Source organism: Phyllobates terribilis, unplaced genomic scaffold (assembly GCF_046119375.1).
Source record: "Phyllobates terribilis strain yellow unplaced genomic scaffold, ASM4611937v1 Scaffold_7__3_contigs__length_470593459, whole genome shotgun sequence".
Classification (NCBI taxonomy): domain Eukaryota; kingdom Metazoa; phylum Chordata; class Amphibia; order Anura; family Dendrobatidae; genus Phyllobates; species Phyllobates terribilis.
Window position 1 is genome coordinate 162,626,686 of NW_027362767.1, and position 144,179 is coordinate 162,770,864.

Sequence of the window (144,179 nt, forward strand, 5' to 3'; positions counted from 1 at the left end):
GTCAAGTATCACTACAGCCCTCCACCAGTTTGGCCATTATGGCAGAGTGGCCCAACGGAAGCCTCTTCTCAGTGCAAGACATATAAAAGCCCACATAGAGTTTTCTAAAAACACATGAAGGACTCACAGATTATGATTCTCTGGTCTGGTGAGAAGAAGATACAACTTTTTGGGGATAATTCTAAGCGGTATGTGTGGAGAAAACCAGGCAGTGCTCATCACCTGCCCAATACAATCCCAACAGTGAACCATGGTGGTGGCTGCATCATGCTATGGGGGTGTTTTTCAGCTGCAGGGACAGGACGACTGGTTGCAATTGAAGGAAACATGAATGCGGCCAAGTGCAGAGATATCCTGGATGAAAACCTCTTCCAGAGTGATTTGGACCTCAGAATTGGCCAAAGGTTCACCTTCCAACAAGACAATGACCCTAAGCACACAGCTAAAATAACCAAGGAGTGGCTTCAGAACAATGCTGTGACCATTCTTGACTGGCCCAATCAGAGCCCTTACCTAAACCCAATTGAGCATCTCTGGAGAGACCTGAAAATGGCTGTCCACCAGCGTTCACCATCCAACCTGACGGAACTGGAGAGGATCTGCAATGAAGAATGGCAGAGGATCCCCACATCCAGGTGTGAAAAACTTTTTGCATCATACCGAAGAAGACTAATGGCTGTACTAGCTCAAAAGGGTGCTACTACTCCATTCTGAGCAAAGGGTCTGAATACTTATGACCATGTGATATTTCAGTTTTTCTTTTTTAATAAATTTGCTAAAATTTCTACATTTCTGTTTTTTTTCAGTCAATATGGGGTGCAGAGTGTACTTTAATGAGAAAAAAAAATGAACTTTTTAGAATTTACCAAATGGCTGCAATGAAACAAAGAGTGAAAAATTTTAAGGGGTCTGAATACTTTCTGTACCCACTGTATGCAGCTGGATTAGTCCTCAGAAGGACTGTTAATTCAGATGAATATGTATGCTGGTGTGGAATACCTATGCCTAACTATTACACGGCCAATTCTATTCCTCACAAATCAGCACCTCTCCCTACTCTGCCTGTCTGAAGGTTAGATTGTGATGAGTCTTATATAGACTCGATGACTCTATGCGGCCAACCAATCAGTGTAATGTCAATTTTCCACCAACTCATTTATCTCCCCCAACTGACCTATCTATCAAAGTCAATGGCTTTCCACTCTCCCCAGTCCCGCAAGCTCGCTGCGTCGGGGTAACCTTGGACTGTAATCTTTCCTTCAAACCACATATCCAAGCCCTTTCCACTTTCTGCCGACTCCCACTCAAAAATATCTCCCGGATCTGCACATTCCTCAGCCATGAATCAGAAAAAACATTAGTGCATGCCCTCATCATCTCCCTTCTCGAATACTGCAACCTCCTGCTCTGTGGCCTCCCTTCTAACATTCTCACACCCCTCCAATCTATTCTAAACTCTGCTGCCAACTAATACACCTGTATTCCTTGTACTCTCCGGCAGGTCCTCTCTGTCAATCCCTTCACTGGCTCCCCATTGCCAGAGACTTCAGTTCAAAACCTTAGCCATGACATACAAAGCCATCCACAACCTGTCTCATCCATACATCTGTGACTTAGTCTCCCAGTACTTACCTGTACGCAATCTCTGATCCTCACAAGATCTCCTTCTCCCTTCTCTACTCCCCTCTTATCTCCTCTAATCTCCTCTTCCCACAATCACATACAAGATTTCTCCCATGCATCACCTCTACTCTGGAACTCTTTAACCCAAAATATCAGACTCTCGCCTACCAAAGAAACCTTCAAAAGGATGCTGAAAACATACCTCTTCCGACAAGCGTACAACCTGCAGTAATCCTCGCTTCACCATACCACTGCATGACCAGCTCTACCCTCACCTACTGTTTCCTCACCCATCCTTTGTATATTGTGAGCAGGGTCCTCTCTCCTCCTGTACCAGTCGCCATCGCGTTTTTGTTCAAGAAACCCCCTTTTTCACATGTAAAACGCCATGTAATAAATGGCGCTATAATAATAATAAATATTGAAGATACTTTGCCATTATATCCGTTACTTTTCTATTCAGTCTCTCACCCTCTGGAACACTCACCCAAGGCACTTTCTTCACCTTACGTACTCTCTCCTGTTTTGGTCCCGTACCTCTTTGAGTTCTAAACTTTAGGCCATACTGATAGGCTTCCTGACCAAGGACCCTTCTCCGATCATTCTGTTCTGTCAGTCACTTTTCTTCTGCTCCTCTGCTCAGGATCTCACTCTCCTTTGTCTTTTCTCTCTTGGCAGGGACACCCACGTCATGCGGCACTGCGCACACTAGACTTTAGGTCTTTCTTCTATGCACACTAAGCCCTTTCTGACATTCTAACAGGAACTTGTCTCTTTCAATTCAGCTTAGCCCCTCCCACTATGGGCTAGTCCCAAACATTAACTCTCACTGTCCCTATTCTCAAACTACAAATGTTAACACACTGCACAATTTACATTACACAATAATGTAAATTACTTGATTTTCAAGGGGGAACATGGGCAGTATGTTCCTCTTCTTACAATCATACACGAGTTTAGACCATATGAGAAACACCCTACTGATTATAAGAGGTTGCACTCTAAAGGTGAAAGACAAAGCACCCTGTTGACCAAAAGAGCTTAAAATCCACAGGAGAGATAGAGAGAGTGCTCCACTTATCTTAAAAGCTTACACTCTACAAGAGAAAGAGAAAAGAGTCCTCTGACCATAAGAGCTTACACTCTACTGGAGGAAGAGACTTACCCAGTGACTTAGGAGATGGAAAACAAATTTGCAGTACAAATTGTGGTCCACTGGGAACTGCTGGTCTGTGATGGCCGAAGTAGAGAGGATCCTGCTGACTATAAGAGCTTACACTCTATATGGGAAACAGGACCCTTCTGACCATAAAAGGTTACCCTTTACAAGAGAGAGAGGACCCTGCAAAATATAGTGCTTATAGTATATAGATGAGATATATCATTAAATGCAGCACTCAAATGTCTATAGCCAGTGAAATCAGCCATTTATACTCTTAAAGTTTAATACATACAAAAAGTATATAGATGATACTTATCATGCGTTTATGTTCAGATATACATTCCCAACTCCCAACACGTTTCCCCCATCTTATTATAGGGCTACCCTGAAAATATCATTAATGCAGGTTATCATCACGCAGTGACAGTAGATAGGAGAACCCTACTATCACCCTGACCAAGACAAGAAAGTGAGGAGGTTACACGCCTCATCGGTACGGGGTTTTGAGATCAGATCCTGATATTGGACAATGTGTTACTTCCCTGCCATCTGTTACCTTCAGAAGAGGTAAATCCCTGGAGGACCAGCTGGTACATAGCCACTTCACGCCACCTAGTTCGGCTGGTACCTGGATGGACGGAAAACCACTGGGTACTTTTAGATGTGGCACCTGCAGCTTCTGCCAATATATCACCCCATAGGAATCATTCAAAAGTTCAGTGACTGGGAGGGTATCCGGACCCAACGACTAGACAACAAAGAGTGCAAATACAATTCTAAGAAAGATTCAGGGAGATAGAGTTTTTGGCTCAATTCATTATTGAGTTTAATCCTTCTTTGTCTATTTTTTGTCGGTATTCAAAAGTTTATCATTTGCGAGAGAGAATCTCACTGACCATAAGAGCTTACACTCTACAGGAGGAAGAGACTTACCCAGTGACTCAGGAGATGAAAAACGACTTTGCAGTACAAATTATGGTCCACTGGGAACCGCTGATCTGTGAAGGCCGAAGGAGAGAGGATCCCACTGACCATAAAAGCTTACATTCTTCAGAATAAATTGGACCCTTTTGATCATAAAAGATTACACTTTACAGGAGAGAGAGGACCCTGCTGACCATAAGAGCTAACACTCTACAGGAAAGAGAGAGGACCTCGCTGACAATAAGAGCTAACACTCTACAGGAAAGAGAGAGGACCTCGCTGACAATAAGAGCTAACACTCTACAGGAAAGAGAGAGGACCTCATTGACCATAAGAGCTAACACTCTACAGGAGAGAGAGAGGACCTCACTCACCATAAAAGCTAACACTCTACACGAGAGAGAGAGATGCTCGCTGACCACAAAAAATTGCACTTTACAAAAGAGAGAGGACTCCACTGACCATAAGAGATTACTCTCTACACGAGTTAAAGAGAGAAGACCCCACTGACCATAAGAGCTAACACTCTACAGAATAAAGAGGACCCTTCTGATCATAAAAGATTACACTTTACAGGAGAGAGAGAGGACTCCGCTGACCATAAGAGCTAACACTCTACAGAAGAAAGTGAGACTTACCCGGTGACTCAGGAGATGGAAAATGACTACCATACAAACTGAGCTCCACTAGGAATCGCTGACCTGTGATGGTCCCGGTACTGACCCCGATACTGTACAACGTATGATCATCTGCTAGATGACATCACTGCAGGGCATTATGGGAAACCCCATTTAGTAAAATGACGTTAGCCCACTGTCTAATACTTCAGCAGTGTGGGAAATGTCATAGGGAAATTTTTTTTGTGGGGAATCACAAATCGAGTCTCAAAATGTTCAAATTCACATAAAAGCGCTAATTTCAATACATTTGACCCAAAATCGATCCTCCACGGATCAACTCGCTCATCTCTAGATATTACCCCATGTGTTATGTTTTTGAGTAATCTCTTTGAGTACATTGATTTGCACAAAATAATTTTGGGTAACCTTTGATATCCGCCCCTTTTTATGTATTAGTTGTGTCCCCTTTTCTTTAAATATTTTGTAAATCTGTGCGCTATTGAAAAAAAATCAATATGTTTTTGCTAAATAATAATAGACTCTTATTTATTTTCAGGGTGTGAGAAATATAGATGTATTTGTATATAGACTGTGGATGAGATGAGATGAGGATGTGTTTGGTAGTGCCTCCTGTGGTCAGGTGGGAGGAGCCAATGCCATGTCCATATATGGTCATGTAGGGGGAGTATAGACCTGTACAATGTGCAGTAATATCCAGTGTGTACCGGACCCCTGTGCTGAGCAGATATGGCTGCAGTCTATATACTCCTGTTCTTACAAGGTAACAAATGTCACTTTATCCTTATTATATTATATGCAATTTTTATGATATTTTTTAGTAACATTTCCATATGATATTTTTTATGTATTTTGTACATTCTGTGTGACAGTTTTGTGAATGACAAGATATTTGGGTCATAATAATATGATTTAAAAAATAAACATTTAGACAAATAGTTAGATATTAAATTAGACCCTTAAAGAGTCACTTATTTTGCACCTTGAAGATTCCGCAACTTTTTAAATATATTTTTTATCGTCGTATTCCAAAAACCAGAACATTTTTCCATTTTTATTGATACAGTTTTATAAGGGCTTGTTTAATTTGTGAGACATGTCGTATCTTTTAATGACACCTCCTGGGGATTTTGGATACATATTATTTATTGATTAGGATTTATTCATCCGAGTGCGGTTTGATTTTCATGGATTATCAGAACGGAGAAGGTAGAGAATTTTTTTTTTCTCCATGAGAAAATCAGATGACACTCTGATCAATCTCTGATCAATCTCTGATCAATCTCTGATCAAAATAATCAGTCCGTTTTTCTTGCATGTGAATGAGGCATTAGTAGGATTGCTTCTTACAAGCCAAGCAGAGTTTTCATTTGTTCCACTTTGCCTGTATAAGACTTATTCATCGTTTTTTTATGGGAAGAACAAAAAAACTGAAATGATGAATTTTCCTTTTTATGGCATTTAATAAAATGATCATTATCTAGCTCTGGTCATTATAGACATGGTGATATATTATGTGCCCCATTTATTTTTCTTACTTTTTTTTAAATAAAGTCATTTTAATGGGGTTTTGTTCGCATATATATTTTTGCAATTATTTTTGGATTTTGATACATTTTTAAAAACTTTTTTGCCCTTTAACGTCCATTAGTCCCGCTTTAGGACTTGAGCATGTATGAGCCTGATTATATTCTGAAATATTTCTGTATTGTTGTGTAATTTGCCTCAGGTGCAGCCGCTGCACAAAGATGGAGGCAAAACGGGATCCGAAAAATAATTTTTATTACAAATATCAAAAAATATCTCTAGAAAATAATTTCAATGTAAAATATTCAATATGACCGAGCCTGAAAGGATCTTTAAAGACTGGTCACTTTTTTCTTCCTTGCCTCTCCGTAGTTCTGCAGCCGTAAATTTTTTTTAAATGAAACCTTTTAAAGGCAGAAAAAAATATATTTTATTATGATTTTAGTACTGAGCTAGGACTTAAGCATTGACTCTTGTGTCTTTCAGTGATCTCCGGTCACTTGGTCGTGTATCAGCCACTGAATGCTATATCAGTAGAAGTTAACACCACCGCAGTCATTCCCTGTGTGTCCAGTGAACATACTGATAATGGTCTTCAGATCTATTGGTTCCAAAGGAAATGGATCTACAATGAACGTCCTTTATTAGTGAAATCATGTGTTATTGATAATAATACACACAAATATATCTGTAAATATGATAAAGGCTTCTCTGAATTAGCCATATCTAATAGTCAACACAATGACTCTGGGGTTTATTTCTGTGCACTTAACTATGTTGATCATTACATTTTTGGAAACGGATCATATTTGAATTCTGGAGGTAAGAAATGGAGAAAATATTAGAATATTAAACAAAAGTCTGAAAATTCGATGAAAAGAATCAAATCAAACAAACGAGTAAAAAATATTAGACTTTGTCATTTTTTAATGAGGAAAATGACTCAAAATCACATGTCTGAGAGTGGCAAAAGTATGTGAACCTTTAAAATTTGCAGATAATTTGAAGGTGAAATTAAAGTCTGGTGTTTTCAATTAATGGAATAATAATTCGGTGTGAGTGGGTGACCTGTTTAATTTAAAGGACAGAGATGTATCAAAGTATGATCATCACAACACATTTATGGAAGTGTATCATGGCACAAACAGCAGAGGGTTTGTTGATGCTCATCAGGCTGGAAAAGTTTACAAAATCTTTTCTAAAGAGTATACTCCACCCATGACCAGTCAGACAGATTCTGTTCAGATGGAGGAAACTAAGAACCATTACTGCCCTGCCCAAGAATGGCCAACCAACAGTGATCACTACCAAAGCAAGGCGTATAATGGTCCGCAAACTCACAAAGGAACCAAAGGTAACTCTAAGCAACCAAAGGCCTCTCTCACAAAAAGTAATGAAAATATTCATGAGTCCACCATCATAAGGACACTAAATAACAATTGTTTCAAAGTAGGATTGCTTGGCGAAAGCCACTGCTCTCCAAAAAGAGAAGCCAGAAGTCTATTACAACAATTTTTTTTTGTGGACTGATGAGACCAAAATAGAGCAATTTTTGTTTAAATGAGAAATGTTATGTCTGGGGAATGAAAAACACTGCATTACAGCATAAAAACTTTATACCATCTATGAAATACAATGGAAGTTATATCTTGGCTTTGGTCTGTTTTGCTACATCTGTGCCAGGACGGCTGCCATCACTGATGGATCAATAAATTCTGAACTCTACCAGCTAATTCTAAAAGAAAATGTCAGGACAACTGTCCATGAGCTGAATTTCAAGAGATTGTATTTCATGCAGCAAGACAACTTAAAGCACACAAGACATTCTACAAAAGAATGGTTACAGAAGAATAAAAGTACATTTTGGAATGGACAAGTCACAGTCCTGGACCTAATCTTATTTATACAGTATATTATGTGAGAACCTGAATTGAGCCGTTCATGGGAGAAAAACCCCAGCATAAGAGTTAAAGCTGCTTTATAGGAAGGAATCTGCTAAAATTCCTCCAAGCCGATATGCATGACAAATCAATAATTGCCGGAAACGTTTACACGCAGTTATTGCTGCCCTAGACGATCATAACAGATGCTAAAAATAAAGGTTCACATACTTTTGTCACACACAGACTTGGATCGCTATTCCTAATAAAAAAAAATTGCAAAGTCTAATATTTTATTTTTTATTTTGTTATCGTTATCTATCTACTAGGACTCTGTCTAAAACACAGGGAACTTAGTAAACACCATTTTAACCCCCTTTCAACATCTGCTGTAGATGTAAGTCCGGTAAGTTTGACATCAGGAGTGTGCAAAGTTTTTGAGGGCATCATAAGAGATGACCTGCAGAGTTACATCGCAGAGAATAATATAATAAATGCTAATCAGCACGGATTCATGACTACAGTGTCCATTTTAGGACATGATCAGATATCAATGTCAAACATCAGAATGATGTCAGATTGAGGCTAAATACCCTGTCTGAGAACTGATTTTGATAAGTGACTTTGATAAGTGATTTTGATAAAGTGACTTTGACAAGGGACTTTGGTATGTGATTTTGACAAGGGACTTTTACAACTGATAATATTAATAAAAAAAAAATCACTGATTGCCTAATTACTACTGTAAAAAAAACTAAACCCTATATTCATGAAACGCGTAGGGCTGACTATTACTTCATGTATGTAGGGTTTAGTTGTGATTGCATTAGTAATTAGGCTAGATACCCTATGCTGCAGTAGTTGGGATAAAATAATCTCGACGCTCTGATAAAGCTGGGGTGTATCTAACTCTAAGCCTCTGTGTATCTCATTCAACTTTTCACTCTGTAGTTTTGAGGGGCACGCATTTTATTGTATGAGTGTTCCAAATAAATGAGATTTCAGTGACACTAGTGTGGACTTATTAAATCTATGCTAGATTGATAATAAGTACTAGTAATATCTGTTTATACTAGTGCTTGAATTTAACACCCTACTGTGACTATACTTCAGGGATAAAGTGGTACAGAAAGTATTCAGACCCCTTTACATTTTTCACTTTTTGTTTCATTGCAGCCATTTGGTAAATTCTAAAAAGTTCATTTTTTTCTCATTAAAGTGCACTTAGCACCCCATCTTCACTGAAAAGAACAGATGTAGAAACTTTTGCATATTAATTAAAAAAGAAAAACTGAAATATCACATGGTCATAAGTATTCAGACCCTTTGCTCAGACACTCATATTTAAGTCACATGCTGTCCATTTCCTTGTGATCCTCCTTGAGATGGTTTTTCTCCTTCATTGGAATCCAGCTGTGCTTAATTAAACTGATAGGACTTGATTTGGAAAGGCACACACCTGTCTATATAAGACCTCACAGCTCACAGTGCATGTCAGACCAAATGAGAATCATGAGCTCAAAGGAACTGCCCAAAGAGCTCAGAGACAGAATTGTGGCAAGGATCAGATCTGGCCAAGGTTACAAAAGAATTTCTGCATTACTCAAGGTTCCTAAGAGCGCAGTGGCCTCCATAATCCTTAAATGGAAGAAGTTTGGGACCACCAGAAGTTTTCCTAGACCAGGCCGTCCAGCCAAACTGAGCAATCGTGGGAGAAGAGCATTAGTGAGAGAGGTAAAGAAGAACCCCAAGATCACTGTGGCTGAACTCCAGAGATGCAGTAGGGAGATTGGAGAAAGTTCCACAAAGTCAACTATCACTGCAGCCCTCCACCAGTCGGGCCTTTATGGCAGAGTGGCCCGACGGAGCCTCTCCTCAGTGCAAGACATATGAAAGCCCGCATAGAGTTTGCTCAGAAACACATGAAGGACTCCCAGACTATGTGAAATGAGATTCTGTGGTTTGATGAGACAAAGATAGAACATTTTGGTGATAATTCTAAGCGGTATGTGTGGAGAAAACCAAGCACTGCTCATCACCTGCCCAATACAATCTCAACAGTGAAACATGGTGGTGACAGTGTCATGCTATGGGGGTGTTTTTCAGCTACAGGGTCAGGATGACTGGTTGCAATTGTAGGAAACATAAATGCAGCCAATTACAGTGATATCCTGGATGAAAACCTCTTCCAGAGTGCTCTGGAGCTCAGACTTGGCCCTAGGTTCACCTTCCAACAAGACAATGACCCTAAGCACACAGCTAAAATAACAAAGGAGTGACTTCAGAACAACTCTGTGACCATTCTTGACTGGTCCAGCCAGAGCCCTGACCTAAACCCAATTGAGCATCTCTGGAGAGACCTGAAAATGGCTGTCCACCAACGTTCACCATCCAACCTGACGGAACTGGAGAGGATCTGCAAGGAAGAATGGCAGAGGAACCCCAAATCCATGTGTGAAAAACTTGTTGCATCATTCCCAAGAAGACTCATGGCTGTACTAGCTCAAAAGGGGGCTTCTACTCAATACTGAGCAAAGGGTCTGAATACTTCTGACCATGTGATATTTCAGTTTTTCTTTTTTAATAGATTTGCTATCTGTACTGGGAGCAGTGGGGATCGCAGGGTTCTGTACTGGGAGCAGTGGAGACCACAGGGATCTGTACTAGGATCAGTGAGGACCACAGGGATCTGTACTGGGAGCAGTGGTGACAACAGGGATCTGTAATGGGATCAGTGGGAACTGTAGGGATCTGTACTGGGATCAGTGGGGACCGCAGGGATCTGTACTGGGAGCAGTGGGGACCACAGGGAACTGTACAGGCAGCAGTGCGGGCCGCAGAGATCTGTACTGGGAACAGTGGGGACAACAGGGATCTGTACTGGGAGCAGTGGGGGCTGCAGGGATCTGTACTGGGAGCAGTGGGGACCACAGGGATCTCTACTGGAATCAGTGAGAAGCGCAGGCATCTGTACTAGAAGCAGTGGGGACCGCAGGGATCTGTACTGGGAGCAGTGGGGGCCGCAGGGATCTGTACAGGCAGCAATGGGGGCCGCAGGGATCTGTACTGGGAGCAGTGGGGGCCGCAGGGATCTGTACTGAGAGCACTGGGGACCACATTAATCTGTACTGGGAGCAGTGGGGACCGCAGGGATCTGTACTGGGATCAGTGGGAACTGCAGGGATCTGTACTGGGATCAGTGGGGACCGCAGGGATCTGTACTGGGAGCAGTGGGGACCGCAGGGATCTGTTCTGGGATCAGTGGGAACTGCAGGGATCTGTACTGGGATCAGTGGGGATCACCAGGATCTGTACAGGGAGCAGTGGGGGCCGCAGGGATCTGTACTGGGAACAGTGGGGACAACAGGAATCTGTTCTGGGAGCAGTGGGGGCTGCAGGGATCTGTACTGGGAGCAGTGGGGACCGCAGGAATCTGTACTGGGAGCAGTGGGGGCCACAGGGATCTGTACAGGCAGCAGTGGGGGCCGCAGGGATCTGTGCTGGGAGCAGTGGGGGCCGCAGGGATCTGTACTGAGAGCACTGGAGACCACATTAATCTGTACTGGGAGCAGTGAGGACCGCAGGGATCTGTTCTGGGATCAGTGGGGACCACAAGGATCTGTACTGGGAGCAGTGGGAACCACAGGGATCTGTACTGGGATCAGTGGGAACTGCAGGGATCTGTACTGGGATCAGTGGGGACCGCAGGGATCTGTACCGGGAGCAGTGGGGGCCGCAGGGATCTGTACTAGTATCAGTGAGGACCACAGGGATCTGTACTGGGAACAGTGGTGACCGCAGGGATCTGTACTGGGAGCAGTAGGGACCGCAGGGACCTGTACTGCGATCAGTGGGAACTGCAGGGATCTGTACTGGGATCAGTGGGGACTGCAGGGATCTGTACTGGAGAGCAGTGGGGACCACAGGGATCTGTACTGGGATCAGTGGGAACTGCAGGGATCTGTACAGGCAGCAGTGGGGGCCGCAGGGATCTGTACTGGGAACAGTGGGGACAACAGGGATCTGTACTGGGATCAGTGAGAAATGCATGGATCTGTACTGGGAGCAGTAGGGGCCGCAGGGATCTGTACAGGCAGTAGTGGGGGCCGCAGGGATCTGTACTGGGAGCAGTGGGGGCCGCAGGGATCTGTACTGGGAACAGTGGGGACAACAGGGATCTGTACTGGGATCAGTGGGAACTGCAGGGATCTGTACTGGGAGCAGTAGGGGCCGCAGGGATCTGTACAGGCAGTAGTGGGGGCCGCAGGGATCTGTACTGGGAGCAGTGGGGGCCGCAGGGATCTGTACTGGGAGCACTGGAGACCACATTAATCTGTACTGGGAGCAGTGAGGACCGCAGAGATCTGTTCTGGGATCAGTGGGGACCACAAGGATCTGTACTGGGAGCAGTGGGGACCGCAGGGATCTGTACTGGGAGCAGTGGGGACCTCAGCGATCTGTACTGGGAGCAGTGGTGACCGCAGGGATCTGTACTGGGAGCAGTGGGGTGACGCATGGATCTATACTGGGGCTGATTCTTTTTATCCTCTTTATTAATGACCTTGGGGATGGGATTGAGAATAAAGTGTCAGTCTTTGCTGACGACACCAAACTACTGTATGTAGGATATTGAAATCTGATCTTGACATTACAATATTGCAGAACGATCTGGATAAGATGAAGAAACCAAAAAGGTAAACAGCTCTAGGATCCGAGGAAACAAGGAATTTTTAAAGTAGCAACTTTATTAGAAAAAAATCATAAAAATTACTCCATCCAAAAATGAAGGAATGAATAAATAAAACTGAGATACAGGTGCAATTGAATAGCTGTTACTAGGACATTTTCAGCAACGCGATTCGATCGCTCAGAAGCGATCTTTTTCAAAGCTGCTGGACAAATGCTAACACACCATTTAAATAACATGCTGACAAACCAAAAAAATCACCCAGGTGAGATCATTACCTTCAATGACCCAACAGGTGATTACCAGCATGTTAAATTACATACAGAAAATAACAGCAAGATGCAAACAGTTAAAAACCAAGTATGAACCCTGAAACTAGCACAAATATCCTAAAAACATGACAAGAAAAACCTAGTCAATTATAGTGATTCATGAAATTATTGTTATTATTGTAGGTGTCTGGTCAGGAAGAATTTCCATGCTCCATTCTTTGGACTGCTCAGGTGAACTGGCTGAAACTTTTTATATATTAAGACCTGGATAAGATGACTGAATGGGCAAACAGTTGGCAGATGAGGTTTAAAGTAGATAAATGTAGAGTAATGCACCGAGGATGGAGTAATCCTACTGCTACATACACATTAAATAGGAGTATACTCGGGACTACAGAACAGGAGAAGGACTTGGGTATTTTGGTTACAAGTAAGTTGAGCAGCAGTACTCAATGTCAGGCAGCAGCCGTAAAAGCAAACAAGATTTTAGGATGTATAAAAAGAGAAATAAAGTCTTGCGATCCCAAAGTATTGTTACCCCTTTATAAATCACTGGTGAGGTCATATCCGGAATATGGGATCCAGTTTTGGGCTCCACATTTTAAATAGGATATTCAGAATTTAGAGTCAGTTCTAGAGCGGGCAACTAGATTATTACACGGGATGGAGGCCACTCATATGAAGAGAGGTTGGAAAAGTTGAGCTTGTTTGGTTTAGAAAAACGACACCTCAGAGGGGATCTCATTTGCATGTATAACTATATGTGTGGTCAGTACAAAGGACGTCACATGACTTATTCCCTCCAAAGACCACACTAAGGAACAGTGGGCTCATTACGGGTGGAAGAAAGGCGATTCCGGCACCTAAACAGGAAAGGGTTCTTAACAGTCAGAGCAGTCAGACTGTGGAACGCCGACCACAAGAGGTAGTGATGGTTGACACTATAACAGCTTTATACAAGGGCTGGATGATTTCCTCGATACACATAGCACTGTGGGTTATAGATAATTTAACGACAAAATGTACAATTGGGGGAGGAAGGTTAAACTTGATGGACCGAGGTCTTTTTTCAACCCATGGAACTATGTACGGCTCAAGTCGGAAGTGGGTGTGTGGATCGGGCTCACTCAGCAAGCACGCCCTATACCTGGCAGGTGATAGCTGTGTATTAGAGTAAAAAAATGTTTAAAAAAATATGAAAAAAATAAAAAACCTAAAATTTCAAATCACCACTCTTTTCCCCCATTTAAAATAAGTAAATAAAAAAAATACACATATGTGGTATCGCCGCATTCAAGAAAGTCAGATCTATCAAAATATAAAAAACAACCCAATTGATAAACACCATAAACTAAAAAATTCAAGAACGCCTAAATCACATTTTTTTGGTAGCCATAATTCCACAAAAAAGGCTGTAAAAAGCGATCAAAAAGTTACATCTATCCCAAATTGCCGTTAATAAAAACTTTGTCTTGCCCTGCAAAAAATAAGCCATCACACAGCTGCATCAGCTGAAAAATAAAAATGTTACAGGTCTCGGAAAATGGCGACGCAACCCCCCCAATTTTTTTTGCAAACTTTTGATTTTTTTCAGCACTAAAATAATAAAAAACTGGACATGTTGGGTATCTACGTAATCATACTGATGAGTGGAACCATGTTGCAAGATCATTATTACCACAAAATGTACATTGCAAAAACAATTTCCCCAAAAAAATGTCTGAATTGTGCTTTTTTCACTATTTCACCGGACTTGGAATTTTTCCCATTTTCCAGTACACTGTGTGGTAAAATAAATAGTTTCATTCAAAAGTTAAACTTGTCATACAAAAAAAAAGCCCTCGTATGTCTATGTGAACAGAAAAATAAAAGAGTTATGGCTCTGGGAAGAAGGGGAGGAAACAACAGAAACGCAAAAACTGAAATTGGCCCCACCGGGAAGGGGTTAAAAGCGTAAAAGCCATCCCACCAATGGCAAAGTGTACCCAAATCAGGTTGGTCCTCATGTCCTATATTAAAACCTTACATTAGGACTTGTGTAAAAACCTGATTTAGTTTTAGGTTAAATTTATGCAAAAATATGCAAAATTCTTAAAGGTTCACAACTTTTAAGCAAGTGACCGTCCTTTGCAGGCACAAAAAGTCACATCGCAGGACAATGACCGGTAATAACATGACATTTTCAAATCTATAGATATGAGCTTATTATTTTGTCTTCTTTAATCTCACTTTCACTATATGTCATTTTTCCTTGTGCAGACAAGTCCACTCCCAAAAGCTCGGTCCATATTCTTGCTCTTCTTCAGCCTCCAAGCACTTATAGCTTATTACAACTGACTTGTGTGGTACATGAGGCTCGTGATACAGTTCATATAACCTGGAACGTTTCTGGAAGACAACACAGGGGCCGGACAATCTCTAAAATGGAGTCAAATGGAACATGGACAATTATGAACTTCATTTCACTACCTGGAGACAACTGGAACAATATAGAGAAGGTCACCTGTGAAGTTTGGCTTGGTTCATCTCCTATCAGTGTCCATTGGGTAATAACAGAAAAAGGTAATGTAATAATATGTCCTGGATGTGGAATTCATTGTACTTTTATCTAATTTTATAAATAGAAATATCTATTGATAAGTGAATGTTTTGAAATTCAATTTCACCAGCTTCCCCAAATTTTCAATGGAGATTTACTTAGCAGCCAAACGATTCATCTCTAATTTAAAGTTCTCCAGAGCATAAATAGAAAAAATGTGACTGAATTCAAGCAGAACTACTGTAGATCCACACAGATCAGCAAGGGTCTGTGTCTATCTACATTGTATCTCCATGTTACTTGCAATACTCTGCAGATAATCACTGGTATATATATCTCACTCCTCTGCTCCGTGTTATCACTTCTGAAATCTACATTGTATCTCCATGTTACTTGCAATGCTCTGCAGCTAATCACTGGTATATATATCTCATTTATCTACGTTGTTTAATCCATGATACTTTAAGGTCATCACATTTACTTTAACAGTTTATGATTAGTGTTGAGTCACCCCCGTAGTGTTCGAATTCGGTTCGGTTCGTCGAACACACGTATGTTTGCCGAACTGTTCGTCGAACACCTTCGAACACCATTAAAACCAATGGCAGGCAAACAAAAACACATAGAAATACATAGAAAACACCTTCAAAGGTGTCCAAAAGCTGACAAACTGATCAGAAGACACAACTAACACATGGAAAAGTGACAAGTAGTGTTGAGCATTCCGATACTGAAATATCGGGTATCGGCCGATATTCGCAGTATCGGAATTCCGATACTTAATTCCGATACTTTTACAATATCGTATACCGGAATCGTAAGTTCCCATAATGCAATGAGCCAGTTTCATTTTATTCAGCCAATGAGGATCCTAAGAAGTGTGGGCACATCCTGTTAGGCATGTAGGCATCTTAACTAATGGCATGGCTGTGATTGGCTGCTGAAATGATGTCATGATGCATTATAAAAGCCGCCGCCGCCATTTTCAGCTCACTCTGCTGTGAATTCAGTTAGGGATAGGACGCTGTTGTTCTGAGGGACCGTTTTAGCTACCTATTTGGTCTATTCTACTTTACCCAAGCTACTTTATAAATCGCTGTGCCTTGCAGCGCTAGTGCACAGTTCTTTGTGCTGTTCACCGCTGTCTGCAAGGTCTGTGTGTGTGAGTGCAGCTCACGCTGTAGTGTGTGCTTCAGCCACGTCTGGTTGTAGTGCACTCAGTGTGTGTCACTGCCTCATACATTGTCCTTTTTTGCTAATTCATAATTTTTCCTGATATCTCCTATTAGTGTGGTGGGTCCATCCGTATTCAGCTAAATTGGATCCAAACACACTATATAGGAGTAGATAGAGAATTTTTTTTTGTCTTGCAGTGCTAGTGCACAGTGCTCTGCATCTGTACTGTTCACCGCTTTCTGCAAGGTCTCTCTGTGTGAGTGCAGCTCACCCTGTAGTGTGTGCTTCAACCACGTCTGGTTGTAATGCACTCAGTGTGTGTCACTGCCTCATACATTGTCCTTTTTTGCCAATTCATAATTTTTCCTGATATCTCCTATTAGTGTGGTGGTTCCATCCGTATTCAGCTAAATTGGTTACAAACACACTATATAGGAGTAGATAGAGAATTTTTTTTGTCTTGCAGCGCTAGTGCACAGTGCTCTGCATCTGTACTGTTCACCGCTGTCTGCAAGGTCTGGTGTGTGAGTGCAGCTCACCCTGTAGTGTGTGCTTCAGCCACGTCTGGTTGTAGTGCACTCAGTGTGTGTCACTGCCTCATACATTGTCCTTTATTGCCAATTCATAATTTTTCCTGATATCTCCTATTAGTGTGGTGGTTTCATCCGTATTCAGCTAAATTGGTTCCAAACACACTATATAGGAGTAGATAGAGACATTTTTTTGGTCTTGCAGCGCTAGTGCACAGTGCTCTGCATCTGCACTGTTCACCGCTGTCTGCAAGGTCTGTGTGTGTGAGTGCAGCTCACCCTGTAGTGTGTGTTTCAGCCAAGTCTGGTTGTAGTGCACTCAGTGTGTTTCACTGCCTCATACATTGTCCTTTTTTGCTAATTCATAATTTTTCCGGATTTCTCCTTTTAGTGTGGTGGTTCCATCCTTATTCAGCTACATTGGTTCCAAACACACTATAGGAGTAGATAGAGGAGCCTTTCTGCAGCATTGTGCCCTGCAGCCCCAGCCAGATTAGTATTAGCCTATTTTTTGTAGCCTCATCTATTGCATTGTAGGTTACCTTCCTACATTGTAATAGCTACAAAAAGTTTGTGATACTATCGGTATTACATCTTTGGGCACATCCAGTGTTTTTTTGTGACAAAGAAAACCTAAATAAAGTTCACCAAACATTCCACTTTACAGTTGTGTAGGCCACATTAGCTCATATTAAAGTCTAGTCCACACTTTATAAAATTTCTTATACCTGTTAGCAGCTGTTCAGGAATAAGCACACTAAGCCCTTAGTACTTTTCTGCCTATTTTTATCAGTCTATCAAGATGAAGAAGGCAGGGAGTAAGGCATGTGGTTGTGGGCGTGGGCGTGGAGTTTCTGCAGGGAGAGGATGTGAGGATTCTGTGCCGGCAGGGAGAAGACGTGGGGATTCTGTGCCTGCTGCGGGCACCAGTGACTCAGCATCCCACAGTTTTACCAGGGAACAGTCCTTTATGCGCAGCTTTGTAGGAGCTAGCTGTACCCCACTGCTGCAGGAGATCCAAACTGAAGTCGTTGTCGGATGGATGGCAGTTAACGCATCGACTTCAATTAGTTCTAGATCCTCTCAGCTCCTGAGCACTGAAGAGCACCCATCTGTCTCTTCACCACCTGCCAAATTGGCCAGGCAGTAAGAGAGCCCTGGACAGGAGCCATCTCTACTTCTGTTCTCTGAATCTCTTGGCTTGGAAAGAGGGGGCCAGCCAAGCTGAATTCGAGAATTTGAAGAAGAGGTAGTATGCAGTGATGCGCAACCGTTTTGTCTCTCTGAATCTGAAGAGGAGGGTGGGCCAGTGCCTATGGTCAGCAGCACACCTCAGTACGCATCTGATGATGAGACTCAGGTGCCACTTTCTGGTGCGTACTGTGCTGTCAAGACTACCCAGGAGAAGCAGTTGTTTGAAGAGGGTGGTGTAGATGATGAGGTCCTTGACCCATCATGGCGTGAGGGACAGGAAGGTGGTGGGAGCAGCTCTGAGGAAGAGATTCCCCGAACGGCCCAAAAAGAAGGGAGAGGGAGAGGGAGGGGGCAGACTTGGTTGCCTGTAGCCTCCACTTCGGCACCCATTAGGAGCATGGCTGTTCCAAAATCCAAAGCGGGCGCTCCCAAGACTTGCAGTGCCTGGTCCTTTTTTGACACAGTTGCAGATGACATTTGCTTTGTCAAATGCAAGCTGTATAATCAGAAGGTGAAAAGAGGGAAAAGTGTCAGCAACCTCAATACCACAAATATGTGGAAACATGTGCGGACCAAGCACGTGGTGGAGTTACAAAAACATACTGAAGACCTAGGCCAACCTACAGCGCCACCTACCACCTCTTCAGCTCGTGTTGTAGCCTCTTCCTCCAGCTCACACGCAGCTGGTTTGGCTTCCTCACAGGATCGCCATGGAAGAATCTCTGGCACTGTTGTACAAAGACACAGTGTAATTCCACCCACAGCACCACTTTCCCAGTCATCCTCACACTCCCAGGCCAGTCTACAGCCATCGTTAGCACAGGCATGGGAGAAAAGGCGCCCATACTCGCCAAACCACCCCCGAGCACAGGCTCTGAATGCTGGCATTGCTAAACTACTGGCCCTTGAAATCCTATCATTCAGGCTGGTGGAGACTGACACCTTCCGTAACTTTATGGCATTGGCAGTCCCACAATACAACGTGCCCAGCCGCTTTTATTTCAGCAGGCAAGCCGTCCTTGCCCTGCAACAGCATGTGGCGGGAAAAATTAAACATGCACTACAAAACGCCGTCAGTAGCAAGGTCCACCTGACCACCGATGCGTGGACCAGTAAGCATGGACAGGGACGATACCTTTCCCTCACTGCCCATTGGGTAAATGTTGTGGAACCGGGTACAGATCTTGAGAGTGGCGCTGTACGTGATCTGCCAACTCCAAGGATTGCAGGAATCCAGTCTGTACACATTGACTCCTCCTCATACTCCAGTTCCTGTGAATCAGCGCTGCAGGAGCTGTCACTGTCTACCTCCACATTGACCCGTGAACGGGTTACCTGTTATGATGACCAATATGAGCACAGCCGTGGCCAAACGTCAACAGGCCGTATTAAAATTAATTTCTTTCGTGAATCGAAGCCACACAGCGCAGGAGCTCTGGAATGCCATCAAGCAGCAGAGTGACGTGTGGTTTGTGCCAGCGAATCTCCAGCCAGGCATGGTAGTGTGTGACAATGGCCAAAATCTGGTGGCAGCTATGGGCCTAGGCAACCTCACTCACAGCCCATGTCTGGCACATGTGCTCAACTTGGTCGTGCAGAGTTTTTTTAGGGACTATCCGGATCTTAATGCACTGCTTCACAAGGTCCGCATAGATTGCGCTCACTTGTGGCGTTCCAGCAACGCAAGATCGCGCATTGCAGCTCTGCAGCGCCGATTACGCCTTCCGGAACATTGCATCATATGTGACCTACCCACCAGGTGGAATTCAACGTTACATATGTTGGAGAGGTTGTGTGAGCAGCAGGCAGCAGTAATGGAGTACCAGTTGCAGCAGGCGCAAACAAGTCGCAGTGCGCGCCGTTCACACTTCACCACCACTGAGTGGGCCTCTATGAAGGACATTTGCCACGTTTTGCGTGCCTTCGATTATTCCACACGGATGGCGAGTGCAGATGATGCACTAGTCAGCATGACTATCCCCCTTATCTGCCTGCTTGAAAAAACACTGCACTAAGGGACGAGGTTTTGGAAGAGGTGGAGGATGAGGAGTCACAAATGCCATCTGCTTCTCTACAGTCTGCGCAACGTGGTTCCTCACAAAGGCCTAGGCAGGGGACACTTTGTGAGGAGGATGAGGAGGTGTCAAGGGAGGAGGAAGACATCTGTCCAGAGGAGGGAGGTACACAATGCTCTAGTAGTCAGTATCTAGAGCGAGGGTGGGGTGAGGCAGAGCAGGCAGAGATCACGCCTCAAGCAGGGGACAGCGTTTCTTGGCCAGTTGGCAATCAGCAGCACATGGTTGATTTCATGCTGCAGTGCCTGAGAAACGACCGCCGCATCGCCCACATTCTCAACACGGCTGATTATTGGGTGTCCACCCTCCTAGATCCTCGCTACCGGGACAACTTACAAAGCCTCATAACACCGTTGAACCGGGAGCGTAAAATGCGGGAGTACCAAGACGCACTGGTGCATTCCATCATGTTCTCCATTCCAACCGAGAGCAGTGCTGCCAGTGCTTTACAAAGCAGCTCAGTGCGTCGAGGCAGTGGAGGAAGCTCTGCAAAAGAGGGAGCAGAAGCAGCGCCTCAGCACAAGGCAAGACCAGTATGGCCCAAATGTGGCAAAGTTTTGTGTCCCCACCGCCACAAATGTCTACACCATCACAGACGGCTCCAGTCAGCAGGAGGCAACGTTTCCGTCAGATGGTGACAGACTACATGTCTTGCCCTCTCAGTGTACTCCCAGACGGCTTTTCTTCCTTCAAGTTTTGGGTCTCTAAGCTGGATATATGGCCAGAGCTTAGCCAGTATGCATTGGAGGTGATAGCTTGCCCTGCTGCTAATGAATTATTGGAACGCATCTTTAGTGCCGCAGGTGTTGTACTAACAGACCGTCGCATGCAACTATCCTCCGATAACGTTGACCGGCTTACTTTTCTCTAAATGAACAAGGCCTGGATCTCGCATGAAATTGCCAGTCCTCTTCCAGAATAAATAACTGGTTGGCAACAGTATTCAGGTCCCCTGTTGTGTTCATGTTTCTACCACCTGAACTGTAATCCCTGAGCTCCAACACTGCCAGTTGCTGCTCAGATGTGCTGTCTGCACAGTCAACACTTGCTGTCGTGTTATTGGGGTTCAGTAACGTCAGCTGCTCCCCTGCTGTGCGGACGGCAATTTCTTCTGCTCTGTCCACATTCACACTACTACAGATTTTAAAGTTGCTCCAATTACACCTCTGGCTGCTCTGTTTTCAGTATTATCCCGGAGCTCCAACACCGCCAGTTGGCGCTCGGAAGTGCTGTCTGCACAGTCAACACTTGCTGCCGTGTTATTGGGGATCAGTAACGTCAGCTGTTCCCCTGCTGTGCGGATGGCAATTTCTCCTACTCTGTCCTCATTCTCACTACTACAGATTTTAAAGTTGCTCCAATTACACCTCTGGCTCCTCTGTTTTCAGTATTATCCCTGAGCTCCAACACCGCCAGTTGGCGCTCAGAAGTGCTGTCTGCACAGTCAACACTTGCTGCCCTGTTATTGGGGTTCAGTAACGTCAGCTGATCCCCAGCTGTGTGTCCGGCAAATTCTCTTGCTTTGTCCACATCCACTGTACTACAGATTTTAAAGTTGCTCCAATTACACCTATGGCTCCTCTGTTTTTAGTATTTACCCTGGGCTCCAATACTGCTAGTTGCTGCTCAGAAGTGCCGTCTGCACAGTCAACGCTTGCTCCAGTGTTATTGGGGTTCAGTAATGTCAGCTGATCCCCATCTGTGTGTCCGGCAAATTCTCCTGCTTTGTCCACATCCACTGTACTACTGATTTAAAACTTTCTCCAATTACACCTCTGGCTCCTCTGTATTTAGTATTTACCCTGTGCTCCAATACCGCTAGTTGCTGCTCAGAAGTGCCGTCTGCACAGTCAATGCTTGCTCCAGTGTTATTGGTTTTCAGTAACGTCAGCTGATCCCCAGCTGTGTGTCCGGCAAATTCTCCTGCTTTGTCCACATCCACTGTACTACTGATTTAAAACTTGCTCCAATTACACCTCTGGCTCCTCTGTTTTTAGTATTTACCCTGGGCTCCAATACCGCTAGTTGCTGCTCAGAAGTGCCGTCTGCACAGTCAACGCTTGCTCCAGTGTTATTGGGGTTCAGTAACGTCAACTGATCCCCAGCTGTGTGTCCGGCAAATTCTCCTGCTTTGTCCACATCCACTGTACTACTGATTTAAAACTTGCTCCAATTACACCTCTGGCTCCTCTGTTTTTAGTATTTACCCTGGGCTCCAATACGGCTAGTTGCTGCTCAGAAGTGCCGTCTGCAGAGTCAACGCTTGCTCCAGTGTGATTGGGTTTCAGTAACGTCAGCTGATCCCCTGCTGTGTGTCCGGCAAATTCTCCTGCTCTCTCCACATTCACACTACTACAGATTTTAAAGTTGCTCCAATTACGCCTCTGGCTCCACTCTGTTTTTAGTATTTACGCTGGGCTCCAGCACCGCCAGCTGTTTCCCAGCAGTGTCTTTGGCACGGGTACTCCCTCCTGCTCAGCCTGGTTCCAGCACACCAGCTGTTTCCGGGTAGTGTCAACGTCACTATGCCTCCAATGCGTTGTCCTGTCGTGTTGTGGTCGGGTTAGCCGACTCTTTGGTGCCTGCAGTTTAGGTGACTCCTATGTGGGCTGCAGGATCTGGCAATGAAGGCTGGTTCCATAGTGACAATAGGACAAGCACCCCCTGTAGGACTGTGGGATTCGGTAACTGTGGCCAGCTCGCAGCCTTGCAACTTTTCTTTTCATGGGTACCTTCTGCTATCCATCCGAGTTCCAGTACCGTCAGCTGGTTCTCGGCAGTGACTTTGGCTTAGGTGCATCCTTCTCGGCATCCAAGTTCCACCAATGTCTGCTGGTCCTTGGTAGTGCTTTCTGGCACAGGTACCTCCTGCTTAGTAGAGATGAGCGTTGTTCTACTCGAACTGTTCGCCAATCTCAAATTCGAGCTGTTTTGGGCGGTGTTCGAGCCGTTCGGCGAACACGAACGATTTGAGAAAAATTTGGCTGTTCGAGGTTATGTTCGATAACTAATCGTGCACCAAAATCATAACTGGATTTTTTCTCAGTAATGATGAAAATTAATGTTAATACGCAGTTTGAGTGTACAGCGGGGTGGGGGGAGGGGCAGGGGATGGATCTCTGCAGGAATAATGAAGATCTCCATTTTTTTTTTCTCTTTCCCGCATTTACAGTGGGGAGGTGCAATCTGTCAGCCTATCAGCAGCGCACACATGGAGCGAAGTGCTTTTTTCACACAAGCAAGGACATGTGTCATTGGCAGTGTATGTCACATGTCCTTGCCCTATAAGACCAAGCCATTTCCCCGTCGCCACCATTTTCTCACTGCTGCAGCTGCGTGTTAGACGGCACCGCTGTTGCTGTGTGCGCTATACCTTGTTAATTTCAAGCTAATTTTCGCACAAATCTACAGATAGCTTGGGAGTAGGGAATAGTTGTGATTGCAGTCCTTTTAAGGACTAGGTTACAGCATTTCCTACGACTTTTATCAGGCAGGTCTGTGCTCTTAAATAGATAGATTGTGGGAGTAAAGACTAATTGTAATTGCAGTCCTTTTCAGGACTAGGTTACATCAGTTCCTATCAGTTTTTGCCAGGCAGGTCTGTGCCAGTGCTGTGCAAGTTTTTTTCACAGCATTTGGCTGAATCTAGCAAAGCTAATCCTTTTTGGCCTATTGCAGAGTGTGATAGTCAGTGGAGTAGCCTATCTGTGTTGCAAGATATACCACCTGTGTATAGAATACCAATTTTTTTACTGCACCTAGTGAAGTAAAATCTTATGGGCATAGCATCATTCTATTAGTCCATCTATACTGACCTCCATCAGGTTGCAAATTGAATATAATTTTTTTCTGCATCTAGCTCTGAAAAAATATTTGGGCTTCTAGCTGTGTGTGGGAGTTGTTCTATTAGTCCATCTATACAGACCTCCATCAGGTTGCAAACTGAATATAATTTTTTTCTGCATCAACCTCTGAAAAAATATTTGGGCTTCTAGCTGTGTGTGGGACTTGTTCTATTAGTCCATCTATACTGACCTCCATCGGGTTGCAAACTGAAAATAATTTTTTGTCTGCATCTAGCTCTGAAAAAATATTTGGCCTTCTAGCAGTGTGTGGGACTTTCTCTATTAGTCCATCTATACTGACCTCCATCAGGTTGCAAATTAAAAATAATTTTTATCTGCATCTACCTCTGAAAAAATATTTGGGCTTCTAGCTGTGTGTGGGACTTGTTCTATTAGTCCATCTATACTGACCTCCATCAGGTTGCAAACTGAATATAATTTTTTTCTGCATCTACCTCTGAAAAAATATTTGGGCTTCTAGCTGTGTGCGGGACTTTCTCTATTAGTCCATCTATACTGACCTCCATCAGGTTGCAAATTAAAAATAATTTTTGGTCTGTATCTAGCTCTGAAAAAATCTTTGGCCTTCTAGCAGTGTGTGGGACTTTCTCTATTAGTCCATCTATACTGACCTCCATCAGGTTGCAAACTGAATATATTTTTTTTCTGCATCTACCTCTGAAAAAATATTGGGTTTCTAGCTGTGTGTGGGACTTGTTCTATTAATCCATCTATACAGACCTCCATCAGGTTGCAAACTGAATATAATTGTTTTCTGCATCTACCTCTGAAAAAATATATGGGCTTCTAGCTGTGTGTGGGACTTGTTCTATTAGTCCATCTATACTGACCTCCATCAGGTTGCAAACTGAAAATAATATTTTGTCTGCATCTAGCTCTGAAAAAATATTTGGCCTTCTAGCAGTGTGTGGGACTTTCTCTATTAGTCCATCTATACTGACCTCCATCAGGTGGCAAATTAAAAATAATTTTTTGTCTGCATCTAGCTCTGAAAAAATATTTGGCCTTCTAGAAGTGTGTGGGACTTTCTCTATTAGTCCATCTATACTGACCTCCATCAGGTTGCAAACTGAATATATTTTTTTTCTGCATCTACCTCTGAAAAAATATTGGGCTTCTAGCTGTTTGTGGGACTTGTTCTTTTAATCCATCTATACAGACCTCCATCAGGTTGCAAACTGAATATAATTTTTTTCTGCATCTAACTCTAAAAAAATATTTGGGCTTCTAGCTGTGTGTGGGACTTGTTCTATTAGTCCATCTATACTGACCTCCATCAGGTTGCAAACTGAAAATAATTTTTTGTCTGCATCTAGCTCTGAAAAAATATTTGGCCTTCTAGCAGTGTGTGGGACTTTCTCTATTAGTCCATCTATACTGACCTCCATCAGGTTGCAAATTAAAAATAATTTTTATCTGCATCTACCTCTGAAAAAATATTTGGGCTTCTAGCTGTGTGTGGGACTTGTTCTATTAGTCCATCTATACTGACCTCCATCAGGTTGCAAACTGAATATAATTTTTTTCTGCATCTAGCTCTGAAAAAATATTTGGCCTTCTAGCAGTGTGTGGGACATTCTCTATTAGTCCATCTATACTGACCTCCATCAGGTTGCAAATTAAAAATAATTTTTATCTGCATCCAGCTCTGAAAAAATATTTGGCCTTCTAGCAGTGTGTGGGACTTTCTCTATTAGTCCATCTATACTGACCTCCATCAGGTTGCAAATTAAAAATAATTTTTTGTCTGCATCTAGCTCTGAAAAAATATTTGGCCTTCTATCAGTGTGTGGGACTTTCTCTATTAGTCCATCTATACTGACCTCCATCAGGTTGCAAATTAAAAATAATTTTTATCTGCATCTACCTCTGAAAAAATATTTGGGCTTCTAGCTGTTTGTGGGACTTGTTCTATTAGTCCATCTATACTGACCTCCATCAGGTTACAAACTGAATATAATTTTTTTCTGCATCTACCTCTGAAAAAATATTTGGGCTTCTAGTTGTGTGTGGGACTTGTTCTATTAGTCCATCTATACTGACCTCCATCAGGTTGCAAACTGAAAATAATTTTTTGTCTGCATCTAGCTCTGAAAAAATATTTGGCCTTCTAGCAGTGTGTGGGACTTTCTCTATTAGTCCATCTATACTGACCTCCATCAGGTTGCAAACTGAATATAATTTTTTTCTGCATCTACCTTTGAAAAAATATTTGGCCTTCTAGCTGTGTGTGGGACTTTCTCTATTAGTCCATCTATACTGACCTCCATCAGGTTGCAAATTAAAAATAATTTTATGTCTGCGTCTATCTCTAAAAAAATATTTGGCCTTCTAGCAGTGTGTGGGACTTTCTCTATTAGTCCATCTATACTGACCTCCATCAGGTTGCAAATTAAAAATAATTTTTTGTCTGCATCTAGCTCTGAAAAAATATTTGGCCTTCTAGCAGTGTGTGGGACTTTCTCTGTTAGTCCATCTATACTGACCTCCATCAGGTTGAAAACTGAATATATTTTTTTGTCTGCATCTAGCTCTGAAAAAATATTTGGCCTTCTAGCAGTGTGTGGGACTTTCTCTATTAGTCCATCTATACTGACCTCCATCAGGTTGCAAATTAAAAATAATTTTTATCTGCATCTACCTCTGAAAAAATATTTGGGCTTCTAGCTGTGTGTGGGACTTGTTCTATTAGTCCATCTATACTGACCTCCATCAGGTTGCAAACTGAATATAATTTTTTTCTGCATCTACCTCTGAAAAAATATTTGGGCTTCTAGCTGTGTGTGGGACTTCCTCTATTAGTCCATCTATACTGACCTCCATCAGGTTGCAAATTAAAAATAATTTTTATCTGCATCTACCTCTGAAAAAATAATTGGGCTTCTAGCTGTGTGTGGGACTTGTTCTATTAGTCCATCTATACTGACCTCCATCAGGTTGCAAACTGAATATAATTTTTTTCTGCATCTAGCTCTGAAAAAATATTTGGCCTTCTAGCAGTGTGTGGGACTTTCTCTATTAGTCCATCTATACTGACCTCCATCAGGTGGCAAATTAAAAATAATTTTTATCTGCATCCAGCTCTGAAAAAATATTTGGCCTTCTAGCAGTGTGTGGGACTTTCTCTGTTAGTCCATCTATACTGACCTCTATCAGGTTGCAAATTAAAAATAATTTTTTGTCTGCATCTAGCTCTGAAAAAATATTTGGCCTTCTAGCAGTGTGTGGGACTTTCTCTATTAGTCCATCTATACTGACCTCCATCAAGTTGCAAATTAAAAATAATTTTTATCTGCATCTACCTCTGAAAAAATATTTGGGCTTCTAGCTGTGTGTGGGACTTGTTCTATTAGTCCATCTATACTGACCTCCATCAGGTTGCAAACTGAATATAATTTTTTTCTGCATCTACCTCTGAAAAAATATTTGGGCTTCTAGCTGTGTGTGGGACTTGTTCTATTAGTCCATCTATACTGACCTCCATCAGGTTGCAAACTGAAAATAATTTTTTGTCTGCATCTAGCTCTGAAAAAATATTTGGCCTTCTAGCAGTGTGTGGGACTTTCTCTATTAGTCCATCTATACTGACCTCCATCAGGTTGCAAACTGAATATAATTTTTTTCTTCATCTACCTTTGAAAAAATATTTGGCCTTCTAGCTGTGTGTGGGACTTTCTCTATTAGTCCATCTATACTGACCTCCATCAGGTTGCAAATTAAAAATAATTTTTTGTCTGCATCTATCTCTAAAAAAATATTTGGCCTTCTAGCAGTGTGTGGGACTTTCTCTATTAGTCCATCTATACTGACCTCCATCAGGTTGCAAATTAAAAATAATTTTTTGTCTGCATCTAGCTCTGAAAAAATATTTGGCCTTCTAGCAGTGTGTGGGACTTTCTCTATTAGTCCATCTATACTGACCTCCATCAGGTTGAAAACTGAATATATTTTTTTGTCTGCATCTAGCTCTGAAAAAATATTTGGCCTTCTAGCAGTGTGTGGGACTTTCTCTATTAGTCCATCTATACTGACCTCCATCAGGTTGCAAATTAAAAATGATTTTTATCTGCATCTACCTCTGAAAAAATATTTGGGCTTCTGGCTGTGTGTGGGACTTTCTCTATTAGTCCATCTATACTGACCTCCATCAGGTTGCAAATTAAAAATAATTTTTTGTCTGCATCTAGCTCTGAAAAAATATTTGGCCTTCTAGCAGTGTGTGGGACTTTCTCTATTAGTCCATCTATACTGACCTCCATCAGGTTGCAAACTGAATATATTTTTTTTCTGCATCTACCTCTGAAAAAATATTCGGCTTCTAGCTGTGTGTGGGACTTGTTCTATTAATCCATCTATACAGACCTCCATCAGGTTGCAAACTGAATATAATTTTTTTCTGCATCTACCTCTGAAAAAATATTTGGGCTTCTAGCTGTGTGTGGGACTTGTTCTATTAGTCCATCTATACTGACCTCCATCAGGTTGCAAACTGAAAATAATTTTTTGTCTGCATCTAGCTCTGAAAAAATATTTGGCCTTCTAGCAGTGTGTGGGACTTTCTCTATTAGTCATCTATACTGACCTCCATCAGGTTGCAAACTGAATATAATTTTTTTCTGCATCTACCTCTGAAAAAATATTTGGCCTTCTAGCTGTGTGTGGGACTTTCTCTATTAGTCCATCTATACTGACCTCCATCAGGTTGCAAATTAAAAATAATTTTTTGTCTACATCTAGCTCTGAAATAATATTTGGCCTTCTAGCAGTGTGTGGGACTTTCTCTATTAGTCCATCTATACTGACCTCCATCAGGTTGCAAACTGAAAATATTTTTTTGTCTGCATCTAGCTGTGAAAAAATATTTGGCCTTCTAGCAGTGTGTGGGACTTTTTCTATTAATCCATCTATACAGACCTCCATCAGGTTGCAAACTGAATATAATTTTTTTCTGCATCTACCTCTGAAAAAATATTTGGGCTTCTAGCTGTGTGTGGGACTTTCTCTATTAGTCCATCTATACTGACCTCCATCAGGTTGCAAATTGAATATAATTTTTTTCTGCATCTAACCCAGCCAATAGTTTTGGCCTAATACCACAGTTTGGCCTCTCAGCTCTGCTCGGTTCCCATCCATTGTTTTTTTGTGCAAACAACTCCAGAGTTGTGAATTAGTTAACCACCAAAATGAGTGGAAAAAGGCCTGCTGCTGGTGGAAAGGGGAATAGGCGTGTTGGGAAGGGGAAAAAAGGTTGTGTCCGTGGGGTAGGTGTTAAAGCAACAGTAACATCTGCAGAAGAAAGACCATCTTCCAGCCAAACTAAAATGTCTACTTCTTTTAGCGGACAATGTGATAAGATCCCTTTCTTACAGCCACGCCAATCGCTACAAATTCCAGATGAGGCACAAAAACAGCAGGTGCTTCAACGGATATCAAGTGCTCCTTTAAGTGGGCTCTCCTCCACATCAACTTCAACATCACAAATACTCCAGTCCTCAAAGGTGTCACCCCAATCGCACTTGCTTCCTCACAGCTCCCAAATCTCCAGCTGCCCGTCTGAGTATGAGGTAGAACAGATGGTTGAGTCTGCAGAGCTGTTTACTCATACTATAGCCTGGGAATCAGAGGTCGACTCCAGCGCTTCTGTGAATCCAGACGAGGAAATGATCTGCACTGATGCCCAGAATCTTTATGAATCGGATCCAGGACCAGACGCAGAAGGTTCTGACCATAATGTAGACCCTCATTCCCAAACTGTAACTCCTGTTGGTGGAGACAATGAGGAAGATGATGATGAGACTCAAATACCTGATTGGAGCGACAACTTTAGTTTATTGTCAGGGCAGGAACAGGTTGGCTCTGAGGATAACGGGTGTGATAACGCACAGGGTGATGATGATGAGGTTGGAGATCCCACTTACTGTCAACCCACAGTCAGCCAAGAGATGAGATCAGCAGAGGAGGTGGAGGAAGATGCTAGTGACGACGAGGTCAGGTTGCGCCTTCCTGGACAGAGACGTAGTACTGGAAGCACGTCAACAACTGCATCCTCAAACACAACTCTGCCTCTCACCACAAGTCGTGGTGGCTCTTCAGGTCGCATGGGTGCTAAGCCTTGCATAGCCTGGGCATTTTTTCAGATCGATAAAGATGACCCAACTCGTGTTATCTGTAACATTTATCAGCAAAAGCTAAGTAGAGGCCAAAAAATACATAGTTTGAGTACTTCATGCATGAACCGGCACATGGACATGAAGCATAAGTTGCAGTGGGAAGCTCAGTGTGCTACAATGCAGCCTAGCCGGCCGGGCCAACCACCGTCTGCCATATCTTGTGCATCCGCGGCCTCTTCATCCTCTGTGATTGGGGGGACAGCAGTCACACCTGTTTTGGGGCGCAGACCTGCCACCTCTTTACCCGCAACAGCCAGTGTGATTGGCAGGTCATTATTTTCTTTGGAGGTGGTAACACCAGCTGGTGTTGAGCGCTGTCCGACATTGATAGCACCACCTTTGGATCAAGGCAACCTAACATGTCCGCCTGCATCTTCCTCACAGACCGGCAGTTTTTCGGGGACACCCTTCTCAACCCTGTCTAAGCACAACAGCCAGCCCTCGGTCCCTCAGATGTGGACAAGTAAAAGACCATTTCCTCCTAGCCATGAGAAAGCTAAGAGGTAGAATTTCACCATCTGCAAGCTCTTGGCTACAGAAATGCTGCCTTTCCGCCTGGTGGACACAGAGGATTTTCGAGACCTTATGTCCGTCGCAGTGCCCCAGTACCAGATGCCCAGTCGGCACTACTTCTCAAATAAAGGTGTGCCTGCGCTCCACCAGCATGTCGCACACAACATCACCGCTTCTTTGAGAAACTCTGTGTGTGACAGGGTGCATTTCACCACAGACACTTGGACGAGTAGGCATGGACAGGGCCGTTACATGTCGCTGACTGGGCAGTGGGTAACTATGGTGACAGCAGGACAAGGGGCTGCTGTCCAAGTCTTGCCGTCCCCACGAGTTGTGCGTCAATCCTTTTTATGTCAAAGTTCCTCCACTGCTTCTGCCTCCTCAACCTCCTCTCGGTCTTCCACCTGCACCCAAAGCCTGTCTGGTCATGCCACAAGCTTTCTAACTGCGCAGAAGGGATCCTGCACACCTCCTTACTATGCTGGCAGTAGGGCTCAACGTCATCAGGCGGTTGTTACTTTGAAATGTCTGGGAAATGTGAGTCACACAGCTGAGGAGTTGTGGTCAGCTCTGGGGAACCAATTTCATGAATGGTTGTCTCCACTGGACCTGAAACCAGGGAAGGCCGTGTGCGACAATGCTGCAAACCTGGGTGCGGCCCTTCGCCGGGGAAATGTCACACACGTGCCTTGTATGGCTCACGTGTTGAACCTGGTTGTCCAGCAATTTTTAGCCCATTATCCCAGACTAGATGGCCTTCTGCAGAGGGCACGGTCGCTGTGTGCTCACTTCTGCCGTTCGCATCCCGCAGCTCAGTGACTTACATCTCTACAGAAGTCGTTGGGCCTGCCACTTCACCGGCTAAAATGCGATGTGCCTACCCGGTGGAATTCAACTCTGCACATGTTGCAGCGACTGTGGCAGCACCGACAAGCCCTGGTGCAATACGTTCTGACGTATAGCCTGGGCCAACGAGATCCGGAAGTGGGGCAAATCACGCTGGAGGAGTGGTCTCAGATCAGGGACCTATGCACCCTTCTGCACAGTTTTGAAATGGCGACGAAGATGTTTAGTGCTGACGATGCCATTATCAGCATGACTATTCCGGTGATTTACATGCTGGAGCACATGTTAATCAGAATTCGGAGTCAGGTGGTGGCACAACAGGAGTTGGAGGAAGTAGAGGAGGAGGAGTTGTATGCGGAAGGGCTAACATCTGCAAGGTCCAGACGGTCGGCAGCACCAAGGCGGCAGGCATGTGAGGGTGGGGGAGATGGTTTTACCAGGGCGCATGGTAGCAGCCAAACTAGTGAGGAAGGTGCAGGAGCCCAGGAAGAAGTGGAGGACGAACTGATGGAAGACTCATCAGATGAGGGAGACCTTGATCACATTTCTGTTGTGCGAGGTTGGGGGGAGAGGACAGAGGAAGGAAGCATGATTGTTACCTCGCCACCAACACAACAGGGACTTGGTGCTCCTGGATGCGCAACACACATGAGTGCCTTCTTGCTGCACTACCTGCAACATGACCCTCGAATTGTGAGAATTAGAAATAATCCTGACTACTGGGTTGCCACACTGTTAGATCCCCGGTACAAAAGTAAATTTGCAGAAATTATTCCTGCCATAGAAAGGGATGCACGCATGCAGGAGTATCAGCAGAGACTGTTGCAGAATCTTACATGTGCTTTTCCACAAAACACCAGTGGTGCACGTAGTGAATCTCACAGTTCCAACTTGCCAACCGTGGGACCGTCAAGTGTTCAGCACTCAAACCGTAACAGAACCACAGTATCTGCTGGTAACATCAATTTTGCACAATCATTTCACCACTTTTTTAGCCCATCCTTTGCAAGGCCACAGGAGACAAGAAGTCTGACACATAGTCAACGCCTAGAGACGATGGTACAGGAGTATCTCCAAGTAAACATTGAAGCCATGACTGTGTCACTGGACCCTTGCTCTTTTTGGGCTTCCAATCTGGATAAATGGCCGGAGCTAGCCACTTACCCCTTGGAGATCTTGTCATGCCCCGCAGCCAGCGTTCTGTCTGAACGTGTGTTCAGCGCTGCTGGTGGTGTGCTGACAGATAAGCGCACGCGGCTCTCCACTGATAATGTAGACAGACTCACGTTCATAAAGATGAACAAATCATGGATCCGAAACGACTTTTCTACCCCTGTGTCATCCTGGGGAGAGTAAAAGCTTGATGATTGGTTAAAATCACCCTACCAACCGTTTTAAGCTTTAAAATTACTAATCATGTTTATCTGTATCTTGACTGGAAAATAATTTGGGCTTTGTAGCAGTGTGCAGCACTGATCCTATTAGCCCATCTATACTAAGCTCCACCAGATTTAAAATTAATAATAATTTTTAGCTGCATCTAGCCCCGAAAATAATTTTGGGGCTCCGAGATGCGCAAGACACATAAGTGCCTTCTTGCTGCACTACCTGCAACATGACCCTCATATTGTCAGAATTCGAAGTAATCATGACTACTGGGTTGCCACACTCTTAGATCCCCCAAACTTTTCGATCAACCTTTTCATTTTAATAAAGACCAAAAAAATGGTCATTTTTGAAATTATAAGCATTAGCAGGTTATTAGAAACTGAAATCAAACAGTTTTCAGCTCAAAACTTTATTCTAGGTGATGTTACATTTTCACATAGGACCCCTTCTTCGAAAGGAGCTTCTGAACTCTCTCGTCCATTGAATTTGTCAGGTTTTGGATGGTTTCTGCTTCAATTGTTTTGCATGAGGACAGAATACCCTCCCAGAGCTGTTGCTTAGATGTGAACTGCCTCCCGCCATCATAGACACTCCTTTTGATGATGCTCCAGAGGTTCTGAATGGGGTAGAGGTCAGGGGAGCATGGGGGTCACACCATAAGTTTGTCCCCTTTTATGCCCATATCAGCCAGAGATGCAGATGTTTTATGTGCAGCATGAGATGGTGCATTATCATGCAAAAAAATGATCTTGCTGTGAAATACATGGTTCTTCTTCTTGAACCATGGCAGGAAGTGCTGTTTGAGAAAATCCACATACATTATGGAGTTCATCTTTAGTGCCTTCCGGGATCCTAAAGGGGCCGACAATCTCTCTCCCCATGATTCCAGCCCAAAACATTACTCCACCTCCTCCTTGTTGGCGCTGTAGCCGTGTTTGCGTGGGGTGTCCATCAACCAGCCATCCTCCACTCCATCCTTCTGGACCATCGAGTGCTGCACGGCACTCATCCGTGAACAAAACAGTTTTGAAATCAGTCTTCATATAATGTTTGGCCCACTGGAGCCGTTTCTGCTTGTGTGAAGTGGATAGAGGAGGTCAACAGGATGGCATATGCACAGCTGCAAACCTCTGAAGGACCCTGCATCTTGTTGTTCGGGGGACGTTGGAGGCACCAGCAGCTTCAAAAACTTGTCTGCTGCTATGACAAGGCTTTTTTCCCGCTGCTCTTTTAACCTGACGTAATTGCCTGTAGGAAAGAGTCCTCAATTTGCCCTTATCAGCACGCACACGTGTGTACTGTGAATCAGCTACATACTTCTTGATTGCCAAGACACTTCATCCTGATCATCGCACAATGTTGATTGTAGTCATGCCTTGACCTAAACACTCCACAATTTGTTGCTTCTCAGCAGCCGACACATCCTTTTTCTTTCCCATTTTGGCAGAAAATGTAGGCTGCTTAATAATGTGAGACAGCCTTCTTAAGTAGTCTTGCCTTTCATTGGACACACCTGCCAAACTAATTAGCACAGGTGTCTGCAATTGCTTACAGTGATATAAAGAGTCTTGACACACATCACCATCAATGAGTTTAACTGACAAACAAACAAATTCTTCCCTTATCACTCCTAAACACTTTTTGCATAATAATTTGGAACACAGTGTACATGTGCTTTTCCACAAAACACCAGTGGTTCACGTAGTGAATCTTACAGTTCTAACTTGCCAACCGTGGTCTGTATGGAGTTGTTCAATAAAGGGCCCAAAATTAAGATAACATAGATGGGAGAGGTCTCTATGAATAGGAATACCTAAGTATTTGATACCCTGTGAGGGCCAGGCAAAGGGAAAGTTGGACTGGATGGAATCCTGTATGGATTTGGGGAGGGAGACATCGAGGGCCTCAGACTTCGCTGCATTGATTTTAAAATTTGACCATGTAACAAAGTGATCTATTTCAGCCATAACAGCATGGATGGATATATGTGATTGAGTGATATATACTAGTACATCATCAGCAAATAGAGAGCACTTGTACTCGGTGCCTCCCACCTCAATCCACCTAATATTGGGGTTATGGCGAATTGATGAGAGCAGGTGCTCCGTCACTAGGATGTATAAGAGAGGGGACAGAGGACATCCCTGCCTTGTCCCATTGGTGATTGTGAAAGGTGATGAAAATGTTCTGATGCACCCCCTGGGCCTTGGGACACCCGGAGCCGGACCCTTTTTGGTGGATGCTGGTGGTTGTAGTCTTCGTGGCGGCGACCTGGTTCCGTGGCTCAGGGTGGTCAAACCAGTGGCGGAACTATTTATGTGGTTTTAATGTTTAAATGTCCGACTACGCCACCCGTGGATTGCGGTCAGAGTGAACCGCCGCTGCAGGGCAGACCGCTGAGGCTGGTGTTGTGGGTGCAGCAGAGCGTAGCATAACTCCCCACGGGAGGAGTATAGCCTCAGGGCAGTGTATGCGGAGGATGGGGGTGATGGTGCAGGGCAGCAGCAGTAATGACACGGAGTCAGTGATGCAGTCCAGGGCCTTTACTCACAGTTCTTATTATCCAGACCACGTCTGCAGGTAACGGCTGCCCACGTCGTACCGTGCTCACCAGGTGAGGGGCTCAGACAACTCCCAGATAACTTTGGAGCGCTTCACAGGACCCCCTTTGTGTGTCCTTTGTCTGGCCTTTCTTACCAACCCTTCTGTCCGGCTGCCTCGGGCCTCCTCTTGGTAAATTTGGCGCCAGTTTCCCTGACCTGATGTGCTGCCCTCATAGCGGGTGTAGCGAGGGGCTGCGCCACATAAAATGTCACAGCCTCCGGTTTCTAGCTGAGGGTCGTTTCCTGCCTCCACTAGTTACGGGGACCGGTCTCCCCCTTTGGCCTGACCCCTCCATGCAGGTGGATTCGGGCGTGCGGTGGCGACTCGCCCGTCCGCACCCTTGGGATCCCTTCGTTCCTCGTTCCTGGAGCCTTCTCCGCTCCTCTTCCTTCCTTCTCCCTCTTCCAGGCCTAGGCCTCTGTTACTAGGCCCGCCTCCGGAGCAGAGCTCATGCAGAGCCCCTGCTCCCTGCCACTTCTGCTCAGACATCTCTGCACTGAACTAAGATGGTGCCCACCTTTTATACTCCCTTCTCAATGCACCCAGGAACTGCTTCCTCCCTGCTCCTGCACTACAGGGTTCCCCTTCCTCAGTGTTCCCTCCCCCCACTCCATCCCGGGACAGGGACTGTCGTGCCCATCTCAGGGGCATATTGGACGCCCTGCCCCACGGCAATGTGGTGTAATGCATGCAGGAGTCGGGTCCTGATCCACACTCCATCCTTACCTGAGAGTGAGATATCACACCTCTGGGTGAGGTGCAATACCTCTGTAGCAACCGAGCCCTCAGGGTGCTACAGTTCCATTTATCTTCAGCCTAGGTGACGTACTGCGATACAGGGCCGTGATTTTGGCTATAAAAGGGTCCCCTAGACCCCTACCCCAAACTTTTTAAGAGAATCATATATGGCATGCCAGGAGACTCTATGGAATGCTTTCTCAGCATCCAACGAGAGTATCTAATTACAAATTGTTAACTGCATCTAGCCCAGGAAATACTTTGTGCCTATTAGCAGTGTGTGCTAGTCAGCGGATTATCCCGGCTGTTAATCAAGCTACACCACCTGTAGTTTGGACACTTAATTTTTTCAAAGGAAATGCTTCGGGACCACGGGATACTCAGTGAAGAGCATCAGGAGGCACCCCAAGGCATAGGGGCTGGGACTGGCAGTAGGATGCCTTGCGGTGGACAGCCGAGCTCGATCCTTATAAAAGCTTTTTAACTGCAGCAGCTTTAGTGGATGCTACTGGAGCTGGAATTACGCGGCTGCTGGCATGAGACTTGCCCTCCAATAGATCCTTGTAAATGGATTTAAAGTGTATTCATTCAAATTAGAGAGACAATTTAAATTAAAAAGCTTAGAGCTGCCTCCACCACAGGGGGGCTCGCTCGACCCACCAGCGGACAGGCACCAGTATTGGGAGAGGGGGGCTGGCAGTCAGGGTTCATCGTGGCTCTGGCACAAACCCGGCGACACGGAGGTGGCACGGGCAGGAGCGGACTGAACGTGTCGGCTTCTCATTTTTTGGATTTTAGAAGGGCATGACATGCCTATATCTGTGTCTCCCCCTCCTTTTACTCCTCCACCTCTTTTCTTTTCTCATGACTATATGTACTTGTCACTTTCCCATGTGTTAGCTGTGTCTTCTGAGCAGTTTGTCAGCTTTGGGACACCTTTGAAGGAGTTTTCTATGTGTTTCTATGTGTTTTTGTTTGCCTGCCATTGGTTTTATTGGTGTTCGAAGGTGTTCGACGAACAGTTCGACGAACAGTTCGGCGAACACACGGGTGTTCGACGAACCGAACCGAACTCGAACACTACGGGGGTGGCTCAACACTACTGCTTAGTAACCAAGTTCCAGTACCGTCAGCTGGTCTTCGGTAGTTCCATTGGCTCTTGTACCTTCTGCTACCCATCCGGGTTCCAGTACCGTCAGCTGGTTTTCTGCAGTGCCTTTGGCTTAGGTGCCTCCTTCTCGGTATCCAAGTTCCACCAAAGTCTGCTGATCCTTGGTAGTGCTTTCTGGCACAGTTACCTCCTGCTTAGTAACCAAGTTCCAGTACCGTCAGCTGGTCCTCGGTAATTCCATTGTCTCTTGTACCTTCTGCTACCTATCCGGGTTCCAGTACCGTCAGCTGGTTCTCGGCAGTGCCTTTGGCTTAGGTGCCTCCTTCTCGGTATCCAAGTTCCACCAACGTTTGCTGGTCCTTGGTAGTGCTTTCTGGCACAGGTACCTCCTGCTTAGTAACCGAGTTCCAGTACCGTCAGCTGGTCCTCGGTAGTTCCATTGGCTCTTGTACCTTTTGCTACCCATCCGTATTCCAGTACCGTCAGATGGTTCTTGGCAGTGTCTTTGGCATTGGTACTCCTGCCTGCCCAGCCTGGTTCCAGCACGCCAGCTGTTTCCGGGTAGTGTCAACGTCACTTTGCCTCCAATGCGTTGTCCTGTCGTGATGCGGTCGGTTTAGCCGACTCTATGGTGCCTGCAGTTTAGGTGACACCTATGTGGGCTGCGGGATCTGGCAATGAAGGCTGGTTCCATAGTGCCAATAGGACAAGCACCCCCTGTAGGACTGTGGGATTCGGTAACTGCGGCCAGCTCGCGGCCTTGCAACTTTTCTTTTCATGGGTACCTTCTGCTACCCATCCGAGTTCCAGTACCGTCAGCTGGTTCTCGGCAGTGACTTTGGCTTAGGTGCCTCCTTCTTGGCATCCAAGTTCCACCAACGTCTGCTTGTCCTTGGTAGTGCTTTCTGGCACAGGTACCTCCTGCTTAGTAACCAAGTTCCAGTACCGTCAGCTGGTCTTCGGTAGTTCCATTGGCTCTTGTACCTTCTGCTACCCATCCAGGTTCCAGTACCGTCAGCTGGTCCTCGGTAATTCCATTTGCTCTTGTACCTTCTGCCACCCATCCGGGGTCCAGTACCGTCAGCTGGTTCTCGGCAGTGCCTTTGGCTTAGGTGCCTCCATCTCGGTATCCAAGTTCCAGCAACGTCTGCTGGTCCTTGGTAGTGCCTTCTGGCTCAGGTACCCCCTGCTTAGTAACCGAGTTCCAGTACCGTCAGCTGGTCCTTGGTAGTTCCATTGGCTCTTGTACATTCTGCTACCCATCCGGTTCCAGTACCATCAGGTGGTTCTCGGCAGTTCCTGGTAATCACTCTGGATCTCCCTGACGAGGACCCTGAAGACGAGGACCCTGAAGATGAGGATCCTGAAGACCAACTTGAAGAAGACGAGGACCCCGAAGACGAGGACCCTGAAGTAGATGATCCTGAAGACCAACTTGAAGAAGACGAGGACCCCGAAGACGAGGACCCTGAAGACGAGGACCCTGAAGACCAACCCGATGAAGACGAGGACCCCGAAGACGAGGACCCTGAAGACGAGGACCCTGAAGACGACACCGAAGAAGACGAGGACCCCGAAGATGCCGACCCTGATGACGACGACCCTGAAGACCACCCCGAAGAAGACCAAGAAGATGACCCTGAAGAAGTTGACCAAGAGGACAAAGAAGAAGAAGACAAACACCAAGATACAGGAGAACAAGCGACAGAAATCCAAGAAGCAGAAGTACAAGAAGCTGCAGAACAAAAAGCGGAAGAACTTTAAGCATAAGACTAAAAATCAGAGCAAAAGATAATATCTAAATTATAAGCAGAAGATGACTAAGCAGTGTATGAGGGTGAGTCCGTTCCTCCTCGTGGTGCCCCTGGAAAATACCTGCTGCTGCAGGCTAAACTGAACGCGGACAAATCCTGTTGTAAATCTTTTGTGACGGGCAGAACGAAAGGTGTAATGTTCAAACTTTTATAGAGAACAACTACAGGAATGCCTGTCACAAATAAGAATATGATGAAGAAGAAGAATATGAAGAAGATGAAGAAGTAGAATATGAAGAAGAAGAATTGTTGAATAAGAAGAATATGAAGAATGTAAAAAAAAAAAGAAAGATACGAAGAAGGTGAAGAAGAAGAAGATGAAGAAGGTGAAGAAGAAGTTGATGAAAAAGATGCTGATGCTGAGGATGATGAAGGAGAAAGTGTGGGAGAAGTAGAAAAGAAGATGAAGAGCATGGAAGTAGTAAAACATAAATATCTGACAAAATATAAAAAAACTTAACATAGTCAATATTTCCGTAACTCAGAGCATCTTAAAAAAAATATTAATTCCTGCTATTCCATTTGATTGGGCTAAACCTCTATGCCTTTATTGTCTCCCCCACCTCCCCCAATACATTCTACATTATTCTTAGTTGTTTTCCTTCATGTAGAATTAACCTACAAGGAAAGAAAGGGTTTGTTTTTATTCCGATATTTCTGTCCCATTGACTTGCATTGGATTCCGGTATCGGAATCGGCGATATCCGATACTTTTTGGGTATCGGTCCGATCCAATCCGATCCGATATTTCCCGATATCGGAAGGTATCGCTCAACACTAGTGACAAGTACATATAGTAATGCGAAAAGAAAAGAGGTGGAGGAGTAAAAGGAGGGGGAGACACAAATATAGGCATTTCATGCCCTTCTAAAATCAAAAAAGTGCGAAGCCGACATGGCCAGTCCGTTCCTGCCCGTGCGACCTCCGTGTCGTCGGGTTTGTGCCAGAGCTGCGTTGGACCCTGACGGCCAGCCCCCCTCTCCCAATACTGGTGCCTGTCCGCTGGTGGGTCGAGCGTGCCCCCCTGTGGTGGAGGCAGCTCTAAGCTTTTTAATTTAAATTGTCTCTCTAATTTGAATGAATACACTTTAAATCCTTTTACAAGGATCTATTGGAGGGCAAGTCTCATGCCAGCAGCTGCGTAATTCCAGCTCCAGTAGCGTCCACTAAAGCTGCTGCAGTTAAAAAGCTTTTATAAGTATCGAGCTCGGCGGTCCACCGCAAGGCGTCCTACCGCCAGTCCCAGCCCCTATGCCTTGGGGTGTCTCCCCGATGCTCTTCATTGAGTGTCCCGGGGGCCCGAACCATTTCCTTTGAAAAAATTAAGTGTCCAAACAACAGGTGGTGTAGCTTGCTTATCAGCTGGGATAATCCGCTGGCTAGCAGACACTGCTACTAGGCACAAAGTATTTCCTGGGCTAGATGCAGTTAAAAATTTGTAAGTAGATACTCTCGTTGGATGCTGAGAAAGCACTCCATGGAGTCTCATGGCATGCCATATATTATTCCCTTAAAAAGCTTTGGGGTAGGGGTCTAGGGGACCCTTTTATTGGCAAAATCACGGCCCTGTATCGCAATACGTCACCTAGGCTGAAGATAAATGGAACATTTTCATCACCTTTCATAATCCCCAATGGGACAAGGCAGGGATGTCCTCTGTCCCCTCTCTTATACATCCTAGTGACGGAGCACCTGCTCTCATCAATTCGCCATAACCCCAATATTAGGTGGATTGAGGTGGGAGACACCGAGTACAAGTGCTCTGCATTTGCTGATGATGTCCTAGTATATATCACTCAATCTCATATATCCATCCCTGCTCTTATGGCTGAAATAGATCACTTTGTTACATGGTCAAATTTTAAAATCAATGCAGCGAAGTCTGAGGCCCTCGATGTTTCCCTCCCCAAATCCATACAGGATTCCATCCAGTCCAACTTTCCCTTTGCCTGGCCCTCACAGAGTATCAAATACTTAGGAATTCGTATTCATAGAGACCTCTCCCGTCTATGTTATTTTAATTTTGGGCCCTTTATTGAACAACTCCATACAGACCACGGTTGACAAGTTAGAATTGTAAGATTCACTATGTGAACCACTGGTGTTTTGTGGAAAAGCACATGTACACTGTGTTCCAAATTATTATGCAAAAAGTGTTTAGGAGTGATAAGGGAAGAATTTGTTTGTTTGTCAGTTAAACTCATTGATGGTGATGTGTGTCAGGGATCTTTATATCACTGTAAGCAATTGCAGACACCTGTGCTAATTAGTTTGGCAGGTGTGTCCAATGAAAGGCAAGACTACTTAAGAAGGCTGTCCCACATTATTAAGCAGCCTACATTTTCTGCCAACATGGGAAAGAAAAAGGATGTGTCGGCTGCTGAGAAGCAACAAATTGTGAAGTGTTAGGTCAAGGCATGACTACAATTAACATTGCCAAGACACTTCATCCTGATCATCGCACAATCAAGAAGTATGTAGCTGATTCACAGTACACACGTGTGCGTGCTGTTAAGGGAAAATTGAGGACTCTTTCCTCCAGGCAATTACGTCAGGTTAAAAATACACCGGCAAAAAAGCCTTCTCATAGCAGCAGACAAGTTTTTGAAGCTGCTGGTGCCTCCAACGTCCCACGAACAACAAGATGCAGAGTCCTTCAGAGGTTTGCAGCTGTGCGTAAGCCATCCTGTCGACCTCCTCTATCCACTGCACACAAGCAGAAATGGCTCCAGTGGGCCAAACAATACATGAAGACTGACTTCAAAACTGTTTTGTTCACCGATGAGTGCCGTGCAATGCTTGATGGTCCAGATGGATGGAGTGGAGGATGGCTGGTTGATGGACACCCCACACAAACACGGCTACAGCGCCAACAAGGAGGAGGTGGAGTAATGTTTTGGGCTGGAATCATGGGGAGAGAGATTGTTGGCCCCTTTAGGATCCCTGAAGGGGTAAAGATGAACTCCATAATGTATGTGGAGTTTCTCAAACAGCACTTCCTGCCATGGTTCAAGAAGAAGAACCGTGTATTCCGCAGCAAGATCATTTTCATGCATGATAATGCACCGTCTCATGCTGCACATAACACATCTGCATCTCTGGCTGATATGGGCATAAAAGGGGACAAACTTATGATGTGACCCCCATGCTCCCCTGACCTCAACCCCATTGAGAACCTCTGGAGCATCATCAAAAGGAGTGTCTATGATGGCGGGAGGCAGTTCACATCTAAGAAACAGCTCTGGGAGGGTATTCTGTCCTCATGCAAAACAATTGAAGCAGAAACCATCCAAAACCTGACAAATTCAATGGACGAGAGAGTTCAGAAGCTCCTTTCGAACAAGGGGTCCTATGTGCAAATGTAACATCACCTAGAATAAAGTTTTGAGTTGAAAACTGTTTGATTTCAGTTTCTAATAACCTGCTAATGCTTATAATTTCAAAAATGACCATTTTTTTGTTCTTTATTAAAATGAAAAGGTTGATCGAAGAGTGTGGGGGATCTAAGAGTGTGGCAACCCAGTAGTCAGGATTACTTGAAATTCTGACAATCTGAGGGTCATGTTGCAGGTGGCGCAGCAAGAAGGCACTCATGTGTCTTGCGCATCTAGGAGACCCAAAATTATTTTCCGGGCTAGATGGAGCTAAAAATTATTATTAATTTGAAAGCTGGTGGAGCTTAGTATAGATGTCCTAATAGAATCAGTACTGCACACTGCTACAAAGCCCAAATTATTTTCCAGCCAAGATACAGATAAACATGATTAGTAATTTTAAAGCTTAAAACGGTTGGTGAGGTGATTTTAACAAATCATCAAGCTTTTACTCTCCCCAGGATGACACAGGGGTAGAAAAGTCGTTTCGGATCCATGATTTGTTCATCTTTATGAACGTGAGTCTGTCTACATTATCAGTGGAGAGCCGCGTGCGCTTATATGTCAGCACACCACCAGCAGCGCTGAACACACGTTCAGACAGAACGCTGGCTGCAGGGCATGACAAGATCTCCAAGGAGTAAGTGGCGAGCTCCGGCCATTTATCCAGATTGGAAGCCCAAAAAGAGCAAGGGTCCAGTGACACAGTCATGGCTTCAATGTTTACTTGGAGATACTCCTGTACCATCGTCTCTAGACGTTGACTATGTGTCAGACTTCTTGTCTCCTGTGGCCTTGCAAAGGATGGGCTAAAAAAGTGGTGAAATGATTCCGCAAAATTGATGTTACCAGCAGATACTGTGTTTCTGTAACGGTTTGAGTGCATAACACTCGACGGTCCAACGGTTGGCAATTTGGAACTGTGAGATTCACTACGTGCACCACTGGTGTTTTGTGGAAAAGCACATGTAAGATTCTGCAACAGTCTCTGCTGATACTCCTGCATGCGTGCATCCATTTCTATGGCAGGAATAATTTCTGCAAATTTACTTTTGTACCGGGGATCTAACAGTGTGGCAACCCAGTAGTCAGGATTATTTCTAATTCTCACAATTCGAGGGTCATGTTGCAGGTCGTGCAGCAAGAAGGCACTCATGTGTCTTGCGCATCCAGGAGCACCAAGTCCCTGTTGTGTTGGTGGCGAGGTAACAATCCTGCTTCCTTCCTCTGTCCTCTCCCCCCAACCTCGCACAACAGAAATGTGATCAAGGTCTCCCTCATCTGATGAGTCTTCCATCAGTTCGTCCTCCACTTCTTCCTGGGCTCCTGCACCTTCCTCACTAGTTTGTCTGCTACCATGCGCCCTGGTTAAACCATCTCCCCCACCCTCACATGCCTGCCGCCTTGGTGCTGCCGACTGTCTGGACCTTGCAGATGTTAGCCCTTCCGCATACAACTCCTCCTCCTCTACTTCCTCCACCTCCTGTTGTGCCACCACCTGACTCCGAATTCTGTCTAACATGTGCTTCAGCATGTAAGTCACCGGAATAGTCATGCTGATAATGGCATCGTCAGCACTAAACATCTTCGTCGCCATTTCAAAACTGTGCAGAAGGGTGCATAGGTCCCTGATCTGAGACCACTCCTCCAGCGTGATTTGCTCCATCTCTTGATCTCGTTGGCCCAGGCTATATGTCAGAACATATTGCACCAGGGCTTGTCGGTGCAGCCACATTCGCTGCAACATGTGCAGAGTTGAATTCCACCGGGTAGGCACATCGCATTTTAGCCGGTGAAGTGGCAGGCCCAACGACTTCTGTAGAGATGTAAGTCGCTGAGCTGTGGGATGCGAACAGCTGAAGTGAGCACACAGCGACCTTGCCCTCTGCAGAAGGCCATCTAGTCTGGGATAGTGGGCTAAAAATTGCTGGACAACCAGGTTCAACACGTGAGCCATACAAGGCACGTGTGTGACATTGCCCCGGCGAAGGGCCGCACCCAGGTTTGCAGCATTGTCGCACACGGCCTTCCCTGGTTTCAGGTCCAGTGGAGCCAACCATTCATGAAACTGGTTCTCCAGAGCTGACCACAACTCCTCAGCTGTGTGACTCACATTTCCCAGACATTTCAAAGTAAAATCCGCCTGATGACGTTGAGCCCTGATGCCAGCATAGTAAGGAGGTGTGCAGGATCCCTTCTGCGCAGTTAGAAAGCTTGTGGCATGACCAGACAGGCTTTGGGGGCAGGTGGAGGACCGAGAGGAGGTTGAGGAGGCAGAAGCAGTGGAGGAACTTTGAGATAAAGAGGATTGACACACAACTCGTGGGGACGGCAAGACTTGAACTGCAGCCCCTTGACCTGCTGTCACCATAGTTACCCAGTGCCCAGTCAGCGACATGTAACGCCCCTGTCCATGCCTACTCATCCAAGTGTCTGTGGTGAAATGCACCCTGTCACACACAGAGTTTCTCAAAGAAGCGGTGATGTTGTGTGCGACATGCTGGTGGAGCACAGGCACACCTTTCTTTGAGAAGTATTGCCGACTGGGCATCTGGTACTGGGGCACTGTGACGGACATAAGGTCTCGAAAATCCTCTGTGTCCACAAAGCGGAAAGGAAGCATTTCTGTAGCCAAGAGCTTGCAGATGGTGAAATTCAACCTTTTAGCTTTCTCATGGCTAGGAGGAAATGGTCTTTTACTTGTCCACATCTGAGGGACCGAGGGCTGGCTGTTGTGCTTAGACAGGGTTGAGAAGGGTGTCCCCGACAAACTGCCGGTCTGTGAGGACGATGCCGGTGGACATGTTAGGTTGCCTTGATCCAAAGGTGGTGCTATCGATGTCGGACAGCGCTGAACACCAGCTGGTGTTTCCAACTCCAAAGAAAATGATGACCTGCCAATCACGCTGGCTGTTGTGGATAAAGAGGTGGCAGGTGTGCGTCCCAAAACAGGTGTGACTGCTGTCCCCCCAGTCACAGAGGATGAAGAGGCTGTGGATGCACAAGATATGGCAGACGGTGGTTGGCCCGGCCGGCTAGGCCGCATTGTAGCACAGTGAGCTTCCCACTGCAACTTATGCTTTATGTCCATGTGCCGGTTCATGCATGAAATACTCAAACTATGTATTTTTTGGCCTCTACTTAGCTTTTGCTGACAAATGTTACAGAAAACACGAGTTGGGTCATCTATATCGATCTGAAAAAATGCCCAGGCTATTCAAGGCTTAGCACCCATGCGACCTGAAGAGCCACCACAATTTGTGGTGAGAGGCAGAGCTGTGTTTGAGAATGCAGTTGTTGATATGCTTCCAGTACTACGTCTCTGTCCAGGAAGGCGCAAACTGACCTCATCGTCACTAGCATCCTCCTCCACCTCCTCTTCTGACCTCATCTCTTGGCTGACTGTGGGTTGACAGTAAGTGGGATCTCCAACCTCATCATCATCACCCTGTGTGTTATCACACCCGTCGTCCTCAGAGCCAACCTGTTCCTGCCCTGACAAAAAACTAAAGTTGTCGCTCCAATCAGGTATTTGAGTCTCATCATCGTATTCCACATTGTCTCCACCAACACTAGTTACAGTTTGGGAACGCGGGTCTACATTATGGTCAGAACCTTCTGCGTCTGGTCCTTGATCCGACTCATAAAGATTCTGGGCATCAGTGCAGATCATTTCCTCGTCTGGATTCACAGAAGCTCTGGAGCCGACCTCTGATTCCCAGGCTATAGTATGAGTTAACAGCTCTGCAGACTCAACCATCTGTTCTACCCCATACTCAGATGGGCAGCTGGAGACTTGGGAGCTGTGAGGAAGCAAGTGCGATTGGGGTGACACCTCTGAGGACTGGAGTATTTGTGATGTTGAAGTTGAGGTGGAGGAGAGCCCACTTAAAGGAGCACTTGATATCCGTTGAAGCACCTGCTGTTTTTGTGCCTCATCTGGAATTTGTAGCGGTTGGCGTGGCAGTAAGAAAGCGATCTTATCACATTGTCAGCTAAAAGAGGTAAACATCTTAGTTTGCTAGAATATGGTCTTTCTTCTGCCGATTTTACTGTTGCTTTAACAATTAACCACCCAGACACAACCTTTTTTTCCCTTCCCAACACGCCTATTACCCTTTCCACCAGCAGCAGGCCTTTTTCCACTCATTTTGGTGGTTAACTAATTCACAACTCTGGAGTTGTTTGCACAAAAACAATGGATGGGTTAGATGCAGATAAAAATGATATTGAATTTGCAAACTGATGGAGGTCAGTATAGATGGACTGATAGAACAAGTCCCACACACTGCTACAAGCTGAAATATTTTTTCAGGGCTCGATGCAGAAAAAAATTATATTGAATTTGCAACCTGGTGGAGGTTAGTATAGTTGTACTAATAGAACAAGTTCCACACACTGCTAGAAGCTGAAATATTTTTTCAGAGCTAGAGGCAGAAAAAAATTATATTGAATTTGCAACCTGATGGAGGTCAGTATAGATGGACTAATAGAACAAGTCCCACACAATGTTAGAAGCCTAAATATTTTTTCAGAGCTAGATGCAGAAAAAAATTATATTGAATTTGCAACGTGATGGAGGTCACTATAGATGGTCTAATAGAAAAAGTTCCACACACTGCTACAAGCAGAAATATTTTCTCAGAGCTAGATGCAGATAAAATTATATTGAATTTGCAACCTGATGGAGGTCTGTATAGATGGACTAATAGAACAAGTCCCACACACTGCTAGATGCCGAAATTTTTGTTCAGAGCTAGATGCAGAAAAAAATTATATTGAATTTACAACCTGATGGAGGTCAGTATAGCTGGACTAATAGAGCAAGTCACACACACTGCTACAAGCTGAAATATTTTTTCAGAGCTAGGTGCAGAAAAAAATTATATTGAATTTGAAACCTGATGGAGGTCAGTATAGATGTACTTATAGGACAAGTCCCACACACTGCTCGAAGCCTAAATATTTTTCAGAGCTAGATGCAGAAAAAATTATATTGAATTTGCAACCTGATGGAGGTAGTATAGATGGACTAATAAAGAAAGTCCCACACACTGCTAGAAGCCAAAATATTTTTTCAGGTCTCGATGCAGAAAAAAATTATATTGAATTTGCAACCTGGTGGAGGTTAGTAAAGATGGACTAATAGAACAAGTCCCACACACTGCTAGAAGCCGAAATGTTTTTTCAGAGCTAGATGCAAAAAAAAATTATATATTAAATTTGCAACCTGATGGAGGTCAGTATAGATGGACCAATAGAACAAGTCCCACAGACTGCTTGAAGCCGAAATATTTTTTCAGAGCTAGATGCAGAAAAAAATTGTATTGAATTTGCAACCTGATGGAGGTCACTATAGATGGTCTAATAGAACAAGTCCCACACATTGCTACCAGCTGAAATATTTTTTCAGAGCTAGATGCAGAAAAAAATTATATATTAAATTTGCAACCTGATAGAGGTCAGTATAGATGGACTAATAGAACAAGTCCCACACACTGCTAGAAGCCGAAATATTTTTTCAGAGCTAGATGCAGAAAAAAATTATATTGAATTTTCAACCTGATGGAGGTCAGTATAGCTGGACTAATAGAACAAGTCCCACACACTGCTACAAGCTGAAATATTTTTTCAGAGCTAGGTGCAGAAAAAAATTATATTGAATTTGCAACATGATGGAGGTCAGTATATATGTACTAATAAGACAAGTCACACACACTGCTCGAAGCCTAAATATTTTTTCAGAGCTAGATGCAGAAAAAATTATATTGAATTTGCAACCTGATGGAGGTAGTATAGATGGACTAATAAAGCAAGTCCCACACACTGCTAGAAGCCAAAATATTTTTTTCAGAGCTCGATGCAGAAAAAAATTATATTGAATTTGCAACCTGGTGGAGGTTAGTATAGATGGACTAATAGAACAAGTCCCACACACTGCTAGAAGCCGAAATATTTTTTCAGAGCTAGATGCAGAAAAAAATTATATTGAATTTGCAACCTGGTGGAGGTTAGTATAGATGGACTAATAGAACAAGTACCACACACTGCTAGAAGCCGAAATATTTTTTCAGAGCTAGATGCAGAAAAAAATTATATTGAATTTGCAACCTGATGGAGGTCAGTATAGCTGGACTAATAGGACAAGTCCCACACACTGCTCGAAGCCTAAATATTTTTTCAGAGCTAGATGCAGAAAAAATTATATTGAATTTGCAACCTGATGGAGGTAGTATAGATGGACTAATAAAGCAAGTCCCACACACTGCTAGAAGCCAAAATATTTTTTCAGAGCTCGATGCAGAAAAGAATTATATTGAATTTGCAACCTGGTGGAGGTTAGTATAGATGGACTAATAGAACATGTCCCACACACTGCTTGAAGCCGAAATATTTTTTCAGAGCTAGATGCAAAAAAAAAATTATATTGAATTTGCAACCTGATGGAGGTCAGTATAGATGGACTAATAGAACAAGTCCCACACACTGCTATAAGCTGAAATATTTTTTCAGAGCTACATGCAGAAAAAAATTATATAATAAATTTGCAACCTGATGGAGGTCAGTATAGATGGACTAATAGAACAAATCCCACAGACTGCTTGAAGCCGAAATATTTTTTCAGAGCTAGATGCAGAAAAAAATTATATGTTACACTTGCAACCTGATGTAGGTCAATATAGATGGACTAATAGAACAAGTCCCACAGACTGCTTGAAGCCGACATATTTTTTCAGAGCTAGATGCAGAAAAAAATTATATTGAATTTGCAATCTGATGGAAGTCAGTATAGATGGACTAATAGAACAAGTCCCACACACTGCTAGATGCCAAAATACTTTTTCAGAGCTAGATGCAGAAAAAAATTATATATTAAATTTGCAACCTGATGGAGGTCAGTATAGATGGACTAATAGAACTAGTCCCATAGACTGCTTGATGCCGAAATATTTTTTCAGAGCTAGATGCAGAAGAAAATTATATTGAATTTGCAACCTGATGAAGGTCAGTATAGATGTACTAATAGAACAAGTCCCACACACTGCTACAAGCTGAAATATTTTTTCAGAGCTATATGTAGAAAAAAATTATATTGAATTTGCAACCTGATGGAGGTCAGTATAGATGGACTAATAGAACAAGTCCCACACACTGCTAGAGGCCGAAATATTTTTTCAGAGCTCGATGCAGAAAAAAATTATATTGAATTTGCAACTTGATGGAGGTCAGTATACATGAACTAATAGAACAAGTCCCACACACTGCTACAAGCTGAAATATTTTTCCAGAGCTAGATGCAGAAAAAAATGATATTGAATTTGCAACCTGATGGAGGTCAGTATAGATGTGCTAATAGAACAAGTCCCACACACTGCTCGAAGCCTAAATATTTTTTCAGAGCTAGATGTAGAAAAAATTATATTGAATTTGCAACCTGATGGAGGTAGTATAGATGAACTAATAGAACAAGTCCCACACACTGCTAGAAGCCGAAATATTTTTTCAGAGGTCAATGCAGAAAAAAATTATATTGAATTTGCAACCTGGTGGAGGTTAGTATAGATGGAATAATAGAACAAGTCCCACACACTGCTACAAGCAGAAATATTTTTTCAGAGCTATATGCAGAAAAAAAATTATATTGAATTTGCTACCTGATAGAGGTCAGTATAGATGGACTAATAGAACAAGTCCCACACACTGCTAGAAGCCGAAATATTTTTTCAGAGCTAGATGCAGAAAAAAATTATATTGAATTTGCAACCTGATGGAGGTCAGTATAGATGGACTAATAGAACAAGTCCCACATACTGCTAGAAGCGTAAATATATTTTCAGAGCTAGATGCAGAAAAAAATTATCTTGAATTTGCAACCTGATGGAGGTCAGTATAGATGGACTAATAGAACAAGTCCCGCACACTGCTAGAAGCCAAAATATTTTTTCAGAGCTAGATGCAGAGAAAAATTATATATTAAATTTGCAACCTGATAGAGGTCAGTATAGATGGACTAATAGAACAAGTCCCACAGACTGCTTGAAGCCGAAATATTTTTTCAGAGCTAGATGCAGAAAAAAATTATATTGAATTTGCAACCTGATGGAGGTCAGTATAGATGGACTAATAGAACAAATCCCACACACTGCTACAAGATGAAAAAAATTTTCCGAGCTATATGCAGAAAAAAATTATATTGAATTTGCAACCTGATAGAGGTCAGTATAGATGGACTAATAGAACAAGTCCCACACACTGCTAGAAGCCGAAATATTTTTTCAGAGCTAGATGCAGAAAAAAATTATATTGAATTTGCATCCTGATGGAGGTCAGTATAGATGGACTAATAGAACAAGTCCCACACACTGCTAGAAGCCAAAATATTTTTTCAGAGCTAGATGCAGAAAAAAATTATATTGAATTTGCAACCTGATGGAGGTCAGTATAGATGGACTAATAGAACAAATCCCACACACTGCTATAAAATGAAAATTTTTTTCAGAGCTAGATGCAGAAAAAAATTATATTGAATTTGCAACCTGATAGAGGTCTGTATAGATGGACTAATAGAAAAAGTCCCACACACTGCTAGAAGCCAAAATATTTTTTCAGAGCTAGATGCAGAAAAAAATTATATTGAATTTGCAACCTGATGGAGGTCAGTATAGATGGACTAATAGAACAAGTCCCACACACTGCTAGAAGCGTAAATAAATTTTCAGAGCTAGATGCAGAAAAAAATTGTATTGAATTTGCAACCTGATGGAGGTCAGTATAGATGGTCTAATAGAACAAGTCCCACACAATGCTAGAAGCCGAAATATTTTTTCAGAGCTAGATGCAGAAAAAAATTATTTTGAATTTGCAACCTGATGGAGGTCAGTATAGATGGACTAATAGAACATGTCCCACCCACTGCTAGAAGCCGAAATATTTTTTTCAGAGCAAGATGCAGAAAAAAATTATATTGAATTTGCAACCTGATGGAGGTCAGTATAGATGGACTAATAGAACAAATCCCACACACTGCTACAAGATGAAAAATTTTTTCAGCGTTATATGCAGAAAAAAATTATATTGAATTTGCAACCTGATAGAGGTCAGTATAGATGGACTAATAGAACAAGTCCCACACACTGCTAGAATCCGAAATATTTTTTCAGAGCTAGATGCAGAAAAAATTATATTGAATTTGCAACCTGATGGAGGTCAGTATAGATGGACTAATAGTACAAGTCCCACACACTGCTAGAAGCGTAAATACATTTTCAGAGCTGGATGCAGAAAAAAATTATATTGAATTTGCAACCTGATGGAGGTCAGTATAGATGGACTAATAGAACAAGTCCCACACACTGCTAGAAGCAAAAATATTTTTTCAGAGCTAGATGCAGAAAAAAATTATATATTAAATTTGCAACCTGATGGAGGTCAGTATCGAAGGACTAATAGAACAAGTCCCACAGACTGCTTGAAGCCGAAATATTTTTTCAGAGCTAGATGCAGAAAAAAATTATATTGAATTTGCAACCTGATGGAGGTCAGTATAGATGGACTAATAGAACAAATCCCACACACTGCTACAAGATGAAAAAAATTTTCAGAGCTATATGCAGAAAAAAATTATATTGAATTTGCAACCTGATACAGGTCAGTATAGATGGACTAATAGAACAAGTCCCACACACTGCTAGAAGCCAAAATATTTTTTCAGAGCTAGATGCAGAAAAAAATTATATTGAATTTGCAACCTGATGGAGGTCAGTATAGATGGACTAATAGAACAAGTCCCACACACTGCTAGAAGCGTAAATAAATTTTCAGAGCTAGATGCAGAAAAAAATTGTATTGAATTTGCAACCTGATGGAGGTCAGTATAGATGGACTAATAGAACAAGTCCCACACAATGCTAGAAGCCGAAATATTTTTTCAGAGCTAGATGCAGAAAAATATTATATTGAATTTGCAACCTGATGGATGTCAGTATAGATGGACTAATAGAACAAGTCCCACCCACTGCTAGAAGCCGAAATATTTTTTTCAGAGCAAGATGCAGAAAAAAATTATATTGAATTTGCAACCTGATGGAGGTCAGTATAGATGGACTAATAGAACAAATCCCACACACTGCTACAAGATGAAAAAAATTTTCAGAGTTATATGCAGAAAAAAATTATATTGAATTTGCATCCTGATAGAGGTCAATATAGATGGACTAATAGAACAAGTCCCACACACTGCTAGAATCCGAATTATTTTTTCAGAGCTAGATGCAGAAAAAATTATATTGAATTTGCAACCTGATGGAGGTCAGTATAGATGGACTAATAGAACAAGTCCCACACACTGCTTCAAGCTGAAATATTTTTTCAGAGCTGGATGCAGAAAAAAATTATATTGAATTTGCAACCTGATGGAGGTCAGTATAGATGGACTAATAGAACAAGTCCCACACACTGCTAGAAGCCAAAATATTTTTTCAGAGCTAGATGCAGAAAAAAATTATATATTAAATTTGCAACCTGATGGAGGTCAGAATCTAAGGACTAATAGAATAAGTCCCACAGACTGCTTGAAGCCGAAATATTTTTTCAGAGCTAGATGCAGAAAAAAATTATATTGAATTTGCAACCTGATGGAGGTCAGTATAGATGGACTAATAGAACAAATCCCACACACTGCTACAAGATGAAAAAAATTTTCAGAGTTATATGCAGAAAAAAATTATATTGAATTTGCATCCTGATAGAGGTCAATATAGATGGACTAATAGAACAAGTCCCACACACTGCTAGAATCCGAAATATTTTTTCAGAGCTAGATCCAGAAAAAATTATATTGAATTTGCAACCTGATGGAGGTCAGTATAGATGGACTAATAGAACAAGTCCCACACACTGCTACAAGCTGAAATATTTTTTCAGAGCTGGATGCAGAAAAAAATTATATTGAATTTGCAACCTGATGGAGGTCAGTATAGATGGACCAATAGAACAAGTCCCACACACTGCTAGAAGCCAAAATATTTTTTCAGAGCTAGATGCAAAAAAAAATTATATATTAAATTTGCAACCTGATGGAGGTCAGTATCGAAGGACTAATAGAACAAGTCCCACAGACTGCTTGAAGCTGAAATATTTTTTCAGAGCTAGATGCAGAAAAAAATTATATTGAATTTGCAACCTGATGGAGGTCAGTATAGATGGACTAATAGAACAAATCCCACACACTGCTACAAGATGAAAAATTTTTTCAGAGCTATATGCAGAAAAATATTATATTGAATTTGCAACCTGATAGAGGTCAGTATAGATGGACTAATAGAACAAGTCCCACACACTGCTAGAAGCCGAAATATTTTTTCCGAGCTAGATGCAGAAAAAAATTATATTGAATTTGCAACCTGATGGAGGTCAGTATAGATGGACTAATAGAACAAGTCCCACACAATGCTAGAAGCCGAAATATTTTTTCAGAGCTAGATGCAGAAAAATATTATATTGAATTTGCAACCTGATGGATGTCAGTATAGATGGACTAATAGAACAAGTCCCACCCACTGCTAGAAGCTGAAATATTTTTTTCAGAGCAAGATGCAGAAAAAAATTATATTGAATTTGCAACTTGATGGAGGTCAGTATAGATGGACTAATAGAACAAATCCCACACACTGCTACAAGATGAAAAAAATTTTCAGAGTTATATGCAGAAAAAAATTATATTGAATTTGCATCCTGATAGAGGTCAATATAGATGGATTAATAGAACAAGTCCCACACACTGCTAGAAGCCGAAATATTTTTTCAGAGCTAGATGCAATAAAAAATTATATATTAAATTTGCAACCTGATGGAGGTCAGTATCGAAGGACTAATAGAACAAGTCCCACAGACTGCTTGAAGCCGAAATATTTTTTCAGAGCTAGATGCAGAAAAAAATTATATTGAATTTGCAACCTGATGGAGGTCAGTATAGATGGACTAATAGAACAAATCCCACACACTGCTACAAGATGAAAAATTTTTTCAGAGCTATATGCAGAAAAATATTATATTGAATTTGCAACCTGATAGAGGTCAGTATAGATGGACTAATAGAACAAGTCCCACACACTGCTAGAAGCCGAAATATTTTTTCAGAGCTAGATGCAGAAAAAAATTACATTGAATTTGCAACCTGATGGAGGTCAGTATAGATGGACTAATAGAACAAGTCCCACACAATGCTAGAAGCCGAAATATTTTTTCAGAGCTAGATGCAGAAAAAAATTATATTGAATTTGCAACCTGATGGAGGTCAGTATAGATGGACTAATAGAACAAGTCCCACCCACTGCTAGAAGCCGAAATATTTTTTTCAGAGCAAGATGCAGAAAAAAATTATATTGAATTTGCAACATGATGGAGGTCAGTATAGATGGACTAATAGAACAAATCCCACACACTGCTACAAGATGAAAATTTTTTTCAGAGCTATATGCAGAAAAAAATTATATTGAATTTGCAACCTGATAGAGGTCAGTATAGATGGACTAATAGAAGAAGTCCCACACACTGCTAGAAGCGTAAATATATTTTCAGAGCTGGATGCAGAAAAAAATTATATTGAATTTGCAACCTGATGGAGGTCAGTATAGATGGACTAATAGAACAAGTCCCACACACTGCTAGAAGCCAAAATATTTTTTCAGAGCTAGATGCAGAAAAATATTATATATTAAATTTGCAACCTGATGGAGGTCAGTATCGAAGGACTAATAGAACAAGTCCCACAGACTGCTTGAAGCCGAAATATTTTTTCAGAGCTAGATGCAGAAAAAAATTATATTGAATTTGCAACCTGATGGAGGTCAGTATAGATGGACTAATAGAACAAATCCCACACACTGCTACAAAATGAAAAAATTTTTCAGAGCTATATGCAGAAAAAAATTATATTGAATTTGCAAACTGATAGAGGTCAGTATAGATGGACTAATAGAACAAGTCCCACACACTGCTAGAAGCTGAAATATTTTTTCAGAGCTAGATGCAGAAAAAAATTATATTGAATTTGCAACCTGATGGAGGTCAGTATAGATGGACTAATAGAACAAGTCCCACACAATGCTAGAAGCCGAAATATTTTTTCAGAGCTAGATGCAGATAAAAATTATATTGAATTTGCAACCTGATGGAGGTCAGTATAGATGGACTAATAGAACAAGTCCCACCCACTGCTAGAAGCTGAAATATTTTTTTCAGAGCAAGATGCAGAAAAAAATGATATTGAATATGCAACCTGATGGAGGTCAGTATAGATGGACTAATAGAACAAATCCCACACACTGCTACAAGATGAAAATTTTTTTCAGAGCTACATGCAGAAAAAAATTATATTGAATTTGCAACCTGATAGAGGTCAGTATAGATGGACTAATAGAACAAGTCCCACACACTGCTAGAAGCGTAAATATATTTTCAGAGCTGGATGCAGAAAAAAATAATATTGAATTTGCAACCTGATGGAGGTCAGTATAGATGGACTAATAGAACAAGTCCCACACACTGCTAGAAGCCAAAATATTTTTTCAGAGCTAGATGCAGAAAAATATTATATATTAAATTTGCAACCTGATGGAGGTCAGTATCGAAGGACTAATAGAACAAGTCCCACAGACTGCTTGAAGCCGAAATATTTTTTCAGAGCTAGATGCAGAAAAAAATTATATTGAATTTGCAACCTGATGGAGGTCAGTATAGATGGACTAATAGAACAAATCCCACACACTGCTACAAGATGAAAAAATTTTTCATAGCTATATGCAGAAAATAAATTATATTGAATTTACAAACTGAGAGAGGTCAGTATAGATGGACTAATAGAACAAGTCCCACACACTGCTAGTAGCCGAAATATTTTTTCAGAGCTAGATGCTGAAAAAAATTATATTGAATTTGCAACCTGATGGAGGTCAGTATAGATGGACTAATAGAACAAGACCCACACACTGCTAGAAGCGTAAATATATTTTCAGAGCTGGATGCAGAAAAAAATTATATTGAATTTGCAACCTGATGGAGGTCAGTATAGATGGACTAATAGAACAAGTCCCACACACTGCTAGAAGCCAAAATATTTTTTCAGAGCTAGATGCAGAAAAATATTACATATTAAATTTGCAACCTGATGGAGGTCAGTATCAAAGGTCTAATAGAACAAGTCCCACAGACTGCTTGAAGCCGAAATATTTTTTCAGAGCTAGATGCAGAAAAAAATTATATTGAATTTGCAACCTGATGGAGGTCAGTATAGATGGACTAATAGAACAAATCCCACACACTGCTACAAGATGAAAATTTTTTTCAGAGCTATATGCAGAAAAAAATTATATTGAATTTGCAAACTGATAGAGGTCAGTATAGATGGACTAATAGAACAAGTCCGACACACTGCTAGAAGCCGAAATATTTTTTCAGAGCTAGATGCAGAAAAATGTTCTATTAGTCCATCTATACTGACCTCCATCAGGTTGCAAATTCAATATAATTTTTTTCTGAATCTAGCTCTGAAAAAATATTTCGGCTTCTAGCATTGTGTGGGACTTGTTCTATTAGTCCATCTATACTGACCTCCATCAGGTTGCAAATTCAATATAATATTTTTCTGCATCTAGCTCTGAAAAAATATTTCGGCTTCTAGCAGTGTGTGGGACTTGTTCTATTAGTCCATCTATACTGACCTCTATCAGGTTGCAAATTCAATATAATTTTTTTCTGCAAATAGCTCTGAAAAAATTTTTCATCTTGTAGCAGTGTGTGGGATTTGTTCTATTAGTCCATCTATACTGACCTCCATCAGGTTGCAAATTCAATATAATTTTTTTCTGCATCTTGCTCTGAAAAAAATATTTCAGCTTCTAGCAGTGGGTGGGACTTGTTCTATTAGTCCATCTATACTGACCTCCATCAGGTTGCAAATTCAATATAATTTTTTTCTGCATCTAGCTCTGAAAAAATATTTCGGCTTCTAGCATTGTGTGGGACTTGTTCTATTAGTCCATCTATACTGACCTCCATCAGGTTGCAAATTCAATATAATAAGTCCCACCCACTGCTAGAAGCTGAAATATTTTTTTCAGAGCAAGATGGAGAAAAAAATTATATTGAATTTGCAACCTGATGGAGGTCAGTATAGATGGACTAATAGAACAAATCCCACACACTGCTACAAGATGAAAAAATTTTTCAGAGCAATATGCAGAAAAAAATTATATTGAATTTGCAACCTGATAGAGGTCAGTATAGATGGACTAATAGAACAAGTCCCAAACACTGCTAGAAGCCAAAATATTTTTTCAGAGCTAGATGCAGAAAAAAATTATATTGAATTAGCAACCTGATGGAGGTCAGTATAGATGGACTAATAGAACAAGTCCCACACACTCCTAGAAGCGTAAATAAATTTTCAGAGCTAGATGCAGAAAAAAATTGTATTGAATTTGCAACCTGATGGAGTTCAGTATAGATGGACTAATAGAGCAAGTCCCACACAATGCTAGAAGCCGAAATATTTTTTCAGAGCTAGATGCAGAAAAAAATTATATTGAATTTGCAACCTGATGGATGTCAGTATAGATGGACTAAAAGAACAAGTCCCACCCACTGCTAGAAGCCGAAATATTTTTTTCAGAGCAAGATGCAGAAAAAAATTATATTGAATTTGCAACCTGATGGAGGTCAGTATAGATGGACTAATAGAACAAATCCCACACACTGCTACAAGATGAAAAAAATTTTCAGAGTTATATGCAGAAAAAAATTATATTGAATTTGCATCCTGATAGAGGTCAATATAGATGGATAATAGAACAAGTCCGACACACTGCTAGAATCCGAAATATTTTTTAATAGCTAGATGCAGAAAAAATTATATTGAATTTGCAACCTGATGGAGGTCAGTATAGATGGACTAATAGAACAAGTCCCACACACTGCTAGAAGCCAAAATATTTTTTCAGAGCTAGATGCAGAAAAAAATTATATATTAAATTTGCAACCTGATGGAGGTCAGTATCGAAGGACTAATAGAACAAGTCCCACAGACTGCTTGAAGCCGAAATATTTTTTCAGAGCTAGATGCAGAAAAAAATTATATTGAATTTGCAACCTGATGGAGGTCAGTATAGATGGACTAATAGAACAAATCCCACACACTGCTACAAGATGAAAAAAATTTTCAGAGTTATATGCAGAAAAAAATTATATTGAATTTGCATCCTGATAGAGGTCAATATAGATGGACTAATAGAATAAATCCCACACACTGCTAGAATCCGAAATATTTTTTCAGAGCTAGATGTAGAAAAAATTATATTGAATTTGCAACCTGATGGAGGTCAGTATAGATGGACTAATAGAACAAGTCCCACACACTGCTACAAGCTGAAATATTTTTTCAGAGCTGGATGCAGAAAAAAATTATATTGAATTTGCAACCTGATGGAGGTCAGTATAGATGGACTAATAGAACAAATCCCACACACTGCTACAAGATGAAAAATTTTTTCAGAGCTATATGCAGAAAAAAATTATATTGAATTTGCAACCTGATAGAGGTCAGTATAGATGGACTAATAGAACAAGTCCCACACACTGCTAGAAGCGTAAATATATTTTCAGAGCTGGATGCAGAAAAAAATTATATTGAATTTGCAACCTGATGGAGGTCAGTATAGATGGACTAATAGAACAAGTCCCACACACTGCTAGAAGCCAAAATATTTTTTCAGAGCTAGATGCAGAAAAATATTATATATTAAATTTGCAACCTGATGGAGGTCAGTATCGAAGGACTAATAGAACAAGTCCCACAGACTGCTTGAAGCCGAAATATTTTTTCAGAACTAGATGCAGAAAAAAATTATATTGAATTTGCAACCTGATGGAGGTCAGTATAGATGGACTAATAGAACAAATCCCACACACTGCTACAAGATGAAAATTTTTTTCAGAGCTATATGCAGAAAAAAATTATATTGAATTTGCAAACTGATAGAGGTCAGTATAGATGGACTAATAGAACAAGTCCCACACACTGCTAGAAGCTGAAATATTTTTTCAGAGCTAGATGCAGAAAAAAATTATATTGAATTTGCAACCTGATGGAGGTCAGTATAGATGGCCTAATAGAACAAGTCCCACACAATGCTAGAAGCCGAAATATTTTTTCAGAGCTAGATGCAGAAAAAAATTATATTGAATTTGCAACCTGATGGAGGTCAGTATAGATGGACTAATAGAACAAGTCCCACCCACTGCTAGAAGCTGAAATATTTTTTTCAGAGCAAGATGCAGAAAAAAATTATATTGAATATGCAACCTGATGGAGGTCAGTATAGATGGACTAATAGAACAAATCCCACACACTGCTACAAGATGAAAATATTTTTCAGAGCTATATGCAGAAAAAAATTATATTGAATTTGCAAACTGATAGAGGTCAGTATAGATGGACTAATAGAACAAGTCCCACACACTGCTAGTAGCCGAAATATTTTTTCAGAGCTAGATGCTGAAAAAAATTATATTGAGTTTGCAACCTGATGGAGGTCAGTATAGATGGACTAATAGAACAAGTCCCACACACTGCTAAAAGCGTAAATATATTTTCAGAGCTGGATGCAGAAAAAAATTATATTGAATTTGCAACCTGATGGAGGTCAGTATAGATGGACTAATAGAACAAGTCCCACACAATGCTAGAAGCCAAAATATTTTTTCAGAGCTAGATGCAGAAAAATATTATATATTAAATTTGCAACCTGATGGAGGTCAGTATCAAAGGACTAATAGAACAAGTCCCACAGACTGTTTGAAGCCGAAATATTTTTTCAGAGCTAGATGCAGAAAAAAAATTATATTGAATTTGCAACCTGATGGAGGTCAGTATAGATGGACTAATAGAACAAATCCCACACACTGCTACAAGATGAAAAATTTTTTCAGAGCTATATGCAGAAAAAAATTATATTGAATTTGCAACCTGATAGAGGTCAGTATAGATGGACTAATAGAACAAGTCCGACACGCTGCTACAAGCCGAAATATTTTTTCAGAGCTAGATGCAGAAAAATGTTCTATTAGTCCATCTATACTGACCTCCATCAGGTTGCAAATTCAATATAATTTTTTTCTGCATCTAGCTCTGAAAAAATATTTCGGCTTCTAGCATTGTGTGGGACTTGTTCTATTAGTCCATCTATACTGACCTCCATCAGGTTGCAAATTCAATATAATATTTTTCTGCATCTAGCTCTGAAAAAATATTTCGGCTTCTAGCAGTGTGTGGGACTTGTTCTATTAGTCCATCTATACTGACCTCTATCAGGTTGCAAATTCAATATAATTTTTTTCTGCATATAGCTCTGAAAAAAATTTTCATCTTGTAGCAGTGTGTGGGATTTGTTCTATTAGTCCATCTATACTGACCTCCATCAGGTTGCAAATTCAATATAATTTTTTTCTGCATCTTGCTCTGAAAAAAATATTTCAGCTTCTAGCAGTGGGTGGGACTTGTTCTATTAGTCCATCTATACTGACCTCCATCAGGTTGCAAATTCAATATAATTTTTTTCTGCATCTAGCTCTGAAAAAATATTTCGGCTTCTAGCATTGTGTGGGACTTGTTCTATTAGTCCATCTATACTGACCTCCATCAGGTTGCAAATTCAATATAATAAGTCCCACCCACTGCTAGAAGCTGAAATATTTTTTTCAGAGCAAGATGGAGAAAAAAATTATATTGAATTTGCAACCTGATGGAGGTCAGTATAGATGGACTAATAGAACAAATCCCACACACTGCTACAAGATGAAAAATTTTTTCAGAGCAATATGCAGAAAAAAATTATATTGAATTTGCAACCTGATAGAGGTCAGTATAGATGGACTAATAGAACAAGTCCCAAACACTGCTAGAAGCCAAAATATTTTTTCAGAGCTAGATGCAGAAAAAAATTATATTGAATTTGCAACCTGATGGAGGTCAGTATAGATGGACTAATAGAACAAGTCCCACACACTCCTAGAAGCGTAAATAAATTTTCAGAGCTAGATGCAGAAAAAAATTGTATTGAATTTGCAACCTGATGGAGGTCAGTATAGATGGACTAATAGAACAAGTCCCACACAATTGTAGAAGCCGAAATATTTTTTCAGAGCTAGATGCAGAAAAAAATTATATTGAATTTGCAACCTGATGGATGTCAGTATAGATGGACTAATAGAACAAGTCCCACCCACTGCTAGAAGCCGAAATATTTTTTTCAGAGCAAGATGCAGAAAAAAATTATATTGAATTTGCAACCTGATGGAGGTCAGTATAGATGGACTAATAGAACAAATCCCACACACTGCTACAAGATGAAAAAAATTTTCAGAGTTATATGCAGAAAAAAATTATATTGAATTTGCATCCTGATAGAGGTCAATATAGATGGATAATAGAACAAGTCCCACACACTGCTAGAATCCGAAATATTTTTTAATAGCTAGATGCAGAAAAAATTATATTGAATTTGCAACCTGATGGAGGTCAGTATAGATGGACTAATAGAACAAGTCCCACACACTGCTACAAGCTGAAATATTTTTTTAGAGCTGGATGCAGAAAAAAATTATATTGAATTTGCAACCTGATGGAGGTCCGTATAGATGGACTAATAGAACAAGTCCCACACACTGCTAGAAGCCAAAATATTTTTTCAGAGCTAGATGCAGAAAAAAATTATATATTAAATTTGCAACCTGATGGAGGTCAGTATCGAAGGACTAATAGAACAAGTCCCACAGACTGCTTGAAGCCGAAATATTTTTTCAGAGCTAGATGCAGAAAAAAATTATATTGAATTTGCAACCTGATGGAGGTCAGTATAGATGGACTAATAGAACAAATCCCACACACTGCTACAAGATGAAAAAAATTTTCAGAGTTATATGCAGAAAAAAATTATATTGAATTTGCATCCTGATAGAGGTCAATATAGATGGACTAATAGAATAAATCCCACACACTGCTAGAATCCGAAATATTTTTTCAGAGCTAGATGTAGAAAAAATTATATTGAATTTGCAACCTGATGGAGGTCAGTATAGATGGACTAATAGAACAAGTCCCACACACTGCTACAAGCTGAAATATTTTTTCAGAGCTGGATGCAGAAAAAAATTATATTGAATTTGCAACCTGATGGAGGTCAGTATAGATGGACTAATAGAACAAATCCCACACACTGCTACAAGATGAAAAATTTTTTCAGAGCTATATGCAGAAAAAAATTATATTGAATTTGCAACCTGATAGAGGTCAGTATAGATGGACTAATAGAACAAGTCCCACACACTGCTAGAAGCGTAAATATATTTTCAGAGCTGGATGCAGAAAAAAATTATATTGAATTTGCAACCTGATGGAGGTCAGTATAGATGGACTAATAGAACAAGTCCCACACACTGCTAGAAGCCAAAATATTTTTTCAGAGCTAGATGCAGAAAAATATTATATATTAAATTTGCAACCTGATGGAGGTCAGTATCGAAGGACTAATAGAACAAGTCCCACAGACTGCTTGAAGCCGAAATATTTTTTCAGAACTAGATGCAGAAAAAAATTATATTGAATTTGCAACCTGATGGAGGTCAGTATAGATGGACTAATAGAACAAATCCCACACACTGCTACAAGATGAAAATTTTTTTCAGAGCTATATGCAGAAAAAAATTATATTGAATTTGCAAACTGATAGAGGTCAGTATAGATGGACTAATAGAACAAGTCCCACACACTGCTAGAAGCTGAAATATTTTTTCAGAGCTAGATGCAGAAAAAAATTATATTGAATTTGCAACCTGATGGAGGTCAGTATAGATGGCCTAATAGAACAAGTCCCACACAATGCTAGAAGCCGAAATATTTTTTCAGAGCTAGATGCAGAAAAAAATTATATTGAATTTGCAACCTGATGGAGGTCAGTATAGATGGACTAATAGAACAAGTCCCACCCACTGCTAGAAGCTGAAATATTTTTTTCAGAGCAAGATGCAGAAAAAAATTATATTGAATATGCAACCTGATGGAGGTCAGTATAGATGGACTAATAGAACAAATCCCACACACTGCTACAAGATGAAAATTTTTTTCAGAGCTATATGCAGAAAAAAATTATATTGAATTTGCAAACTGATAGAGGTCAGTATAGATGGACTAATAGAACAAGTCCCACACACTGCTAGAATCGTAAATATATTTTCAGAGCTGGATGCAGAAAAAAATAATATTGAATTTGCAACCTGATGGAGGTCAGTATAGATGGACTAATAGAACAAGTCCCACACACTGCTAGAAGCCAAAATATTTTTTCAGAGCTAGATGCAGAAAAATATTATATATTAAATTTGCAACCTGATGGAGGTCAGTATCGAAGGACTAATAGAACAAGTCCCACAGACTGCTTGAAGCCGAAATATTTTTTCAGAGCTAGATGCAGAAAAATATTATATTGAATTTGCAACCTGATGGAGGTCAGTATAGATGGACTAATAGAACAAATCCCACACACTGCTACAAGATGAAAAATTTTTTAGAGCTATATGCAGAAAAAAAATTATATTGAATTTACAAACTGATAGAGGTCAGTATAGATGGACTAATAGAACAAGTCCCACACACTGCTAGTAGCCGAAATATTTTTTCAGAGCTAGATGCTGAAAAAAATTATATTGAGTTTGCAACCTGATGGAGGTCAGTATAGATGGACTAATAGAACAAGTCCCACACACTGCTAGAAGCGTAAATATATTTTCAGAGCTGGATGCAGAAAAAAATTATATTGAATTTGCAACCTGATGGAGGTCAGTATAGATGGACTAATAGAACAAGTCCCACACAATGCTAGAAGCCAAAATATTTTTTCAGAGCTAGATGCAGAAAAATATTATATATTAAATTTGCAACCTGATGGAGGTCAGTATCAAAGGACTAATAGAACAAGTCCCACAGACTGTTTGAAGCCGAAATATTTTTTCAGAGCTAGATGCAGAAAAAAAATTATATTGAATTTTCAACCTGATGGAGGTCAGTATAGATGGACTAATAGAACAAATCCCACACACTGCTACAAGATGAAAAATTTTTTCAGAGCTATATGCAGAAAAAAATTATATTGAATTTGCAACCTGATAGAGGTCAGTATAGATGGACTAATAGAACAAGTCCGACACGCTGCTACAAGCCGAAATATTTTTTCAGAGCTAGATGCAGAAAAATGTTCTATTAGTCCATCTATACTGACCTCCATCAGGTTGCAAATTCAATATAATTTTTTTCTGCATCTAGCTCTGAAAAAATATTTCGGCTTCTAGCATTGTGTGGGACTTGTTCTATTAGTCCATCTATACTGACCTCCATCAGGTTGCAAATTCAATATAATATTTTTCTGCATCTAGCTCTGAAAAAATATTTCGGCTTCTAGCAGTGTGTGGGACTTGTTCTATTAGTCCATCTATACTGACCTCTATCAGGTTGCAAATTCAATATAATTTTTTTCTGCATATAGCTCTGAAAAAAATTTTCATCTTGTAGCAGTGTGTGGGATTTGTTCTATTAGTCCATCTATACTGACCTCCATCAGGTTGCAAATTCAATATAATTTTTTTCTGCATCTTGCTCTGAAAAAAATATTTCAGCTTCTAGCAGTGGGTGGGACTTGTTCTATTAGTCCATCTATACTGACCTCCATCAGGTTGCAAATTCAATATAATTTTTTTCTGCATCTAGCTCTGAAAAAATATTTCGGCTTCTAGCATTGTGTGGGACTTGTTCTATTAGTCCATCTATACTGACCTCCATCAGGTTGCAAATTCAATATAATAAGTCCCACCCACTGCTAGAAGCTGAAATATTTTTTTCAGAGCAAGATGGAGAAAAAAATTATATTGAATTTGCAACCTGATGGAGGTCAGTATAGATGGACTAATAGAACAAATCCCACACACTGCTACAAGATGAAAAATTTTTTCAGAGCTATCTGCAGAAAAAAATTATATTGAATTTGCAACCTGATAGAGGTCAGTATAGATGGACTAATAGAACAAGTCCCACACACTGCTAGAATCCGAAATATTTTTTCAGAGCTAGATGCAGAAAAAATTATATTGAATTTGCAACCTGATGGAGGTCAGTATAGATGGACTAATAGAACAAGTCCCACACACTGCTACAAGCTGAAATATTTTTTCAGAGCTGGATGCAGAAAAAAATTATATTGAATTTGCAACCTGATGGAGGTCAGTATAGATGGACTAATAGAACAAATCCCACACACTGCTACAAGATGAAAATTTTTTTCAGAGCTATATGCAGAAAAAAATTATATTGAATTTGCAACCTGATAGAGGTCAGTATAGATGGACTAATAGAACAAGTCCCACACACTGCTAGAAGCGTAAATATATTTTCAGAGCTGGATGCAGAAAAAAAATATATTGAATTTGCAACCTGATGGAGGTCAGTATAGATGGACTAATAGAACAAGTCCCACACACTGCTAGAAGCCAAAATATTTTTTCAGAGCTAGATGCAGAAAAATATTATATATTAAATTTGCAACCTGATGGAGGTCAGTATCGAAGGACTAATAGAACAAGTCCCACAGACTGCTTGAAGCCGAAATATTTTTTCAGAGCTAGATGCAGAAAAAAATTATATTGAATTTGCAACCTGATGGAGGTCAGTATAGATGGACTAATAGAACAAATCCCACACACTGCTACAAGATGAAAATTTTTTTCAGAGCTATATGCAGAAAAAAATTATATTGAATTTGCAAACTGATAGAGGTCAGTATAGATGGACTAATAGAACAAGTCCCACACACTGCTAGAAGCTGAAATATTTTTTCAGAGCTAGATGCAGAAAAAAATTATATTGAATTTGCAACCTGATGGAGGTCAGTATAGATGGCCTAATAGAACAAGTCCCACACAATGCTAGAAGCCGAAATATTTTTTCAGAGCTAGATGCAGAAAAAAATTATATTGAATTTGCAACCTGATGGAGGTCAGTATAGATGGACTAATAGAACAAGTCCCACCCACTGCTAGAAGCTGAAATATTTTTTTCAGAGCAAGATGCAGAAAAAAATTATATTGAATATGCAACCTGATGGAGGTCAGTATAGATGGACTAATAGAACAAATCCCACACACTGCTACAAGATGAAAATTTTTTTCAGAGCTATATGCAGAAAAAAATTATATTGAATTTGCAACCTGATAGAGGTCAGTATAGATGGACTAATAGAACAAGTCCCACACACTGCTAGAATCGTAAATATATTTTCAGAGCTGGATGCAGAAAAAAATAATATTGAATTTGCAACCTGATGGAGGTCAGTATAGATGGACTAATAGAACAAGTCCCACACACTGCTAGAAGCCAAAATATTTTTTCAGAGCTAGATGCAGAAAAATATTATATATTAAATTTGCAACCTGATGGAGGTCAGTATCGAAGGACTAATAGAACAAGTCCCACACACTGCTTGAAGCCGAAATATTTTTTCAGAGCTAGATGCAGAAAAATATTATATTGAATTTGCAACCTGATGGAGGTCAGTATAGATGGACTACTAGAACAAATCCCACACACTGCTACAAGATGAAAAATTTTTTCAGAGCTATATGCAGAAAAAAAATTATATTGAATTTACAAACTGATAGAGGTCAGTATAGATGGACTAATAGAACAAGTCCCACACACTGCTAGTAGCCGAAATATTTTTTCAGAGCTAGATGCTGAAAAAAATTATATTGAGTTTGCAACCTGATGGAGGTCAGTATAGATGGACTAATAGAACAAGTCCCACACACTGCTAGAAGCGTAAATATATTTTCAGAGCTGGATGCAGAAAAAAATTATATTGAATTTGCAACCTGATGGAGGTCAGTATAGATGGACTAATAGAACAAGTCCCACACAATGCTAGAAGCCAAAATATTTTTTCAGAGCTAGATGCAGAAAAATATTATATATTAAATTTGCAACCTGATGGAGGTCAGTATCAAAGGACTAATAGAACAAGTCCCACAGACTGTTTGAAGCCGAAATATTTTTTCAGAGCTAGATGCAGAAAAAAAATTATATTGAATTTTCAACCTGATGGAGGTCAGTATAGATGGACTAATAGAACAAATCCCACACACTGCTAAAAGATGAAAAATTTTTTCAGAGCTATATGCAGAAAAAAATTATATTGAATTTGCAACCTGATAGAGGTCAGTATAGATGGACTAATAGAACAAGTCCGACACGCTGCTACAAGCCGAAATATTTTTTCAGAGCTAGATGCAGAAAAATGTTCTATTAGTCCATCTATACTGACCTCCATCAGGTTGCAAATTCAATATAATTTTTTTCTGCATCTAGCTCTGAAAAAATATTTCGGCTTCTAGCATTGTGTGGGACTTGTTCTATTAGTCCATCTATACTGACCTCCATCAGGTTGCAAATTCAATATAATATTTTTCTGCATCTAGCTCTGAAAAAATATTTTGGCTTCTAGCAGTGTGTGGGACTTGTTCTATTAGTCCATCTATACTGACCTCTATCAGGTTGCAAATTCAATATAATTTTTTTCTGCATATAGCTCTGAAAAAAATTTTCATCTTGTAGCAGTGTGTGGGATTTGTTCTATTAGTCCATCTATACTGACCTCCATCAGGTTGCAAATTCAATATAATTTTTTTCTGCATCTTGCTCTGAAAAAAATATTTCAGCTTCTAGCAGTGGGTGGGACTTGTTCTATTAGTCCATCTATACTGACCTCCATCAGGTTGCAAATTCAATATAATTTTTTTCTGCATCTAGCTCTGAAAAAATATTTCGGCTTCTAGCATTGTGTTGGACTTGTTCTATTAGTCCATCTATACTGACCTCCATCAGGTTGCAAATTCAATATAATAAGTCCCACCCACTGCTAGAAGCTGAAATATTTTTTTCAGAGCAAGATGGAGAAAAAAATTATATTGAATTTGCAACCTGATGGAGGTCAGTATAGATGGACTAATAGAACAAATCCCACACACTGCTACAAGATGAAAAATTTTTTCAGAGCTATCTGCAGAAAAAAATTATATTGAATTTGCAACCTGATAGAGGTCAGTATAGATGGACTAATAGAACAAGTCCCACACACTGCTAGAATCCGAAATATTTTTTCAGAGCTAGATGCAGAAAAAATTATATTGAATTTGCAACCTGATGGAGGTCAGTATAGATGGACTAATAGAACAAGTCCCACACACTGCTAGAAGCGTAAATACATTTTCAGAGCTGGATGCAGAAAAAAATTATATTGAATTTGCAACCTGATGGAGGTCAGTATAGATGGACTAATAGAACAAGTCCCCCACACTGCTAGAAGCCAAAATATTTTTTCTGAGCTAGATGCAGAAAAAAATTATATATTAAATTTGCAACCTGATGGAGGTCAGTATCGAAGGACTAATAGAACAAGTCCCACAGACTGCTTGAAGCCGAAATATTTTTTCAGAGCTAGATGCAGAAAAAAATTATATGGAATTTGCAACCTGATGGAGGTCAGTATAGATGGACTAATAGAACAAATCCCACACACTGCTACAAGATGAAAAAATTTTTCAGAGCAATATGCAGAAAAAAATTATATTGAATTTGCAACCTGATAGAGGTCAGTATAGATGGACTAATAGAACAAGTCCCAAACACTACTAGAAGCCGAAATATTTTTTCAGAGCTAGATGCAGAAAAAAATTATATTGAATTTGCAACCTGATGGAGGTCAGTATAGATGGACTAATAGAACAAGTCCCACACACTCCTAGAAGCGTAAATAAATTTTCAGAGCTAGATGCAGAAAAAAATTGTATTGAATTTGCAACCTGATGGAGGTCAGTATAGATGGACTAATAGAACAAGTCCCACACAATGCTAGAAGCCGAAATATTTTTTCAGAGCTAGATGCAGAAAAAAATTATATTGAATTTGCAACCTAATGGATGTCAGTATAGATGGACTAATAGAACAAGTCCCACCCACTGCTAGAAGCCGAAATATTTTTTTCAGAGCAAGATGCAGAAAAAATTTATATTGAATTTGCAACCTGATGGATGTCAGTATAGATGGACTAATAGAACAAATCCCACACACTGCTACAAGATGAAAAAAAATTTCAGAGTTATATGCAGAAAAAAATTATATTGAATTTGCATCCTGATAGAGGTCAATATAGATGGACTAATAGAACAAGTCCCACACACTGCTAGAATCCGAAATATTTTTTAATAGCTAGATGCAGAAAAAATTATATTGAATTTGCAACCTGATGGAGGTCAGTATAGATGGACTAATAGAACAAGTCCCACACACTGCTACAAGCTGAAATATTTTTTTAGAGCTGGATGCAGAAAAAAATTATATTGAATTTGCAACCTGATGGAGGTCAGTATAGATGGACTAATAGAACAAGTCCCACACACTGCTAGAAGCCAAAATATTTTTTCAGAGCTAGATGCAGAAAAAAATTATATATTAAATTTGCAACCTGATGGAGGTCAGTATCGAAGGACTAATAGAACAAGTCCCACAGACTGCTTGAAGCCAAAATATTTTTTCAGAGCTAGATGCAGAAAAAAATTATATTGAATTTGCAACCTGATGGAGGTCAGTATAGATGGACTAGTAGAACAAATCCCACACACTGCTACAAGATGAAAATTTTTTTCAGAGCTATATGCAGAAAAAAATTATATTGAATTTGCAACCTGATAGAGGTCAGTATAGATGGACTAATAGAACAAGTCCCACACACTGCTAGAAGCCGAAATATTTTTTCAGAGCTAGATGCAGAAAAAAATTATATTGAATTTGCAACCTGATGGAGGTCAGTATAGATGGACTAATAGAACAAGTCCCACACAATGCTAGAAGCCGAAATATTTTTTCAGAGCTAGATGCAGAAAAAAATTATATTGAATTTGCAACCTGATGGAGGTCAGTATAGATGGACTAATAGAACAAGTCCCACCCACTGCTAGAAGCTGAAATATTTTTTTCAGAGCAAGATGCAGAAAAAAAATATATTGAATTTGCAACCTGATGGAGGTCAGTATAGATCGACTAATAGAACAAATCCCACACACTGCTACAAGATGAAAATTTTTTTCAGAGCTATATGCAGAAAAAAATTATATTGAATTTGCAACCTGATAGAGGTCAGTATAGATGGACTAATAGAACCAGTCCCACACACTGCTAGAAGCGTAAATATATTTTCAGAGCTGGATGCAGAAAAAAATTATATTGAATTTGCAACCTGATGGAGGTCAGTATAGATGGACTAATAGAACAAGTCCCACACACTGCTAGAAGCCAAAATATTTTTTCAGAGCTAGATGCAGAAAAATATTATATATTAAATTTGCAACCTGATGGAGGTCAGTATCGAAGGACTAATAGAACAAGTCCCACAGACTGCTTGAAGCCAAAATATTTTTTCAGAGCTAGATGCAGAAAAAAATTATATTGAATTTGCAACCTGATGGAGGTCAGTATAGATGGACTAATAGAACAAATCCCACACACTGCTACAAGATGAAAATTTTTTTCAGAGCCATATGCAGAAAAAAAATTATATTGAATTTGCAAACTGATAGAGGTCAGTATAGATGGACTAATAGAACAAGTCCCACACACTGCTAGTAGCCGAAATATTTTTTCAGAGCTAGGTGCTGAAAAAAATTATATTGAATTTGCAACCTGATGGAGGTCAGTATAGATGGACTAATAGAACAAGTCCCACACACTGCTAGAAGCGTAAATATATTTTCAGAGCTGGATGCAGAAAAAAATTATATTGAATTTGCAACCTGATGGAGGTCAGTATAGATGGACTAATAGAACAAGTCCCACACACTGCTAGAAGCCAAAATATTTTTTCAGAGCTAGATGCAGAAAAATATTATATATTAAATTTGCAACCTGATGGAGGTCAGTATCGAAGGACTAATAGAACAAGTCCCACAGACTGCTTGAAGCCGAAATATTTTTTCAGATCTAGATGCAGAAAAAAATTATATTGAATTTGCAACCTGATGGAGGTCAGTATAGATGGACTAATAGAACAAATCCCACACACTGCTACAAGATGAAAAATTTTTTCAGAGCTATATGCAAAAAAAAATTATATTGAATTTGCAACCTGATAGAGGTCAGTATAGATGGACTAATAGAACAAGTCCCACACACTGCTAGAAGCCAAAAAAATTTTTCAGAGCTAGATGCAGAAAAATATTATATTGAATTTGCAACCTGATGGAGGTCAGTATAGATGGACTAATAGAACAAGTCCCACACAATGCTAGAAGCCGAATTATTTTTTCAGAGCTAGATGCAGAAAAAAATTATATTGAATTTGCAACCTGATGGAGGTCAGTATAGATGGACTAATAGAACAAGTCCCATCCACTGCTAGAAGCTGAAATATTTTTTTCAGAGCAAGATGCAGAAAAAAATTATATTGAATTTGCAACCTGATGGAGGTCAGTATAGGTGGACTAATAGAACAAATCCCACACACTGCTACAAGATGAAAATTTTTTTCAGAGCTATATGCAGAAAAAAATTATATTGAATTTGCAACCTGATAGAGGTCAGTATAGATGGACTAATAGAACAAGTCCCACACACTGCTAGAAGCGTAAATATATTTTCAGAGCTGGATGCAGAAAAAAATTATATTGAATTTGCAACCTGATGGAGGTCAGTATAGATGGACTAATAGAACAAGTCCCACAGACTGCTTGAAGCCGAAATATTTTTTCAGAGCTAGATGCAGAAAAAAATTATATTGAATTTGCAACCTGATGGAGGTCAGTATAGATGGACTAATAGAACAAATCCCACACACTGCTACAAGATGAAAAAAATTTTCAGAGTTATATGCAGAAAAAAATTATATTGAATTTGCATCCTGATAGAGGTCAATATAGATGGACTAATAGAACAAATCCCACACACTGCTAGAATCCGAAATATTTTTTCAGAGCTAGATGCAGAAAAAATTATATTGAATTTGCAAGCTGATGGAGGTCAGTACAGATGGACTAATAGAACAAGTCCCACACACTGCTACAAGCTGAAATATTTTTTCAGAGCTGGATGCAGAAAAAAATTATATTGAATTTGCAACCTGATGGAGGTCAGTATAGATGGACTAATAGAACAAGTCCCACAGACTGCTTGAAGCCGAAATATTTTTTCAGAGCTAGATGCAGAAAAAAATTATATTGAATTTGCAACCTGATGGAGGTCAGTATAGATGGACTAATAGAACAAATCCCACACACTGCTACAAGATGAAAAAATTTTTCAGAGCAATATGCAGAAAAAAATTATATTGAATTTGCAACCTGATAGAGGTCAGTATAGATGGACTAATAAAACAAGTCCCAAACACTGCTAGAAGCCGAAATATTTTTTCAGAGCTAGATGCAGAAAAAAATTATATTGAATTTGCAACCTGATGGAGGTCAGTATAGATGGACTAATAGAACAAGTCCCACACACTCCTAGAAGCGTAAATAAATTTTCAGAGCTAGATGCAGAAAAAAATTGTATTGAATTTGCAACCTGATGGAGGTCAGTATAGATGGACTAATAGAACAAGTCCCACACAATGCTAGAAGCCGAAATATTTTTTCAGAGCTAGATGCAGAAAAAAATTATATTGAATTTGCAACCTGATGGATGTCAGTATAGATGGACTAATAGAACGAGTCCCACCCACTGCTAGAAGCCGAAATATTTTTTTCAGAGCAAGATGCAGAAAAAAATTATATTGAATTTGCAACCTGATGGAGGTCAGTATAGATGGACTAATAGAACAAATCCCACACACTGCTACAAGATGAAAAAAATTTTCAGAGTTATATGCAGAAAAAAATTATATTGAATTTGCATCCTGATAGATGTCAATATAGATGGACTAATAGAACAAGTCCCACACACTGCTAGAATCCGAAATATTTTTTAATAGCTAGATGCAGAAAAAATTATATTGAATTTGCAACCTGATGGAGGTCAGTATAGATGGACTAATAGAACAAGTCCCACACACTGCTACAAGCTGAAATATTTTTTTAGAGCTGGATGCAGAAAAAAATTATATTGAATTTGCAACCTGATGGAGGTCAGTATAGATGGACTAATAGAACAAGTCCCACACACTGCTAGAAGCCAAAATATTTTTTCAGAGCTAGATGCAGAAAAAAATTATATATTAAATTTGCAACCTGATGGAGGTCAGTATCGAAGGACTAATAGAACAAGTCCCACAGACTGCTTGAAGCCGAAATATTTTTTCAGAGCTAGATGCAGAAAAAAATTATATTGAATTTGCAACCTGATGGAGGTCAGTATAGATGGACTAATAGAACAAATCCCACACACTGCTACAAGATGAAAAAAATTTTCAGAGTTATATGCAGAAAAAAATTATATTGAATTTGCATCCTGATAGAGGTCAATATAGATGGACTAATAGAACAAATCCCACACACTGCTAGAATCCGAAATATTTTTTCAGAGCTAGATGCAGAAAAAATTATATTGAATTTGCAAGCTGATGGAGGTCAGTACAGATGGACTAATAGAACAAGTCCCACACACTGCTACAAGCTGAAATATTTTTTCAGAGCTGGATGCAGAAAAAAATTATATTGAATTTGCAACCTGATGGAGGTCAGTATAGATGGACTAATAGAACAAGTCCCACACACTGCTAGAAGCCAAAATATTTTTTCAGAGCTAGATGCAGAAAAAAATTATATATTAAATTTGCAACCTGATGGAGGTCAGTATCGAAGGACTAATAGAACAAGTCCCACAGACTGCTTGAAGCTGAAATATTTTTTCGGAGCTAGATGCAGAAAAAAATTATATTGAATTTGCAACCTGATGGAGGTCAGTATAGATGGACTAATAGAACAAATCCCACACACTGCTACAAGATGAAAATTTTTTTCAGAGCTATATGCAGAAAAAAATTATATTGAATTTGCAACCTGATAGAGGTCAGTATAGATGGACTAATAGAACAAGTCCCACACACTGCTAGAAGCCGAAATATTTTTTCAGAGCTAGATGCAGAAAAAAATTATATTGAATTTGCAACCTGATGGAGGTCAGTATAGATGGACTAATAGAACAAGTTCCACACAATGCTAGAAGCCGAAATATTTTTTCAGAGCTAGATGCAGAAAAAAATTATATTGAATTTGCAACCTGATGGAGGTCAGTATAGATGGACTAATAGAACAAATCCCACACACTGCTACATGATGAAAATTTTTTTCAGAGCTATATGCAGAAAAAAATTATATTGAATTTGCAACCTAATAGAGGTCAGTATAGATGGACTAATAGAACAAGTCCCACACACTGCTAGAAGCGTAAATATATTTTCAGAGCTGGATGCAGAAAAAAATTATATTGAATTTGCAACCTGATGGAGGTCAGTATAGATGGACTAATAGAACAAGTCCCACACACTGCTAGAAGCCAAAATATTTTTTCAGAGCTAGATGCAGAAAAATATTATATATTAAATTTGCAACCTGATGGAGGTCAGTATCGAAGGACTAATAGAACAAGTCCCACAGACTGCTTGAAGCCAAAATATTTTTTCAGAGCTAGATGCAGAAAAAAATTATATTGAATTTGCAACCTGATGGAGGTCAGTATAGATGGACTAATAGAACAAATCCCACACACTGCTACAAGATGAAACATTTTTTCAGAGCTATATGCAGAAAAAAAATTATATTGAATTTGCAAACTGATAGAGGTCAGTATAGATGGACTAATAGAACAAGTCCCACACACTGCTAGTAGCCGAAATATTTTTTCAGAGCTAGATGCTGAAAAAAATTATATTGAATTTGCAACCTGATGGAGGTCAGTATAGATGGACTAATAGAACAAGTCCCACACACTGCTAGAAGCGTAAATATATTTTCAGAGCTGGATGCAGAAAAAAATTATATTGAATTTGCAACCTGATGGAGGTCAGTAAAGATGGACTAAAAGAACAAGTCCCACACACTGCTAGAAGCCAAAATATTTTTTCAGAGCTAGATGCAGAAAAAAATTATATATTAAATTTGCAACCTGATGGAGGTCAGTATCGAAGGACTAATAGAACAAGTCCCACAGACTGCTTGAAGCCGAAATATTTTTTCAGAGCTAGATGCAGAAAAAAATTATATTGAATTTGCAACCTGATGGAGGACAGTATAGATGTACTAATAGAACAAATCCCACACACTGCTACAAGATGAAAAATTATTTCAGAGCTATATGCAGAAAAAAATTATAATGAATTTGCAACCTGATAGAGGTCAGTATAGATGGACTAATAGAACAAGTCCCACACACTGCTAGAAGCCGAAATATTTTTTCAGAGCAAGATGCAGAAAAAAATTATATTGAATTTGCAACCTGATGGAGGTCAGTATAGATGGACTAATAGAACAAGTCCCACACACTGCTAGAGGCGTAAATATATTTTCAGAGCTAGATGCAGAAAAAAATTATATTGAATTTGCAACCTGACGGAGGTCAGTCTAGATGGACTAATAGAACAATTCCCACACACTGCTAGAAGTCGAAATATATTTTCAGAGCTAGATGCAGAAAAAAATTATATTGAATTTGCAACCTGACGGAGGTCAGTCTAGATGGACTAATAGAACAAGTCCCACACAATGCAGCAAGCTGAAATATTTTTTCAGAGCTAGATGCAGAAAAAAATTATATTGAATTTGCAACCTGATAGAGGTCAGTATAGATGGACTAATAGAACAAGTCCCACACACTGCTAGAAGCCGAAATATTTTTTTCAGAGCTAGATGCAGAAATTTTTTTTATTGAATTTGCAACCTGATGGAGGTCAGTATAGATGGACTAACAGAACAAGTCCCACACACCGCTAGAAGCGTAAATATATTTTCAGAGCTAGATGCAGAAAAAAATTATATTGAATTTGCAACCTGATGGAGGTCAGTATAGATGGACTAATAGAACAAGTCCCACACACTGCTAGAAGCGTAAATATATTTTCAGAGCTAGATGCAGAAAAAAATTATATTGAATTTGCAACCTGATGGAGGTCAGTATAGATGGACTAATAGAACAAGTCCCACACACTGTTAGAAGCGTAAATATATTTTCAGAGCTAGATGCAGAAAAAAATTATATTGAATTTGCAACCTGATGGACGTCAGTATAGATGGACTAATAGAACAAGTCCCACACAATGGTAGAAGCCGAAATATTTTTTCAGAGCTAGATGCAGAAAAACATTATATTGAATTTGCAACCTGATGGAGGTCAGTATAGATGGACTAATAGAACAAGTCCCACCCACTGCTACAAGATGAAAATTTTTTTCAGAGCTATATGCAGAAAAAAATTATACTGAATTTGCAACCTGATAGAGGTCAGTATAGATGGACGAATAGAACAAGTCCCACACACTGCTAGAAGCGTAAATATAATTTCAGAGCTAGATGCAGAAAAAAAATATATTGAATTTGCAACCTGATGGAGGTCAGTATAGACGGACTAATAGAACAAGTCCCACACAATGCTAGAAGCCGAAATATTTTTTCAGAACTAGATGCAGAAAAAAATTATATTGAATTTGCAACCTGATGGAGGTCAGTATAGATGGACTAATAGAACAAGTCCCACCCACTGCTAGAAGCCGAAATATTTTTTTCAGGGCTGGATGCAGTAAAAAATTATATTGAATTTGCAAGCTGATGGAGCTCAGTATAGATGGACTAATAGAACAAGTCCCACACACTGCTAGAAGCCGAAATATTTTTTCAGAGCTAGATGCAGAAAAAAATTATATTGAATTTGCAACCTGATGGAGGTCAGTCTAGATGGACTAATAGAACAAATCCCATACACTCCTGCAAGCTGAAATATTTTTTCAGAGCTAGATGCAAAATAAAATTATATTGAATTTGCAACCTGATGGAGGTCAGTATAGATGGACTAATAGAAAAAGTCCCCCACACTGCTAAAGCTGAAATATTTTTTCAGAGCTAGATGCAGAAAAAAATTATTTTGAATTTGCAACCTGATGGAGGTCAGTATAGATGGACTAATAGAACAAGTCCCACACACTGCTAGAAGCCGAAAAAAAATTTTCGGAGCTAGATGCAGAAAAAAATTATATTGAATTTGCAACCTGATGGAGGTCAGTATAGATGGACTAATAGAACAAGTCCCACACACTGCTAGAAGCTTTAATATATTTTCAGAGCTAGATGCAGAAAAAAATTATATTGAATTTGCAACCTGATGGAGGTCAGTATAGATGGACTAATAGAACAAGTCCCACACACTGCTAGAAGCCTAAATCCTTTTTCAGAGTTGGATGCAGAAAAAAATTATATTGAATTTGCAACCTGATGGAGGTCAGTATAGATGGACTAATAGAACAAGTCCCACACACTGCTAGAAGCCGAAAGATTTTTTCAGAGCTAGATGCAGAAAAAAATTATATTGAATTTGCAACCTGATGGAGGTCAGTATAGATGGACTAATAGAACAAGTCCCACACACTGCTGCAAGCTGAAATATTTTTTTTCAGAGCTAGATGCAGAAAAAAATTATATTAAATTTGCAACCTGATGGAGGTCAGTATAGATGGACTAATAGAACAAGTCCCACACACTGCTAGAAGCCGAAATATTTTTTCAGAGCAAGATGCAGAAAAAAATTATATTGAATTTGCAACCTGATGGAGGTCAGTATAGATGGACTAATAGAACAAGTCCCACCGACTGCTAGAAGCTGAAATATTTTTTTCAGAGCAAGATGCAGAAAAAAATTATATTGAATTTGCAACCTGATGGAGGTCAGTATAGATGGACTAATAGAACAAATCCCACACACTGCTACAAGATGAAAATTTTTTTCAGAGCTATATGCAGAAAAAAATTATATTGAATTTGCAACCTGATAGAGGTCAGTATAGATGGACTAATAGAACAAGTCCCACACACTGCTAGAAGCGTAAATATATTTTCAGAGCTGGTTGCAGAAAAAAATTATATTGAATTTGCAACCTGATGGAGGTCAGTATAGATGGACTAATAGAACAAGTCCCACACACTGCTAGAAGCCAAAATATTTTTTCAGAGCTAGATGCAGAAAAATATTATATATTAAATTTGCAACCTGATGGAGGTCAGTATCGAAGGACTAATAGAACAAGTCCCACAGACTGCTTGAAGCCGAAATATTTTTTCAGAGCTAGATGCAGAAAAAAAATTATATTGAATTTGCAAACTGATAGAGGTCAGTATAGATGGACTAATAGAACAAGTCCCACACAATGCTAGTAGCCGAAATATTTTTTCAGAGCTAGATGCTGAAAAAAATTATATTGAATTTGCAACCTGATGGAGGTCAGTATAGATGGACTAATAGAACAAATCCCACACACTGCTACAAGATGAAAAATTTTTTCAGAGCTATATGCAGAAAAAAATTATAATGAATTTGCAACCTGATAGAGGTCAGTATAGATGGACTAATAGAACAAGTCCCACACACTGCTAGAAGCCGAAATATTTTTTCAGAGCAAGATGCAGAAAAAAATTATATTGAATTTGCAACCTGATGGAGGTCAGTATAGATGGACTAATAGAACAAGTCCCACACACTGCTAGAAGCGTAAACATATTTTCAGAGCTAGATGCAGAAAAAAATTATATTGAATTTGCAACCTCACGGAGGTCAGTCTAGATGGACTAATAGAACAATTCCCACACACTGCTAGAAGTCGAAATATATTTTCAGAGCTAGATGCAGAAAAAAATTATATTGAATTTGCAACCTGACGGAGGTCAGTCTAGATGGACTAATAGAACAAGTCCCACACAATGCAGCAAGCTGAAATATTTTTTCAGAGCTAGATGCAGAAAAAAATTATATTGAATTTGCAACCTGATAGAGGTCAGTATAGATGGACTAATAGAACAAGTCCCACACACTGCTAGAAGCCGAAATATTTTTTTCAGAGCTAGATGCAGAAATTTTTTTTATTGAATTTTGCAACCTGATGGAGGTCAGTATAGATGGACTAATAGAACAAGTCCCACACACTGCTAGAAGCGTAAATATATTTTCAGAGCTAGATGCAGAAAAAAATTATATTGTATTTGCAACCTGATGGAGGTCAGTATAGATGGACTAATAGAACAAGTCCCACACACTGCTAGAAGCGTAAATATATTTTCAGAGCTAGATGCAGAAATTTTTTTTATTGAATTTGCAACCTGATGGAGGTCAGTATAGATGGACTAATAGAACAAGTCCCACACACTGCTAGAAGCCAAAATATTTTTTCAGAGCTAGATGCAGAAAAAAATTATATATTAAATTTGCAACCGGATGGAGGTCAGTATAGATGGACTAATAGAACAAGTCCCACAGACTGCTTGAAGTCAAAATATTTTTTCAGAGCTAGATGCAGAAAAAAATTATATTGAATTTGCAACCTGATGGAGGTCAGTATAGATGGACTAGTAGAACAAATCCCACACACTGCTACAAGATGAAAAATTTTTTCAGAGCTATATGCAGAAAAAAATTATATTGAATTTGCAACCTGATAGAGGTCAGTATAGATGGACTAATAGAACAAGTCCCACACACTGCTAGAAGCTGAAATATTTTTTCAGAGCTAGATGCAGAAAAAAATTATATTGAATTTGCAACCTGATGGACGTCAGTATAGATGGACTAATAGAACAAGTCCCACCCACTGCTAGAAGTCGAAATATTTTTTTCAGAGCTAGATGCAGAAAAAAATTATATTGAATTTGCAACCTAATGGAGGTCAGCATAGATGGACTAATAGAACTAATCCCACACACTGCTACAAGATGAAAATTTTTTTCAGAGCTATATGCAGAAAAAAATTATATTGAATTTGCAACCTGATAGAGGTCAGTATAGATGGACTAATAGAACAAGTCCCACACACTGCTAGAAGCCGAAATATTTTTTCAGAGCTAGATGCAGAATTTTTTTTTATTGAATTTGCAACCTGATGGAGGTCAGTATAGATGGACTAATAGAACAAGTCCCACACACTCCTAGAAGCGTAAATATAATTTCAGAGCTAGATGCAGAAAAAAAATATATTGAATTTGCAACCTGATGGAGGTCAATATAGACGGACTAATAGAACAAGTCCCACACAATGCTAGAAGCCGAAATATTTTTTCAGAGCTAGATGCAGAAAAAAATTATATTGAATTTGCAACCTGATGGAGGTCAGTATAGATGGACTAATAGAACAAGTCCCACCCACTGCTAGAAGCCGAAATATTTTTTTCAGAGCTGCATGCAGTAAAAAATTATATTGAATTTGCAACCTGATGGAGGTCAGTATAGATGGACTAATAGAACAAGTCCCACACACTGCTAGAAGCCGAAATATTTTTTCAGAGCTGGATGCAGAAAAAAATTATATTGAATTTGCAACCTGATGGAGGTCAGTCTAGATGGACTAATAGAACAAGTCCCACACACTCCTGCAAGCTGAAATATTTTTTCAGAGCTAGATGCAGAATAAAATTATATTGAATTTGCAACCTGATGGAGGTCAGTATAGATGGACTAATAGAACAAGTCCCACACACTGCTACAAGCTGAAATATTTTTTCAGAGCTAGATGCAGAAAAAAATTATTTTGAATTTGCCACCTGATGGAGGTCAGTATAGATGGACTAATAGAACAAGTCCCACACACTGCTAGAAGCCAAAAAAAATTTTCGGAGCTAGATGAAGAAAAAAATTATATTGAATTTGCAACCTGATGGAGGTCAGTATAGATGGACTAATAGAACAAGTCCCACACACTGCTAGAAGCTTTAATATATTTTCAGAGCTAGATGCAGAAAAAAATTATATTGAATTTGCAACCTGATGGAGGTCAGTATAGATGGACTAATAGAACAAGTCCCACACACTGCTAGAAGCCTAAATACTTTTTCAGAGCTGGATGCAGAAAAAAATTATATTGAATTTGCAACCTGATGGAGGTCAGTATAGATGGACTAATAGAACAAGTCCCACACACTGCTAGAAGCCGAAATATTTTTTCAGAGCTAGATGCAGAAAAAAATTATATTGAATTTGCAACCTGATGGAGGTCAGTATAGATGGACTAATAGAACAAGTCCCACACACTGCTGCAAGCTGAAATATTTTTTTCAGAGCTAGATGCAGAAAAAAATTATATTAAATTTGCAACCTGATGGAGGTCAGTATAGATGGACTAATAGAACAAGTCCCACACACTGCTAGAAGCCGAAATATTTTTTCAGATCTAGATGCAGAATAAAATTATATTGAATTTGCAACCTTGTGGAGGTCAGCATAGATGGGCTAATAGAACAAGTCCCACACACTGCTACAAGCTTAAATATTTTTTCAGAGTTAGATGCAGAAAAAAATTATATTGAATTTGCAACCTGATGGAGGTCAGCATAGATGGACTAATAGAACAAATCCCACACACTGTTACAAGTTGAAATATTTTTTCAGAGCTAGATGCAGAAAAAATTATATTGAATTTGCAACCTAATGGAGGTCAGTATAGATGGACTAATAGAACAAGTCCCACACATTGCTAGCAGCCGAAATATTTTTTCAGAGCTGGATGCAGAAAAAAATTATATTGAATTTGCAACCTGATGGAGGTCAGTATAGATGGACTAATAGAACAAGTCCCACACACTGCTAGAAGCCGAAATATTTTTTCTGAGCTAGATGCAGAAAAAAAGTATATTGAATTTGCAACCTGATGGAGGTCAGTATAGATGGACTAATAGAACAAGTCCCACACACTGCTGCAAGCTGAAATATTTTTTCAGAGCTTGTTGCCGAAAAAAATTATATTAAATTTGCAACCTGATGGAGGTCAGTATAGATGGACTAATAGAACAAGTCCCACACACTGCTAGAAGCCTAAATATTTTTTCAGAGCTATATGCAGATAAAAATTATATTGAATTTGCAACCAGATGGAGGTCAGTATAGATGGACTAATAGAACAAGTCCCACACACTGCTAGAAGCCTAAATATTTTTTCAGAGCTCGATGCAGAAAAAAATTATATTGAATTTGCAACCTTGTGGAGGTTATTATAGATGGGCTAATAGAACAAGTCCCACACACTGCTACAAGTTGAAATATTTTTTCAGAGCTAGATGCAGTAAAAAAAATTATATTGAATTTGCAACCTGATGGAGGTCAGTATAGATGGGCTAATAGAACAAATCCCACACACTGCCACAATTTGAAATATTTTTTCAGAGCTAGATGCAGAAAAAAATGATATTGAATTTGCAACCTGATGGAGGTCAGTATAGATGGGCTAATAGAACAAGTCCCACACACTGCTACAAGCTGAAATATTTTTTCAGAGCTAGATGCAGAAAAAAATTATATTGAATTTGCAACCTTTTGGAGGTTAGTATAGATGGACTTATAGAACAAGTCCCACACACTGCTAGAAGCTTAAATATTTTTCAGAGCTCGATGCAGAAAAAAATTATATTGAATTTGCAACCTGGTGGAGGTTAGTATAGATGGACTAATAGAATGATGCTATGCCCAAAAGGTTTTACTTCACTAGGTGCAGTAAAAAAAATGTATTCTATACATAGGTGGTGTATCTTGCAACACAGATAGGCTACTCCACTGACTAACACACTCTGCAATAGGCCAAAAAGGATTTGCTTTGCTAGATTTAGCCAAATGCTGTGAAAAAAACTTGCACAGCACTAAAACAGACCTGCCTGGCAAAAACTGATAGGAGCTGATGTAACCTAGCCCTGAAAAGGGCTGCAATTACAATTAGTCTTTACTCCCATCCTATCTATTTAACAGCACAGACCTGCCTGATAAAAGTCATAGGAAATGATGTAACCTAGTCCTTAAAAGGACTGCAATCACAACTATTCCCTACTCCCAAGCTATCTGTATATTTGTGCGAAAATTGGCTTGAAATTAACAAAGTATAGTAACAGTGGTGCCGTCTAACACGCAGCTGCAGCAGTGAGAAAATGGTGGCGATGGGGAAAATCGCTGGGTCTTATAGGGCAAGGACATGTGACATACACTGCCAATGACACATGCTCTTGCTTGTGTGAAAAAAAGCAGTTCTCTCCGTGTGTGCGCTGCTGATAGGCTGACAGACTGCACCGCCCCACTGTAAATGCGGGGAAGAGGAAAAAAAATGGAGATCTTCATTATTTCTGCAGAGATCCTTCCCCTGCCCCTCCCCCCGCCCCGCTGTACACTCAAACTGCGTATTAACATTAATTTTCAGTATTACTGAGAAAAAATCCAGTTATGATTTCGGTGCATGAACAGTTATCGAACATAACCTCGAACAGCCGAATTTTTTTCAAATCGTTCGTGTTCGCCAAACGGCTCGAACACCGCCCAAAACAGCTCGAATTTGAGATTGGCGAACAGTTTGAGTCGAACACCGCTCATCTCTCTTTATGATCCATGTTGAGTTGCCAGTCTGTTTTTTTTTCTGCAGTTTTATTGTTTCCTCTTGTCTTAAGCTAGTTGATTGATTGCTAATGAGTTACATCTGTGTAGATCTAAGCAGATACGTCCATATATATTGAGACATAGTCAAGGGGAAGCATTTATGCGGGGGCATTTATGCATATAGCAGTTATGCATACTTTATCAAAGTGCCATAGTTTATCAAAGTGCCTCGGCAGTTAGCTATGGCAGTTTGGCAGGAGACAGGTAAGACATGCAAGACAATTAAACAAACTTACTTCCAGGTTTCTGTTTTGCTAACAGTATTCACCATTTGTATTTGTGCCATTTACGTTCTGGCTGCTACAATCGTCCACATTAACCCCTCTCTCCTCTCTTCTCCTATGTACAGCTGTCATGCTCTCTTCACAATGTTATACCACACAGATCCATTCATTCCCCCCATACAACACAGGAAACTCTCTCACAAATAACTCAACCATCTTCTCACTCTCTGTATCTTCCTTCTCTTAGTCACAAGTGATATTTCTCCTAATCCAGGACCCTCCAATAATAATAACACTAACTCTTTCCCTGTTACATTCAGAATCCCTGCTAATCTCATTAATATTCCCTGCATATCTTCTGTCTCATTCAACTGTGCCCTTTGGAATGCGCGCTTAGCATGTAATAAACTATCTTACATCCATGACTTTTTCCTCTCTAATTCCCTCGACCTTCTGGCTCTCACTGAAACCTGGATCCAGCAGTCGGACACCACTGCCGCTGCAGCTCTCTCATATTGTGGCCTACACTTCTCTCATACCCTGCGACCTGACAACAGATCAGGGGGAGGTGTTGGTCTGCTTCTTTCAACAAAATGTACTTTTCAGGTTATCCCCCCAGTACCCTCCCTTATCTTCCCTTCTTTTGAGGCCCACACAGTCAGACTCTACCGGCCCTTCTCCCTGCAAGTGGCGGTTCTCTATCGCCCTCCAGGTCCCTCCCGTCAGTTCCTGGATCACTTTGCTGCCTGGCTTCCAAATTTTCTATCCCGCGACATCCCCATGATAATCATGGGATATTTTAACATCCCAATTAGCGATCCTCTTTCCCCATCTGCCACTCTTCTTTTATCACTAACCACCTCCTTCAACATTATACAGCTTGCTAATTCTCCTACACATGAAGATGGGAACACATTGGACCTAATCTTCTCCTGGCTTTGCTCAGTACATGACTTTACTATCTCTCCCCTTCCACTCTCTGACCATAATCTTCTTTCATTCTCTGTCAAGAACTGTGACTCTACTCAAGACACCCCCACTTTCCACACTTATAGAAATATACGCGCCATTAACACCCAGAAATTTATGAAAAAGTTGCAATCATCATTGGCCCCAATCTCCTCCCTCTCATGTCCCGACTCTGCACTGAAGCATTATAACGAAATAATGCTATGCGCCCTGGATGAAGCCGAACCTCCTACACAAAGAACAATTCGGTATAGACGGCGACAACCCTGGCACACGCCTCAAACACGTCTTCTCCAGCGGTGCTCCCGGTGCGCTGAAAGGCTGTGGAGAAAATCTAATCTGCCTGAAGATTTCCTCCATTATAAATTTTTGCTGAAAACATATAACTCTGCGCTTCACCTCTCCAAACAAACCTACTTTAACAACCTCATCATGTCACTTTCCAATAATCCTAAACGACTCTTTGACACGTTTCATTCTCTTCTCAATCAAACAGCACAGGCCCCGACCACCAACCTCCGAAAGGAAATTTTCTCCCAATCCCCAAACGTTATGCATGCTCTCCCCCACCACATTGTATCTTGCTCACTTTCTGACTTCGAACCAGTCACGGAAGATGAAGTGATCAGTCTCCTTGCTTCTTCTCGCCCTACCACCTGCACCAGTGACCCTATTCCCTCTCATCTCCTTCAGTCCCTTTCTCCAGCTGTCACCACTCACCTAACTAAAATTTTCAACCTCTCCCTCTCATCTGGTATCTTTCCCTCTTCTTTTAAACATGCCAGCATACATCCATTACTTAAAAAACCATCCCTTGACCAGAACTGCACGGCCAACCACAGACCTGTTTCCAATCTTCCCTTTATCTCTAAACTCCTGGAACGCCTGGTCCATTCCCGTCTAATCCTCTATCTCTCAGACAACTCTCTTCTGACCCTTTACAATCTGGTTTCCTCTCTTTACATTCTACTGAAACTGCCCTCACTAAAGTCTCTAATGATCTACTAACAGTTAAATCTAATGGTCAGTACTGCCTACTGATTCTCCTGGATCTCTCTGCAGCATTCGACACTGTGGATCACCAGCTCCTCCTCACTATGATCTGCACTATTGGCCTCAAGGACACTATTCTCTCCTTGTTCTCCTCCTATCTCTCTGACAGCTCCTTCTCTTTGTCTTTTGCCAGCTCCTCCTCCTCTCTCCTTCCCCTTACTGTCAGGGTTCCTCAAGGATCAGTCCTAGGCCCCCTTCTTTTATCTTTATACATTGCTCCTATTGGACAAACAATTAGCAGATTAGGTTTTCAGTACCATCTCTATGCTGATGACACCCAATTATACACCTCTTTTCTGGACATCACCCCTGCATTACTACAAAAGACCAGTGATTGTCTTTCTGCTGTGTCTAACATTTTGTCCTCCCTCTGTCTAAAACTGATTCTGTCAAAAACTGAACTACTCGTATTTCCTCCCTCCACTAACCTACCTGTGCCCGATATTGCCATTTCCATTTGTGGCTCAACCATTACTCCCCAGCAACAAGCCCGCTCTCTTGGGGTAATTTTTGATTCAGATCTTTCCTTCACTCCTCACATCAAATCACTCGCTCGTTCATGTCATCTACACCTCAAAAACATCTCAAGAATCAGGACTTTTCTCACTTTTGACTCGGAAAAAACTCTTACTATAGCTCTTATTCATTCTTGTCTGGACTACTGCAACTCTCTACTTATCGGGCTCCCTCTTACTAAACTCTCCGCTCTCCAATCCGTCATTAATGCAGCAGCCAGGATCATATTCCTCGCCAACCACTACACCGATGCCTCTTCCCTGTGCCAGTCATTGCATTGATTGCCCATCCAATATTGTTCAATTTAAGTTCAATTTAAACTTTTCAAGCTTACCCACAAAGCGCTCCATGCTTCAGTACCCCCCTACATCTCCTCCCTTGTCTCAGTCTACCACCCTACACGTTCCGTCCATTCTGCCAATGACTTAAAACTAAAATCCTCCATAATCCGAACTTCCCACTCCCGTCTCCAAGATTTCTCGCGTGCTGCGCCAATTCTTTGGAATGCACTACCCAGGACAGTTTGATTAATTCCCAATACCCACAGTTTCAAGCGGACCCTAAAATCTAATTTCTTTAGGCTGGCATATTGCCTTCACATACTATCTGTCCATCCCAGTTGTCCATCCCAGTTTTCCCTCATATTAAAATCTTCTTCAATTTCAGGTTCATAACAACCATGCACTTAATAGCCTCGGTCAGGACTGTGCACATACTGGCTGGTGACCAGTCCATGTATTATTATTTATCCTATTTAGTATATCAAGGCTGCATTATACAATGAATGTACATTCTACCTTTTTTGTCTCCCCCATTTCCTCATAGACTGTAAGCTTGCGAGCAGGGCCCTCACTCCTTTTGATATGAGATATGCTAATTCTGTATTGTCTGTATAAGTCCACCCTAAAATTTGTAAAGTGCTGCGGAATATGTTGGCGCTATAAAAATAAAAATTATTATTATTATTATAAGGGTCAGCTTCCACCTATGTGTTCCTTCATGGCCCATTGTAGGGTTTTTTACTCACTTGGGTAAAACGGGAGGCAAACAGAAAGCATGTTCCTTTAAAAGTCCATGTCGGTTTATTACATCATAAACCAAAATAACAAAAGGAATACAAATAGCCTCTAGTTAAGGCAAACAAAGTAAAGTGTCCTTTAAGCAAGTCTCTGCTTAGCCAGTCCCGTGGGCACACAGGCTAGGTAGCATCCAGTATCTTGGCTCAGTCTGGAGACAACACCACCCTGGAGGACTCTTCCCTCTAAATACACAGACCATGTGCCAAACAAACTGCCTCCATTTTATAGGTTGTTAACCACACCCAGAGGTGAGGCATGTCTGTAACTGGACCCGCCCAACTCTACAAACTACCCATAACCCAGTCCTAGGTGCACCAATCAGTCCTCTTAGTGCTTACGTGCATTAGAGCAACACTCTGGGTTACATCACAGAGGACAGCTATCTCTGACACATACCTCCCATTGACTATGAGACCATTAGCCACCTTACACCTGCCTCACAGCCACAAAAATGCTCATATCTCTATTTCTCTGTCAATTAAATCTTTTTTATTTTTTTCCCTCACACAATAATCTTCTTTACTATTAAGATGGCACAGACTCTCTGTAAAACTTCTCTAGTGTTTTATGGCTAATCTGTGACATCCTCACCCTATCAGGATCATGTGAGAGAACAAATTTTGGCCAATAACTTTTTATTGAGTTGGGATATGTTGACTCTTTATTAAGCCAAGATAAGATGTTATTTAATGCTACAATTTACATTGGACTCTTTGATCCTTTTGGGCAGGTCATACAGGTCCTTTAGCCACTGGTAGCTTACAGATTTTCTTTTGGTGAAGAGAGTGTCCTTTTCATCATAACCATTGATGGTGAGATGCTGATCATTATCATTAGCTGAACCTATATAGGAAGAAACATGAATAGAAATCAGATCATGAAGCAATACTGGATCTTGAATATTAATAAAATTCATAATTATAATCCTTCTTTCTGACTAATTATAGAGGAGATCCATGATTGTCAAATCTTCCTAAAACCAGTGGCAATTTCTGGAATTTTACTGCTGCTGACATTTTCTGTTCATCTCATCAGGACCTTCAAGTTGACAGGTAACACATACATAATAAAGTGCACACTAGTCATCTATCTTAATCTAAGTTTCTATCCATAGTTACATAGTTACTGTGATACTTAAAAGTTTTCGTTTATCTGAATTTTCCATATTTTTCCATAAATTTGTTCTAAAATTATATCAGATTTTCACACAAGTCCTAAAAGTAGACAAAGAACCAAATCAAAAAATGAGTCAAAAATATTACACGTCATTTATTGAGGAAAATGATCCAATAACACATGCCTGTGAGTGGCAAAAGTTTGTGAAATTTTTGTTTTAACAGAAATTTGTAGATGCAGTTTAAGCGTGTTGTTTTTAATCAATAGGATGACAATCGTGTGAGTGGGTGACCTGTTTTATTGATAGAATAGAGATTTATGTTCTCATTGTATAATGTCAAAAGCAAAGGAGATTTCAAGCCCATTGTTATCATCTCCAGGAGTGTTTGACCAACAAATTTCATTTCTATAGCAAGGTGTATAATAGTCCATAATGTCTCAAAGAAACCCAAGATAATTTCCCAGCAACTAAAGGTCTCTCTCACATTTACTAATGCTTGTGTTCATGAGTCCACCATCAGGAGGACACTAAACAACAATGCTGTGCATGGCAAAATTGTAATAACAAAGACATTGCTCTCCAAAAGGAACACCGATGTCCCTCTGCAGTTTGCTAAAGATCATTTGAACAACGACTCAAAGTACACAAGTCCTTCTATAAAAGAGTGGTTACAGGAGAATAAAGCTAACATTTTGAAATAGCCAAATCAATGTTCTGACCTTAAACCCATATAAATGTTGCGGAAGGACTTGAAATAAGCAGTTCATGGAAGAAAATTTCCCAACATAAGAGTTAGAGCTGTTTTGTAGGGAGAAATGGGCTAAAATTCCTCCATCCAATGTGCAGGAATAATCAACAATTCCTGGATATGTTTAGATACAGATATTGCTGTACAAGGCAGTCATACCAGATACTGAATGTAAGGCTTCACATACTTTTGCCACTCACAGACTTGTGATTTTGGATTATTTTCCTCATTTCAAAAATGACTAAGCCTAATATTTTTTACTCATTTGTTTGATTTCATTCTTTTACCTACGTTTAGGATTTATGTGAAAATCTGATGTAGTTTTAGATCAAATTTATGAAAAATATGGAAAATTCCGAAGGCTTCACAAACTTCCAAGCATCGCTGAACATACTATTTTTGTAGGACTAGTTATCCATTAATTTTGACCAGACTATCTCATCAGCTAAGGTGAATGGGGAACTCACAACTCTTCTTCAGCAGAGCACATTGGAGGAGAAAACAGATGGGCTTAGACTTTCTCCTCTTTTTTCATTGTAAACACATGAACACTCTTTTCTGGATATGGCTGAATTAGGAGAGATTGGTTTCAGTGAAACAAAATAATGAGCTTTGTCAGAACGATATATTAAAGAGACCTTCCTTCCCCAGTAATAACCTAGTACCCCACCTCTGAGCAGACTCTAACTTAACTTTTCAATATCTTTTTTAAATGTGGAACCAAAAACTGGATCCAGCATTCAAGATGTGTGTAGATAGATAGATCTTATTAATTCTTTCTTTAATTTTTTAGGGACTAAATCTGAAGTGCCAATGGATGATGATACAGTGACTAAGGTAAATATAATAGACCGGAAGCAGAACCATTTACCAGTTTTACCCAAGATGACTATGTGGCTGTTTTAGGCAATAACTAGGTATGTAATTATAAAATCAGAGGTTGGTTCAAGAGAAAAAGTTGATCATACAATAAGTGCTTCTTCTTGATGGAAAAAAAATTACACGCCAGTGTGGGAAGTTTGCAGATAATTTTGCATATATTATTGGTTTTAAACAATTGCCATGCTCTAGTATAGTTTTTCTTGTAGTATTTTGTGCCCTCTGGGGCACATGTCTTTCTAGATCTCCAAAACCAGACCAACAACCTAAAGTCACGCAAAGTGTGGGAAAGACTAGTGCAACACAAAGGGAAGAGGGAAAGGGAGCACAGACTCTAAGGAAAGGGGGAAAGTGGAGCCCTCCTAGGTTGATCTAGCATCACACTGTCTCCACTAATGTCTCTGTATTGGCTCTTCACCAATCGCCACACGTGTGCCTCGCCCTGTCTTTCCCTGGCGTATGGCTAAGGCTAGGGAAAGGAGGAGATGAGCACTATTCGATCTCCACTAAACACTATAGACAACAAGGGTAGACAAACAGGGGGAAATTTCTTGGCTTAGACGAATCCAGACAAATGCGTACATGTCCTCAAGCTCCAGAAAGGACGAAGTACTGCTCTTGCTACAGCCTTCACAAGTTGTAATGAATATCGCCAGCATCTCCCTCTAAAAGATGGCAGGTATTTATACACCCAGGCAGTGTGTTAAGTAGCCAGAGGAAGGTAGCTGCTGGGACTCAGAGACAGCCTTTAAGAAGATATCTGTCATGCCAAACATAGAGATCTCCTGCAACCAAGTTCAGGGCGACTGTCTGTCACTTCTGACACCTGTTGGCAGCATGTGATACTACTACTTGTACATATGTGGGCACCAATAGCTATGTTTTATAAAGAAGGATGTCCACTGACAGGACCCATATCTATAAAAAAGAAGATCGGTCCTATAAGAATGGCTCTTGCAAAGTCACATATTCATATATTAAATGACCTAGTTATTCGATGATACAGTATGTATGTCTATATATATAGAAGGGATGTGGGACATATTTCCAAAATCCTGGAATCAGTTTGATGCAGCATCATCTGTTTTCCTGGAGCAATGATCATTTTGTTTGGTTTTGCTTTTTAGGATGAAATTGTCTATACAGAGCTGAATATGAAGAATCTTACCAAACATAGGAATTAAGGAAATGAGGGAGAAGATTGTCACACCTCCAAGGAGCATTCTCTAACATTAACGTGAAGATCACCAATACAATGTATAATCAATGTATGAATCTATTCAATTTTCCTAATAAACACTTTATTTTGTAAGCTTTGCATTATGTTCCTATTTTACTCTGCTTTAATAAAACATGTCCATCCATTCAGTTATGGGCCATTATCTTCTGTGCTTTCCTTTCTACCTGTAGTCGGAATGTTAAATGGCATGATGTGTCAATAAACTGAAATGTGAGTTTTACTGAATACTTGGCAATTTTTTTTCTGTACGTCCATAGACAGCAGATGACACCATACTAGAGACCAACGTGGCCCTCATGGTGCCAATTTACAATATAATACTCAACTTTACCCCCATTTTTGGATAAAAGACTGGAGCAGTCCTTTCCTTCCTATCTTTTTTTGGACATAAAGATAACGTAATCTTGCGATTTTTAGAACATTGCCTGTTGTTAGATATTACTAGAAGAACCTTGTACATGGTCAAACTGCCCATAGGGAAACATATGAAAGTCAAGGAAAGCCATTTTATCATGGACCTCATAACAGCTATAAAATACAGTTTACACCAATTATTGCTGTGTAATTTTTTTGTGTCTTTGATCATGAAATGATTTTTTTTCAACTAGAATTGTGACCATTACAGCTTCATTTTTTACAAAGAAAAAGAACACAAGACCCAAACCACTTCCTGCCATCGGATGTGATTTTTTTCCAGCCAAACTGTAGTTAAAGTGAAGCTTCTTTTTGTCATGCTGTCCATATTAATGTAAATTAACTATGCTAAATTCATAACGATATACAAAATGGTACCAAAATAATACTGCTATGAGTAATGCCACAATACTGTAGCAAAATAACACTACATTAATGTTTCTAGATAATATACTGAAATAACACTGAAAACTGTATCCAAGTAATACTACTATACTGTGCACAAAATATTACCATAACAGTTTAATAAAGTATAACCCACACCATGACTATTGAGTCTCAAATAGTAACACTATACAGTGAAAAGATTTGGGAAGTTGTTTGAGGCCATAACTGACCAGTGACCACTCCTTGTGCTTCTTTTCATTTCTTAGTTTCATATTTTGTAGCATGTTGGGAATATGGTGATGTGTTGAGGACTTTCTCAACCAGATAATTGAGCAATGTCTCTAGGAAAAACTCAAGAAGTTGGTAACAAGACAAAATGTTACTGTCACGCAAAGTGAGGGAAGAAATAAGTGTACAACAACGGGAAGAGGGGGGAAGGGAGCCCAACAACTAGGGAAAGGGGGAGTGGAGACCCATAGTCAGATCTAATATCACCCTGCCTACCCTATCGTCCTTATACAAGTTCTGCACCTATTGCCGAGAAGGAACCTAAACCCTGAATGTCCCTAGAGCTAGGCCGTAGAAAGGGAGGGGACGTGGTGAGCAGTAGTCAGGCGCCACTACAAACTAAAGACAACAAGGTAAATAAATAAAGGGGAGACACTTAGCTTGAGCAGACACAAGAGAAATAATGCCAACTGTCCTCCAAGGGCACCAAAGACGAGACTAGCTGACTGTCTGTACTCCAAGCCTGCATAGAGGTACATAGAACTATCGCTGGCGACTCTCTGGAGAAACTGAGAGTTTTTAACTACCAAGCAAGGGTGTATCAATGAGCAGCAGAAAGTGGAGGTTGCTGCTGGGTCCTAAAGGAAGAAGGATATAACTATACTACAGAGATGAGAAGATTAAGAAGGTGTATGCAATTCCAAGCGCAGTGACCTTCTACAGCCAGATCCAGAGCGACTGTCTGTCACACCTGACACACCCGTGACAGTTACTCAGCAGCCTAAGGAGGTTGTCAATACTTTGTGTTAGGCATCGGGCATTTGCTGGATTTGAAATGGGTACAGAACTGTTAGGCGTCGGTTCCCCTAATCTACGGAGTATGGTGCTCTCCTGGGCTCATGCCCCTAAGATCGGAGCTCACCTGGGGGTCAAACGTACCACTAAGTCCCTTCTACAGTCCTATTGGTGGTGCCAGGATGTCAAGGACTTTGTTCTCGCGTGTCCCGTCTGTATGAGAGATAAATTTTTTCTCCAGAGACCAGCGGGTCCTTCCTCCCTGTCACCCATGAAGGATCCTACGCATAGAGAACCAGTTGTCACTGCTTCCTGTCCTAAAAGAGAGTACCCTGTACGGGTCACTGTTTTGTGAATCCTCTCTGTGACACGCTGGACCACATCCTTGCCCCCCCGGCTCATGGAGGAAAATGAGCGTCAAGTGGAGGGGGAGATAATGTTAGGCGTCGGTCTGGTGCTGGATTTGAAATGGGTCCAGGACCTTCTGTGGTCTCCCATTTCAGTCCTGCCAGGGCTGATGCTGCTCAGCATCACCATCAGTCCCAACGCCTAGCTGGTCCGCGAGCCCTGTTTGTCTCCCAGGTAGTTGTGCCTAGCAATGTTAAGCCTGGGTTTCAGAGTGAGACAGGGCTTGTGGAACTACGTCCAGGTTTTGCCGCACTGAGCATGTCCGTGACCTGGTGGCTCATGATTGGTGGGTTGGCACCCACCTGACCGGGTGACCTGGCACCGCCTGATTGGTTCATGGGTAACGTCACCAATAGCGCGTCGGTGGGCAGGGCTTAGTCTTTAAAAGGCCCACCCACAAAGATGGCGACGCGCTCAGCTCATTTGAGCTGGTTGTGGTGTGCACGCTGAAACTCGTGGGCTCCTCTAAGAGCCATAACTTTATGCAGGCAGGTAGCCATATAGAGCGGGTCTGCTCAGTCCAGTAGCACGCCGGCTGAGTGCATGAATACTCGGCGGGTATCACACCCACATACTAGCGCCGACTGCTATAGCGTAGTGCCTGTACCGAAGACAGGGCTACTGCTCCTAGTCCGGTCACACGTCTCCCTGCGGTCCTTGGAGATTGTGTGAACCGCTTTAGCGCCAATCCCCATAGCGTAGCGTCTGTATCAAAGACAGTGCTACTGCTGTTCCCACGGTCGCACGTCTCCCTGCGGTTCTTGGAGATTGTGAAAACCGTCTTACCCTTCCGTGTGCCTTAACACGAAGGGTTAAGATATTTGTTAGGTGCGTCGCCGGTCGCTCTCTCCTCCGTGCAGTTAATGGAGATAGAGCGTACCGCTTTACCCGGTCCGGTGTGCTGTTAACACGGACGGGTTATCTGTTTAGTTGTCGCTTTTCCTTTCCACCCAGAAAGTGTTCGGCAGCAGTCCATTAGGCTGCATTGCGGACCCTGGGGTCGGTTGCGTTCCATTAAAATAAAGTTGTCTGCAACCGCCCTCCTAACAGTATCTGAGGGCCAGGGTTTTGCCGAACATGGCCGTCAACCAGCAGCTGCAGCGCTATATACAGCAACTGGAGACCAGACTCAGGTCTCTGGAACAAACTGTCCCGGTTGCTGATACGACTGCAGTAGCTTCCCAGGCGGCTACTCTAGCAGCTAAAATTATTAACTCGGCTGCGGTGAATGCTGCAACCACTGCAAGTGTGCCCCATTATCCTGGTTTGCCCTCCCGGAGAAATTTTCTGGGGATAGTAAACTTTGCAGGGGCTTTATTATGTATGCTTCATTCATTTGGAGATGATGGAAGCATGGTTCCCCTCCGAAAGAGCCAAAGTGGGATATATCATCTCATTACTCTCTCACAGGGCTCTGGAGTGGGCTACTCCCTTATGGGAGCGGAACGACCCCGTTGTAATAAATGCGGGCCTATTCCTTTAGACTCTAAAAAGTGTTTTTCTGGGTCCTCAGGTCACGCATGATATGGCTCTTAAGCTTCTTGCGTTGGCCCAGGGTTCAGCCACCGCCAGCCACTATGCCGTCCAGTTCAGAACCCTAGCGGCTGAACTGGATTGGTCTGAGCGATCGCTTATCCCGGTGTTTTGGAAGGGTCTGGCTGGGCATATTAAAGATGCTTTTTCTACCAGAGAAATCCCAACCTCTCTGGAGGAGTTAATATCTCTCGCTGACCGTATTGACTTGCGTCATGCGGAACATAAGTTAGAGATGGAGGTTGCCAAACCTCAGTATCTATTGTCACCATCCGCCTTTAGACCCATTTTCAAACCCAAGACTCTCGACCCGGAGCCTGAGGCTATGGATATATCCCGGTCTAAGTCTAGTTCCTCTCGTTCCCGATCTGCACATATCTTGGAGCGCCCCGTAAATAAGGGTTCCAAGCAGTCGGTAAAACGAGTAGGTCCTACCACCATTGGATGAGGTGTATTTAATTCCGAGACTTCTTCCTCCAAATTATTACATAATGTGACACTGTCCTTTGGTAAAGCTGCTGTCTCTGCCAAGGCGTGGGTGGACTTTGGTGCTGATGGCAATTTTTTATCATCTACGTTTGCCCAGAGGCATGCCATCCCTATTGAGCTACTCTCTAGTCCCATGAACATTTGTGTTGCCAATGGTTCACTCCTGGATGTGCAAATCACCCATCAGTCGATCCCGCTCACCATGTCATTTCCTCAGGGCCACCGGGAGGTTATTTCATTTCATATTATTCCCGGTGGATTAGACGAGGTGTTATTGGGGCTCCCCTGGTTACGTTGTCATACTCCACACAATAACTGGAATATGGGGAGAATTTCTTCCTGGAGTGGGAATTGTGCATCTCAGTGTTTGGACAAAGTCACCCGGAGGGTAGTCTCTGATCCTTCTATCATTTCGACATCCGGTACAGATTCCTTGTCTGTTTCCAGGATCCTTGTCTGATTATGTCGCTAAGAACTCTCAGAAAGAGAGGGTGGCTGCAGTGTCCTCCAACTCGGTTCCGTCGGGGAGGACGTGTTTCCCCTAATCTACGGAGTATGGTGCTCTCCTGGGCTCATGCCCCTAAGATCGGAGCTCACCTGGGGGTCAAACATACCACTAAGTCCCTTCTACGGTCCTATTGGTAGCCCCGGTGGCGCCAGGATGTCAAGGACTTTGTTCTCGCGTGTCCCGTCTGTGCGAGAGATAAATCTTTTCACCAGAGACCAGCGGGTCCTACCTCCCTGTCACCCATGAAGGATCCTACGCATAGAGAACCAGTTGTCACTGCTTCCTGTCCTAAAAGAGGGTACCCTGTACACCGGAGTGGTCACTGTTTCGTGAATCCTCTCTGTGACACGTTAAACCACATCCTTGCCCCCCCGGCTCATGGAGGAAAATGAGCGTCAAGTGGAGGGGGAGATAATGTTAGGCGTCGGTCTGGTGCTGGATTTGAAATGGGTCCAGGACCTTCTGTGGTCTCCCATTTCAGTCCAGCCAGGGCTGATGCTGCTTAGCATGGCCATCAGCCCCAACGCCTAGCTGGTCCGCGAGCCCTGTTTGTCTCCCAGGTAGTAGTTCCTAGCAATGTTAAGCCTGGGTTGCAGAGTGAGACAGGGCTTGTGGAATCTACGTCCAGGTTTTGCCACACTGAGCATGTCCGTGACCTGGCGGCTCATGATTGGTGGGTTGGCACCCACCTGACCCAGTGACCTGGCACCGCCTGATTGGTTCACAGGTAACTTCACCAATAGTGCGTCGGTGGGAAGGGCTTAGTCTTTAAAAGGCCCGCCCACAAAGATGGCGACGTGCTCAGATCATTTGAGCTGGTTGTTTGTGGTGTGACTGCTGAAACTCGTGGGCTCCTCTAAGAGTCATAACTTTATGCAGGCAGGTAGCCATATAGAGCGGGTCTGCTCAGTCCAGTAGCACGCCGGCTGAGTGCAAGAATACCCTACGGGTATCACACCCACATACTAGTGCCGACTGCTATAGCGTAGCGCCTATACCAAAGGCTACTGCTCCTAGTCCGGTCACACGTCTCCCTGTGGTCCTTGGAGATTGTGTGAACCACTTTAGCGCCAATCTCCATAGCGTAGCGCTTGTATCAAAGACAGGGCTACTGCTGTTCCCACGTCTCCCTGCGGTTCTTGGAGATTGTGCTCACCGTCTTACCCTTCCGTGTGCCTTAACACGATGGGTTAAGATATTTGTTAGGTGCGTCGCCGGTCGCTCTCTCCTCCGTGCAGTTAACGGAGATAGAGCGTACCGCTTTACCCTGTCCGGTGTGCTGTTAACACGGACGGGTAATCTGTTTAGTTGTCGCTTTTCCTTTCCACCTGGAAAGTGTTCGGCAGCAGTCTATTAGGCTGCATTGCGGAAGCCGGGGTCGGTTGCGTTCCATTAAAATAAAGATGTCTGCAACCGCCCTCCTAACACAGCATTCTCATCAGTCCCAACGCCTAGCTGGTGCATGAGATGTACAGGTTGTCTCTCGGGTCTTTGTTCCTAGCAACATGAAGGATAGGTTGTAGAGGGAAACTGGGCTGCTAAAGCCTAAGTCCAGGATTCTCTGTACTGAGCATGCCCGTGACATGGCGGACCGTGATTGGTGGTTTGGGAGTCAGCTAATCCGGTGACCTGGCACCGCCTGATTGGTCGCGGGTGACGTTACCAATGGTGCGACGGTGGGCAGGGCTTAATCTCTAAAAAGCCCTCCCACAAACATGGCGGCGTTCTCTGATCATTGAGCTGTGATGGTGTTGTGTGGACGCTTGGTCTTTTGGGCTCCACGTGTGCTTTAGTTTCTGGCAGGCAGATTTAGTGGAAATAGGCAGGCTTAGATGAAATAGGCAGGTAGCTTCATCTGACAGTGTGGCTCCGACAAAGGGGGTCACCTTATACCCCGAGCAGTCTGCAGACACCCTATTCCCAATACCGCCTGTAAGCCACATGGAGTGCTACTACTCAGTCCGGTAGCATGCTGGCACATTTTCTTTTTTTTTTTAAAGAAACATAAATACAAGGTATAACAATAACAAGACAACATATTTACAAGAAGCTTTAGTCTGTAGAGGCCACGGCGTTTCCGTGACCGGGTGTCCATATCACCCAAGGTGAAGTCTTGGCACAGAATAGGGGACCTGTCCAAAGCAAACCCCTTGCGTTGGCCTTGGGCGTGGCTGCAAGGGCAGATTAACTACTTTGGGCCGCAAGTAGGCCACGCCAGACAGGTTTTCTCTTCTGCGGCCATCTTCGCAAGAGGCACCCAGGTGCAACTATCTACAATGTAGTTCCGGTTATTCAGCGTCCATAACCTGTCAGTCCAAATAAACCTGAAGGGTAACTAGAGAAACATAATTAATAAACAGGCAACAAACATAAACCATTTTCAACATTTGCAGTTTACAGGTAAATTCACATTACAGGTTAGATTCTCCAGCGATCGGGCATCTGACCTCTAGTGACTCTAGTGGACCTACGGAGCTCACTAACTGGTTCTGCACTACAGGGTGTAGGAGGTGTTATGGGCAAGCTGGGCAGCTTTCTGCGCACTCTTTGGCTCACTAGGGGCACAGCAGGCTCACTACTAGCAGAGGGTTGATCCTCCTGTACTGCTGGTGTGGACTCTTCTGCCTCTTGGGCCGGCTGCTCTTCCAGCTCTACCGGTTCCTCTGTAGGCACTTGCGGGGCTGGCTGGAGAAAGGTGAGGACGGGTACCACGACAGCGCCGTTTACTTGTGTCCAAGACCGGGGGAAGTCTCCGAGAACGGTACTGATCATTTCTTCCCTTTCCTCTGCGGGTTGAGGGTTTTCTTGATCTTCTTCAGGGCTTTGCAGCTGCTCGGGACACTTCTTCAGGTGGTCTCTGGAGACAATGGCTGTGGTTTCTCCTCCATCCTTACTGATTACGCAGATTTTTGGGTTCTCATGGCTTGATGGCAGTACGGTGTACGGGTCCTTCTCCCACTGGTCGTCCAACTTGTGGAGCCGCCTCTTCCTCTTCAAGACCTGCTCTCCAGGTACCAGGGGAACAGCGGGAGCATACTGGTTATAAGCCTTCTCTTGCCTTTCTCTAGCTTGAGACAGACTTCGCTCGACGCTCTCCTGCACTTTCCGATACTGCTGCTGCCGTTCTGTATCCCAGTCTGCCTCTGGCGAGGTGTCCTCAGGCGTCAGGACTCCCATATCCAGGTCAATAGGCAGCTTACCAGGTCTTGCTCTCATTAGGTAAGCCGGGGTACAGTTGGTGGAACCTACAGGGATGTGGTTATACAGGTCCACCAGATCGGGCAGTTTCTCAGGCCACAGACTGCGTTCTTCCAGGGGCAGTGTTTTTAGCAGATCTATCACCACCTGGTTCATCTTCTCGCAGAGTCCATTGGTTTGAGGGTGATAGGGCGTTGTTCTTATCTTCTTGCAGCCATACAGGTTGCAGAACTCCTGGAAGACCTCCGCTTCGAAGGCTGGTCCTTGGTCTGTCAGCACTTGGTCCGGGTACCCGTGTGGACGGCAGAAGTGCTGCTGGAAGGCTCTAGCCGCTGTTTGAGCCGTTAAGTCCTTAACCGGGACCACCACCAGGAACCGGGAGTAATGATCCACGATTGTGAGGGCGTAGACATACCCAGATCTGCTTGGAGCCAGTTTCACATGGTCCAGGGCTACCAGTTCCAGTGGCTGTCTGGTGATGATGGGCTGCAAGGGAGTCTTCTGGCTGGCACGGTCCTTTCTTCTCAGGTGGCACCGGCCACAGTCTCTGCACCACCTCTCGATGGCTCCTCTCATGCCTACCCAGTAGAACCGTTCACGCAACAAGAACTCCAGCTTCTTCCATCCGAAATGCCCCGCTCCGTTGTGGTATGCCTCCAGAATCATAGCCGCGTCTCGTCTTGGGACCACTACCTGCCAGGTCAACTCATGTGTTCGAGAGTTAACCATTCTCCGGCACAGCTTCTCCCTGTAGAGGAACAGCTTACTTTTCTCCTTCCACAGTTGCTTGGTCTCCTCTGGAGCGTCTGGGTCAAGACTGGCATCAGCCTGGGTCAGCATTTCCTTCACCAAACGGACTGCGGGATCATTGTCTTGCGTCTCCGCCCAGTTGTAGTAGGGCAAGGGATTGAACGTCACGGAGCGCCTGTCCTTCACACGGTGGGAATACAGGGTAATCCCATGACGGTGGAACGCAGGGAGCTCAACTTCTTCCAGATCTTCTGGATCTTCCCCTACATCCGGTAAGTTCGGCATTCTAGACAGGGCATCCGCGTTGCCATTTGAGCGTCCTGCCCGGTATTTGATGGTGAATTCAAAGTTGGACAGGCGGGCCATCCATCTCTGTTCCAGGGCACCGAGCCTTGCAGTGTCCAGGTGTGTCAACGGGTTGTTATCCGTGTACACGGTGAATTTGGAGGAGGCAAGGTAATGCTTGAAACGTTCGGTCACTGCCCACACTACTGCCAGGAACTCCAGCTTGAATGAGCTATAATTCTCAGGGTTCCTCTCCGTGGGCCGTAGCTTTCGGCTGGCGTAAGCGATTACCCATTCTTTCCCCTGCTGGATCTGGAACAGTACGGCTCCTAGCCCGATGTTGCTTGCGTCCGTGTGGAGGATAAAGGGCTGGCTGTAGTCTGGATATGCCAGGATTTCATCCCCCGTGAGGGCCATCTTCAGCTGGCAGAAGGACTCCTCTTCCAGCTTTTCCCACCTGAAGGGCGGCTTCTGGTTTTTGGCTTTCCGAGATTGACCTATCAGGAGGTCCTGCATAGGGGCTGCCATTTTGGTGAAACCGGGAATGAATCTTCGGTAGTAGCCTACCAACCCGAGGAACTGCCGCACTTCCTTTATGCTGGAGGGTCTTGGCCAGTCCTTAATTACGGTGATCTTATCAGGGTCGGGAGCCACTCCGTCAGCACTCACCACGTGTCCCAGGTATTGCACCTTTGGTTTCAGGAGGTGACACTTGGAGGGTTTCACCTTTAGGCCGTAGTTTGCCAGAGCTTCAAACACTTCCGCCAGGTGTTTCAGGTGATCCTCGTAGGTCTTGGAATAGACGATGACATCGTCCAGGTATAACAGGACCGTCTCGAAGTTCCGGTGTCCCAGACAGCATTCCATCAACCGTTGGAAGGTTCCTGGTGCGTTGCAGAGCCCGAACGGCATACAGTTAAATTCGCTGAGACCCATCGGGGTGGTGAATGCGGTCTTCTCCCGGTCCGCCTCTGCTACAGGAACCTGCCAGTACCCGGTAGTGAGATCCAAAGTAGAGAAGAAGTTAGCAGATTTTAATGCAGCTAAGGACTCTTCTATCCTTGGTAACGGGTACGCATCTTTGTGTGTGATACGGTTGACCCTCCTGTAGTCTACACACGTTCTCATGGTGTTGTCGTTTTTTTTCACTAAGACTAGTGGAGCTGCCCAGGGGCTACAGCTGTCCCTGATTACCCCAGCCTCCTTCATGTCTCTAAGCATCCCCTTGGCATGTTGGTAGTGTGCCGGGGGTACGGGTCGGTATCTCTCCTTTATGGGAGGATGGTCTCCCGTGGGGATGTGGTGTTCTACCCCCTTTACTCGCCCGAAGTCTAACGGGTGTTTACTAAACACTCTCTCGTACTCTTGAACCACCCGATAGACTCCCTGTTTCTGGTGTGAGGGAGTGGAGTCAGTACCCAAATGTAGTTGCTGACACCAGTGTTCCATTGGTTTCTTAGAGCCGTTACCTTCCTCTGGTTGAGATGGAGGCAAGGGTTCCACGGCCTGTACAGAATTCTGGTTTATGGTGAACAATTTGGCTAGCGTGGCATACCGGGGCAGGTGTACTTCTCTCTCCCCGATATTTATGATGCAAACGGGCACCCTCCCATGGCGTACATCGACCACCCCCCGTGCTGTCAAAATGGTGGGCCTACTGTCTGAGTAGACGGGTTCTACCATTGCTTGGTAGTCTCTACCTCTTAGACCAATAGCTGCCCGACACCAAATCATCATCTCACTTTTTGGGGGCATGGCAATAGGGAACGGGTCACACATTCTCACGCTACCTATCTCACCACCAGATAGTTCCACCTGTTGCCGCTTCATCAGTGCCCGGATCTCTTTTTGGAGCACACGCTGCTGGCCAGAACTGGCGTTCTTGGCAACCTGCTGTAAAATGAGAATCACCTCTGCAAGACAATTTTCAATCACATTAGCTCCCAAGGTTATTCTAGGGTGATTCTCATGACGGTCTATGTCCACTATTATCAGTCCTTGTGCCGCCAGTTCAACTTTACCGATCTTAATGGTCACCTTTTTGAATCCCACCTGCGGCACGGGCTGACCATTGCTGGCGATGATACTCAGGTCGTCATCTGGGTAGCGGGTTATGTCCGAGTCATTCCAGTACTGCTTGAAGAGCACGTACGGGATGGTGGTGACCTGTGACCCGGTGTCTAGTAGGGCACTCATAGGAATGCCATCCAGTACCACAGGCAAGATTGGACGTCCCCCTACGTATTTATCACGCCAGTTTGATGGGCCTGATGGTCTTATGCCTGGGGGTTGGCCCTCTACCCCAGGTTGTGCCCGTTTAAATGACAGTACCTTGCCACATGTCCGGGTTGATTGCAGCGGCGGCAGATGGGTCGTCCATCCTCGTTGTATCTGTCGCTGGGTCTTCCTCTGGCCGGTGGGGTCCTCCTCAGTCGGCGCCACGGGACGTCCTCCGGTCCGGATGCCAGCTGGATCTCTCCTGGAGAAGAGACCTGTAAAGACTGCACAGTTCTGGTTAGCGCGGCAACGCTCTTAGTCAGCTCTTGGACCTGATGGTGCAGGTCTGTAGCCGGGTCACTGTTTAAAGCCTGCGCATCAGCTCCCACAGGCTCTGCAGACAAGGGCGCCGTCCCCTGGTGGTAAGTGATAGCAGGGTGCCTGTGGGTCACAGCGCCACCTGGTGCCGGTTCTCGGAGCACCCGGATGGCTCTGTCCTTGAATTGTGCAAAGTCCAGGTCAGGGTCCTGTAAGGCCATTGCCCGCAACTGGGTCCAGTGGGCATTGCACAGTAGACCCTCAATAAATTGTTCAGTCAACAGCTTATCTTCATTTCCCACGCTGTCAGGGTCTGCCTGCTTAATGGCTCTCAGGGCCTCTTGTAGGTTTAATGCATAGTCTCTTATACTCTCATGTGCCTGCTGTTTGCACCCGTAAAATCGGAGCTTTATTTCGGCTGAGGTGCGGGTGTCAAATGTGTCTTTCAGCCGGGCTAGTATCTCTCTGACAGTCCTCTTCCTCCCAGGTGGCCAGGACTTTACCTCCCTTTGGGCTGCCCCGATTAATTGGGCCACCAGGATGCTCACTTTTTGCTCTTCTGTGAGGGGGTACACCTGGAAGAGGCTATCCAGTCTTTCTCTAAAGAAATTTAGGGTATGTGACTCCCCTGAGTACTGGGGTAGCCAGGCTGCCCCCGGGATATAGGGCATGGTGAATGGCATGACTGCTGCAGCGGTTGCGCTGGCGGTGGCTGTGGCAGTGGAGCTCCCCTCGGTGTCCGGCATCCTCCTCCCCCCTAGTGGACCGTGGCCTACCTTGCGATGCTCTTCTTCCGTAGGCCGCGGCTCCGCAGTCGATCGTCGGGGTTGAGGACCTGGCGTCGCGCTCCGATGACGTCAGCGTCGCTCTTCCTCCCTTCCAGGACCTTGCGCAGCGTCAGCGTGGGGCGGAGCTTCGGATCTCGCGCGCTTTCGGCGTCCACGCCCCTCTTCTTCCTGCTCGGCGTCCCGAAGATGGCGTCCGATGGCGGGAAGCAGCTGCGGATGGCGGGAAGAAGGCAGAAGACAGCGGGAAATGGTCCAAGATGGCGTCTTATGGCGGGAATCGGCTCCGGATGGCGGGAAACGACTCCGGACGGCGGGAAACTTCACCACAGGTAAGTATAAAAGTCTCTTTTTCAGGCACGCAGTACCCGGTGGTTGCGGGCACGAAATCCTGCCGACTACGCCAAAGTTGACGCGCCCCCTGGGCCTGTGCTGCTGCTGTGCAGGGGGAATACCCGGAACCGGATCGCTGGGATGCTGGGGGTTGTAGTCTCCGTGTGGCGGTGACCCGGTCCGTGCCCAGGGTGGTCAAACCAGTGGCAGTCTAATTGTTGAAATAAGTGTCCGACTACGCCACCCGTGGATTGCGGTCAGTGGGGACCGCCGCTGCGCTGCCGACCGCTGATGCTGATGTTGGTTGCACAGCCGAGTATGGGATAACTCCCCACGGGAGGAGTATTGCCTCAGGGCAGCTAATGTGGATGATGATGGGAGTGATGGTGTGAGGGTCCCAGTGCTAATGGTGCTGGAGTGGCAAGGAATCACAGAGACGTGAGGTGCAGTTCAGGGTCTTTACTGATGGTACAAGACAGACCCTCCAGGGAGTACTGGCTAGTATAAGGGACCTGGTCAGTCTGCGAGCAAGCAAGAGTTCCCCTGGCCAGGTGGAGTTGTAGGCCTCCCCGTTAATCTGCACTCTTCCTGGCTACCTTACTGTCAGCGGTTACAAGTAGCCCACGTCCCTGAGTATACCGTGTGGTGCTCACCCGTATGGCTGGTGACTTGGGGCCTTCTGTTAGCCTCCGCTACTGGATGGCGGCGCTGGTCCCTTCTCTGTGACTGAGCCTCCGGGCTTCTATGGCCAGAGGACCTGGAATCCCCTGCCGGCTGGTTTCTGCTGCTGGACCTGGATGTCCCCACAGCCTCGGACTCCTGTGTCCGGTTTTAGTATCTTCGTCCAGGGCGAACTCTGCTCAGCTCCAGCCCCTGGACTTCAGCTACTGCTCCTCCAGAGCTCCTGATCTCACTTTCCCTCTCCAGACTCTGACTGCTCTGCTTGTTCTGCAGGCTCTGTCTCTGTCTGCAGCTTCACTCACTAATCCCGCCCCAGACCCAGTTTATAAGGGCAGATTCCTCCCTCCCAGGTCTGGGCGGGCAGTGTTGCATGCTTAGGGATCCTGACCAGAGAAACCTCCCACTTGCTCTCAGACATAATATCTCTATTACTGTGGCAACCAGACCCCTGGGGTGTCACACAACCATCCCCCTAACACTTTGGTCCATGAAGTGAGACTCAGATGAACAAGGGCTCTTGGTTGTAGGCTGGATGTGACTTCATAACAAACCATAGTCCCCAATAAATTTTGGAAAAATGCCTGTGGCAACTAACTTTTTTGAATCTGACTGCTACAACTGAGAGAATTTATTCAAGGAGAATTTAGTTCTTATTTGAACAGGTGTAGGGAAAATGTAAGGGAAAGAACCAAATAGTTGAGACCAAAATAATCATAAGCATCTGTTCACCTGTCTTGTTGTTGTCTATTGTGGCACAGTGTGCCTAAATCTCATGCCCAAGATTTGCTATTAACTTGTCTATACTTTCCAATACTTGAACCTCAAGTTGCATTAGTTAGACCCTACATATTTCATAGGGAAAAACTCCACAAACTGTTAAAAGCAATTATTTTATACCAAAGTAGCCTAAACAAACACCACGTACAATTTTCATGAAGTTCCTATAGGAAATGGGACAGTTGGCAAATATCTTTGTCATTCCAGTGGTCCCTAATAAATTAACTAAAACACTTTTATTGATTACTGGGTGCCACTGGTGGCTCTAGAAACGAGAAAACTGAAAAATGTGAATTCAGCAAACTCACTTGAATACAGCCAGGAAATATGATTAACGCTGAATTTTTTTGATGGGAATCCCATGAGCCGCAATTGCCATAAAAAAGTCATTTATTATGTTCTGATGATTCCTGACCCTAAATCTTGTGAGCTTCACCTTGTGAAGTGGACCCACTAAGCTGCAGGTCTGGGTGGGTGCACAAATTCCAGGAATTGTTGCAGCCGGCAGGATGGCATGTGGGAAGTGGCAGGAATCTTGTGAGCAGTAGGGCAAACAAATTGGAGGTCAGCAGGGAAGGAAGGAAGGCAAAGCACAGGGTGCACAGAAGATGGAGTACACCAAACTAAAATCTTGAATCTCAATTCTAAGAAATAGGTGTGTGTCCTAATTTACCTTAAATATGATCATGGAGATGATGTCACTGGCCCATTCTGGGCAACCTACAAAACCCAACATGGAGCACAACAGAGGGCAGCAGACCGAGGTGAAGGAAGCAGAGCCTGGGATAGCAGGGTCAAGTATGTAAAAATCATAATAAATGGGTGGACCAGTAAGAGGTTAAAAGACTATAAAATGTCATACTCGCCTAGCCTATCCTCTTTCCCTGCCACCACAGTTTCTTGTTGGTCCTTGGCAGATTTTTTAGGCTCCTCTTTCCCCAGTGCAGGTCTTCTTTTCACTGGTGTTTCCAGTACCAGATAGATCTCCATGAACTTCATAATGTTGTGACATCATTGAAATCACAATGTGAAACACCCACACGCCCTTGAGGGGTTGATGCAGATTAAAAAACATTGTGAAGTTAGAAAGTGCATTGAGGTGAAGTGGAGAGGAGATCAGTGCCAGAGTGATAGTGGGAAACTTAGGAAGCCAGTAGAGGACAGGCAGGAAGTCGCAACAGGGACAGTTGGGGGTAATATGATATTTTAATATTTTTTTAACCACTTACTGACCCATGTGACTCCAGCAAAATGGTATCCAGCTGGTCACCATTTTCCTGGATTCATGATAATCGAATTTCCAAAAATTGCGAATCCTTCAGAATACAAAACAAATTTGTTTCATTTAGAATCCATTCTCTCATCCATACTTTTTAAAGGATTTAAAGGATTTATGGATCAGATATGAAAGTAAAGAAATGTAATTTATTAATTATATATTCCTTAACTATAATTCTAATTTAAAAAAAATCTGGGTTTTGGTGTCATGATATTTCTCTTACTACTGCAAAAATTTCTTTCTCTGACTGCGATGAGATGTGAAAGGGTTTGTCAGTGTCTTCTGTGGTCAGGTGGGAGGAGCCAATGCCATATCCATATATGGTCATGTAGGGGGAGTATAGACCTGTACAATGTGCAGTAATATCCAGTGTGTACCGGACCCCTGTGCTGAGCAGATATGGCTGTAGTCTATATTCTTCTGTTCTTACAAGGTAAGAAATGTCACTCTATTCTAGTGAGTATTTACACATGATCATGTTTGTTCTGTATTTTATACATTGTGTATGACAGTACATCCAAAAATAATGGTGCTATAAATCAGAGAACACATTAGATAGCAAGGGCAGATTCAGAGACAGGAGATTGTTAATTTTTTTGCACGGTAAGCAAAGAAAGTTACTAGACCCAAAGCAGAAAGTCTTTTCCTAAAATAGAACTACAAAAATCACTCCAAACGTTTTGTCTGTCACATTTTGATCTTTTATGTTTACTTCTTTTTGTGGTATATCAGTAACAGATAGATAGAAAGATAGATAGAGAGATAATAGATAGATAATAGATAGATAGAGAGATAGGACATTGATAGACAGATACGGTAGATAGACAATTAACATTTTGACGTATGCAAATCACCAAAAAATGCCCCTTCAGTTATACACATTGTAGAATATTTTATCAGCCAGAAAATATTTAATCAGCCACAGCCCTATAATACCATGCAGCTTTCACATAATAGTATTGTTCAGTACATAAAGAGGGACTATAGTAGCCTGTGTTAAAGCCAAGGCAGGGAATGCAGAGTCCATTTAGTTTGATTTAGGAAAGTGAGAGCACATCAGAGCTCACATCTCAGCAATAGAGACAGGAAGAGAAAGCACTGAAACAATTAAATAATACTCCAGACAGTGTGTGTTGTACAGTGAAGATGAGTGCAATCTGAAAATTAGGCTAGATTCACACTGTCTGGTATCATGGTCCGAACACATGCTACAGATCTCCAGACCAGAATTCAGCAGCCTCATATACAACTTTGAGGTTGCTGAATTCAGGTCAGTAGACTGGTAGCCGGTCCATGCTGGACCATGACAGGTGAATGTGTGAAACTATTAGAAAGAAAAAACCCAAATACATGGTTGCTGAGGGCACGTCAATACCTGTAGGTGAGAACGTGCCGGAACAGCAGCATAGCACCAAAGTACATATAATAGCAGGAGACAACAAGAGCTTTTAAATGCAAATATGAAAATCTTTTATTGAATAAATATATAAATTGTAAAATTACATATAGAATCAATAAAACATCTACAATGTGTTCAGAACAGAAGCAGACACCCCATCAGGATAACCACTCCAAGGAGTAAAGTGCAACGTAATAAAGTTGACAAGTATATATAACCACATATCAGCACGTGACCACCTAACAAGTAAACTGCTAAGAGGTAAAATTGAGTGAAGGGGAGCAGGAGACCCCCCCAGTGGGATAAAAGGGTGCTAGAACAACTTCTCAACGCGCGTTTCGCGTTGACAGTGCGTTGCTTTCTCAAGGGAAGGTGTATTAGAGCCCTTCCAGGACCTTTAAGTATCCCGGCAACCGGTCACATGGGAAATCACGTGACCCGCGACTAACCAATGGTGTTGCTTAGGGCGGCGCATGCGCATCACGCAGGCCACGTACCCACAGACAGTCAGCTGTGCCGACTGGTGCAGTGCACGCACGGGCATGAAGACACCGGGAGGCGATGAGGGGACATGACCCCGGGAGGCGCATGCGCTCTGCACCGCCACCAATGGTGGGCATAAATATACGTTTACCACTTGTACAAAGAAATGAACAGACTGAGCCCCCTTAATACAGATGGTGGAATAATACAAACACAGTCAAATGTTCAATATAAGAAATATAACAGGATATCAATTAATAGTGTATTCCACAAAACTTGAAAAAAGTGTGGGGGGGTGACACAGTTGGAACAAACATAATGGAAAGTGATTGATGAATCTCCTCAAAGCCAATGGTCAGTATTATAGGCATTATGGTAAACATTGAGTTGCTTTTGAAGGCCAGAGACTGGAGACAAAAAAGGGTCCTGGATGGAATATAGATTAATTAATATAAACATTAATAACAAACATGAATAAATTAAAATAACAATAGAAAAGATGAGCACCAAAACGTCAAATAATAAAAAGAAGAAAAGAAAAAATTGTATGAACACAGTGGGATAATAAGGAATAAAAATTAGGAAAGAGGGGGAACACAAACCATGGAGGGGATTAGGGGAAAGGGACTGGTGCCCGTGCACGCACTGCACCAGTCGGCACAACTGACTGTCGGTGGTGCGTGCAGGACACGGGTTTGACTGCCGGGAGCACGTCTGTGGGGGGGGGCGTGGCCTGCGTGACGGGCATGCGCCGCCCTAAGCAACACCATTGGTTAGTCGCGGGTCACGTGATTTCCCACGTGACCGGTTGCCGGGGATACATAAAGGTCCTGGAAGGGCTCTAATACACCTTCCCTAGAGAAAGCAACGCACTGTCAACACGAAACGTGCATTGGGAAGTTGTTCTAGCACCCTTTTATCCCACTGGGGGGGTCTCCTGTCCTAGGGTAAGTGTCCACTACTGGTCTCATTTATGTTCCAGTTCAGCACTATCTTTTAGGAGGGCTACCATTTGTTGCTCCTTCTATTTGGCTCTTGGTCGGCCATGGGGAGTTTTAGCAGTATTTACTGCTCCCCTTCACTCAATTTTACCTCTTAGCAGTTTACTTGTTAGGTGGTCACGTGCTGATATGTGGTTATATATACTTGTCAACTTGATTACATTGCAATTCACTCCCTGGAGTGGATATCCTGATGGGGTGTCTGCTTCTGTTCTGAACACATTGTAGATGTTTTATTGATTCTATGTGTAATTTTACAATTGATATATTTATTCAATAAAGGATTTTCATATTTGCATTTAAAAGCTCTTGCTGTCTCCTGCTATTGAATGTGTGAAACTAGCCTCATACAGAGATTCAATTTATTGGGAGGGGGGGAGATAGGAGAGGTGTCAGCAATAGTTCCAGAATAAGTGAAATTAATCCATGATATGGTGTAGCTGCTAGCTTATGTAGCTGCTGCTAAATCACACATCTGTTCACGCACTAGAAAGTTTCAGCAAATCAGAACAATATTTCCTAAAGAAAAAAAAAAGAAGAAAAAACTAAACTTGATGTCAGAGAAAGTGGGCTTGTAACTAGTGTTGAGCCACCCCCGTAGTGTTCGAGTTCGGTTCGGTTCGTCAAACACCCGTGTGTTCGCCGAACTGTTCGTCGAACTGTTCGTCGAACACCTTCGAACACCGTTAAAACCAATGGCAGGCAAACAAAAACACATAGAAACACATAGAAAACACCTTCAAAGGTGTCCAAAAGCTGACAAACTGCTCAGAAGACACAACTAACACATGGAAAAGTGACAAGTACATATAGTCATGCGAAAAGAAAAGAGGTGGAGGAGTAAAAGGAGGGGGAGACACAGATATAGGCATGTCATGCCCTTCTAAAATCCAAAAAGTGAGAAGCCGACACGTTCAGTCCGCTCCTGCTCGTGCCACCTCCGCGTCGCCGGGTTTGTGCCAGAGCCGCGGTGAACCCTGACGGCCAGCCCCCCTCTCCCAATACTGGTGCCTGTCCGCTGGTGGGTCGAGCGAGCCCCCCTGTGGTGGAGGCAGCTCTAAGCTTTTTAATTTAAATTGTCTCTCTAATTTGAATGAATACACTTTAAATCCATTTACAAGGATCTATTGGAGGGCAAGTCTCATGCCAGCAGCCGCGTAATTCCAGCTCCAGTAGCGTCCACTAAAGCTGCTGCAGTTAAAAAGCTTTTATAAGGATCGAGCTCGGCTGTCCACCGCAAGGCATCCTACTGCCAGTCCCAGCCCCTATGCCTTGGGGTGCCTCCTGATGCTCTTCACTGAGTATCCCATGGTCCCGAAGCATTTCCTTTGAAAAAATTGTGTCCAAACTACAGGTGGTGTAGCTTGCTTAACAGCCGGGATAATCCGCTGACTAGCAGACACTGCTACTAGGCACAAAGTATTTCCTGGGCTAGATGCAGTTTAAAATTTGTAATTAGATACTCTCGTTGGATGCTGAAAAAGCATTCCATAGAGTCTCCTGGCACGCCATATATGATTCTCTTAAAAAGCTTGGGGTAGGGGTCTAGGGGACCCTTTTATAGCCAAAATCACGGCCCTGTATCGCAATACGTCACCTAGGCTGAAGATAAATGGAACTGTAGCACCCTGAGGGCTCGGTTGCTACAGAGGTATTGCACCTCACCCAGAGGTGTGATATCTCACTCTCAGGTAAGGATGTAGTGTGGATCAGGACCCGACACCTGCATGCATTACACCACATTGCCGTGGGGCAGGGCGACCAATATGCCCCTGAGATGGGCACGACAGTCCCTGTCCCTGGCTGGAGTGGGGGGAGGGAACACTGAGGAAGGGGAACCCTGTAGTGCAGGAGCAGGGAGGAAGCAGTTCCTGGGTGCATTGAGAAGGGAGTATAAAAGGTGGGCACCATCTTAGTTCAGTGCAGAGAAGTCTGAGCAGAAGTGGCAGGGAGCAGGGGCTCTGCATGAGCTCTGCTCCGGAGGCGGGCCTAGTAACAGAGGCCCAGGCCTGGAAGAGGGAGAAGGAAGGAAGAGGAGCGGAGAAGGCTCCAGGAACGAGGAACGAAGGGATCCCAGGGGTGCGGACGGGCAAGTCGCCACCGCACGCCCGAATCCACCTGCGTGGAGGGGTCAGGCCAAAGGGGGAGACCGGTCCCCGAAACTAGTGGAGGCAGGAAACGACCCTCAGCTAGAAACAGGAGGCTGTGACATTTTATGTGGCGCAGCCCCTCGCTACACCCGCTAGGAAGGCACCACATAGGGTCAGGGAAACTGGCGCCAAGTTTACCAAGAGGAGGCCCGAGGCAGCCGGACAGATGGGTTGGTAAGAAAGGCCAGACAAAGGACACACAAAGGGGGTCCTGTGAAGCGCTCCAAAGTTATCTGGGAGTTGTCTGAGCCCCTCACCTGGTGAGCACAGTACGACGTGGGCAGCCGTTACCTGCAGACGTGGTCTGGATAATAAGAACTGTGAGTAAAGGCCCTGGACTGCATCACTGACTCCATGTCGTTACTGCTGCTGCCCTGCAACATCACCCCCATCCTCCACATACACTGCCCTGAGGCTATACTCCTCCCGTGGGGAGTTATGCTACGCTCTGCTGCACCCACAACACCAGCCTCAGCGGTCTGCCCTGGAGCGGCGGTTCACTCTGACCGCAATCCACGGGTGGCGTAGTCGGACATTTAAACATCAAAACCACATAAATAGTTCCGCCACTGGTTTGACCGCCCTGAGCCACGGAACCGGGTCGCCGCCACGGAGACTACAACCACCAGCATCCACCAAAAAGGGTCCGGCTCCGGGTGTCCCAAGGCCCAGGGGGCGCGTCAGAACATTTTCATCACCTTTCACAATCACCAATGGGACAAGGCAGGGATGTTCTCTGTCCCCTCTCTTATATATCCTAGTGATGGAGCACCTGCTCTCATCAATTCGCCATAACCCCAATATTAGGTGGATTGAGGTGGGAGGCACCGAGTACAAGTGCTCTCTATTTGCTGATGATGTCCTAGTATATATCACTCAATCACATATATCCATCCATGCTGTTATGGCTGAAATAGATCACTTTGTTACATGGTCAAATTTTAAAATCAATGCAGCGAAGTCTGAGGCCCTCGATGTCTCCCTCCCCAAATCCATATAGGATTCCATCCAGTCCAACTTTCCCTTTGCCTGGCCCTCACAGGGTATCAAATACTTAGGAAAAGAGATGAGCGTTGTTCTACTCGAACTGTTTGCCAATCTCAAATTCGAGCTGTTTTGGGCGGTGTTCGAGCCGGTCGGCGAACACGAACAATTTGAGAAAAATTCGGCTGTTCGAGGTTATGTTCGATAACTGTTCGTGCACCAAAATCATAACTGGATTTTTTCTCAGTAATGATGAAAATTAATGTTAATACGCAGTTTGAGTGTACAGCGGGGCGGGGGGAGGGGCAGGGGATGGATCTCTGCAGGAACAATGAAGATCTCCATTTTTTTTTCTCTTTCCCGCATTTGCAGTGGGGAGGTGCAATCTGTCAGCCTATCAGCAGCGCACACACGGAGCGAAGTGCTTTTTTTCACACAAGCAAGGGCATGTGTGATTGGCAGTGTATGTCACATGTCCTTGCCCTATAAGACCAAGCCATTTTCCCCGTCGCCAGCATTTTCTCACTGCTGCAGCTGCGTGTTAGACGGCACCGCTGTTGCTGTGTGCGCTATACCTTGTTAATTTCAAGCCAATTTTCGCACAAATATACAGATAGCTTGGGAGTAGGGAATAGTTGTGATTGCAGTCCTTTTAAGGACTAGGTTACAGCATTTCCTACGACTTTTATCAGGCAGGTCTGTGCTCTTAAATAGATAGATTGTGGGAGTAAAGACTAATTGTAATTGGAGTCCTTTTCAGGACTAGGTTACATCAGTTCCTATCAGTTTTTGCCAGGCAGGTCTGTGCCAGTGCTGTGCAAGTTTTTTTCACAGCATTTGGCTGAATCTAGCAAAGCTAATCCTTTTTGGCCTATTGCAGAGTGTGTTAGTCAGTGGAGTAGCCTATCTGTGTTGCAAGATATACCACCTGTGTATAGAATACCAATTTTTTTACTGCACCTAGTGAAGTAAAATCTTTTGGGCATAGCATCATTCTATTAGTCCATCTATACTGACCTCCATCAGGTTGCAAACTGAATATAATTTTTTTCTGCATCTAGCTCTGAAAAAATATTTGGGCTTCTAGCAGTGTGTGGGACTTGGTCTATTAGTCCATCTATACTGACCTCCATCAGGTTGAAAATTAAAAATAATTTTTTTCTTCATTTAGCTCTGAAAAAATATTTGGGCTTCTAGCAGTGTGTGGGACTTGTTCTATTAGTCCTTCTATACTGACCTCCAGCAGGTTGCAAATTGAATATAATTTTTTTCTGCATCTAGCTCTGAAAAAATATTTGGGCTTCTAGCGGTGTGTGGGACTTGGTCTATTAGTCCATCTATACTGACCTCCATCAGGTTGCAAATTAAAAATAATTTTTTTCTGCATCTAGCTCTGAAAAAATATTTGGGCTTCTAGCAGTGTGTGGGACTTGGTCTATTAGTCCATCTATACTGACCTCCATCAGGTTGCAAATTAAAAATAATTTTTTTCTTCATTTATCTCTGAAAAAATATTTGGGCTTCTAGCAGCATGTGGGACTTGTTCTATTAGTCCATCTATACTGAGCTCCATCAGGTTGCAAATTAAAAATAATTTTTTTCTGCATCTAGCTCTGAAAAAATATTTGGGCTTCTAGCAGTGTGTGGGACTTGGTCTATTAGTCCATCTATACTGACCTCCATCAGGTTGCAAATTAAAAATAATTTTTTTCTGCATCCAGCTCTGAAAAAATATTTGGGCTTCTAGCAGTGTGTGGGACTTGGTCTATTAGTCCATCTATACTGACCTCCATCAGGTTGCAAATTAAAAATAATTTTTTTCTTCATTTAGCTCTGAAAAAATATTTGGGCTTCTAGCAGTGTGTGGGACTTGTTCTATTAGTCCTTCTATACTGACGTCCAGCAGGTTGCAAATTGAATATAATTTTTTTCTGCATCTAGCTCTGAAAAAATATTTGGGCTTCTAGCGGTGTGTGGGACTTGGTCTATTAGTCCATCTATACTGACCTCCATCAGGTTGCAAATTAAAAATAATTTTTTTCTGCATCTAGCTCTGAAAAAATATTTGGGCTTCTAGCAGTGTGTGGGACTTGTTCTATTAGTCCATCTATACTGACCTCCATCAGGTTGCAAATTAAAAATAATTTTTTTCTGCATCTAGCTCTGAAAAAATATTTGGGCTTCTAGCAGTGTGTGGGACTTGGTCTATTAGTCCATCTATACTGACCTCCATCAGGTTGCAAATTGAATAAAAAAATTTTCTGCATCTAGCTCTGAAAAAATATTTGGGCTTCTAGCGGGGTGTGGGACTTGGTCTATTAGTCCATTTATACTGACCTCCATCAGGTTGCAAATTAAAAATAATTTTTTTCTGCATCTAACCCAGCCAATAGTTTTGGCCTATTACCACAGTTTGGCCACTCAGCTCTGCTCGGTTACCATCCATTGTTTTTTTGTGCAAACAACTCCAGAGTTGTGAATTAGTTAACCACCAAAATGAGTGGAAAAAGGCCTGCTGCTGGTGGAAAGGGGAATAGGCGTGTTGGGAAGGGGAAAAAAGGTTGTGTCCGTGGGGTAGGTGCAGAAGAAAGACCATCTTCCAGCCAAACTAAAATGTCTACTTCTTTTAGCGGACAATGTGATAAGATCCCTTTCTTACGGCCATGCCAATCGCTACAAATTCCAGATGAGGCACAAAAACAGCAGGTGCTTCAACGGATATCAAGTGCTCCTTTAAGTGGGCTCTCCTCCACATCAACTTCAACATCACAAATACTCCAGTCCTCAAAGGTGTCACCCAAATCGCACTTGCTTCCTCACAGCTCCCAAATCTCCAGCTGCCCGTCTGAGTATGAGGTAGAACAGATGGTTGAGTCTGCAGAGCTGTTTACTCATACTATAGCCTGGGAATCAGAGGTCGACTCCAGCGCTTCTGTGAATCCAGACGAGGAAATGATCTGCACTGATGCCCAGAATCTTTATGAGTCGGATCCAGGACCAGACGCAGAAGGTTCTGACCATAATGTAGACCCTCATTCCCAAACTGTAACTCCTGTTGGTGGAGACAATGAGGAAGACGATGATAAGACTCAAATACCTGATTGGAGCGACAACTTTAGTTTTTTGTCAGGGCAGGAACAGGTTGGCTCTGAGGACGACGGGTGTGATAACGCACAGGGTGATGATGATGAGGTCGGAGATCCCACTTACTGTCAACCCACAGTCAGCCAAGAGATGAGGTCAGCAGAGGAGGTGGAGGAAGATGCTAGTGACGACGAGGTCAGGATGCGCCTTCCTGGACAGAGACGTAGTACTGGAAGCACGTCAACAACTGCATCCTCAAACACAACTCTGCCTCTCACCACAAGTCGTGGTGGCTCTTCAGGTCGCATGGGTGCTAAGCCTTGCATAGCCTGGGCATTTTTTCAGATCGATAAAGATGACCCAACTCGTGTTATCTGTAACATTTGTCAGCAAAAGCTAAGTAGAGGCCAAAAAATACATAGTTTGAGTACTTCATGCATGAACCGGCACATGGACATGAAGCATAAGTTGCAGTGGGAAGCTCAGTGTGCTACAATGCGGTCTAGCCGGCCGGGCCAACCACCGTCTGCCATATCTTGTGCATCCGCGGCCTCTTCATCCTCTGTGACTGGGGGGACAGCAGTCACACCTGTTTTGGGGCGCAGACCTGCCACCTCTTTACCCGCAACAGCCAGCGTTATTGGCAGGTCATCATTTTCTTTGGAGGTGGTAACACCAGCTGGTCTTGAGCGCTGTCCGACATCGATAGCACCACCTTTGGATCAAGGCAACCTAACATGTCCGCCTGCATCTTCCTCACAGACCGGCAGTTTGCCGGGGACACCCTTATCAACCCCGTCTAAGCACAATAGCCAGCCCTCGGTCCCTCAGATGTGGACAAGTAAAAGACCATTTCCTCCTAGCCATGAGAAAGCTAAGAGGTTGAATTTCACCATCTGCAAGCTCTTGGCTACAGAAATGCTGCCTTTCCGCCTGGTGGACACAGAGGATTTTCGAGACCTTATGTCCGTCGCAGTGCCCCAGTACCAGATGCCCAGTCGGCACTACTTCTCAAAGAAAGGTGTGCCTGCGCTCCACCAGCATGTCGCACACAACATCACCACTTCTTTGAGAAACTCTGTGTGTGACAGGGTGCATTTCACCACAGACACTTGGACGAGTAGGCATGGACAGGGGCGTTACATGTCGCTGACTGGGCACTGGGTAACTATGGTGACAGCAGGACAAGGGGCTGCTGTCCAAGTCTTGCCGTCCCCACGAGTTGTGCGTCAATCCTCTTTATGTCATTTTTCCTCCACTGCTTCTGCCTCCTCAACCTCCTCTCGGTCTTCCACCTGCACCCAAAGCCTGTCTGGTCATGCCACAAGCTTTCTAACTGCGCAGAAGGGATCCTGCACACCTCCTTACTATGCTGGCAGTAGGGCTCAACGTCATCAGGCGGTTTTTACATTGAAATGTCTGGGAAATGTGAGTCACACAGCTGAGGAGTTGTGGTCAGCTCTGGAGAACCAATTTCATGAATGGTTGTCTCCACTGGACCTGAAACCAGGGAAGTCCGTGTGCGACAATGCTGCAAACCTGGGTGCGGCCCTTCGCCGGGGCAATGTCACACACGTGCCTTGTATGGCTCACGTGTTGAACCTGGTTGTCCAGCAATTTTTAGCCCACTATCCCAGACTAGATGGCCTTCTGCAGAGGGCACGGTCGCTGTGTGCTCACTTCCGCCGTTCGCATCCCGCAGCTCAGCGACTTACATCTCTACAGAAGTCGTTGGGCCTGCCACTTCACCGGCTAAAATGCGATGTGCCTACCCGGTGGAATTCAACTCTGCACATGTTGCAGCGACTGTGGCAGCACCGACAAGCCCTGGTGCAATACGTTCTGACGTATAGCCTGGGCCAACGAGATTCAGAGGTGGGGCAAATCACGCTGGAGGAGTGGTCTCAGATCAGGGACCTATGCACCCTTCTGCACAGTTTTGAAATGGCGACGAAGATGTTTAGTGCTGACGATGCCATTATCAGCATGACTATTCCGGTGATTTACATGCTGGAGCACATGTTAAACAGAATTCGGAGTCAGGTGGTGGCACAAGAGGAGGTGGAGGAAGTAGAGGAGGAGGAGTTGTATGCGGAAGGGCTAACATCTGCAAAGTCCAGACGGTCGGCAGCACCAAGGCGGCAGGCATGTGAGAGTGGGGGAGATGATTTTACCAGGGCGCATGGTAGCAGCCAAACTAGTGAGGAAGGTGCAGGAGCCCAGGAAGAAGTGGAGGACGAACTGATGGAAGACTCATCAGATGAGGGAGACCTTGATCACATTTCTGTTGTGCGAGGTTGGGGGGAGAGGACAGAGGAAGGAAGCATGATTGCTACCTCGCCACCAACACAACAGGGACTTGGTGTTCCTGGATGCGCAACACACATGAGTGCCTTATTGCTGCACTACCTGCAACATGACCCTCGAATTGTGAGAATTAGAAATAATCCTGACTACTGGGTTGCCACACTGTTAGATCCCCGGTACAAAAGTAAATTTGCAGAAATTATTCCTGCCATAGAAAGGGATGCACGCATGCAGGAGTATCAGCAGAGACTGTTGCAGAATCTTACATGTGCTTTTCCACAAAATACCAGTGGTGCACGTAGTGAATCTCACAGTTCCAACTTGCCAACCGTGGGACCGTCAAGTGTTCAGCACTCAAACCGTAACAGAACCACAGTATCTGCTGGTAACATCAATTTTGCGGAATCATTTCACCACTTTTTTAGCCCATCCTTTGCAAGGCCACAGGAGACAAGAAGTCTGACACATAGTCAACGCCTAGAGACGATGGTACAGGAGTATCTCCAAGTAAACATTGAAGCCACGACTGTGTCACTGGACCCTTGCTATTTTTGGGCTTCCAATCTGGATAAATGGCCGGAGCTAGCCACTTACGCCTTGGAGATCTTGTCATGCCCCGCAGCCAGCGTTCTGTCTGAACGTGTGTTCAGCGCTGCTGGTGGTGTGCTGACAGATAAGCGCACGCGGCTCTCCACTGATAATGTAGACAGACTCACGTTCATAAAGATGAACAAATCATGGATCCGAAACGACTTTTCTACCCCTGTGTCATCCTGGGGAGAGTAAAAGCTTGATGATTGGTTAAAATCACCCTACCAACCGTTTTAAGCTTTCAAATTACTAATCATGTTTATCTGTATCTTGACTGGAAAATAATTTGGGCTTTGTAGCAGTGTGCAGCACTGATCCTATTAGGCCATCTATAATAAGCTTCACCAGATTTAAAATTAAAAATAATTTTTAGCTGCATCTAGCCCGGAAAATAATTTTGGGGCTCCGAGATGCGCAAGACACATAAGTGCCTTCTTGCTGCACTACCTGCAGCATGACCCTCATATTGTCAGAATTCGAAGTAATCATGACTACTGGGTTGCCACACTCTTAGATCCCCCAAACTTTTCGATCAACCTTTTCATTTTAATAAAGACCAAAAAAATGGTCATTTTTGAAATTATAAGCATTAGCAGGTTGTTAGAAACTGAAATCAAACAGTTTTCAACTCAAAACTTTATTCTAGGTGATGTTACATTTTCACATAGGACCCCTTGTTCGAAAGGAGCTTCTGAACTCTCTCGTCCATTGAATTTGTCAGGTTTTGGATGGTTTCTGCTTCAATTGTTTTGCATGAGGACAGAATACCCTCCCAGAGCTGTTGCTTAGATGTGAACTGCCTCCCGCCATCATAGACACTCCTTTTAATGATGCTCCAAAGGTTCTGAATGGGGTAGAGGTCAGGGGAGCATGGGGGTCACACCATAAGTTTGTCCCCTTTTATGCCCATATCAGCCAGAGATGCAGATGTTTTATGTGCAGCATGAGATGGTGCATTATCATGCAGAAAAATGATCTTGCTGTGAAATACACGGTTCTTCTTCTTGAACCATGGCAGGAAGTGCTGTTTGAGAAAATCCACATACATTATGGAGTTCATCTTTAGCGCCTTCAGGGATCCTAAAGGGGCCGACAATCTCTCTCCCCATGATTCCAGCCCAAAACATTACTCCACCTCCTCCTTGTTGGCGCTGTAGCCGTGTTTGCGTGGGGTGTCCATCAACCAGCCATCCTCCACTCCATTCATCTGGACCATCGAGCGCTGCACGGCACTCATCCGTGAACAAAACAGTTTTGAAATCAGTCTTCATGTAATGTTTGGCCCACTGGAGCCGTTTCTGCTTGTGTGAAGTGGATAGAGGAGGTCGACAGGATGGCATATGCACAGCTGCAAACCTCTGAAGGACCCTGCATCTTGTTGTTCGGGGGACGTTGGAGGCACAAGCAGCTTCAAAAACTTGTCTGCTGCTATGACAAGGCTTTTTTGCCGCTGCTGTTTCAACCTGACGTAATTGCCTGTAGGAAAGAGTCCTCAATTTGCCCTTATCAGCACGCACACGTGTGTACTGTGAATCAGCTACATACTTCTTGATTGCCAAGACACTTCATCCTGATCATCGCACAATGTTGATTGTAGTCATGCCTTGACCTAAACACTCCACAATTTGTTGCTTCTCAGCAGCCGACACATCCTTTTTCTTTCCCATTTTGGCAGAAAATGTAGGCTGCTTAATAATGTGAGAGAGCCTTCTTAAGTAGTCTTGCCTTTCATTGGACACACCTGCCAAACTAATTAGCACAGGTGTCTGCAATTGCTTACAGTGATATAAAGAGCCCTGACACACATCACCATCAATGAGTTTAACTGACAAACAAACAAATTCTTCCCTTATCACTCCTAAACACTTTTTGCATAATAATTTGGAACGCGGTGTACATGTGCTTTTCCACAAAACACCAGTGGTTCACGTAGTGAATCTTACAGTTCTAACTTGCCAACCGTGGTCTGTATGGAATTGTTCAATAAAGGGCCCAAAATTAAGATAACATAGATGGGAGAGGTCTCTATGAATAGGAATTCCTAAGTATTTGATACCCTGTGAGGGCCAGGCAAAGGGAAAGTTGGACTGGATGGAATCCTATATGGATTTAGGGAGGGAGACATCGAGGGCCTCAGACTTCGCTGCATTGATTTTAAAATTTTACCATGTAACAAAGTGATCTATTTCAGCCATAACAGCAGGGATGGATATATGTGATTGAGTGATATATACTAGGACATCATCAGCAAATAGAGAGCACTTGTACTCGGTGCCTCCCACCTCAATCCACCTAATATTGGGGTTATGGCGAATTGATGAGAGCAGGTGCTCCGTCACTAGGATGTATAAGAGAGGGGACAGAGGACATCCCTGCCTTGTCCCATTGGTGATTGTGAAAGGTGATGAAAATGTTCTGACGCACCCCCTGGGCCTTGGGACACCCGGAGCCGGACCCTTTTTGGTGGATGCTGGTGGTTGTAGTCTTCGTGGCGGCGATCCGGTTCCGTGGCTCAGGGCGGTCAAACCAGTGGCGGAACTATTTATGTGGTTTTGATGTTTAAATGTCCGACTACGCCACCCGTGGATTGCGGTCAGAGTGAACCGCCGCTACAGGGCAGACCGCTAAGGCTGGTGTTGTGGGTGCAGCAGAGCGTAGCATAACTCCCCACGGGAGGAGTATAGCCTCAGGGCAGTGTATGCGGAGGATGGGGGTGATGGTGCAGGGCAGCAGCAGTAACGACACGGAGTCAGTGATGCAGTTCAGGGCCTTTACTCACAGTTCTTATTATCCAGACCATGACTGCAGGTAACGGCTGCCCACGTCGTACTGTGCTCACCAGGGGCTCAGACAACTCCCAGATAACTTTGGAGCGCTTCACAGGACCCCCTTTGTGTGTCCTTTGTCTGGCCTTTCTTACCAACACTTCTGTCCGGCTGCCTCGGGCCTCCTCTTGGTAAACTTGGCGCCAGTTTCCCTGACCCTATGTGGTGCCTTCCTAGCGGGTGGAGCAAGGGGCTGCGCCACATAAAATGTCAGAGCCTCCGGTTTCTAGCTGAGGGTCGTTTCCTGCCTCCACTAGTTCGGGGACCGGTCTCCCCCTTTGGCCTGCCCCTCCACGCAGGTGGATTCGGGCGTGCGGTGGCGACTCGCCCGTCCGCACCCCTGGGATCCCTTCATTCCTCATTCCTGGAGCCTTCTCCGCTCCTCTTCCTTCCTGCTCCCTCTTGCAGGCCTGGGCCTCTGTTACTAGGCCCGCCTCCGGAGCAGAGCTCATGCAGAGCCCCTGCTCCCTGCCACTTCTGCTCAGACTTTCTCTGCACTGAACTAAGATGGTGCCCACCTTTTATACTCCCTTCTCAATGCACCCAGGAACTGCTTCCTCCCTGCTCCTGCACTGCAGGGTTCCCCTTCCTCAGTGTTCCCTCCCCCCACTCCAGCCAGGGACAGGGACTGTCGTGCCCATCTCAGGGGCATATTGGTCGCCCTGCCCCACGGCAATGTGGTGTAATGCATGCAGGTGTCGGGTCCTGATCCACACTCCATCCTTATCTGAGAGTGAGATATCACACCTCTGGGTGAGGTGCAATACGTCTGTAGCAACCGAGCCCTCGGTGCTACAGTTCCATTTATCTTCAGCCTAGGTGACGTATTGTGATACAGGGCCGTGATTTTGGCTATAAAAGGGTCCCCTAGACCCCTACCCCAAGCTTTTTAAGAGAATCATATATGGCGTGCCAGGAGACTCTATGGAATGCTTTCTCAGCATCCAACGAGAGTATCTACTTACAAATTTTTAACTGCATCTAGCCCAGGAAATACTTTGTGCCTAGTAGCAGTGTCTGCTAGTCAGCGGATTATCCCGGCTGTTAAGCAAGCTACACCACCTGTAGTTTGGACACTTAATTTTTTCAAAGGAAATGCTTCGGGACCACGGGATACTTAGTGAAGAGCATCAGGAGGCACCCCAAGGCATAGGGGCTGGGACTGGCACTAGGATGCCTTGCGGTGGACAGCCGAGCTCGATCCTTATAAAAGCTTTTTAACTGCAGCAGCTTTAGTGGACGCTACTGGAGCTGGAATTACGCGGCTGCTGGCATGAGACTTGCCCTCCAATAGATCCTTGTAAATGGATTTAAAGTGTATTCATTCAAATTAGAGGGACAATTTAAATTAAAAAGCTTAGAGCTGCCTCCACCACAGGGGGGCTCTCTCGACCCACCAGCGGACAGGCACCAGTATTGGGAGAGGGGGGCTGGCCGTCAGGGTTCACCGCGGCTCTGGCACAAACCCGGCGACACGGAGGTGGCACGGGCAGGAGCGGACTGGCCGTGTCGGCTTCTCACTTTTTGGATTTTAGAAGGGCATGACATGCCTATATCTGTGTCTCCCCCTCCTTTTACTCCTCCACCTCTTTTCTTTTCGCATGACTATATGTACTTGTCACTTTTCCATGTGTTAGTTGTGTCTTCTGAGCAGTTTGTCAGCTTTTGGACACCTTTGAAAGTGTTTTCTATGTGTTTCTATGTGTTTTTGTTTGCCTGCTATTGGTTTTAACGGTGTTCGAAGGTGTTCGACGAACAGTTCGGCGAACACACGGGTGTTCGACGAACCGAACCGAACTCGAACACTACGGGGGTGGCTCAACACTACTTAGGAATTCCTATTCATAGAGGCCTCTCCCATCTACAGTACAGACCAAAAGTTTGGACACACCTTCTCATTTAAAGATATTTCTGTATTTTCATGACTTTGAAAATTGTACATTCACACTGAAGGCATCAAAACTATGAATTAACACATGTGGAATTATATACTTAACAAAAAAGTGTGAAACAATTGAAAATATGTCTTATATTCTAGGTTCTTCAAAGTAGCCACCTTTTGCTATGATGACTGCTTTGCACACTCTTGGAATTTTCTTGATGAGCTTCAAGAGGTAGTCACCAGAAATGGTCTTCCAAAAATCTTGAAGGAGTTCCCAGAGATGCTTAGCACTTGTTGGCCCTTTTGCCTTCACTCTGCAGTCCAGCTCACCCCAAACCATCTCAATTGGGTTCAGGTCTGGTGACTGTGGAGGCCAGGTCATCTGGCGTAGCACCCCATCACTCTCCTTCTTGGCTAAATAGCCCTTACACAGCCTGGAGGTGTGTTTGGGGTCATTCTCCTGTTGAAAAATAAATGATGGTCCAACTAAACGAAACCGGATGGAATAGCATGCCGCTTCAAGATGCTGTGGTAGCCATGCTGGTTCAAAATGCTTTCAATTTTGAATAAATCCCCAACAGTTTGACCAGCAAAGCACCCCCACACCATCACACCTCCTCTTCCATGCTTCACGGTGGGAACAAGGCATGTAGAGTCCATCCGTTCACCTTTGCTGCGTCGCAGAAAGACACGGTAGTTGGAACCAAAGATCTCAAATTTGGACTCATCAGACCAAAGCACAGATTTCCACTGGTCTAATGTCCATTCCTTGTGTTCTTTAGCCCAAACTTGTCTCTTCTGCTTGTTGTCTGTCCTTAGCAGTGGTTTCCTAGCAGTTATTTTACCATGAAGGCCTGCTGCACAAAGTCTCCTCTTAACAGTTGTTGTTGAGATGTGTCTGCTGCTAGAACTCTGTGTGGCATTGACCTGGTCTCTTATCTGAGCTGCTGTTAACATGGGATTTCTGAGGCTGGTGACTTGGATAAACTTATCCTCAGAAGCAGAGGTGACTCTTGGTCTTCCTTTCCTGGGGCGGTCCTCATGTGAGACAGTTTCTTTGTAGCGCTTGATGGTTTTTGCAACTGCACTTGGGGACACTTTCAAAGTTTTCCCAATTTTTCGGACTGACTGACTTTCATTTCTTAAAGCAATGATGGCCACTCGTTTCTCTTTACTTAGCTGTTTTTTTCTTGCCATAATACAAATTCTAACACTTTATTCAGTAGGACTATCAGCTGTGTATCCACCAGACTTCTGCACAACACAATTGATGGTCCCAACCCCATTTATAAGGCAAGAAATCCCACTTATTAAACCTGACAAGGCAAACATGTGAAGTGAAAACCATTTCCAGTGACTACCTCTTGAAGCTCATCAAGAGAATGCCAAGAGTGTGCAAAGCAGTCATCAAAGCAAAAGGTGGCTACTTTGAAGAACCTAGAATATAAGACATATTTTCAGTTGTTTCACACTTTTTTGTTAACTATATAATTCCACATGTGTTAATTCATGGTTTTGATGCCTTCAGTGTGAATGTACAATTTTCATAGTCATGAAAATACAGAAAAATCTTTAAATGAGAAGGTGTGTCCAAACTTTTGGTCTGTACTGTATGTTATCTTAATTTTGGGCCCTTTATTGAACAACTCCATACAGACCACGGTTGGCAAGTTAGAACTGTAAGATTCACTACGTGAACCACTGGTGTTTTGTGGAAAAGCACATGTACACTGTGTTCCAAATTATTATGCAAAAAGTGTTTAGGAGTGATAAGGGAAGAATTTGTTTGTTTGTCAGTTAAACTCATTGATGGTGATGTGTGTCAGGGCTCTTTATATCACTGTAAGCAATTGCAGACACCTGTGCTAATTAGTTTGGCAGGTGTGTCAAATGAAAGGCAAGACTACTTAAGAAGGCTGTCTCACATTATTAAGCAGCCTACATTTTCTGCCAAAATGGGAAAGAAAAAGGATGTGTCGGCTGCTGAGAAGCAACAAATTGTGGAGTGTTTAGGTCAAGGCATGACTACAATCAACATTGTACGATGATCAGGATGAAGTGTCTTGGCAATCAAGAAGTATGTAGCTGATTCACAGTACACACGTGTGCGTGCTGATAAGGGCAAATTGAGGACTCTTTCCTACAGGCAATTACGTCAGGTTGAAAGAGCAGCGGCAAAAAAGCCTTGTCATAGCAGCAGACAAGTTTTTGAAGCTGCTGGTGCCTCCAACGTCCCCCGAACAACAAGATGCAGGGTCCTTCAGAGGTTTGCAGCTGTGCATACGCCATCCTGTCGACCTCCTCTATCCACTTCACACAAGCAGAAACGGCTCCAGTGGGCCAAACATTACATGAAGACTGATTTCAAAACTGTTTTGTTCACGGATGAGTGCCGTGCAGCACTCGATGGTCCAGATGGATGGAGTGGAGGATGGCTGGTTGATGGACACCCCACGCAAACATGGCTACAGCGCCAACAAGGAGGAGGTGGAGTAATGTTTTGGGCTGGAATCATGGGGAGAGAGATTGTCAGCCCCTTTAGGATCCCTGAAGGCGCTAAAGATGAACTCCATAATGTATGTGGATATTCTCAAACAGCACATCCTGCCATGGTTCAAGAAGAAGAACCGTGTATTTCACAGCAAGATCATTTTTTTGCATGATAATGCACCATCTCATGCTGCACATAAAACATCTGCATCTCTGGCTGATATGGGCATAAAAGGGGACAAACTTATGGTGTGACCCCCATGCTCCCCTGACCTCTACCCCATTCAGAACCTTTGGAGCATCATTAAAAGGAGTGTCTATGATGGTGGGAGGCAGTTCACATCTAAGCAACAGCTCTGGGAGGGTATTCTGTCCTCATGCAAAACAATTGAAGCAGAAACCATCCAAAACCTGACAAATTCAATGGACGAGAGAGTTCAGAAGCTCCTTTCGAACAAGGGGTCCTATGTGAAAATGTAACATCACCTAGAATAAAGTTTTGAGTTGAAAACTGTTTGATTTCAGTTTCTAACAACCTGCTAATGCTTATAATTTCAAAAATGACCATTTTTTTGGTCTTTATTAAAATGAAAAGGTTGATCGAAAAGTTTGGGGGATCTAAGAGTGTGGCAACCCAGTAGTCATGATTACTTCGAATTCTGACAATATGAGGGTCATGCTGCAGGTAGTGCAGCAAGAAGGCACTTATGTGTCTTGCGCATCTCGGAGCCCCAAAATTATTTTCCGGGCTAGATGCAGCTAAAAATTATTATTAATTTTAAATCTGGTGAAGCTTTAGTATAGATGGCCTAATAGGATCAGTGCTGCACACTGCTACAAAGCCCAAATTATTTTCCAGTCAAGATACAGATAAACATGATTAGTAATTTTAAATCTGGTGGAGCTTATTGTAGATGGCCTAATAGAATCAGTGCTGCACACTGCTACAAAGCCCAAATTATTTTCCAGCCAAGATACAGATAAACATGATTAGTAATTTGAAAGCTTAAAACGGTTGGTAGGGTGATTTTAACCTATCATCATGCTTTTACTCTCCCCAGGATGACACAGGGGTAGAAAAGTCGTTTCGGATCCATGATTTGTTCATCTTTATGAACGTGAGTCTGTCTACATTATCAGTGGAGAGCCGCGTGCGCTTATCTGTCAGCACACCACCAGCAGCGCTGAACACACGTTCAGACAGAACGCTGGCTGCGGGGCATGACAAGATCTCCAAGGCGTAAGTGGCTAGCTCCGGCCATTTATCCAGATTGGAAGCCCAAAAAGAGCAAGGGTCCAGTGACACAGTCATGGCTTCAATGTTTACTTGGAGATACTCCTGTACCATCGTCTCTAGGCGTTGACTATGTGTCAGACTTCTTGTCTCCTGTGGCCTTGCAAAGGATGGGCTAAAAAAGTGGTGAAATGATTCCGCAAAATTGATGTTACCAGCAGATACTGTGGTTCTGTTACGGTTTGAGTGCTGAACACTTGACGGTCCCATGGTTGGCAAGTTGGAACTGTGAGATTCACTACGTGCACCACTGTTATTTTGTGGAAAAGCACAGGTAAGATTCTGCAACAGTCTCTGCTGATACTCCTGCATGCGTGCATCCCTTTCTATGGCAGGAATAATTTCTGCAAATTTACTTTTGTACCGGGGATCTAACAGTGTGCCAACCCAGTAGTCAGGATTATTTCTAATTCTCACAATTCGAGGGTCATGTTGCAGGTAGTGCAGCAAGAAGGCACTCATGTGTGTTGCGCATCCAGGAGCACCAAGTCCCTGTTGTGTTGGTGGCGAAGTAACAATCATGCTTCCTTCCTCTGTCCTCTCCCCCCAACCTCGCACAACAGAAATGTGATCAAGGTCTCCCTCATCTGATGAGTCTTCCATCAGTTCGTCCGCCACTTCTTCCTGGGCTCCTGCACCTTCCTCACTAGTTTGGCTGCTACCATGCACCCTGGTAAAACCATCTCCCCCACCCTCACATGCCTGCCGCCTTGGTGCTGCCGACCGTCTGGACCTTGCAGATGTTAGCCCTTCCGCATACAACTCCTCCTCCTCTACTTCCTCCACCTCCTCTTGTGCCACCACCTGACTCCGAATTCTGTTTAACATGTGCTCCAGCATGCAAATCACCGGAATAGTCATGCTGATAATGGCATCGTCAGCACTAAACATCTTCGTCGCCATTTCAAAACTGTGCAGAAGGGTGCATAGGTCCCTGATCTGAGACCACTCCTCCAGCATGATTTGCCCCACCTCTGGATCTCGTTGGCCCAGGCTATACGTCAGAACGTATTGCACCAGGGCTTGTCGGTGCTGCCACAGTCGCTGCAACATGTGCAGAGTTGAATTCCACCGGGTAGGCACATCGCATTTTAGCCGGTGAAGTGGCAGGCCCAACGACTTCTGTAGAGATGTAAGTCGCTGAGCTGCGGGATGCGAACGGCGGAAGTGAGCACACAGCGACCGTGCCCTCTGCAGAAGGCCATCTAGTCTGGGATAGTGGGCTAAAAATTGCTGGACAACCAGGTTCAACACGTGAGCCATACAAGGCACGTGTGTGACATTGCCCCGGCGAAAGGCCGCACCCAAGTTTGCAGCATTGTCGCACACGGCCTTCCCTGGTTTCAGGTCCAGTGGAGACAACCATTCATGAAATTGGTGCTCCAGAGCTGACCACAACTCCTCAGCTGTGTGACTCACATTTCCCAGACATTTCAATGTAAAAACCGCCTGATGACGTTGAGCCCTACTGCCAGCATAGTAAGGAGGTGTGCAGGATCCCTTCTGCACAGTTAGAAAGCTTTGTGGCATGACCAGACAGGCTTTGGGTGCAGGTGGAAGACCGAGAGGAGGTTGAGGATGCAGAAGCAGTGGAGGAACTTTGACATAAAGAGGATTGACGCACAACTCGTGGGGACGGCAAGACTTGGACAGCAGCCCCTTGTCCTGCTGTCACCATAGTTACCCAGTGCCCAGTCAGCGACATGTAACGCCCCTGTCCATGCCTACTCGTCCAAGTGTCTGTGGTGAAATGCACCCTGTCACACACAGAGTTTCTCAAAGAAGCGGTGATGTTGTGTGCGACATGCTGGTGGAGCGCAGGCACACCTTTCTTTGAGAAGTAGTGCCGACTGGGCATCTGGTACTGGGGCACTGCGACGGACATAAGGTCTCGAAAATCCTCTGTGTCCACCAGGCGGAAAGGCAGCATTTCTGTAGCCAAGAGCTTGCAGATGGTGAAATTCAACCTCTTAGCTTTCTCATGGCTAGGAGGAAATGGTCTTTTACTTGTCCACATCTGAGGGACCGAGGGCTGGCTATTGTGCTTAGACGGGGTTGATAAGGGTGTCCCCGGCAAACTGCCGGTCTGTGAGGAAGATGCAGGCGGACATGTTAGGTTGCCTTGATCCAAAGGTGGTGCTATCGATGTCGGACAGCGCTCAACACCAGCAGGTGTTACCACCTCCAAAGAAAATGATGACCTGCCAATCACGCTGGCTGTTGCGGGTAAAGAGGTGGCAGGTCTGCGCCCCAAAACAGGTGTGACTGCTGTACCACCAGTCACAGAGGATGAAGAGGCCGCGGATGCACAAGATATGGCAGACGGTGGTTGGCCCGGCCGGCTAGGCCGCATTGTAGCACACTGAGCTTCCCACTGCAACTTATGCTTCATGTGCATGTGCCGGTTCATGCATGAAGTACTCAAACTATGTATTTTTTGGCCTCTACTTAGCTTTTGCTGACAAATGTTACAGATAACACGAGTTGGGTCATCTTTATCTTTCTGAAAAAATGCCCAGGCTATGCAAGGCTTAGCACCCATGCGACCTGAAAAGCCACCACGACTTGTGGTGAGAGGCAGAGTTGTGTTTGAGGATGCAGTTGTTGACATGCTTCCAGTACTACGTCTCTGTCCAGGAAGGCGCAACCTGACCTCGTCGTCACTAGCATCTTCCTCCACCTCCTCTGCTGACCTCATCTCTTGGCTGACTGTGGGTTGACAGTAAGTGGGATCTCCAACCTCATCATCATCACCCTGTGCGTTATCACACCCGTCGTCCTCAGAGCCAACCTGTTCCTGCCCTGACAAAAAACTAAAGTTGTCGCTCCAATCAGGTATTTGAGTCTTATCATCGTCTTCCTCATTGTCTCCACCAACAGGAGTTACAGTTTGGGAATGAGGGTCTACATTATGGTCAGAACCTTCTGCGTCTGGTCCTGGATCCGACTCATAAAGATTCTGGGCATCAGTGCAGATCATTTTCTCGTCTGGATTCACAGAAGCGCTGGAGTCGACCTCTGATTCCCAGGCTATAGTATGAGTAAACAGCTCTGCAGACTCAACCATCTGTTCTACCTCATACTCAGACGGGCAGCTGGAGATTTGGGAGCTGTGAGGAAGCAAGTGCGATTTGGGTGACACCTTTGAGGACTGGAGTATTTGTGATGTTGAAGTTGATGTGGAGGAGAGCCCACTTAAAGGAGCACTTGATATCCGTTGAAGCACCTGCTGTTTTTGTGCCTCATCTGGAATTTGTAGCAATTGGCGTGGCCGTAAGAAAGGGATCTTATCACATTGTCCGCTAAAAGAAGTAGACATTTTAGTTTGGCTGGAAGATGGTCTTTCTTCTGCACCTACCCCACGGACACAACCTTTTTTCCCCTTCCCAACACGCCTATTCCCCTTTCCACCAGCAGCAGGCCTTTTTCCACTCATTTTGGTGGTTAACTAATTCACAACTCTGGAGTTGTTTGCACAAAAAAACAATGGATGGTAACCGAGCAGAGCTGAGTGGCCAAACTGTGGTATTAGGCCAAAACTATTGGCTGGGTTAGATGCAGAAAAAAATTATTTTTAATTTGCAACCTGATGGAGGTCAGTATAGATGGACTAATAGACCAAGTCCCACACACCGCTAGAAGCCCAAATATTTTTTCAGAGCTAGATGCAGAAAATTTTTTTATTCAATTTGCAACCTGATGGAGGTCAGTATAGATGGACTAATAGACCAAGTCCCACACACTGCTAGAAGCCCAAATATTTTTTCAGAGCTAGATGCAGAAAAAAATTATTTTTAATTTGCAACCTGATGGAGGTCAGTATAGATGGACTAATAGACCAAGTCCCACACACCGCTAGAAGCCCAAATATTTTTTCAGAGCTAGATGCAGAAAAAAATTATTTTTAATTTGCAACCTGATGGAGGTCAGTATAGATGGACTAATAGACCAAGTCCCACACACCGCTAGAAGCCCAAATATTTTTTCAGAGCTAGATGCAGAAAAAAATTATATTCAATTTGCAACCTGCTGGAGGTCAGTATAGAAGGACTAATAGAACAAGTCCCACACACTGCTAGAAGCCCAAATATTTTTTCAGAGCTAAATGAAGAAAAAAATTATTTTTAATTTGCAACCTGATGGAGGTCAGTATAGATAGACTAATAGACCAAGTCCCACACACTGCTAGAAGCCCAAATATTTTTTCAGAGCTAGATGCAGAAAAAAATTATTTTTAATTTGCAACCTGATGGAGGTCAGTATAGATGGACTAATAGACCAAGTCCCACACACCGCTAGAAGCCCAAATATTTTTTCAGAGCTAGATGCAGAAATTTTTTTTATTCAATTTGCAACCTGATGGAGGTCAGTATAGATGGACTAATAGACCAAGTCCCACACACTGCTAGAAGCCCAAATATTTTTTCAGAGCTAGATGCAGAAAAAAAATATTTTTAATTTGCAACCTGATGGAGGTCAGTATAGATGGACTAATAGACCAAGTCCCACACACCGCTAGAAGCCCAAATATTTTTTCAGAGCTAGATGCAGAAAAAAATTATTTTTAATTTGCAACCTGATGGAGGTCAGTATAGATGGACTAATAGACCAAGTCCCACACACCGCTAGAAGCCCAAATATTTTTTCAGAGCTAGATGCAGAAAAAAATTATATTCAATTTGCAACCTGCTGGAGGTCAGTATAGAAGGACTAATAGAACAAGTCCCACACACTGCTAGAAGCCCAAATATTTTTTCAGAGCTAAATGAAGAAAAAAATTATTTTTAATTTGCAACCTGATGGAGGTCAGTATAGATGGACTAATAGACCAAGTCCCACACACTGCTAGAAGCCCAAATATTTTTTCAGAGCTAGATGCAGAAAAAAATTATATTCAGTTTGCAACCTGATGGAGGTCAGTATAGATGGACTAATAGAATGATGCTATGCCCAAAAGATTTTACTTCACTAGGTGCAGTAAAAAAATTGGTATTCTATACACAGGTGGTATATCTTGCAACACAGATAGGCTACTCCACTGACTAACACACTCTGCAATAGGCCAAAAAGGATTAGCTTTGCTAGATTCAGCCAAATGCTGTGAAAAAAACTTGCACAGCACTGGCACAGACCTGCCTGGCAAAAACTGATAGGAACTGATGTAACCTAGTCCTGAAAAGGACTCCAATTACAATTAGTCTTTACTCCCACAATCTATCTATTTAAGAGCACAGACCTGCCTGATAAAAGTCGTAGGAAATGCTGTAACCTAGTCCTTAAAAGGACTGCAATCACAACTATTCCCTACTCCCAAGCTATCTGTATATTTGTGCGAAAATTGGCTTGAAATTAACAAGGTATAGCGCACACAGCAACAGCGGTGCCGTCTAACACGCAGCTGCAGCAGTGAGAAAATGGTGGCGACGGGGAAAATGGCTTGGTCTTATAGGGCAAGGACATGTGACATACACTGCCAATCACACATGCCCTTGCTTTTGTGAAAAAAAGCACTTCGCTCCGTGTGTGCGCTGCTGATAGGCTGACAGATTGCACCTCCCCACTGCAAATGCGGGAAAGAGAAAAAAAAATGGAGATCTTCATTGTTCCTGCAGAGATCCATCCCCTGCCCCTCCCCCCGCCCCGCTGTACACTCAAACTGCGTATTAACATTAATTTTCATCATTACTGAGAAAAAATCCAGTTATGATTTTGGTGCACGAACAGTTATCGAACATAACCTCGAACAGCCGAATTTTTCTCAAATTGTTCGTGTTCGCCGACCGGCTCGAACACCGCCCAAAACAGCTCGAATTTGAGATTGGCGAACAGTTCGAGTAGAACAACGCTCATCTCTATCAGACAGAGTCAGAGTGTCTGAGAGCGTGCGGACGCTGAGAGCAGCGAAGACGCAGCATATCTGCTGCTGAGTTCTGAGGGCCCCGAGTGTGGCCGACGGCAAGGAGGAGAGGAGAGAGGAGTTGAAAGGGGCAGAGGAGCCTCATACGTTTACCCCGAAGATACAAACTGGACACCGGGTCCGCGCCTACAGGGTCCTTTATACTCAGTAGGGACCACCAGCATTCCAGAAGGACTACAAGTCCCTGGCAGACCTGAAGCTAAACCCATCACAGGACCAGGAACCACGAAGGCCCCAGCGACCAGGGATAGTGGTTGCCAGCAGAAGGTCCTACTACCGAGCGACAGGTGAAGGAACAGCACGAACATAAGCTAGGCACAGTTGCAAGCTAGCCAGGAGCATACAGAGAGGCAGACACAGACCAGGAGGCCTTATACCCGCTCACTGGGGAAAAGTCCTGAAGTGCACCCATCCTACTGAGTACCCTGGACCGTACCTGACATCCGCACCAGTAAAGGTATTGAAGCGAATCCCCTGTCTCTGTCAATTACTCCTGCTGTGCCGTCCCGACTACACTACAAGTCCCAGCATCACCACCCACCAAACTCCACACTGCCCCAGGGGTCCGCTCCACCTGTGGGGAGCAGAAACACCTCAGCTGCCATCCCATAACACCCCGGAGGTCTGCAGCAGCGCTGGTAAACCTTACCAGGTACCAAAGGTGGCATCACAAGCTATTTACTTTATTTTTATCTCTATCCAAGTTACAATCCCCTTTTTGGTTGACCGCCCTGGGCCACGGACCGGGCCAGCCACTGTGACATATCCTCCCCAGCATCCATTGGCCTGGCTGCCGAGTACCCCATTGCCCCGGGGGCGCGTCATTACCCCCATTAGCTTCCTTTTGCAGCCCTTACTTTGACCATTTTACAGCCATTTTAAAGCACTGAAGTTCGGGTCCCCATTGACTTCTATTGGGTTTGGGTTTGAGGTCACATTTGGATCCCTAACCGAACTTTGAACTTCAGTTTGGCCGAGCCCAATGAACTTGAATATCCAAGGATTCGCTCATCCTTAGTAATAAATGATTTTATTTTTGCAACTGGTTAACCATGGTACATTTTTAGGCACCTCCTGCACCATTGAGGTGTTTATTAAATCCTCCAAGAATTGAATTAGTCACATGCATTGCCTTTCTATAGGTTTTTTCCTGAAGTGAAGTCTTTTGTCTAATAAGTATGTGGTACAGGGAATAGATTTTTTTGCTAGTTTTTCTGAAAATAAATATAGAAGAACTTGTGCCATAACATCTTTATACACAGGACTAGTCTGTTGCTCCCTTTAAAGTGTGGACACAAATATATGTCTATGTGTGGTTGTAATGCTACAGCCAAATAAATGTTTTTTATAGAAAGGAGCATCAGCCACAGACCAGGTCTCATTCACTTATTTTTATGTTTTGTAGTTAATGTTATATATTTTAGGTTGTTTTATGTTTCATTATACACATACTGCACTTTATTATCATGGTGGCAAATAGATAGAACAAATAAAAAAAAATAATATGGAACTAATGACTTAAAAAATAATTATTTTTCTCATCCCAGAGCTGGATTCACAGCTACACTGGTTGTTATTTCCATATAATGTCCTCCATATTTCCGCTGTTTCTGTAAGTTTTCTACAGAGAGATAGAAGAGCAGGTCCTTCTATACTATATGTGTGCTGTGCATGAAAGACATGGTAAAGGCTAGTCTTCACCCATTCTGGAGCTGAGCTTAGTAAGAACTTGCAGAAATAGAGTCTACAGAAGGAGAATACAAGTTCCATAACGATCAGAAATAATGTAAATTCTCATGTAAATATTAACGTCACTTGAAATGAGAACTACATTTTAGGAATCAATGGAATTTAGAAGCAGAACTGTACTGTATACACGTCTGGGGTAATGGATATTGCATGCACAGATCGAGATCTCGGCTCAGTTCAAAGCCAAAATCTTGATCGGCGTATGTGCCATCTCTGGCGCCATTTTATTGAAGTCCTGCACACAGGACACCGGGTCCCACTACGCACACGCGGCCCATACAATGATCATGGTGGCGATGCTGAATTTTAAAAACTAGGCAGTACACTGAATAATCAGTGACCTGCTCAAGAAACAGAGGAGGCTGGTGGGAAGGGGCGGAGAACAAGAAGAGGACCCTGCCCCCACGTCCCGCCCCGAAGCCCACTGGACCACGAAGACGTCATTTTCTGAAAACTTCATAATATGAATATTAAGCAACCACAAAGTGGATTCCTTCACATCATGTATCATATTATTCAGAACCACAGCACCATTATAGCCATGCCTTTAGTTCATAGGGCTAAATCCTGCTCACAGATTCACTTTAAGACTGGCTCTAGGGTTGTGCAATTTGTATGGGATGCATTAGTAACTCTGCCTAAAACAGACTCATCATTTGACCTTGAACTTGAGGATTGTGATCAATAAAAGTATTAATTACATAGATTTTCAAATCCCCGTTCTGTACATGAGTGCGCAAGGGCATGGTGCACTCTATGATGTCATGACGCTGTGACATATTCAAAGATGAAAGTCCTGGCCCAGTGTTGGAAGCCAGAGGATGTCAGCATGAGAGGAGGAAATCTGAAGTTGTGGCGAGGACCAGATAGGCTAAGCGGAGGGGCTGAAGGGGTGAGCAGTAGGATGAGTATAAGGATTTTTTTTTTACATTTTGTTGGCCTTTTTTGGTTTAGAAATATGGCGGTCAGCAGACACCATTTTGCTGAAATCCACACAAGAGCAAATTAAAAAAAAAATCTGCATTTTGGTGAATGTGGATTTTTGTAAAATTTGAGAATATCTCAATTTCATTCTAATTCACGCACTCAGTTCTAACAATCACCGTAATCTCGCTAATTTGACCACATTTTTCAAGCAATACATATAAAGTACCTGAAGAAGGAGTCCACATGATTCCGAAACGTGTTAAATGAATAAAGATCCCAAAAATGCACATCAAGTTTCAGCACTTTCTTGGCAGTGCCTGGAAATTACCACTCCTGTTCCTCTTTCAGTAGCTCTACATTTTTCAAGCAATGGCATTGTGAAGAGCTGGCATTGTTCTAAAGACTATTAAGCCAATGCACGTAGAGCTGAATCCACAGTTCAAAGGAATGCAGACTTTTTCCAGCAAGGAGCACCAGTTAAGTAAATATTATTGTTGTGTTTTATTAGAGATTTGCTTGCTTTGTTTTATTAGAGAATTACTTGCTTGTCAGTTCAGCCTCTGGAATTAGTGTTTCCATTCAGTGACAGTAAGCAGATGAACTTGTGCCGCCTGGATCTTCAGCTTACATAAGGCCAGACCCAGGATTATTATTACAACCCATGACCTCAGATCTTAGGCAAGGTAAAGGGAGCAGAGTTAATTACTCCTTCATTTACAAACTAATGAACCTGAAATTTTATACATAAAAAACTAACCACCATCATTTTTACCACATTTTGTGTAATTTGTAGAACGTGTACAAATACTTGAATGGTTTTAAAACTTGACCCAGGATCAAGTGATTCTAGAAGAAAATGTAGCATAGAAATCAGTTACCCAGGATGAGTGCCAACAAACCACTCAACTTTAGCTGGGATATTTAGTTTGTCACATTTTTTAGGATTTTCTTTCTTTCAAAGTAAATAAATATCTGAAAATTAATATGATATAAATACTATAAAAAATATAAATACATAATGTAAATATATGTAAATAAAAATAATAAACCCTAAATTTCATGAACTTTAGAGTCTAAAACTAGAACATCTTCCTGCAAAATCTCTTTACTAATAAATACAAAAAGTCCAGAAGAAACAAAACCTCTCTCTACTGTACCTTGTGCCCATGATGAGTAGTGGAGGATGGTGCGCGGTTTGGATATAGAGCAGAAAGGCCACCTGTGGTCTACAGTGTACATTCGGCCAGCTAAGTTTTGTTTCCTTTTTGCTCAATTTCTTCAAAACTTAGAAATGGAACTAAAAAATACTTGTTGGTGTATTCAATTTATTTTTTTTATTTCTGAATAATGGTTTAAACGCACAGACTGGACGTTACACGACATCCTGTTAACATTTAGCTGAGATGCAACTTTGGCAAAGTTTCCAAACTCAAACCAATAGGCCTACTCTTAAAATAGAAATACAGACTTAAACATATAAAAAATCAACACCAGGTTATTTTTGATGTGTCATTCACTTCCTGGTGATATTTCAAGCGTAGTTCTTGTTTTAGTGAGCAATTTTCACATTTTCTAAACATTTCTTTACTATTATATTTAATATATTTAATTCCTTATTATACTTTTCGCATACAGCTGGCTGGTATGTCTATCCCATATTTTCTCCCATTTTGTGTAACATTGTATACACTGTGTTCCAAATTATTATGCAAATAATATTTTCTCAAATTTTCCCAAATTACCTATATGAATTGCAGTCATTGTAATTTTCCAGTCAAATAACTATTAGAGTACAATTGAAAGGTTTTTGCACAAACTGCCTATGATAGGATATTTAAAAAAAAAAAATAAAACACTCAAACTGCACTCAAAATGCATGTTCCAAATTATTATGCACAGCAGAGTTTTCAACCTTTTCATTTTAATAAAGAACAAAAATATGGTCATTTTTGAAATTATAAGCATTAGCAGGTTATTACAAACTGAAATCAAACAGTTTTCAACTCAAAACTTTATTCTAGGTGATGTTACATTTGCACATAGGACCCATTGTTCGAAAGGAGCTTCTGAACTCTCTCGTCCATTGAATTTGTCAGGTTTTGGATGGTTTCTGCTTTAATTGTTTTGCATGAGGACAGAATACCCTCCCAGAGCTGTTGCTTAGATGTGAACTGCCTCCCGCCATCATAGACACTCCTTTTGATGATTCTCCAGAGGTTCTCAATGGGGTTGAGGTCAGGGGAGCATGGGGGCCACACCATAAATTTGTCCCCTTTTAAGCCCATATCAGCCAGAGATGCAGATGTGTTATGTGCAGCATGAGATGGGGCATTATCATGCATGAAAATGATCTTGCTGCGGAATGTACGGTTCTTCTTCTTGAACCATGGCAGGAAGTGCTGTTTGAGAAAATCAACATACATTATGGAGTTCATCTTTACTCCTTCAGGGATCCTAAAGGGGCCGACAATCTCTCTCTCCCCATGATTGCAGCCCAAAACATTACTCCACCTCCTCCTTATTGGCGCTGTAGCCGTGTTTGCATGGGGTGTCCATCAACCAGCCATCCTCCACTCCATCCATCTGGACCATCGAGCGTTGCACGGCACTCATCGGTGAACAAAACAGTTTTGAAGTCAGTCTTCATGTATTGTTTGGCCCACTGGAGCCGTTTCTGCTTGTGTACAGTGGATAGAAGAGGTTGACAGGATGGCTTACTCACAGCTGCAAACCTCTGAAGGACCCTGCATCTTGTTGTTCGGGGGACGTTGGAGACACCAGCAGCTTCAAAAACTTGTCTGCTGCTATGACAAGGTTTTTTTGCTACTGCTCTTTTAACCTGACGTATTTGCCTGTAGGAAAGAGTCCTCAATTTTCCCTTATCAGCACGCACATGTGTGTACTGTGAATCAGCTACATACGTCTTGATTGTACGATGATCAGGATGAAGTGTCTTGGCAATGTTGATTGTAGTCATGCCTTGACCTAAACACTCCACAATTTGTTGCTTCTTAGCAGCCGACACATCCTTTTTCTTTCCCATTTTGGCAGAAAATGTAGGCTGCTTAATAATGTGGGACAGCCTTCTTAAGTAGTCTTGCCTTTCATTGGACACACCTGCCAAACTAATTAGCACAGGTGTCCGCAATTGCTTACAGTGATATAAAGAGCCCTGACACACATCACCATCAATGAGTTTTACTGACAAACAAAAAAATTCTTACCTTATCACTCCTAAACACTTTTTGCATTATAATTTGGAACACAGTGTATAAGAAAAAATTACACAAAGTTAATAAAATGGTAATAACGTGTGCATACATTTTTTATTTTTTAAGAAAAGGGTATTGTAAAAATACTACAAGCTGGCTTGTTCAATATGTTTGCAAATTGTGAATGAAAAAGTTATATTTTTGTGAAAGTGTCTCCCTAAAATGGACACAACTGGGTGGCCAATTATGGTCTGTCATTGTTGGTGATGTGCTAACCAGCGAGAGTCTCGAGAATGAAGATTATTTTGGATCTGAGTTTTTGGGACCCTCTTTATTTTGTGTCATTGTTCAAATGGATCAGATTTGATTTTAATGCTGAGGGTTAAAGATTTAGTGTTCACCAGCTGCCCACAAGCTATTGCTGAAGCTTAGCAGTCCTATGGTGAAAAATATTGGCTGTCGTTGGCATCAGAACTAGGATTGATGTTATTCTTGGCTAGTTTGGACCCTTGTCCAAAACTACCACTTAAATTGGATTCAATCCCATGGAAATGGTGCACAAGCCTACAGATTTGCTAGTCATTTTTCCTTTGGATGTATGTCTTCAATGAATGGATCTCCAAGGAGAAGGAGACAGAATAAACTACTTTCTTTGAAGAATCGGGGCCCCAGCGATGAAAATCTGAAACATAACTTATGCTGATCATTCTGCATGTTTTTCACTCAGGACGTCTTCTGGTATAAATTCTTCTCCTCTGATAATGGAGGAGGTCCCCCCAGCATCTGTGATCAGTAGATACCTTTAATTAGTTCCTTGCATGAAACATGGTCTTTCCCAGGACTCAAATTTACAACCTCTGGTATAGCAGGTAGACACTTTGGCAGTGAGACACAGACGTTAATAATAAGTATGGGAGGATTTTCTCTGCTTAATGAGTTAAACAGTATTATTTTTATTTATAGGCATAATGTATTGGTATATACACCTGTATATTAGGTGTTAAATAAAAGTCAGATTTTCTTTCCTATAAAAATATTAGAAGAGTATAATAATTAGAATTATTGTAATCATTAATAACGCTGTTCTACATATTTTCAAAAGTTGTCAGGTTCAGTTATGAAATGAGCCATTTCTTAATTATTTTGACCTCTGAATTCAAATCTGACAATGACATTTTTTGGGCAAAATGTGTCCCATACCAATCCATTGCTGGACAGTTGAACTGACAGTAAACAACCAAAATCTAAGTCAGAAAATTAGATAGCTGTCTAGACAAGGAGAGATTCCAGCTTTTATAATAAAACATACATTTTATTCAATCAAAGTATAAAAATAATTAAAAAAGACAGGTTAACAACCTCCGACAAAGGAAGAGATCACATGCATAGACGGGATTATAATCCCAATACTGACTAACAATAGTAAGAAGATGGATATATGATACATAGAAGATATAGAAAGTATAAATCCAAATGGGGATAAAAATCCAAAAATTCCCAAAAATATATACGTAATTAACATCTATAGATGAAAATACATGATCAATGGGATCAAGAGTCCCCAATAAGAAAACATCAATATGCTGATTGTTCACCTCTAATGACCTATAAAGATCGCAGTGCTAAAAATTGACAGACAGCTGAATTTTTTAGTTTGGGTATATACCATCTATGAAAGCCTGATCGCAATGGCCAGCTATCCAGAAGTAGATATTGTAAAGGTAAAGTTACCTATTCAGCCGGCCACCTCTGCCACAGTAATGTAGTGTCCTCTCCACCCCGACACCGTTTCGCCAACGCTTCTTCCGGGGGTGTGTGTAGAAGAAGAAGCATTGGCGACTTTTTTTATTTACAAACTTTGGATTATTTTTCACCACTTAAAAAAGAATCTATACATGTTTGGTATCTACGAACTCGTAATGACCTGGAGAATGATAATGGCAGGTCAGTTTTAGCATTTAATGAACATAGTAAAAAAATAAATAAATTATGGAATTGCACTTTTTTTGCAGTTTCACTGCATTTGGATTTTTTTCCGGTTTTCTAGTACATTATAAGGTAAAATCAATGGTCTCATTCAAAAGTACAACTCATTCTCCAGAAAATAAGCCCTCACATGGCCATATTGATGGAAAAATAAAAAAAGTTGTGGCTCTTGGAAGAGGGAGAGCAAAAAACGAAAATGAAAAAACGGAAAATGACCAGGGGGGGGGGGGAGCTAAGGACATGTTACAGCCAAGATCCTTATATGTTTTGAGGAGATTTTCCACCAATTCTTTATAGTTATCTGCTCTTGAGTTTCCCCAAAAATTAGTTCCCACTAATGCGAACGCTACCCATGCAGCCTTTTCCTTGCCCTGCAACAAACTGATAAACTCCTCAACTTGAAGAAGTCTACGAATCTGAGGTCCAGTAAAGACGCATTCCTTTATCTTTGCTTAACTCAACCTTGGAAATTTATCAATGAGATACTTGAATGCTTTTGCATTTTTATCCATTGCCTTTACAAAGTTCTTCATTAGACCCAACTTGATATGCAATGGTGGTAGCAAAATCTTCTGTGGATCAACAAATGCTGGATGAAGGACATTTTTACTCACTGACTGAGGTAAATGTTGGAGAGGCCAATCTATTTTATTATAGTGATATTCTCTTGCACGAATATCCCACTCATAAAGAAAGCAGCAGCAATTTTTGTATCCACCCTGGAGACCAAGTAAGAGGGCAATCACCTTTAAGTCACCACATGCTTGAGAAAGTGGGTTTTTCCCCAAAATGTAGACTAAGTCAGTGCATTTGGAATCAGCTGCCTCTGTGTCTGCTACATGTCTTAGAGTCTGGATCACACATTGAAGGCATTTGTGCAAACAGAAAATGTTTTCAATTGTCAAACAAGGATTAAGGACATTTCACCTGTTTATGGTAATGTAAGGAGGTGGTGTGGTTCTCATATTCCCCGCCGTGAAGATATAAATCGCATTATTGTATTGTAGTAATGTTATGTACCTTAAATGTGCCTGCAGTATTAACCACCAGCCACAAGAGGTCACTGTATTCCATTTGATATGTCTAGATTTCCCTGTGGGCTGCAGCATTCGGTGTTCATGGATCAGGGATGACAGGGTTAACACTATCTGTTCTATGTGTTTATTGTCCGCTTTGTGGTTCAATAAAGTATTGCCACGCTGTTTTATCCTCACCCTGCGTTGTCTGAGTAGTGTTACGCCCACTGAAGACCCCGTGTCTTCACATCATAGTTAGACAATGGGTTTCCTATACTGGTAATGCCCATGCATTGACTGCAAGGGCTGGCAAAAAATTGTAAATACTCAAATACCCCTTTGAAGAGACGTAGAGGAGCTCCTCATTAAAAAAAATGTTACCATTGTTAAGGAATGGGTCTCCTATACTGGTAATGTCCATGCACTAAGTGCATGGGCTGAAAAACATTTACCCCTGTGGGTATACATGAACAGCACATACTGTATATCATACTGAATGTTAGAGGTAGGCCTCTAAAAATATTTCCTATGGGCATCATAAACACCGTTAAAAAAATTATGTGGGTGTTGTATGATGGTCACCCTGGAGATATGGTGGTGGAGGATGAGGAAAAGGAGAAGGAGGAAGACAACAGAAAATAGAAAAAATAAGGAAGCGTATACCCATGTCTGGGTGTGAAAAGGTGCATGGGAATAGACCCCCCAAAAAAAGACACTGTATTTGACTTTATGTTCCGCTGCTATCATTCGGTGGTGTTGGGAAGTCTGGCCCAATCCAACCCTTGTTCATTTTTATAAGAGTCAGCCTGCCAGCTTGGATTCCGAACAATTACATGGCACAGAAGAATCACGGAGGATGTTGGTATGGTCTGCAAGGTACTCCTTCAGCATCTTCCAAAACTTTTCCTTCCTTGTCAGAGTACCCCGTGGATCAGAGCCTGTGCACTGGGAGGATCTGAGAAAACTGTCCCACACCTTTGACAGTGTATGCCCGCCTCTGCTGAGTCTTAGCTGTGTCTCCCTCACCTGTACTATTTGGTTGTCCAAGGAACTGTGATCTCTGCTGTCAGCATTTTCAGATGGGAATTTTTTTAATGATTCCATAACAAGGGTCTTTTGGTACTGCAACATTTTACTAGACCTCTCCACCGTGGGAAGGACAGATAGAAAATTCTCCTTGTAGCGTGGGTCTAGAAGTGATCAACCAGTAATTACTACATACAATGCGAGGATTATGAGAAAGGCAGCGGAACATAAAGTCAGCCATGTGTGTGAGACTGCCACCAGCC

The 144,179-nt window shown here is 42.6% G+C and overlaps 1 protein-coding gene across 1 annotated transcript; it reads left to right on the top strand.

The window, feature by feature from the left end:
- The first annotated feature begins 5,534 nt into the window (after positions 1 to 5,534).
- On the top strand, positions 5,535 to 92,370 carry LOC141155418 (uncharacterized). Its single transcript, XM_073642284.1, has 6 exons — positions 5,535 to 5,556; positions 6,361 to 6,696; positions 14,973 to 15,275; positions 89,172 to 89,276; positions 90,883 to 90,926; positions 92,096 to 92,370. Exons 1-6 carry the CDS (start codon positions 5,535 to 5,537, stop codon positions 92,150 to 92,152), a joined length of 867 nt encoding a protein of 288 aa, XP_073498385.1. The 3' UTR covers positions 92,153 to 92,370.
- The last annotated feature ends 51,809 nt before the right edge of the window (positions 92,371 to 144,179 follow it).

Excerpts from the sequence above, each read along its gene's own strand:
- LOC141155418 (XM_073642284.1), top strand. The coding sequence starts at position 5,535 with ATGGATTATCAGAACGGAGAAG. Across the intron at positions 5,557-6,360 it reads GGATTATCAGAACGGAGAAG|TGATCTCCGGTCACTTGGTC; the intron begins GTAGAGAATTTT and ends TGTGTCTTTCAG. Across the intron at positions 15,276-89,171 it reads TTGGGTAATAACAGAAAAAG|AGGAGATCCATGATTGTCAA; the intron begins GTAATGTAATAA and ends GACTAATTATAG.